Below are 144,179 nucleotides of genomic sequence, written 5' to 3' on the forward strand. Positions count from 1 at the left end.
TTTCTTGGACCATAATTGATTCTAACTGTTTCCTAACAGATAGGAGTCTAACTACTCATGTGGTGGCTCCTCTTGTATTTCTAAAAATAGAAATAAGCAAAAAAACAAAATTATTTTGTTAATGGTAAATAAATATGCACAATCTCATAAAAATGTTCAGTTTACTTTTCCGCCAATCAAGAATTTTCAAATTTTTAAAATCATGAAGTCTAAAAAAAATTTACTTTCACGAAGGGTACTACATTTCCCCTACAAATAAAAGGGAACACCATCCTTGGTGTTTTTCTACATTCATTTCCCTTGGAAAAGATTAGGAAAACCATTTTCAGTTTCTTCGTCGATCTCCCATATTGCTTCCTTAGGCCCAAATTTCTTCCATTACACTTTAACCTAGGTGATGACTCAATTCTAGAATATAGTTTCCCTCTGGTCCAAGAGTTGTAGAGACTCGACTTGTAACTTGCCTTCTGGTTTGACCTATACAAAATTCCAATCGTTAACATGAGAAAGATCATGAATATAATTTTTCAAAAGAGACACATGAAATACATTACGAATATAACATCCCTGCAAATGTCTTAAAATGTTCTTACGTAATACAATTTTTTTTTTAATTTCTCCTCTAGTTTACAAATAGCTCACATCATAAAAATTCCAATTACTAAGACTTGTAAATCCTTCTTACATTGAATTCACTTGTAATTTTATTTTTTTTAGATTCTCATTCACAATAATGAGTTTATATATATATATATATATATCTATATATATATATATATATATATATATCTATATATATATATATATATATATATATATATATATATATATATATATATATATATATAGATATATATATAATAAGGTACTTTGACTTAGCTCAACCCTATGTGCAATATTTAACTTCAAATTCTTACCAAGGCCTAACCTATATACACATAGGTTCTGTGGAATGCTTTGATATGGTATTGAGGTATGACATTACTATATTACAATGGCTATATTATTTGTTACCTATGTTAACATTTTATGGAACAACAAAGCCTCTAGAATTATTGGAGTCCCCCATGGATGCTTCGGTTAATGTGGAGGAATTCCTACACTCAACCACATGAAGTCAATACATCTACGGGTATGAGCCACCTGTCACCCTATTGATGAGATGTGATCCCTTTAACAATTTGGATGGAATTAGTTTTAATCGACACTGAGATTTTCTTTAGGGTTGGTTTTAGGTAACTACCATTTTGTGACCTCTCCATCATTTTATCTCATTTTCACCTATGTTAGTGGGGGATCAAGCTCTACAACCTAGTCCTTAGTTTTGGAGAAATATAATTAAACCCTTGTGCTTAGTCATTGAATCCGTAATGTTGGACTTGGATTTTGTTTCACATTCACCAAAAATAATATTTATTGTGTACGTAACAAGTTAATTTATTCTAAGGTCGATATTAGACTTGAAATTACTCAAATAGTTTCATCAAAATGTGGTTTCAAGTTCTTGTAGTTAATAGCCATATTTTAGTTCTCCTTGTCAGCGAACCTTTTTCTCCATCATTTCTTCTTATATTGCTAAATATTTGGCTATGGTTTCAAGTAGATGCCCTAGACTTGTCTTCCAATGATGGCACATCTAGCTCCAAGGTTCAAATGAAAGTATAGCTTTGTTCACCTCTAGCAAGGTAAAATTTATTGATTTCATGAAAAACATACTTGTGCGGGTACTGAATTATAAATTTCCTTTGTAAAGAGGGATTTCCCTCATATAAAAACTGGTTACTGATATATAATTGCATTTTTTAGTAGGATTTTAGGATTCCAACTTTGTAATAGTTGAAGAGGTAGAAACCCTTATTGTTGTTAGAATCCAGGACAATACTAAGAGGGGTAGGTGAATGAATATTGTAGGAATTTAAAAAAAAAATATTTCACTTGTTACAATATTAGGACACCAAAAAAAGATTTAGTAATTAATTCATATGAGCATGTCATGAACCAACATGAACAACACAAATAGCACAAAAATATTCTTCAAACTTTATTTCAATTTCTTCATAAGGCAGGCTACAACTTTCTTTTACAAGTTTCTCTATCTACAACCAACAGGAAGCTACAACTCCCTGATTTTCTAGCTACAACTAAAAGGATGTACAACCCAAAAATGTTTACCAACACCTATTGGAAGGAGAAACAACCCTTGGTCTGGAAGATATAACTTGCTTGACATCAACGATTCATCTTTCATCCATTTTCCAACTAGAACCATGAATGCAAAATCCATACTTCTCCCTAAAAATCCTCACCAAAACACCTTCAACTATCTCTTATTACTGAAAACACTAATATTATCAATTCACCTCTAATCACACAATTCCACTGCAATCCATTGTTCAAAAATTCACCAAACTTACTCAATCAATTATGTTTATAAATATTTTTTATTGATATTTTTAGCTTCTTTGAATTTTAGTTATCTTCACTTTAATTCTTACATAAATCAGTTATTTATGGCTTTATCCTATTCAAAATATGTCTTTTGAATTGATCTTCAAGTTTTCAACCTATGTTATGTTTTTTTGACCCCAAAATTTGAGTTTTTCTGCAACTTTTTCCTATTCCAGCACATTATAGGGTTTAGTAGGAGTTTTCGCTGCAATTCCAGCTTTAGTTGGCCACTAAATATAGAAAAACTATCAAATTTACTACCAGTGATAGCCATGCCTCCATATTTATCATTTATCCCCTGGCGCTTTATATTTTGGCCCTATTTTCCACATAAAACCATGTGTTGTGACCATGTCTTGGTCCCTCAGCACTTAACTATAAACTCCATGTCTTTTCTCCATAAGCTTTGAATCCTTCGTCATTGTGTTGTGTAAAACCTTGTCCAGGCACTTGAACATGGCACCTAACACCTTTATCCTAATTCTATCACCTGAGCCACTTTATAATCCTTTGGGGTCTACCTTAGAGGATCACATGTCTCGTGGGGCCTCCTTACATCAATTCCCATGGGTCGCTTATTTCTTGGTTGTACATGTCGATGTGTCTCACTGCTATCACCCTAATTTTTCTCCCTTGCTCCTTAATGATTATTCATGCGTCTTAGAGTTGGTATAAGGTGTCCCAATGGGTCTACCCACTCCACCTAAGAACTAATGTGGAATTGCCATGTTTCCCTCTACCAAGTAAGCTCGACGCTCAGTCAACCCACTACTTATTCACATGCCCTGCTCAATGCTTCCAAGATACTATCTAAAGATGATGTCATGACAACACTTGAATAGGTAGAAACCCTTATTGTTTCTAGAAACTAGGAAAACACTAAGAGGTGTAGGTGAATCAATATTGTAGAAATTTTAAAAAATTATTTCACTTTCTACAATATTAAGACACCACAAAAATATTTAGTAATTAATTCATATGAACATGTCATGAATGAACATGAACAACACAAATAGCACAAAAGTATTCTTCATACTTTACTTCAATTTCTTCACAAGGCAAGCTACAACTTGCTTTTACAAATTTCTCTGGCTACAACCAACAAGAAGCTACAACTCCTTGATTTGTCAGCTACAAGTAAAAGGAGCTACAACCCCAAAATTTTTAACAACACCTACTGGATGGAGATACAACTCTTGGTATACAAGCTACAACTTGCTTGACATCAATGGTTCATCTTTCATCCATTTTCACACTACAACCATGAATGAAAAATCCATATTTCTATGTACAAACCCTCAACGAAACACCTTAAACTATATCTTATTACTCAAAAAACTAATATCATCAATTTAGCTCTACTCACACCTTTCCACACCAATCCATTGTTCAAAAATTCGCGAAACTTACTCAATCAATTCTATTTATAAATATTTTTGATTGATATTTTTAGCTTCTTTGAATTTTAGTTATCTTCACTTTAATTCTTTGTATTGCTTTCCCCTATTTAACACATGTATTATAAATTGATTGTCAAGGTATCAACCTTTGTTATGTTCTTTTGAGCTCAAACTTTTAGTTTTTCTACAAATATTTTATATTCTTGTACATTATAGGGTTTAGCATGAGTTTTAGCTACAGTTCCAACTTTAGGTGGCCACTAAATATACAAAAACTATTGAATTTACTAACAAGAGTGTCCATGCCTCCAAATTTATCCTTTATCCCTTGTCTCTTTATATTTTTTCCCTATTTTCCACATAAAACCATGTGTTGTGGCCTTGTCTTAATCCCTGAGCACTTAACTATAAACTCCATGTCTTTTCTCATTAAGCTTTGTGTCCTTGGTCATTGTGCCGCGTATAAACCTACACAGGAACTTGAAGATGGCCCTTGACACCTTTATCCTGATGCAATCACCTGTGCCACTTTATAATCCTCTGGGGTTTGCGTTATAGGATGGCTTGTCTCGTGGGGCTGCCTTGCATCACTTCCCATTGGTCGTTTGTTTCTTGGGTGTATTTGTTGACATATCCCAGTGCTATCACCCTAATTTTTCTCCTTTGCATCTTAAGAATTATTCTGCAGTCTTAGAGTTGGGATAAGGCATCCCGGTGGGTCCACCATCTCCACTTGAGAACCAATGAGGAATTGCCATGTTTCCTACTACCAAGTAAGACTGACACCCAGTCATACCACTAATTCTTCACATGTAGTGCTCAGTCCTTTCGGGATCTTGCCTATAGGATCATGTCATGCTCTCATCATCAGTGCCACATGGCACATCTAAAGTGGTGACACATGTCACCCGGATTTTTCCTACTTGGGTACCTAAAAACTTCAAAAATTCTGACATGTTTCCACCTCTTATTGGCCCCACATTACCAATGTTGACATAATATTTGACGAATAATATGTTTCCACATAGCCTGCCCATTTCATGTTAGCCTTTAACTTCACTTGGCGCCATGGAACCTTTCGGATTGGCCCTACAGGATGATTTGTCACCACTATCGACCAATAAAAATTCTTGCTATATTATGTTGTCAAGACACATCTTTTGTTCCCCCCTTTGTAGGTTACTTTTCGGGTTTGAGGATAGGGGTTCAGCCAAACAACTTTGTTCCACCCCTCTACATTTTAATTGTTGAGTGGAAAACCTTGTCACAATTACACTGATGTGTCAGTGGGGACTCATGGTGGTAGATCTACCAATGAACCTACTCTCCTTTGAACCTTTTGGTTCCTTCCAATAGCTTCGGAAAATTTTCCCATATGCCAAAATTAACTACTGCTAAAGCCACCTCCACTAAATTTATCTCTGCAAATTTTGACTTTTGGGGTCCCTCACTTTGACTGTCCATATCTCCTGATATAGGAGGCCATTTACGATCTTCCACATATCACTGAAGAGATCTTTTAGATCTCTTCCCATCTAAGTGAATTCCAACTGATGTTGAGGTGTTCTTCTATACAAGAATTGTCTTCAATGTATCCACACCATTTAACCTTTGCTAATCTTCATTCTTCTTGTGCCTGATCTTGAACATATATGTCCTCCTTTGCCATCTTTGACATATTTTACCATCTTTTTCCATCAATGACAACACAATTCTAGAATTCCCCCCCTTTGGCAATGATGGAAACAAATTAATCAAACAAAGAATCATAATGAAGATAAACCAAACATTATTGTGCTAAAATATTTCCTTTGGATGTTTCTCCCCTTGTGATGCACTTCTCTTATGCTGGACTCTTATTGTTGTTGTTATTCTACACTAGTTCTTCTACGAGACTTCTCCCTCTTTGTAGTTTTTGTGGTTGGGGAAACTTCATTATTTTGTTTGATATCAACAATACTTCTCCCCTTTGACATGATTCAATGGAAAAGAAACTAATGGACTCCCCTTACAACTTTACTCCTTGTCTTATTGATGTTGTGGACTTAGCAACTTCATCTTGATATGTTAAAGGTATAGCGACATCCTTTCTTCTTGCTGAAAGAATATCTAGTGAAGGGAGGCGAGAGGAACAACTCCCAATATTTTCCTTAAATACTCAAACTAATATTTGGGGAGTGGTTTGGTGAAAATGTTAACAACCTGTTCCTTTGTAGGTACATACTCTAGCTTCACAATTTGTTGGGAAACTTACTCTCTTAGGAAATGACACTTGATTGGAATATGCTTTGTCTTGGAGTGGAAAGTAGGATTCTTTGACATGCTGATGGCACTTGTATTGTCAAAAATAATAGGAATAGGCTGATCATAAAACACATGTACATCTTGCAAGGTCTGCTTCATCCACAATGGTTGAGTGCAATATGAATTTGTTGCAATATATTCTTCTTCAGCTGTATATAAATATATGGAAGCTTTATTCTTTCTCAACCATGAAAATATACATTCTCTAAGAAAGAATGCACCACCACTAGTGCTCTTACAATCATCTACATCACCTTCCCAATCAACATTAGTATACAAAGTCAACGAAAAATCTTCACCTCTTTAGTACCATGGCCTATAATCCCTTGTGGCTATGACATATCTAAGAATCCTCTTAGCTTCGACTTAGTCACCGGAGAATCCACAGTAAGAACGATTTTCTGCCAACGTTTCGAATCCCAACCAGGATCCATCATCAGGACAACTTGAATGCTTTGATAGAAGAAGAGCATACTATTAGGGTTTAAATAGAAATGAGGAGGGAGAAGAAGGGAAGGGAAGGTCGGCTCTCAATTTTTGAGAAGTCGGCTCTCTCATGATTAAATTGATTAATTAATTTTAATTTTTTAATTTTAATTTTTTATTTTATTTTAATAGAACATTATAACTTTAATTATTATTATCAATATAATAATTAGTAATAAGTACTATTAATTATATATTATTATTGAAATTAATTAAAATGATTATAATTATTATTAATTATTATTATTATTAATATAGAAATATTAATTGAAATGATAGATTATTATTACTTCAACTATTATTATTATAATATTTGTAATATCAAATAATGTATATTATTATTCAAATTAATTGAAATGATTATAATTATTTATTTTAAAATATTATTATTTATTTAATATAATAAATATTTATAATAATTTTTATTAATATAATAATTAATTATTAGTATAATGATTAATATAAAAATTAATTTCGACTTAGTCACTATAGTAATTAATTATATTAATTATTTATTATTAATTATATTAATTATTATTAATTATATTAATTATTAATATAGTAATTAAGTATATTAATTATTTATTATTAATTATGGCCCTGTTTGGGAGCTGCTTGAAATATTCCAACAATACCAACTTCTTGCATAATGTCTAGTCATCAAGTTGTCAAACACAATAGGCTTCCAGTGATATATTTGTATAGTCTAGTCTACTTCTAGTGATTAATTAGTCTTGCTAAGCTTGCAACATGTAACCATTGGTGTTCTCAGTAAAGATATTTCCTCCATGCCAAACTGTTGGCATTTTGGCACAGGTGTGGCGCTACGGTACAGGTGTTGTCCTTGATGGCAACTCTCTTTGATGACAGATCTCAGTCCAGACTACAAGAATGAAGAGAAATTTCATATACGCAGGTTCATTAAGCCCAAGTTGCGTATACACGCTGGTACGCGATATACTAAGTCGCGGATACGCAGGCTCGCTATATACGAAGTCGCGTATACACGCAGTTTCATGAACAGAAAAGAGCGTACATGTCGAGAAGCTTCCCTTGGTCCATGGTAGTTAGTCCTCGGTACTTGAGCCTATGTTTTTGGACCAAAGTATCTCGACAGTCATGTTGATCCCGAGTTCTGAAGTTGATGGTATTGTATTACTATGGTTTTGGACCGTGGTATTGAGAAGGGCCTAAGGCTATATAAGGAGAAGAAGATCATTAGGCAATGGCACTGAAAAAGTCTTGAATATCTGATAAAGAAAGAGATCTCGTATGCAGGTTCTGGGTTGCTTGATCTAAGCTAAGGAGAGATCACACCGGTTGATGGAAGACTAGATCTAAGGATAGATCGGGATCAAATGGTTTGAAATTAACTATCGGTATATGGTTGATTACGCATATTTTTAGATCTGCATACTGACACAATGTTATGTTCTGAAGTATGACTGATGTCTGGTACAGCTGCAAGTTATGAAAAATTATTTTTAGATCTGTACGCAGGTTGTCTTTGGTAAAAGCGCGTGTATACGCGTGTTGGTTTCATTGAAGTAGCGTATACCTTTTGAAGCTTAATTTTTGGGGTTGCAGTTGGGTCTGACTGTTATTGCAGAGGTTCTGTAGTCTGCTTTGTGTTCTGGTGACTGGGTGTTGACAGGGTTTCAGTGGTTCAGTGATTCAAAGATTGATGATGCTAGTATTGGTTGTTTTGTGCTTCAATGATTTGTGAATGAATTGTGGTCTTCAGATTGTAATGTTGTGCTTCAGGAGTATCCAGTCTGAAAATTGATGAAAAGTGGTACCTGAAGGAAAGAAGATTGTAGGGCAGCACCTACGTACTAGTATCTTAGCTAGTACAAGAGCAAAGGGGGTTGGAGCTCCCTTCTAGGAGAGTTTGGAAAATGAGAGAAGGTTGTAGCCTTCTGCAGGTTGTAGCCTGCGTACTGGTAAAAGGCTGCACGAGTACAAAAGATTGTAAACTGAAGTTTCTTATTAAAGAAAGATAGAGACGACTTACAGCAGGTGGTTTTCACCCACATTGGGTTTCCACCTTATATCATGGTGTTCATGTGTGTGGCTTTTGTGTGATGATCTGTTCTGTTATACTGCATCTGTTTATCTTTAATATGGTTAATAATGTCGTGATGCCTTACTGAAGATAAATTAACTGAATCATAAGATTTCTGGTTATACACTGGTTGCTTTAGACACAGTAGCGTGTACACGCTGGTTCACTTAGCTGAAGTAGCGTATATGTTTCTGAGTATTGAAAAAGTTGTATTGATCTGATAATACTGATTCACCCCCCCTCTCAGTACTATTTCCAAAACTTATTCAATACCTCCTTGAGATATTTACGTTATGAAATGAAAATTCCTTTAGCAATTTGTACAATATAAAATCCAAGGAAATAAGAAAGATTTCCAAGAATAAGAATATCAAACTAATCCTTCCTATCTTCTACAAATCAACATGCTAACAAATCTGAATCACTAGCAAAAATAATATCATTAACATACACAACTTCCACTACAAGTTTTCCATCATTATATTTGACATATAAATTTCTCTTAGTTGTGCCTCTTTTAAAACCACACTTGAGTAGGTAGTTGTCCAACTTGGAATACCATGCCCTAAGGGCTTGCTTGAGACCATACAAGGACTTCTTAATATTGTAAACATAATCAGGCTTCTATGTTAGCTCAAAACCATCTAGTTTTTCTATGTAAACTTCTTCCTATAATTTTCCAATTAGAAAGGCAAATGACATCCATTCGATATATTTTGAACTTCTTGAAACAAGAAAATGCCAAAAACATTTTGATTGCCTCTAATCTAACAATAGGAGAAAAAGTTTCATCAAAATCCAAACCTTCAATTTGAGTATAACCTTTTCATACCAACCTTACCCTATTTCTTACTACTTCACCATGATCATTTAAGTTATTCCTGAAGAACCATTTCGTGCAAATGACATTCTTGTTTGCTACACTTGGAACATGTTCCCATGTCTAATTTTTCTCAATTTGGTTCAATTCATCATGCTTATATTTTAACCAAATTTCATCTTGAATATGTTATTCAACATCCTTTGGTTCCTCTATAGACAACAGGGTTACATGTGCTTGCGCAGGGGGATTGAGCAACTTCCTTCTTGTTTGCACATCTAATTTTAAATTAGAAACAATCAAATCAGTTGGGTGACATTTTTGCACATACCTTGAAGGATATTTGACTTGAGGATTGGAAGGATCTTCATTGCATTCTTCTAATGATGGCTCATGATCCTCCTCATCATTATTGATTAGTTCATTAGAGTTGATATTTGTTGGTTGTTTATCATCATATTCAACATATTCATCCACTTTGACATCAATACAATCAACAATCATCTTGTTATTATTATTATAGCATATACAACATTTCCTTCTTTGATAATATCCAAGAAAATTATCTCCATCAGTCATTGCATCGAACTTACCATGCTTTTCATCATTCCTCTTGTTGTAACATCTACTACCAAAAATTATGAAATGTTTGACTATTGTAGGTTTTCCATACTAAATTTCATATGGATTTTTGTCACTATCTGAAATGAGCTTTGTTGAGTATCACCACTATTGTTTGAATGGCTTCAGCGCAAAATATTTTTTGAACTTTACTTTCATCCATCATAGATCTGTCTAGATGTTGTAAAGATCTATTTTCTCTCTCTGCTATTGTGGAGTTTTTCCTATAGTAATTTTTCCTCTTGATGTCATGCTTCTTGCATAAGTCATCAAACTCTTTTGAAGTAAACTCACCTCCATTATCATATCTTATGCTCTTGATATTACAATTAGTTTCATTTTTAGCCATAACTTTGAAATCTTTAAAATTCTCAAAAGCTTCAGATTTCTCTCTAAGAAAAGAACCCACATCATCCTACTGAAATCATCAATTATAATCATAAAATACAATTTACCTGTTGGTGAGTGGGTTCTTGATGGTCCAAAAAAGTCCATGTGTACTAGATGAATTGGATTTGAAGATGATATCTCCTTAGACTTGAAAGGAACTCGAGTTTTCTTACTCAGATGAATAGATTTTCAAATCAAATTCTCTAGTTTTGGTAGCCTTGATAAATATTTCACAACATGTTTCTTGCTCCGTATGACTATATTATGAAAATTAAGATGTCCAAGTCTCCTATGCCACAACCAACTCTCATCAATCTTTGATAAGAAACACCTCTCTATTTTCTCTTTCAAGACATAAACATTACTATCTATTCTCACATCTTCAACTACTATTTTACATGTGCCTGTAGACTTGGTTTGACAATTTTTAGCCTTAAAAATCACATAATAGCCTTGACCACACATTTGATACATACTAAGAATATTGTGCTTAAACACATTAAAAAATAAAAAATAAATTGGATTTACCTTTGCCATTTAACATACTGACAACTCCTTTACAAACAATATTTCTAGGTGCATTGTTACCAAAGGTTACATTTCCTTTTTCAACTAGTTTCCATGTCAAGAATTTTCTTCTACCTCCTCACATGTGCCTGGAATAACCACTATCCACATACCAGTGACTTCCTTCATTTTGAGCATACAAAACAATATCATGTTTCTTTGTTCTCTCCTTTTCTTTCCATACCTTGGGTTGTTGATTAATATGCTCAATAACTGGTCCAGGCCTCTTTTCCTTAAGTCTGTAATCAAATGCTCTGTGCTAAAATTTTTGACATTTAAAACATTGAATGAGATTGTTCAAGGAGAAAAAGAATTATTGAACCTAGGTCTGCTATTCCTTTGTCTAATCTATTGATTTCTTCTTGTTGTTCTAAGTTTCATGTAGGATAAATTCACTCTGCAATTTGTTGCTTTATGGCCATAATTGGTGTTAGTAAAATAATAACCTAGAAAAATATCAGCATACTTGGAAACTTATCTTCTATAAACTTTCTAGTCTGATCTGTGTGTGTTTCAATTTCCCTTTCCAACATTTTTATTTGCAAAATTTATCTCTTTAATTTTCTTCTATTGATCATACTTTAACTGGTCATTGTGTTGTGTGGTATCTTTTCCTTTTTTTTGTTGTGTAGTATCTCCTTTTTATGTTGGTACAAAGGTGATTGATTTCTAACCATTTGATTATGTTGTTGTAAAGGACTCATCATCAAATCCAAGACTAGTTCAATCTTTGGAAACCCTCTATGCTTCCAAAATTTCATTTAAATTATCAGTCCATTTTCCAATTTTTTGATTAAATATTAGCTAGGTTTTTTCCTTCTCTTATTATTTTCTTAGAAAAATAAATTCACCCTCTATCCTTTCACAAACTTAATTTTCTCACTCAGTTGTTGGTTTAAAGATTCCTAAATCTTCTTTCCTTCTTCAATTTATATGAGAAATGGTTCAACAACTTCAACTTTTTCTTTAATCAATGACTCCTGAGATTTATTTTTCTTTCTTAGCCTATCAATTTCTTCAATGAAACTGACCAACTCTTCTTCCATTTCTACTTTAGCATCTTCTTTATCATAATTAATTGATTCAACTTGAAAATTTTCTATAGCCATAAGAATGAATTCTTTTGGACTTTCATCATCTTTGTCCTCATCTGAGGATTGACTTAACTCAGTTTCAAAGGAGTTGGCTTCTTGAATATAGAGACTCCTCTTCTTAGTCATATTTATCTCCTTTTTTACTTTCCTAAGTTTTTCTCAGGGATCATCGTTCTTCTTCTTATCTTAAGGACACTTTTATGCATAGTGACCAACTTTGCCATAATTAAAACACTTAAATTGTAACTTACCTTTATAATTTCCTGAGCCTCTCTTAAGCTTCCTCACAAAATTAGCTTCTTCTTCATCTGATTCATAACCAGAATCATCATTATCTTCGTTAGGCTTCTTCTCTACTTTGAAGGCTGACCCTTTTGTTGTAGGATTCCCATTTGATATTCTCATCCCATATGCAGTAAGGATGCCATGTAATTAGTCTAGAGTGAGATTGTTCAAATTAGTTATTTATTGAATGGATAAAATCTTGGGATTAAATCCCTCGGGAAGAGATCTCAACTCCTTCTGAGCTAATACATGTTCTTCTAATTTCTCACAAAGGCATATTATCGTGTTCACAACCTTATCAAATCTTAAAAAATATTTTGCAATATCTTCATCATCATGCATCTTCAAAGACTTGAATTGCATTCTAAAACCTTGACAATTAGCTTTTTTTACCCTGTTTTCACCTTCATAGTAGTTACTCATCTTGTCCCACATATATTTGGTAGATGTGAAATCCATTACTTTGACAAATTCTTATTCTGGAAGGCGAGAAAACATGTTAGTCATAGCTTTAGGATTGCATATGAACTCCAAATTTTCACCTTTAGTAATTAATTCTAGAGGCTTTTGATATTATTCTTCCACAACATCCCATACATGAGCTCCAAGTGATTGAATGGAGGTTTTCATCCTTACTTTCTGAAACACACGGTTTTTTCCACTGAACATAGGTTCCCTATTGGTAAATCCTCCTTCTTGGTTTACCATGGTCCTTGATATTTCTTCTAGTTGTTAAACTAATATGAAGTAACTTTCTCTGATACCAATTTTTTGAAACTAGGAAAATACTAAGAGGGGGGTGAATTAGTATTGTAGGAATTTTAAAAAACTTTCTTTCACTTGTAATAATATTAGGAAACCATAAAAAGATTCAACAATTAATTCATATGAGCATGACTTGAATGAACATGAACAAAATGAATAACACACAAATATTCTCCAAACTTTACTTTAATTTGTTCACAAGGAAAGATACAACTTGCTTTTACGAATTTGTATAGATACGACCAGAAATAGGCTAAAACTCCCTTATTTATCAACTACAACTAAATGGAGCTACAACCCAAAAATATTTACCACCACCTACTCAAAAGAGTTACAATGCATGATCTACAAGCTACAACTTGCGTGAATACAATGATTCGTCCTTCATCCATTTTAACACTAGAGAAATGAATGCCAAATCCATACAATTAAATTTGTCTCTACAAACCTTCACATATACACCCGTAGTAGTCTTGATTATTGAGCACACCATCAACATTAATTCACCTCTACTCGCACCCTACCACCACAATCCACTACTAAAAAATTCACCAAGCTTTCTTAATCAATTATGTTTATAAATATTTTTTACTAATATATCTTAACTTCTTTGCATTTTAGTTATATTCACTTTAATTCTTGCATGAATCAATTATTTCTTGCTTCCTTCTTTTTAAAATTTATCTTTAAAATTTATCTTCAAGTTATCAACCTTTGTTCTATTGTTTTGAGCTCAAACTCTAAGTTTTTTTGCCAATTTTTGTTATTCTGGCACATTACAGGGCTTAGCAATATTTTTAGCTTCAGTTCCAACTTTAGTTGGCTACTAAGTATAGAAAAACTACTAATTTACTTCGAATAACATCCATGCTGCCATATTTAGCCTTTAGCCCCTGCCACTTTATATTTTTTCCTTAGTTTCCAGATAGAACCATGTGTTGTGACCTAATCTTGGTCCCTGAGTGCTTATCTATAAACTCCACACCTTTTTTCATTAAGCTCCATGCCCTCAGTGACTATGATGCATAAAACCCTATGCAAGTGATTGAACTTGGGCCCTAACACCTTTATCCCAACACTATCACCTAAGCCCCTTTATAACCCTCTGGGGTTTTCCTTATGGGATGATGTGTTCCATGGGACCGTGTTGTATCTATTACCATTGATCACTTGTTGCTCAGTTGTACATGTTGTTGTGTCCCAACACTATCACCCCAACCATTCTCTCATGAACCTTAAGGATTCTTCTAGGGTCTTAGAGTCAGTATGAGGTGTCCTAGTTGGTCTACCCTCTCCACTTCCGAAACAACGAGGAACTGACATGTTTCCTGACAACAAGTAAGCCCTATGCCTAGCAAAAACAATGGTTCCTCACATCTGCTCAGTCCTTTTGGGATCCTACCTATTAGTGTCAGTCAATTTTTCCTTCCACCAGTGATCAAATGTTCTCTTTCATAATGTCCATTATGGTTTACAGTCAAGTTTTTGACATTTCACTATGTCTTCCATGCAAAAAATTTGGTCACTGGTTAGTGTGTCTAGGACTATTTCTACTCCTTCACTATCTGGTCACTGCCATCACTCAGTTGGATGTGCCATCATTGAACATATCATCATCATCACTTCAGTCATGTCACTGTGGTCATCATTCAACTAAGTATCTCCAATAGTTCATTAGCGTTTCAACATCACCAAACTCTCTTTTCATGCATAAAATCCAGAAAAGGAGGAGTGGTAATAAGCAAGTCTCTTTAGTAAATTTGATACCAAGTGTAATTTTATGTTTTCATATGTAATACAAACTTCAAAGTTCAAAGTTCCAAAGGCTGCAGTTCAGAGTTCCAAAAAGATTCAATGTCTCAAAAAGGCCATAAAGTTACCAAGTTTCAACTATCAAAGGTCATAAAGTGTCAAGGGTCCAAATTTAAGTTTAAAAGGGTAAGATGAGTTGTTTTTTAACTCATTTTCACTTTCAAAATTCCAAGCATTTCTCATTTATTATCGTGCAGGAGGAAAATTTTGCGACACTTGAGGGTTTTGACGTATTTTAAGAAAAATGCAACCCTTTTAAGTAAATTGTGACCCTTTTGTGTAAGAGTGCGACATTTATATGGAGGAGAACAATCCTTTTGAGTAAATTTTGACCTTTCTAAGTGGAGTGCGACACTTCTATGTATAAATGTGACTCTTTTAAAAGAAGTGCGACCTTTCTGAGCAAGAGTGACCCATAGTGCAACTCTTTTGACAAATTCACAGTAAAGGGTTTTCTTCTTGTTTTTAAGGGGATTTTCGATTTCTTCAAACTTCCAAAGATCATTCAAGGACTCTTAAAGCTTCTGCAAACAATAAGTGGGCATCTACAACATCCTTTGAAAGATTTTTCTCAATGTGAATTGATTGTTTCTCAAGGTTTTCTCCAGAAAATTCTTGGTGAATGAAACCTAGCTTCTACTGATTTACCAGTGTCATCTATCATCCAGAAAACCCTAAATTTAAAATATCCTATCATTCCACCACTCATTTTCCATTGATTTCATCAAACCCTAGCCTTCTAATACATTTTCACCTTTGAGAAAACTCCCACTTCAATTTTATCAACATCATCTACCTAGTGTTTTACCATTCAACAAATTTAATAGAGAGTGAAAAAGAGAGTGAAAAGAAAGTCCACAATAGAGGAAATCATTCAAGGTTTGAGCCATCCAACCTGAAAGAAATCAGTTCGTTTCCATTTGCTGAAAAATGTTTCAGAAATGCTGGTGGTATGAAGTTTTGTGAGCAAGTTGCAGAGTTTTTTTCTTATGTCCCTTTGACAAGCATCTTTGCCCAAAATATCAACATAGATAAAGTTGTCATAGTAGGTATTGTGTTCAGTGTCTTAGCAGGTACTATCTCTTCAACCATAGGTATTCTAAATCATGGTGACACCTGGTTCAAAGGCATGGAATTGTCCCTTGATGATTATAAGATGTTCCTAAAACCTAATGTCAGAGAGACTTCTCAACAAATTTTTCCTTTTAGACATCTTCTTACCAATTATGCCCATCTAATGAAACTTATCATGAAGTATTTTACATGCGAAGGAAGATTCTCTAGATTATAAAGGTGTCATGTTAGGCTACTTATGGACTTCACCTCTCCAAGAACACTTAATTTGTGTAACTGTCTATATAAGAGTGTAGTGAAGATGACTGAAAAAATTCACACCAGGGAACAACCTCATATCACAAATTTGTGTCACCATAGCCTAGTCAATATTGTGGTTATGCATAAGCTCTCAGTCAAGAAAATCACTTGGGAAACCTTTTTGGATAAATTAAAGATTGCTCTTATCATTAGTCCCACTGTTTCTCCTAGAAAAACAACATCACCAAGGTCAAGGTTCACAAGGTCGATGAAGCATGGTTCAACAAGAAAATAGGAAAAGGTTTCAGAGGCACTTAGACCTAAGGTAACCAAGACATATCAAAGAGGGAACATGCTTGTGTTTGCTCCATAGATTGTGGAAGGGGCCAAGCCTTCTACATCAACACAACAGTGATCACATCTACTGATAAGGAGGCTATGCATCATGACATACACATAGTGGACTTGGAGTCCTAAGATGATCATCAAACCATGAAACTAGTTATCAGAGAGAAGGATTGTTAGATCATGGAGCTTTTGGACAATGTGGCAAGAGACAAATTCATCATTTCCTTCCTTGAGCAAGAAAATGAGCAGCTGAAGGAAAAGCAGTTGCTTCTAGAAAAGGATTTGTTTAAAACTAGTATGCAAGAGTCCAAAGGTAAACCAGTGGTAGGTCATGATGAGCAAGATGAGCAAGAGAGGAAGTTTTGAAGGAAGAGGCATAGGACAAAGTGTGTCAAAGGAAAATTGCAGAAGGAAAAAGACCAAAACCTACTAAATGAGGATTTGAGTCTTGAAGACAGGGAATATTGGCTAAGCGAAGTCAATGGCCATATAGAGAAGCTTCTTGACATATATAATGGGGACAATCATATGTTGAGGCACATGGCCCATAACTATAAAACAAGGAATAAGATTGCACAAATTAGAATCAATAAGTTGAAAGCAAAACTGAAAGAGGTCCAAGACAAGAAAAGGGAATCAAGGAAAAGGGATAAACAGATAAAATTGGTGACTAAAACATCCAATAATGTTTAGCCTATCATATGTAACAATCAAGGAACAAATTTTGAAATTTTTGGAGAAATTTCGAATTTTTTGAAATATTGCAGGGAAAGGCACACAGAAGCACCGCGCTGAGGTGCAAACCTTTTTCCCTGGACATCCAAATGAGTTTTTTTCTACATGGATGGATGCATTATGATGAGTACATGCCAAATCGAATCATATTTTTCCATGAAAGATTCCCATTTTGAACAGAAACTCAAAAAACCTCACCTTTCTCATGTCTCTTCCAGTAAATCTGGATTGGCACAGTGCTTCTACATAAGGTTGGGAGAATGAGCTTTTGGAGGCCTTCCCATGGGTCATTATCCAAACTTCAAGATTTGTTGGAACTAGAAAGAAAAATCCAGTTTACCGTTATTTTAGATTTCCAGTTTGACTTGGTGAAGATACATAAACATGGCTTCAAATAGGCACGACCATTATGAAAAATTTCTTGTTTTGGTGCATGCTAGTGCGACCTTTTTGCTGACCGGAACGACCCTTCTGGTTCTGGTGTGACCCATCTGGTTTGGTAACTTCTTGAGTACGAAATGACCACAAATTCAAAATAGTATGATCTATTAATGTTACTTTAGGTTTCTTAGTTCATTGTTGCCTCACTTTATGAGGAAAATTGTAATTAATGAGGAGATATGCTCTCCTAAACTTTATCCTAAATTAGGGAAATTATCTCAACTATCCTAGTTTTAGGTGAGGACTCATCAAAGCCAGTGATGATGAGCCTTGAATATAATTTTTGACTTGATGAGATTTCATTTGTTGTATTTTTATATATAAGATGGAAGGGAATAATTTTCCAGGGGTTGGACATTTGAGGAGAGAACCATTGTAGCATATATTTGACATTTTTGGAAATCAAAGGACAAAGTTTGCAACTATTGTAGTGGGATTCTTGTGGTATGTGTCTTAGCAATATTTTCTCTTCTATAATCATAAGTTTGAATGTATTGTATCTTTCATTTCCATTTCCATGTTTCATTTGCTTCTTTCCGAAGATAATAAACAGAATTCATTCATGCAATGCTCTGTTTTGGAGAAGCTTTCACATTATTGTTCATTTTTCTTCTGATATAAACAAATTCATGAGATTCATGCTCGTTTAGAAACCCTACCTATCTCCCATATACACAACGAAAACCCTAAAGTGCTAAAGTGTGTGCCTACCTTGCCCCATTACATCTCTGCAAATATGATTCTCAAAGCCTAGACCTAGCTCCCTCTGACCTAGCTACCTGGTTTTTCTCCCTTATCCAGCAACAAAACCCTAAATTTTCTAAAACCTACCCGAGCTTAGCTATCTAGCCTAAAATCCTTTATCATCTAGTCATCTCTTGGCTATGATTCCATCGAGAGAGCCCTTTCTAGTTTGGTAGGACTAGCTACCAAACTGAAAGCCTGGTCTATGGTTACCTTCATTGATTTCCTCATCAGCCTGGGACATTGTGGGGGATAGCATTTTGGTTCCATTTCTAGGGAAACAACTATTATATCATTCTCGGGGTTAGTAATTCTATTAGTTCTTTCAAGACTAGTTCTCTAGGTGACAAATTCCAATATCCAAAGGAAGGCTGATTTAAATAATCTAATCAAGTTCAAGGTGTAGAAACTTTGGCTCCTAAAATATACATGAGGTCAAATCCTGACCCAAATCCACCTACTATTGTTGATGATTTAGAAAAGTTACTTAAAAAACCCAAAACTCCTATTCCTGAAAGTGAACTTAGAAAATAGGTAAACATTACATCTCTACCTGATCAAGTATTTACTGTTGAAGATATTTCTTTTGATATTCAGTTTGAGAAATCTTTGTTTCGATCTAAATTCGAGTCTTCCATTTCAGAAGTGGGTTTTGATCCTATTAGGTTTGATTCCTACCTTCCTTCCGCTAAATCCCTCTTTTTCAAAATTGATCACGAGTTGTGGTTAAATTTTAATAAACTTCAAAGCTTAGCAGACCAGTTTCAAATCACTGCTGGGAGAGCTTACATTCAATATCATCTTGAAAACCTTACTACTGCTTCATCTTCTAATTTATCTCTAAACACATCAGCTACATCATTTTCCATTGTTAGTTTACCACTATCTCTTGTAGTGTCATCATCTCCACCAACACAACCTATTGTAATGCCTACACAACCCATTGTAGTAAATATTCTTCATCCTCCAGTAGTCATGGCATGATTTTCTCCTTTACTATTACCTAGTCAACTTATTTCGCTACCTCAGAACTATGGTCAAAGACTCCCTCTGATTGATGGAACATCAGAGATTACAACTCAGCAACATGTTGACAAACAGATAGATTTTATTGACCTTGAAGAGGTTGATGATGAGGATGAAAATGTGAGAACCATAGCTCAGAGTTTTTCCAGAGATCTGAAGAAATGGTTTCACAGTTTGGTAGCCAATTCCATCAATAGTTCCTAGCAGTTGATAGAGTTTTTCTTGGTCCGGTGGTAGGAGAAGAAAAATCCATTACAGATTTTGGCTAAGTACAGATCTATGAAAAGAAACCCAAACGGGTCAACACAAGAGTTTACAACATGGTTCAATTTGGTTTATTATTCCATTCCTAATGACATCAAACCTCCCCCTCGTATAGCCCTCCTCCACTATCCTGATACCTTTGATCCAGACATGGCATATCATCTTAGGGAGAGAGATCGTGCAACTTTGGAAGAAATGTAGTTCAATGAAAGTGTGGAAGCCAATTTTCTTATCAAAAAGTCCAAAATCAAATCGAAGAAACCTGAGAAGAAAGTTACTATTAAGGAGGAGTCATCTTCTTCTTCCGAGGTAAAGCTTGACACTCTGATTAAAACAATGGAAAGGATGATGGACAGAATGACTATTGCTGATAGACAAGCAGAGCCTTCGATAAGGAATCTGAACTATAGGGGCCAACAACAATCACAGTTCTGAAATAAGCAGAAAGAACAGAAAAATCAGGATCCTCAACGATAGATCAAAACACCATTTCAGAAAAACTACATGCAAGGCCCAGAAGATGATGAAGAAGAAATTTCCAAGGCTAATCATTTCTTTGAATAAGATGAATCACTTACCTTTTTGACCAAGGAAGATCAATTTTCTCCAGAATTAGTAACACAAAATGATCAACATATTGTCCTTGCTAATGATGATTCATTGGAAATGCAGACTGAAGTGTATCAAAGGGGATATCAAAATGCCCTTAATCATTTGTAGTAACCATACAACTTGAGGAGAAGAAATGTCCCTGTCACATTAGATCAGAAAAGGAAAAATGTTCAGAAAGATACACTAGATAAAGAAGCAGCTCCTACAAATCAAAACAGAGAAAAAAAATTGTTATTCTGAGTTGGGGTAAAAATAATGAAGCTTCTACCAGTAATGTGAGGAAGTATAAGGAGGTTCAAACTGAAACTAAGGAAAGGAATCTCAAGCCAAAGGACAACCTAAAAGGAAAGACACTATAGTAAAATAGGTAGACAAACAATCCAATCTATTTAGATTAGAGAATGAAATTGACAAATTGAAGGTTTCAATTCCTCTAGCTGAACTAGTTCACAATGAAAAGTACAAATTCTAGATGGCTAAGAGGTTGAAAGTAGATCAAATGTTAGATACTGTCAATGTTTTTGATGATAAGCCTGCAATTTTATTTGGTCCAGCTGTAGAGAGAAGTCCTGGGGATGATAAAGTTCCTCCTTTCTATCTTAGTTTGAAGCTCCATGAGTTTATACTTCATAATGCCATGTTAGATTTCAGCGCCTCACATAACCTGATGCCAAAAGATATTATGGACAAACTAGGATTAGATATTACTTGACCTTACCATGATTTGTATTCCTTTGATTCGGGGAGAGTCAAATGCCTTGGCCTTATCAAAGATCTAGTAGTGTCCCTCGACCAAATCCCAGCCAAAAATGTATTGATGGATGTAGTGGTCGCTGATATACCTCCACGGTTTGGCATGTTTCTTTCACGGTCTTGGGGGGGGGGGGGAACTGAAAGGAACCTTGCAACTTCATTTTTCGTATACTAATATATCAATATTTGGGCAACTCAAAAAACTATACTAGGAGAAGAAGATGAAATTCATGATTAGTAGCAAAGAAAGACGAAATAGTCACCCTATGCATGCTATACATGCTGATCTAGAGTTTTTCATTTTGTATAGTGATTTGAATTTAGTTGATGATGATAATCAGATTTTTCATATTTCAGATGTTTCAGATCTCATAAGTAGTTTATAGCAATATTTGATTGCAGGAAAATAGTAAAATGATACTAAAGGTTTGTAGCCGAAATTTCATCCAAAGAGATTGTTGAATCAGTGTCTTTATCCGAAATTTTATCTATCTTTTAATACCAATCAACCAACTTTGATAAAGCAAAACATGAAACAATCTCACTATAAATAATTTTCCACAACAAATTCAAATTTCCCTCAATAATCTCAGTCCATGACTTTACATCAATGAATTCATTTGATCTTAAGCATCTAAACCCTCAAAGACTTGGATAAACCCAACCAGAATAATATGCGTCCAATGAAATCCTCTGATATGCTCATGTAAAATCCACCATTATTCCACAACAGCCTCGGAAAAGATGACGAAGATGGAGGCCATGAACAACAATGGAAAGGAGGTGGATAGGGATCTGACCGCTAGTTTTCCTCTGGTGATCACAGAATCAATGAGAAACCCTCTGTGGCATTGCCTTCATCCAGCATGTGGGTGCATAGAATCAGCCATGGTTGTGCTCCTTCACTCCCTTGCTTATCTACCCTGGGACGCCCAGAGGAGGCTTTAGCCATGGCATTTGATCCTCTGCCTTGGCTCATCTGACAAGGCCGTCAATATCACCCTCACCACGGATCTAGGGTTGTAGCTCCTCCATGTCCACACAACCAAGGCTAAGGAGGTGGTCTATATTGTCATGGTCTTGTTGCACACATACTTGCTATTGAAACAGGGCTTTTCCAGCTAAAGTTGGCTTGGATTGCTCCATCCCTAGTGCCAAGGTACCTATCTCCATGGTCTCGTGCTCAAGATCATTGGCCAACCAGCCTCAGCCTATGCTCTTACCACCAAGAGCATGGCATCCAAGATGACATTCCTCTTTTAGGATTGCGAAGAGATATGTGCTATTGATACATCTATTGTATTTTTTAGAACAGTTGCTTCTCAATAAACAAATTTTCAACTCAACTCTCTAGTGGCATTTGAGAATTAAGGAACCCAAAAAACCATTCTAGAACATCAATATTTTTTTGGCATTTGAATGTTGGATTTGTGTACATTTCTGAAAATTCCCTAACAAACACTACCTTTAAATAAAGTCTGCTCAAGGGTAATTTTCAATGCTCATCCATGATTTTTTTCAAAGGACAAGCCCTAACAAAACATTTCAATCCATGGAGAATTTCTTTGGCTTTAGAATGATGGATCTGGAAACATTGAACTCATAGGAATTATACTGCGACCAACTTTATCTCAATGTGTATAACATTTACATAATTCTTTTCCTATGCCTGGGGACATGAGTAATGATAGAGGTGATTTTAAACTTCCCTTTATGTGAAGGGAAAAGTTGTGAGAGGGTGCAGATCTTTCCCTCTAGCCACCAAATAGATGGATACTTTTAATGATTTTCTTTGGGCAAGTGACCTTGTATCGCTCCACTGTGCTGTGACAAAAGAAACACTACAGATTCTCAATCTTGAAACTTTGCAACACATAAAGCTAGGTAATGGATCTAGCTTATTGTTGGTTTCTAGGTATGAAAAAAAATGTCAACCCTTTTCCTACATTAATTCATCAATTTGGGTGCGTACTCTTTTCAAGGTAACACACAAGGTATATGCAAGAGCAAGGTTACAATCTTACATCAACCAAGGGTTCGTGATTAAGAAATCAAATCATCGCTGCAACAGTAATGGAAATGAACTGCAGAACTTGAAAAGGCATTCACAACAATCTATGTAATCTGTAACAGAAATAAGGAAATAAATACAACAAATAAAATAACACACACAAAAGGAAACACATAGCACCTAATCAGAAGAGCGGGCTCAGCTCTCTAATTAGGGCTGCATTCACTCACAATTGAAGATAGAACAACAAAGCATTTATATTTTATTAATCTGAAGAAAATTGTTACAATACATATCCTGGTACGACTAACCCTTCGCACAGGAACGATCCATATTTTATACAATACAAGGGTGATAACATCTTCCCCAAAACCTGGCAACTACATGCCCAAAAATATACATCAGTTCAAAACAACACTACTTCAAAGAGAGCGAGAACATAAATGATCCAAAATAGATTGGAAATAACTACAAGTTGGTTATGCTATTTCAGAATTGTTGAACGGCTACTGTGAATCGCGGAACTACCGTTATATGCTGCGAGATCAACACCTGTTCTCCAGAATCTGCGGACATGACAAGTTTAGTGCTTCACATAGGAAAAGCCCTCGTGACTTTACTTCATTAATTAAATATTCGAAGAGACAGAGAAAGGAGGGTTACATCATAGTTTTAGCATAGTAGGTACATGTTAATGAGTGCAAAAAGGATGAAAAGGTGAGTGGAAATGTAGGGAAAAAATAAGCAGATTTGGTGCCCAATATCTCCCCCCAACTAGCCTTATGCATGCCCTCATGCAGCTCATCGCCTTCGTAGGTCTAGATTGGATAGACTATGTTCCTGGTGAAGTCGGGCGAGATCATATTCCTCTACCATGTCTGTTCTTGTAACCTTATACCCTTCTGAAAGTAGAAATTCCTTCTTGTTTCTGGGAAAACTAGTGTCTTTTCGATTTGCTAGTCCCACTAGGATTGGCAGCTACCATAGAAACAAACAATCAAAGCAATTTGTGATTTCCTTTATGTATGATAGATAAGAGAGGAGCAAAGGGACCAACCTGGATCTTCCACTTGACTCCTTGCTTGATTTCTCTCTCCTTTGATAAAGCTTGCACCTCTTCTCTTACTTATCCCGCTCAATGAATACCTGTAGAAACAAAGTAACAAAACACCATCAAAGCATCTCGATCTATTATATCATAAACAATGCAGAATCATAAATACATTGATCATACAATGGCATTCACAAATAACAACATTCACAAATACATGATTGTATGGAGGAAAACTCAAAGAACTTTATTAATAATAGAAGGGAGAATTACAACCCAACTGTCTGATCTAGCTCCCAACATCAAATCCCTCTTCACCTCATGAAAAGCAAGATCACCCAACAATACAATGCTCTTTCTCAAAGACAAACTATGAGCACTTCTTTAAAAATTACGAAATTCCAGCCTCTAGATCTCTCAGATGAGAGATCCATTTATAGATTTCTGCAAGGGTGTGAGTCATCTCTGGGTTGTTGATTAGTGTCATTCCACTTGTTGTTCTTGGTTCCACTTGGAGATTTCTTGGATCTCTTACTCATCCTTGGGCGAATTCAGAGAGGCAAGTGTCATAGGAGAATTTTCTGGAAGATTCCATGAGCATCCACTTAGCAAACTATCTCAGACATTTGTCCATCCTCGCTCATCGCACCCTACAAAAGGCCTCTTCAGTATGCATCGCACCTTGACAATGGGGCAGTCAGTATGGTCCAGTTTTGGCCAGTTTTGAGTGGTTTTTCAGGTGGAGCTTTTGGGGAATGATGTAATAAGTTGACTACGGTCCTTTAGGGTATGAAACAACACTTTTAGGGGTTAAAGAGCCCTTGGTTTATTGACATATAAGATTGGGGTTGTAGTGCCCAACTATGTCTATAACAGTTGCCCCCTAAAGCATGAGGTCGTAAATCTTTTGATGTCTGGTGAAATGCTTTATCATGAGGATCCGAGGTATTCAAACTGGAAGGTGACCTATATAAGATACAATACAATACAGCATCATCATATTATTTTCATGATCTAGCTGAGGCAGGTATTCCCATGCTCAACTTTATGAATTCATTTTAGTGTACATAGGACAGATAATTTTCTGTTGTTGCAGACTGGTTCTTCATATGAAGAGTCATCTTCCCTGGCTTAGATGACTATCTGTGAAACTTCTGTGTACATTTGATGTCTTTGTATCCCTGAATATATCGCAGCCTGGATGGATGAAACTAGATCCGGGGTCTTCAAAACTCGTTCAATCTTCTCTTGATGTACAAGTCGATCCATGTGAAAAGATGTTCTAAAGTCGAACATGGAAAGACATCGCCTGATTACCAGCCAATAATGTAAGCTGTTAACAAGCACGAGAGGAATCACTGATGATGATAATGACCCTCAAGGTACTACAGTACAATTCACGTGGTGTGAATATATGATCCAATGTCGAACACCACGCAAAATATTTTGGTCAAAGGCCATTGATGTAAACCTATCGCCGGAAGTGAGAAACTTGCCATTGAGGCATGCAAGCTTCAAAGAACTGAAAGGCTTGTTTCTAAGTCAACTTCTTGGATAATGAGCTGATGTCAACAAGAAGTGACCCATCATAGGAGGCCTTAATGTATCCCACATCTACAACACAAAACGAAGAAAATGATTTTCTGGAGGTGAAAACGATCTGATGATACAAGGTTCATGAATGGTGGTCATGAAAAGTGGAGGGTGAAGGTATTGTAGTGGATGAGGCATTGACTTGATAGTGAATTCTCTGAATGACTTCTCTTGAACATATTGGCAACACTGAGATGTATTGGTAGTGTTAACCCCAAAAGATGGATGGTATGGAGGACCAATGGTGAACGGAATAACCCAACCCGACTCAATCATGGTAATGGAGTGAAAGTGTCATGTTCAAGAGTGACCTGCTACCATAAAATTCTTCAAGTTTTCTTTCCTTTTTCCCTAGTCATTGTTAACTAGTACCTATTTAATTTTTTCAAGCTTGAGGAGGATAACATATGCTTGTTCTATAATTTTCCCTTTGGGCAAACCTGTCGCTATGTTTTAGCGAGTCTAGAGACAGTGAAACTTGTTCTTTTCTAGGTGGACAAGTTTGTTGCTATTGTTTTAACAAGTTTAATGACAAAGACAACTCGGTCCTTTTCATGTTTAGAGAGTTTGAAGAGGGACGAAAAGAGAACTCCAGTAGATCTTTTTTGTAGTGTAATCCCTTAAGTCCGAAAAATATTAAAATAATACAAAAGGGATGACTTTTCGATCACTTTAGCGAGCCAAAAAAGACAAGCGCTCGAACTTTTTTATGAGACAATCCCTCAGGTCTGAAAATTTTGAAATACACAGGAGGGATGGCGCTTCCAATCACTTTAGCGAGCTGGAGAGGCCAATTGCTCGAAAATCTTTTCATATTTAGTGAGTCCGAAAAGGGTTTAAAGTGGACTCATTTTTTGAGGAACAAGTAGTGTCTGAGATAGCAACTGGTTCGGGGTAATCTTGGAACTTCTCAAAACATGGTGATGTGAAGAGGGTGGGTAACAAGACCACTCATCGCAGCTGTTCCTCAAAATGGTAAACAATTAAGTGGAAGCGTATGATCAGCCAAACGAATGGAGGTGATGGAGGAAACACAACCAAGGTTCAAAAGGCTGATATAATTTGCGATCAAAAGGGTTATTTACCGAAGGTGGGTTCATTTTTTAATGAGATTGAACTCTGGGGAAACATATGCTCATTGGTAGGTTTATTTTTTAACGAGCTTGAACCATATGATAACATTGCTCATTTTAGTGGTCAGAAATGTTCAATTCACCGTCTAGTACATTAGATTCTTTTATAGGTCATTCAACCTGCTCAATCACTCCATCAAATTGATTAGAAATACGTATATATGCATGATAAATGAATGAAAACTAACATTTTACTTGAAGTATGTGAATAGTAAACATAAAAAGTAGCTTTACCTTTCATTTTCGTCATTTCATTTTGAATTTGGGATTTTGTAGCTCTGGAGTGGTTTTTCCCCCTCAAATTTCACAAACTGATTTCAGGAGATCTGGTGGACTATTCTTCGTGCTGTCAGGGCCAGGTAGGAGCTAACCCTGAGCTCTTCATTTTCATTCCATTCTTTCTTTATTTTGAGCAAGTTTTCCCATTGTTCTAGGCCCCTAGGGTTTGAAGAATTCGTTCTCTATCCATCACACCTAGCCTATATCGAAAGGAGTGATGCATACTGAGCTGTACACTGGCCAGTCAATATGCATCTCACCTTGCTCAAAGGCAGGGTGTGATGGGCGCAGAAGGGAAACTTTATACAGTGATTTTTCATGTAATTTTTCCCTATTTTCGCTCAAATTTGGATCCTAACTCATCTTTTGTTTGCATTTAAGATTTTTGTTGGATCAAGATGGTCGTCACATGGCATGAACGTGAACATGAAGAAGAGAACATGATTTATTTACACGAATAGGGCACAGTTACTGCATTACGAAGTTGTGGTTTGCTCAAATTCTTCCGCATATCCACCATGAGGCATCAAATCAGTTTGTTGCAGTATTTTCTTGATGCTTGGTATCTAATCAACCAGGTATTCTAAATTAGAGGCAAATCCATTCCATTGAAAGTCGAGGATATCTACTTTCTGACGGGGTTATCGAGGCATGGTGCCCCCCTCTCACTATCAGGATCCGCCCGTGGGGGTGAATCTGTGAGAGATTATATTCGCCAATTTTGTAGAGATGGATCTCAGCCCAGTAGGGATGGCAAGATCAATATCCAGGATGTCACTGATCGGCCCTTAAGGACCATTTTATTTACCTTTACTAGATTGGCTGGTAGCGCAGCTCTTCATTTGGCCAACAGATCTTACATGCAGTACGCCTTGGAATGCCTAGAACCAAAGGTGTTCAACTGGTGTGAGGCGGTACTTCCTGTTATAAAAGAATAGCTCTCCAAGGTTAAGAATGGAAGATCCAAGAATTTTGGCTATGGTTCCATATTGACTGCTTTTGCCTTGGAGAGGATTCCACTGATGCAGCCTCAGTACATTTCATTAAGATTGCTAGCACCGGGGGAACCACAGATGCAGAGATGGGTTGATCTTATGGCAAAACATGCTGGTCAGTCACAAATTTCTTTCTCTGATGCCTTCTTTGAGTGGTTTGACTGTCAGGAGATGGTCTTTGCGGAGTATCCATATGTTGGGATGGATTTCCGAGGCGACCCGGATTTGGCGCTACCAGCTAGCGAGCAGTGGAGTGCTATAGGTAAAGTGATTTGACCACATCTTTGTTTATCAGTTTTTTAATGTTTTTTTGTTTTTTAAATTTTATCAAGACTAATCGAACTCATATGCGTATGCAGATTTTGGGCCAGTGTGACCAATGGCATGCCCACAGGTGGCAGCTGATGCTCCAGTAGGAGAGGTTGTAGGGAGGGCTGTCCTTCGTGATCTGGACATAGCGGAGACCCTGGCAGTACTGCAGGATCAGATCGAGGGTCTCACTCTCGGTATTCAGGATGTGAGGACCGACAAGTTAACTTTGAGGCTATAGCACCATACTACTGGAGTGCCGAGTCGATGGACTAGGCTCTTGCATATGATCGCGCAGGCTGTGACATGTTATCACTAGCATCATTAGTCTAGGATGCTTTTCTGCATTCACTTTTGGTCATATGACCAATTTTGTCTTGGACATAAAACATTTTGTAAAAAACTATAAACAGTTATATATTTTTGATTTTCGGAGCTTTATTTTGGTTATCTTATGCGATCCTGATGCAAATCTTAATGTCAAATGCTTTTCTTTACAAATGATGCAAATGTCTATCTAACACATAATTTGCTAATGAATCAGTTAATGTGTTTAAGTTTCTGGGAATGTGTTGATATTGAATGGAATCAAACTGTCTTTGCAAAATCCTAACTCTTAGGAACATACGATAAATAGCTAGGTTTCGAATAGAATAAACACCAGTCAACTGTAGAATGACGAGTTGTGAATCTAGTCTGACAATGAGTCGGCGTATACCATGTGAAATGGTATCAGAGAGAAGTTCAATCAACACACTATATTCAGTGATGTTGTTCGTCGAATGACCAATACATATCCCCCTGAAACTCACTAACTCACCGCTTGGAGTGAAAATGGCCCAGGCCGCAGAAGATAGATTCCGCGTACTATGACTAGCTCCGTCGGCATACCCAAAAAATGGTTCCAAAAAGTCTGACATCTGCAATCAAATGTAAATTGGATTACCTAACCAAAATGATAACTCTTAAAAGAAAACAAAAATGTAACAAAAGTATATATACAAAGAGTGTACTACACTTAATCAAGCATAGTAACGCTTAAGATACAACCCGTTTCGAGGCTGTGACAGTGGAATCCCATCATAATCGACTAGATCGTAGGCTCCTTTTGTCAATACTCATTTAAGAATGTAGGGGCCCATCCATAATGGTTTGAATTTTCCTGCTCCCAATTTGTTAGAGTCCTGATCGTAAAGTAGGGCCAGGTCACCTTCTGAGAAGACACGAGGCTTGACATTTTTGTCAAATTGCACCTTGACACGTTTCTTATGTGCTTCGTTAGCCAGCGCAACATCACGACAGGTTTCATCCAAGTGGATTAGTTCCATGAAGCGAGCCTCTTCCTCTGAAGTTACAGGAAGCAGATCAATTGTGAACCTGAGAGATGAAATTTCGCACTAAATTGGTAAGACAACTTCCAGACCATACACCAACTGAAAAGGTGTAAATCCGGTCGCATTTCTCACCGAAGTCCCATATGCCCATAAAACTGAGTATAGGATTAAATGCGAGTTCCGTTTGTGGACTCCAATCATTCTCTACAGCATGCGCTTAAGGACTTTGTTGATCGCCTCAACCTATCTATTAGGCTGCGGATAATATGGAGTAGAACTATCGTAGGACAATCCTAATTTGGCAGTCAATTCAACCATCATGTGATTGTGAAAATGCGATCCATGATATGTGACTATAGCCTGTGGAACACTGAATCTAGAGACTACATGATTGAAAAAGAAAAGAGCAGCCGTTTCACCGCTATTGTTTAATGTAGGCATCGCGTCGGCCCATTTTGTAAAATAGTCGACAACGACTATAATATACCCATACCCCCTGGCCGAGGTGGGGTTACATGTCATAAAATCAATACCCCATTTAGCAAATAGCCCAGCAGCAACTACTAGATGCAGTGGTGCAGGTGGTAATCTGGTTTTGCGATCAAAAATCTGACAAGCATGGCAACTTCTGACTACAATTATGCAATCTTTGAATATAGTGGGCCAGAAGTAACCCGCTCGTAAGATCTTTTGTGCAATAGTGTAACCAGATAGATGCCGCCCACACGCACCTGAATGACAATCATTCAGAACTTTTCCGGCCTCCTCATGCGTGAGGCACCTTCATATAACTATATCGATACCATGATGGTAAAGTGTATCACTGACAATCATGTAGTCCTTTGCTTGGTATCAAATACGTCGTTGTTCTGAGTGAGAGGTGTTTGGCCTAAAATTTTGGGTTTGGAGATAGATCAATATATCTCCATACCATGGATCGCTTGACAATATCAGAAACAGAGTGTCATCCACGATTGATGCTTTAGATGTTAAATCGTTGGATGATGATGGAAGGTCACAAAGTAACTCCGCGAAGACGAGAGACTTCTTTGATTTGGATTTGTTGAATTCCAGATCAAACTCTTGCAAAATTGCTATCCATTTGGAATATTTCCCCCCCAGTAATTGACGCAACAGAATGTAGGTCATAGGGTTGCAATATGACACAATGGTAGTTTTGTGAAAGGGTATATAGTGTTGAAATCTCTGTACTGCTTGAACATCTGCTAAAGCTAGCTTTTCAACATAGGAGTATTTGCTTTCTGTATCATTTAAGTTTCGAATTAAATAATATATAGGATGTTCTATTCCATCATTTTCTTGCACTAAAACCATAGCAATGGTTGTATCTGCGGCGGCGAGATATAGGTTAAAGTCATTTTGATAGTCAGGAGCATACATTAATGATGCTTTTATCAGGGAATCTTTTAAAGCATTAAAGGAAGCTTGTGTAACCTGATCCCAGTTGAAGGGTACTTCTTTTTTCCAAAGACGTGTATAACCTTTAGCATGTTCGACGTAATGTGGAATGAACCTCCTTAGAAAGTTTGCTTTTCCTTGAGTTTCTTAATCTGAAGCAAATTTGAAGGTGGAGGCATGTCAAGGATAGCCTAAACCTTACATGGGTTGAGACAAATTCCATCCTTAGAAACTACAAAACCTAGTAATCGACCGGAACCAACACAAAACACACACTTTTGTGGATTGAGTCATATGTTGTAGTGTCTATAATGTAGAAATATGGCTCTTAAATGCTGCGAATGATCAGTCTGCTTTCGCGAATAAGCCGGTAAATTGTCGAGATATGGTTGGACAATGTGCTTGATGTAATGGAAGGCATAGTTCATTGCCCTCTGAAAAGTTGCCCCTGCATTCTTCAAACCGAAAGGTAATTTTCGGTATTCGAATGTGCCCCATGGACATATAAATGCAATCTTTGACTTGTCCTGTGGGCGGATATTGATTTGGTTGTATCCAACAAATCCATCCATAAATGAAAAGATTTCACATCCGGCACATTCATCAATTATCTGGTCGATGAAGGGTGTAGGATAGTTGTCCTTTGGACAAGCTTGATTTTCATCCCTATAACCGACTCACACTCTAATTTTTCCTTGTTTTTTCATTACAGGAACAATGTTCGATACCCAATTGTGAGAGGAACAGGGTAAATGAAACCAGCATGCAAAAGTTTTTTAACTTCTGCTTTAATGCCATCATATTTCTTCGGATGAATAGGTCGAAGCCGTTGTCGTACTGGTTTGACATTTGGATAATTATTTATTTCATGTTCAACAATTCTCGAGTCAATGCCTGGAATTTCTTCATATGACCATGCAAAGACATCCCTGAATTCGCGAAAGAGAGCGCAGTAAATTTCTAGTTTTGATGAAGAACATGATTTGCCAACATGAATATTCTCTACAACATTAGGTTTGGTCGAGATAGTAATGGCTATAGTTTCTTCAATATTGGACAGATTTTGCTCAGAATCCACTGTATTTACAGTATTTGATAGACAATCAAAGACTGATGGATGTTTAAGGTCGCTTGAATAATCTTCATTGTTCTCTTGAAGGTGGGAACGATGGTGGTAATCATCCCACGGCGTCTCTCCTATCATCATAGAATGAATGATTCCTTGACCAAGGATTGGAAGAGGTACCATACTCTAGAGACCTATCTATCCAAACACTCACTGAGTGTTGATTTGGGTTCGTCACCCAGGCCGAGAAAATTGATTGCTATAAAGATTATATGGGGCTTGGGGGCAACACCTCGTGATGATCCACACTATCAAAATGGTGAGAGTTCTTCTTAATATTTGATGATGTAGAAGATATCATATGACAAGTTTCCACTGTGGCTACTTCCACCAGATTACTTGGAGGCGGGAGGGCAAAAGTACCCATTAAGGAAGGGTCTTTTAGGAGACCTACTCCGACATGTTGAAGCGATTGAGAACTTCCATGGATCAATGGAATGCTTCCATAACTTGTGAACTGTTGGGGAAAAAGGTTAGTTGATCAACAATTTAATTCTACCTTGGAAGGGAAATGCAATCTTTCTAAAATATGTTGACACAACGACGGCCATAGCATAAATCCAGGGCCTTCCTAGCAAGATATTGTAGTCAAGGTTTCCATCAATGACCTCGACTTCAATTTCTACTGTCTTGCCCCCAGTTCAACTTGCAAGTTACTTAATATCCCATATGGCGTGTATGTTCTTCCATCGAACGCTTTTAATGTCGTTGATGATTGTGACAAGGGTGGTGAGCCTAAAGTTTTCCAGCAACTCATTGACATAATACAGGTAGATGCCCCCTCATCAATGATTGTTCGATGAATAGTTTTATTGAGGGCTTTTACCTATATGAGGAAAGCGAGTTGGGCCGGTAACTGACGTTCATATCCTTTATGGTTGAAGGCCACAAGAATGGAATCTGCTGGGTCAATCTCACCTATTGCTAATAACAAAGCCTACTTTTGGGAGGGGCGATTTTGTAGTACTTCCATTGTCGACATAGCGGATGGAAATTGAGCCAAATCCTCCACTATATTTTAATTTTGTGTTGCTCAAGCATGAGGATTAAATGTCAATTTATGTACTACTCCCTTTGGCGGCTTTATAATTAGTTTAGGAATGATGGGTGGAACAACTTTAGGTGAAGTTATTGTCGAACTACTGGGTTGATCTGTAGCCTTGTTGTTCGACGACTGTGGATTCCCATAATCTTTATTCCTTTTCGATATCAAAGCATCATTTCGCTGTTTCGAGATGGATAGCATAACCACTTGGGATGGGGAAGCATGATCTATAGCAACCAAATTGGTTTCTAGGCTCGGAAACGGATCAGTCAACACTGTTGTGGTACTTGAAATTTTTAGAAATTTCATAACCTCAGCTTTATGTGGACAATATTTCATGAGATGCTCACCGTCGCATATGTAACATGGATAATGAGGTTTCTTTTGCCCGGTAGAGTTTTGAGAATATTTTTTAGGAGGTGAATTTTCCTGTTTCTTCTTATTATTTTTCTCTTTCTTCTTGCCCCCTGGTTGCTTTGGGTTCTTGCCTTTGTCTGATGACACGGTATTAATCTCTGAGGCAAGAGGTTCTTCATTTGCTTTTTTACTAGAAATTGCAAGGGATTTTTTAGATGGAGCCTTTGTGGTTTTCGTGCTTATGGTACCGATCACGCCATCACCGGCATGAGAGTCTTTGTTTGATTTAGGAGGGTAAGGAACGAAAAATTTTGGTCTAGGAGTGTCAGGAATTTTATCGTAGAGTGTGCCAGACTGAGTATAGATCAAGTCTAAATATTGTGCACGAGCAATGACTTGCTCTTCAGTGACAACTCCTCCCTTAGCCACATCCTTAGTGATAGAGGGAAATAATGACTTAATAAAGCATTTAGCTAAAAGCTGATTAAGAACATATGTCTTTAGCATTCGACAATGGTGCCGCCACTCATGAATACGATCAGATATGTGAGTGGCTGTTGTTTGTTTAAAGTTGGTAAGGAGTTTTGTCTCCATTTCGTACCTTATGGGTAACTGGAAATGGGTTAAAAAGGTAGTGGTAAGCATACTGAAATTATTGAACAAAGCTCTAGGCAATTCAATATACCATTTTGCTGCCGGACCAGTGAGCATTCTCAGAAAAAGGTGAAGCCTAATCGAATCATCATTTAGGGTGTTAGATGAGCACCACAAATGAAAGTTAATTATGTGATTCGATGGATCTTCACCTGGATTTCCATTGAATTTAGGAATATCTGAGGGAAGTTTATGAGGAATCGTTGGCCACCAAGGGGTGTAAGAAATTGGATCATTCATTAGCTGGCTCAAATCTGGTAATTCTAGAGTTGCCACAAAAGGCAACTGTTGATTTCGGTTAGGTGAAGCATACCAGCATAATGTACCTGATGCTGGTAACTTTGATAAGGTAGTTGGACATAACCATTATAATATGATTATTGATAACCATTTTGAAAATGCGGTTATCCATTACCTACAAAGCCTTGTTGCTTAGGTCCTCGGTAGGTTTCCAGGAATTTCGGTTGTTGGTATTTTACTAGCCATGGTTGTTGGACCATTTGTTGTTGTCCAATACTGGATGATTGACCAAGATGCAGAGTGATCATACTCGTTTGTGCTTGAGTCATTCCATGTAAGGAATCACTAACCTGAGGCTATGATTGAGCCGTAGAGATAAGAGGCTATTGTATTGCAACCTGAGAGACTTGAGGTTGACACACAATAGCCAGTGCTTGTACTTGCAACACAGTCACAATAGCAGGTGTAGTGGGAATATTCGACACAGGTTGGGTCGGTTGCATTGAATATACAACCCTTGGTGGTTGAGGTAGTATTGATACCTAACCACTGGATGTAATTCTAGTCTGGCCTGAATTTTGTTGTAAACTCTCATATGGTTGTTCTCCAGGAGGGAACAATGAAAAATCATACTACCCTCCATATGGCGGTAGTCCAATATTCAAAGGATATATCGATCCTTGAAGACCGGACTGCCCAAATTGATATTAGCATGCAAGATCAATTTGCTGAGTTTCAACATAAGAAATACCAGATGGGACTATGGATGAACAAATAGGAATAGACCATGTTGTTGAAATAGCCCCTGAATGGACTCCAGCTAGTGATTGATAACTAGCCAGGATAGATGGTATACCAACAAACATTGTAGGAACAGCAGCAGGAAGCTCTGTTGTAGCTGTATCGGATGATACAGTCCTAGATGTTGATGGTTGTTCAGACATATTTAGTCTATCCAAAATATTTTCTAGCGATTCGACAGGAACTTGTGATGAAGGATGATTAAAAGAACTAACTTCAGGATTAGAAGGATATAAGTGAATCCCAGTTCCAAAATGCAATGGGGTACTGGATGGAAGATCCTCTACTATCTCTTCTATTGCAATCATTCCAAGTGGAAGAGGTAGACCATCAGGTCCGTAAAATACTTCTGGAGCCGAAGAAGGTATTGCTTCTGTAGTGACAGATACCAGAGGGGTGACACCTTCTGAATTCTGGAAATCAACTTCCAGATGTTCAGGTAAGTGAACTTCAGTCTCTAGATCAGCTCTATCCGGAGCTGTTTCAGGTATAGAAGTGTCTACTGTTACACTAGGATCAGTTCTAATGTCCTCTTGCAACCGCAGAATTCCTTCTCGAAAGGCAGATGTACCACAAATGATCGGAGTAACTGTAGTCTCTGACGATGTTGAAACAAAAGTTTCAAATAAATCAGGTGAATTGGACTCAGTTAAATGAGACCGTTTTTCTTGGAATGGTTTCATTTATGGAGTCAAAGACGGTTGACTTGCTAGTCTCCTCGAATGATGGGGTTTCGATTGACTTTCCTCCATTATTGCGAATTACTAGATCAAATCAAAATTAAGGGGAAAAATGTTATTCTGAATTTAGATAAATTTTAATGATGCTTTGACACAACTTTGCTTTTTCAATTTTTAAGAGTAAAGAAAAAGCTAAAGATGACTCTAGTCCCCTTCGATTTTTAATGAGATTGAAGTAACAAGTGCTCAGATGGAACTTTTCTTTTAAGGAGTCGAGAAGGAACGAAAGTGACTACTCTGGAAATCTAGATAGAGGGATTACCAAACCAATCGCAAAACTACAAAATACACCTTGGTGATAAATTAAAGAGAAATTACCAAGGACTTATGTATGACAGTCAATCTTCTCGAATGCTGTGTTCAGTGCATTGTGATCGATAGTGTGGCAGACACGGCTTCCTATGGATAAAGGATATAAGGCTATTGTGGTATCCCAATATATACTCGACGGTATGGGGAGCACAAATCCATGCTAGCACTTGTCGTATCAAAGAGGAGGAATCACCCAACCTTTGATGAAAACGATATTTACTAGATTTTACTATGCTAGAACGCGTCTCTAGCCTAGACCTCTAGATGTGTTGCATTAGGTTCCAAAGCGTTGTTAAGTTCATTGAAGTTTATTTTAGAGTTGATTTTTCTTAGAAGTTTGCCTTTCAAGGTTCACCACGTGATGTATATGTAAAATTCCTAAATATGCAATCTTAAATGATAAACAATCGTTGTTTATTTTTTTAGCAATGAAAATCCTAGCTATTAAGGAAAGAAGATTACGATTTTTTCAAATAGAGAGCAAACATCACACACTAAATGCACTTTTCCTAAATCATTTTCCGCACACAATCTAAATTCAAATGCAAATGCATGTATTTTTTTTCATTCCCTTAATGTGAGAAATGCCAAAAAGGAAAACTGAGTATAGATCTGAAATATTTTCTTCAAAGCGACATTTCGACAATTTTTCTTCAAAATGAAAGGAAGACTTAAACGATACTTCTCAATTTCGAATAGAAAATTCTTTTGAAACTTAAAAATATCAACAAATCAAATCAAATACACGACAAAAGTACAATCGACTATCTATAAGAGGAAGACTTTACGACAATCTTCTTTTTGACTCAAAATGACAGTTATGACACTTTTTTGCATCAAAACGACAGTTCGATTAAGCTACTTTTAACAAAGGGTCGTAAATGATGGAAAGATACATAAAAAAATTTACTAATCCTAATCAATGGAGGCTGAATTATGTAAAGGAAGGACGCTTCAGTAATGAGATATTGATAATAAGCACTAAAACAACTGAATAGAGCTGAAAACAAGGAGAGAAAACCCAAATTTCAAAGAGAGAAATAGTATTACTCAGTCAGTGCACATGTGCTTCACAGAAACAGGGACACATCTCACTTGCTACACACAGGAGGTGCGATGCATACTGGCTTCCAGTGATAGACAGTGCGATGGGCCAGGGAGTGAAACTGAGGTGTGTTTTTTCTCAAATTTGCAGTTGAGTTCAGTGATTTAGGATGATCTATTATGAACAGTAAAGAAAAAAGTACAGGGGTATGATCTTAGGAGGTTATTGATCTACCACAAGGGCATTTAGAATGCTTGTAAGTCAAATGTTCAGCTCATAAACTAAACCATAGATAGACTGAAGCAACATTCATCTACTTTGCAATTGCAGAGCAAGAGCAGTTCGAACGATATCTGGCTAACTTCAAGCTCCGTCTATAGTTTGTAAAACAAACAATCAACAGCAAACAAAAAAACTATTCGATCCATATTGGAGTTGCCATTTTGTTTCCAGGAAAACTAGTGTCTTTTCGATCTACTAGTCCCACTAGAATTGGCAGCTATCCTAGAAACAAACAATCAAAGCAATTTGCAATTTCCTTTATGTATGATAGATAAGAGAGGAGCAAAGGGACCAACCTGGATCTTCCACTTGACTCCTTGCTTGATTTCTCTCTCCCTTGATAGAGCTTGCACCTCTTCTCTTACTTATCCCGCTCAATGAATACCTGTAGAGACAAAGTAAAAAAACACCATCAAAGCATCTCGATCTAATGTATCATAAACAATGCAGAATCATAAATACATTGATCATACAATGGCATTCACAAATAACAACATTCACAAATACAAGATTGTATGGAGGAAAACTCAAAGAACTTTATTAATAATAGAAGGGAGAATTACAACCTAGTTGTTTGATCCAGCATCAAAGCCCTCTTCACCTCACGAAAAGCAAGATCACCCAACAATACAATGCTCTTTCTCAAAGACAAACTATCAGCACTTCCTTACAAATTACAAATTTCTAGCCTCTAGATCTCTCAGATGAGGGATCCATTTATAGATGTCCGCAAGGGTGTGATTCATCTCTGGGTTTTTGATTAGTGTCATTCCACTTGTTGTTCTTGGTTCCACTTGGAGATTTCTTGGATCTCTTACTCATCCTTGGGCGAATTCAAAGAGGTAAGTGTCACAGGAGAAGTTTCTAGAAGATTCCATGAGCATCCACTTAGCAAACTATCTCGGAAATTTGTCCATTGTCGCTCATCGCACCCTACAAAAGGCCTCTTCAGTATGCATTGCACCTGGCTAGTGTAGAAGTCAGTATGCATCGCACCTTGACAGTGGGGCAGTCAGTATGGTCCAGTTTTGGCTAGTTCTGAGTGGTTTTTCAAGTGGAACTTTTGGGGAATGATGTAATAACTTGACTATGATCCTTTAGGGTATGAAACAACACTTTTAGGGGTTAAAGAGCCCTTGGTTTATCGACATATAAGATTAGGGTTGCAGTGCCCAAACATGTCTATAACACTTCCACCAAACGTTTGGTACATTATATGTTGGGGTATAGTGTTGTGCTGGCAACCAAATGATAGGGAACTAGAACCAGATTCCCATCCACCAGACCCCACATGCTTGGAGGCACGTTTCTGGCACCCTGCTTAGTGCTCGTGCAAAATTTGGTGCTCCAAACGGTTCCTTATTCCGGATAGACGTGGGTGACATCATCCACCTTTTCTGGCAACTGTCAAGGGCATCATCTTGAAACGTGACTATTTGTTTCACACAAAGATCAATGCACCTCACCAATGTACCAGGAGTAGGGAAAGTATAAACCACATCCTACATGCACGCCAATCAATAATCGTAGGAAGGATCCTACATGTGGGGAAAGGGTGAACCATGTCCCACCGAGATGTCAACCATCAATTGTAGGGAATGAGCATCCTACATGTGGGGAAAGGATGAACCACATCCCACCAACATGTCCACAAGTAGATGCCTGAATGCATCTCTCACCTGGGGTATCCACAGGAGAAGGTGTGTTAATTTTAGGTATGTTCTATGCTTAGAGAAATTTAATTCAATTTTCATAGTTAGCTCAATATCTTTTTCAGATTAGCAATCACATAAGCATTAAAGTAAATTGCAGATATAACATAAATGTAAATCATAGAAGACAAGCCAAGACAAGAGGACACAAGCTGTGGAGCTAGCTAGGGACAAACCCCAATGTGGGGAAACCCGTGATCAATTCTTCTTATATGTTCTTCAATAGTTCAACAGAGAGAGAGAGAGAGAGTACATTTACAACAGAAGTGAACATACTTTCTAGATAAGAGAATCGATCATCTCTACATGAGATCAGTTGAAGACATGCTGCTTCAATTGATTCTGCAAGATGACTCCTTCACCTATCATTGTGTTGCATCTCATCATCATGTTTCACCTCAACATGCTACAACATGTTGCACCCATCATTACAATGTTGGACCTTATGACTATTGCACCTTGTACTAGTTATCCCATTTACTAGCTCCATCAAACTTCATTGTTGCTCCATGCATCACCATGCTTGCAGTTGTCCAAGTTTTACCATTTAGACATGATGTACCTTTTCATGCTAGGTGTACTTACTACTAAGTACCATACAGTTGTCATAATGTTAGTTTGTTGTCCCTTACATGCTGTTGTACCAATGTTCTTCCAATTGGCTCCAACAGGCTACAAGGAAAGTTGGTGTACCTCCAGCTACTCACGTTGACCTCAATACATGACACTTAGGGGCTGGAATAATGTTATCCACACTAGGACTGATCCTCTAGCACCCAAATCAACATAAATACATACCTCTGCTTATTTAAGGGTTGGTTATTATTCTATGCACTTGGGTCACTAGTTAGGGCTTCCTTGTTGCCTACTACAACCCACTTTTCTTGACTTTGAGGCCTCCCAAATAGTGTGGCCTTCTCCCACACATATATGTTCTCATATGTCACTGTTAAGTCCACCTTCTAGGCCTCCAAATGTTGCCCTACAGCCTCCTGTTCACACAACAACCTGCCTGTGACTTTCTGCATCTCGAATAGTGCCTTTTAGGCCTGCGACTAAGCTATAGCAAATCCTCCTAGCCGCAGCTCATTTGCGGGAGGAAGATACCACAAGTTAAAGGCTTATCCACCACCCAGAAATACCTTGCATGGCTGCGGCCTCCTACTATTGAAATATGAGGCCTTGTAAGGGACAATTAACACAAAATAGTGTCCTACAAGCTTCTCCTTCTCCCTTAGAAAATTCGTCTATTTCAGAGGTGTATTTCTCATGAATGGATGCACTTTGGATCCATTTCTTCCATGTTGTCCACACTCCTAAAATCCTCTCGTTCTCTTCTAGGCTACTGTGTCTAGGGATTGATATGACAATGGTTAGGTCTTCTTAAGATCTCAGACAGGCCTCCTCTATACAACGTATAGGAGCCTTCCTCCAGCATCAAATATATGATTGTATTAGACCTTCTTTTACTGCAGCTAGGGCATGACTAGATCCCCTTCAACTGTGGCTACGTGTTCCTCTCTTCAACTGCATCTAGGACACCTTAATTTTCTATGTCTAGGGATTCTCCCTCTTGATATCTTTAACCACCAAACCCAGATGAGTGGAGAGAGATCTTAGGAGAAGTGTGTGTCTAAAATTACTCTCAAGTCATCTCCTTTTATACTAAAATGTTGAGAACTTGTGGGGTTTATATGGTTGCTGGCCAACCTCGATGAATTGTCCCATAACAGAAATAAATTTATATCTCGATGAATACTTATTGGAATCGGATGATCTTTAGATCAATCCTACACCTCTCGATGAGAGGGACCCAATAACAATATTAGCTAGCATTAATAAGATGACCCACATGGAGTTTGGCCCTAGTTTCCAATTTTAACAAGGTGAACCACTCATCTTGCTCATATGCCATAGGAGAAGGTGAACCACTCATCCTTTGCATATCTCATCAATCGTAGGGGAAGGTGAACCACTCACCCTACACACATGTCAACCATCATGGGGTATCATAGGGGAAGGTGAACCACTCACCCTATTGTCGCTCATAGCTCTCAAGAAGTACCCCAGGCCCCTAGGAGCTCCTAGAGATCAATGTTCAACCAGACCCTCCTAGTAAGGTCTATCCACAACTCCCAGCCTCTCTTTGAAGAAAGTAATATTCTCATTCAACAATGATGAATCTAGGTAGCTTTCCAATGCACCATAAAGCGGTACCCAATATATGTGGAGTATGGATTCTCTGAAGAATATCACAATATAGCACGTGCTCAAATGGCTCATTGAAGAACTTCTTCAACTGAAATGGCTTCGCAATATGTCATGCTTGCTGCTTTATACAATCAGCCTCAATAGTGCTTTCAGAGCAACTGAATCAAGAGATATAGTACTAGATGTTCTCTTTCCATCCATCATACTGCCAACCGATCCAGCATCAAAATATTCATGCAATCTTGGATTTCATCAGTGTACCTCAAATTATAGACAATAGAGTCACTGAGATATCTTACTAAGTAGCTATCAATATATAGATAGAGTCTTCATAGCGAGGCATTTATCTAGGACACCAGGGATCCCACTAGATATGCATATGCAGACCAACAACTTCTTCATCAGATCTTAAGTGCATGAAATAGATTATCAAGGCTAGGTCAGCTCCCTCTTACTTTGAGAGGGTCATCAATCAGATATCATCAATATCTGCACCTTTATGGCTCGACTGTAACTTACTCTGGATATATATAGAAAAGTGACCTTGCCAAAATATAACCAAAGTCATGATCATGCAATTTTCATGCAGTCTTTCAAATAACAGGGATATATCTGAGTTATTTCCCTTATCAATAAACATTTGGCAAGAAGAGTCATCAGGTCATACTGCCAAGGATTCTATAGCTCCCTCTGAAGACTTGTTTCACGTGATCATCTAGCTTTCAATTATGAGCTTCTCAAGCAAGGGATGAGACTTTTCATGAGGCAACTGCAACAGTAAACTTCAAGGAAGCTCTAGGTCAAAGAGGAAAATTTTGAAGAATCGTCATGGTTCTTCTTCAATCAGGGAGAAGAAATTCTCCCATGATATTATTTCAAAATATCTAAATTATCCTCCATCGCTAGGTGATAGATGTCAAAATCAACACCTCATCTGCTTATCGTGCTCGTATAGAATCTTTCATGCACTTTCTTCAAGGCACCTCAACTTTCATGTTGATAAGGGTTGTTATGGAGACCTACTCCTGTCAGCCGGATAAATCATTCTTGCGAACAAGACCGATCTCCCTAGTATCAACAGATATCTAGCGATAAGCAGAACAAGCAAATCTACCTTTCTCTAAATATTGCGATTTATAAATAAAAACTAAGAGGTTTTTTAGACCCTACCTTAAGTCCAACTCTAGTTTGTGGCAGCCACGCTCCGATCGTCCAAAAGAGTTTCCTTTCAAGAACCTGCAATCACAAACAAGCACACATTAAATAACACCTGCAGAGCTAATATAATAAATCATATTCATCATGGTGATCAAGGAATCCATGAAATGAACCATAAAACATAGCTTATTGAGAAAAATAAACTTGATTGTATTAACTTTGAAAATAGAAGAACTTTACAACCTTTGATGCCTTGATGTTGTACAAGCTCCTCCCAAGGTCCAAGCAGGAATCTCATCTACTTTGACAAGCCTCACACTCTTCCCAATGGGATCAAAAAAGGTATGTAATCTCTCCTCTCAATCTCAATTAGGAAGACTAAATTCCAACAACATTTACCCTAAAAAATATTCAGCTTTCAATGTCCTCAGTAACCAGCCCAATGCCTCATTTTATAGTGCAGAGGAAGGAAGTTACAGGTCCACCCATGAAGGGATAGAGTCCTCCTTCAAAGGGATAAGCTTCTCACATCAAGGGGTTAGCTGCTTAAGGTATGGGATGCATGAACCACAAAGGAGCGAACTTGCCACCTCACGATTCCCTCTAGAAGCTTCCAGAAATAACCCAAAGTGAGTTTTTAAGAATGTACTTGCTCCTTTTTTACTTTCACAGGGGTCTGCACCCATTACACAGAAAGAGAGTGGTCAAGTACGCAGGGGGCATGACCAGTGGGTGCAGGACTGCAGGTAATGCTAAGAGAAAGTGCAGAACTAGAGTTTTAGAGACTTTTAAGGGCTTTCTCTTATTTTTCAAGGCTTGACATGAAGAGTTGAGGTTTAAGACTTGCAAAGGAGGAAAGTATGAGTGGTGATAGACTCACACTGATTGCAGAATGTCATGGTGACAATATTTTGTTCAACAGATTGCCCCCTAAAGTGCGAAGTCTGTAATAGATGAGGATAGTATTTGTCATCTAAGAATAGTGAAGTACTTTATCATTTCAAGGATCATCCTGTGGACAGCATGGTCGGAACTTGTAAAAACATTCAATACAAAATATATATATGTGAACATATCATCGCTAAGGTAGGCATTCCCATACTAAGATCAAACCTGACTAGAAAGCTAACTAAACTTCTCTTATACAGGAATGATTTTCTAATACATCAGAAATATAAGCATATGTAGACACAGTATGGGTGCAGCCATCTGTTTATGAATAGTCCACTATATAATGAATAACAAAATTCCTTGTAGCCTGGATGGTGGAAACTAGATCCAGGGTCTTGATTTCTGCTTCCCGAACTAGTACGATTCTATCCATGTGAATGAATGTGTTGAAGTCGAACATGGTAGAAACCACTTGATTACCAGTCAATGATGTAAACTATTAAAAAGTGTGAGAGAAACCACCAGTAATTTCAACGGCTCTCAAAGTACTCATTACAATCCATGAAATGTGAATAGATGAGCTGATGTCGAACATGTCATAGAATCCTTTGATCGAAGGTCAATGATGCAACTTGTCGTCGAAGGCGAGAAACCTGCTATTGAGGCATGCGGATTCCAAGGTACTGACGATTTCTAGATCATCTTTCTAGATAATGAGCTGATGTCGATAGAAAGCGATCCATCGTAGGCAAGCCCACAACACGAAATCATAGATCAAGTTTGAAGAAATATATTTGGCAAGGACTAACTCAAGGATGGTCAAGATGGACGACAGATATTTTGCAGATGAATGGTTTATTTGAATTGACCTCTTGAACACATAACGACACTGCAGATGGTTTGGTGACAATTGACCCAAAGCTAATACCAAGAAACCGGCTGAAGACTTTCAATATGGTTTGATTAACTGTTAGGTAAAGGATTTCCCAACCCAGGTGAACAAAAAGTGTCGTGTTCAAGAGTGGTTGAATGCTTTTCTAAGACACAAAGAATAACAAACAGGTTCATTTTTCTCTCTTTTCCCCCACCATTTCTGTTAAGTACCTCATTATTTTTGACAAGCTTGAGGAGGATAACATTTGCTTGGTTATAAGCTCATCCTTTGGATGAGTCCAACTTAGTTTAAAATTTGAACCCTAAGAAGGAGTGGTCCGTTTCTGTTTGAAATTGAACAGGTCCTTTACTGTTAAATTTTAACGAGTCCAGGATAGGAGAAACTCGACGTTTTTCAATTTTAGGGAGTTATAAGAAAAACTTAAGAAAACTCCATGGTTGTCCTTTTTTGTAAATTTGTGTCTCCCAAGCCCGAAAATGTATAAAATAATACTTGGGAGAATCGCTTCACCATTACAATCAAGGAGTACTTTTCATAATTAGTGGCCCTGATCTGAAAAGGTAATAAAGCGATCAAAGACATGTCGTTTTATTACCAATATCGAGCTTGAAACGACAAAAGTCCGGCAATCTTCTCATGTTTATATGGTTAGAAAAGAGCTGTGAGTGGACCGTCTTTTTAATTTCGTTTTAACGAGCTTAAAAAGAGAAACTTGGCAATCTTTTCATTTTTTACGAGTCAGAAAAGAGCTTAAAGAGGACTCCAATGTTTTTTGTTGAAAATTATCAATTTTGCCTGAAAAATCCAATATTCTGCACAAAAACTCAAACATTACTCATACCTGTTTAAAATAAATAAAATGCATTAAAAAGTTACCTTTTTAAAGTAAAAAATAAACAAATTAAAAATTCATTTATTTGAAAAAACTTATAAGAAGGGCTTTTGTAAATTCATTTTTACCATTTGACTTCAGAGTGAGAAAAGAGAGCTTTTTGGGTAAAAAACTACCCGTGAAGATAGTGGAAAATTCGTCCTTTGGAAACGAAAACTGTCAACTCCAAGTAATCCACATCACTTTAATCTTGCATTTCAACGGTTTGAATTTCGTTTTTAGGCTTCCATTTTTATTTTTAGGGAAAAATTAGTTTAAAAAACCGCTCGTGAGGGTCCGCAAGCACATCATGCGAAACCTGTGGTCCCCGACTTTTTCCTACAAAGGAAAGAGCCAGGGGCCTGCACCTGCTACTTGGGAAGAGTGTGAACCTACACACTGTCCATAACTAGCGGGTGTGGACCTTGTGAAATGGGTTTTAAAACTTCAATTTTTCATTTCCACCCAAAATTTTTTTGAACTAAAATGTTCTAATCTGCCATTTTTGCATTGTAGGATAAATAAAATGATCATTTGGTGGGAATGGGAGCACGAATATGTGGACCTTGCCGCAATTAATCATCAACTCTCATTAGATGCATTGAGGGCATGCGGGATATTTAAATTCTGCGCCATATCTGGCATGAGGTCCCAAGTAGACTTTTTGCAATGGTTGGTGGAAAGGTGGAATATACAAGACCAGTGTTTCATTATTGGTGGCCACTGGCTTGAAATTGAGCTAGAGGACATTTACTTCTTGATTGGTTTGCCCAAGAGAGGTGAACGATTATCTCTATTTAGGACTATGCCAGGTGGCCAGTCTGTCGATAGTCTCAGACTAGAGTTTTGTAATGACCAAACAAAGGACAAAGGGATCGATATCAAAACTATCTCCCGTCCTGAACTTAAAGTGATTGCATTTACTGTCACCAGACTCTGCGGAAGCGCAACACTAGATGTAGCTACCAAATCCCAAATGTGAATGGCAGTAGACTGTTATCGCGGCACCATCTTCAACTAGTGCGAGGTTGTGTTAGCGAATGTAAAAGGCCAACTAACTAGAGCAAAGAACGGACAACTAAAAAAATTTGGATATGGTTTCTTAGATGTGAGCTTCGGTCTAGAGAGGGTCCCAATGTTGGTCACACAGAATCTTTCCGTTGGAGTTGGACTTCCCCAAGAGCCTAAGCTAATGCGTTGGGTTACAGTTATGGCCCGTCATCCTGAGGAGGGTTCAAAGGTTGTTCGATTTCTGCCAGAGTATTTTTGTTGGTTGGAGAACCAACTTTTCGTGATTCGGGATTTTCCTTATGCTGGGATGGATTATCATGGTGACCCATACATGACTCTTCCACCAGGAGAGCAGTGGGATGATTCAGGTAAAATCATTCTCAACATTTTCTAAGTTTTAACTAATTTCTTTTTTTTAAACGTCCAAAACTGATAGTAAAAGTTTCAAATGCAGATGTGGGTCCATGGTTACTAGCCACTATCTAGCCCTATGAGAGGAGACACCCAGCTGCAGTGGTATCGGCCCCACGGGACGAATCTACAGAGACCCTGACCGAATTGGAAAATCATCTAGAGCGTTTGACAGCAGATATCTTAGAGATTAGCATAGATGATATTCCTCTTAGGTTACAGCGCTATGTGATTGGGGTCCCAGGACCTTTCAGGAGGTTCCTTTGTAGGGTGGCTCGAGCAGTGGTTTCTTATCATGATCATCACCAGTGATAGGATGATCACCTTTGTAGAATCATACGACATTTTTGTTTTTTGTACTATCAATTTTGCCGATCATAAGGTGTTTTTCAACCTATGATCGAAGACGATGTATATTTGACACACTTCTATGTTATTCTATATGACTATTACTGGCTATCTTGTATAACATGTTATGTAATGTTTTTAAATTTACTATTTGATTATTGAAAATGTCTATTTAACATTCGAGAAGAAATTGCATCTGCTAATGTATTTAAATATCTTGGAATATGCTGATATTCAATATATTCAAATTCACGTTCCAGGAGACAAACTCTCAAAAATAATCTTAATATCACTGGATTTCTAATGGCATAAACTCTATTAAGCTGCAATACAACGAGTTCAGTTCTCCTATACTGGGGATCGAATCCGGACTTAGTAATCAAACTGCCTGCTAAAGGTATACTTCGGAAGTCAGCTTTCAATCCGCATGCGAGAGCTGCTCAAAATTATAACATTGTTGAAGACTTAGCTATTTCCCCTTCAGCATTGTCGGCTTTGGAGGTGCTGCAATCATGCCCAGCACAACATAAATTGCTATTGTCGGCTATAGGAGCTGTCGATATTCAAGACTTGAACCTTATAATCTTCAATTTATAGAATAGTACACCTCGCTTACCTCATCAAATGGCTTTCCAGATTCCAGTGTTAGTAAAAAACAAACCTTGCTTTAGGGTTGTAATTGATGAGGGAGCCTATATGTGTATTATGTCAATCTAGTGTTGGAGATCGCTTGGTTCTCCTACACTCAATCAATCCCCGATGATTATAAAGGCTTTTGATGGCCGTGGGTTCCATCCTTTTGGCATTCTACAGGATTTACTTATAAGGGTTGAAGGCAAAACTATTAATCTAGATGTGGAAGTGGTTGATGACCCTCTGGATTACGACCTTCTCTTGGGTCACAGTTGATCTTATGCTATGACTGTCGTTGTTTCATCGGTCTTTCGGCTTATAAAATTTCCTCATAATGGAAAGATCGTAACCATAGACCAACTAACTTATTATTCATTTGACCCAGCCTCTTCTGAAAGTATATAGCATGTCAGTAAAACAACTATCCCTTATAAGGATGTTGGGGTAGGATTGATTAAAGATTCTGGTTTACTAGGAACTTTTTCCTTTCCTCCTCCTAACGTATCGCCTTCTACTGCAACCATTCATATGATTTCATCAAACACTATTGTTTTGGATGATCCTTGGATCGTACCTTCCGAATCTGAGGTGGATTCATTTGGTGATGTGATGCCTTTGAGTCCCTATGAAATTGCATATCAGGTTGTACAGTCGTTTTCCGACCCTTCTTCAACCAAAATTGATCTAATGAATGTGGTCCATGGAGAATCACTTTCAATATCAACCTCAGATTCAACAACTTTTTCTGAGCTTGTTCATACGGATGAGCAGATTCGTGAACTTTTGTCTGTTGATGATTTACCATGGGAAGATCTTCATCATCAATCTTCGTTCTTACCTGAGCTTGATCATTTTGAAAATGATTTTTCATCTATTTTTACTACTGATTATGTCAAAGAACCATAGAATCCATTGCAACATCCTGATTCTGAGTTAAATTTGGGAAATATTTCTCGAACGGTTCCTATTGACATTTCAGTTAAACCAGGAATTGTTGAAAACATTCATATAGGTGCTTCCTGTACGGACAATGAACTCCAAACTTATAAAGCCCTATTTCAAGAATTCCGCGACGTGTTTGCCTGGTCATATGAAGAAATGCCAGGAATCGATCTAGCAATTGTTGTTCATGAAATTAAAACTTACCTGGATGCTAAACATGTCCGGCAACGTTTGCGTCAGATACATTCGCGAAATGCTGGTGCTATTAAAGCTGAAGTTGAGAAATTACTTTGAGCAGGTTTCATTTATCCAATTCCCTTAACGGATTGGGTATCGAATATTGTTCCTGTTAACAAAAAGCAAGGAACGATAAGAATATGTATCGATTATAGGGATATTAATCGAGCTTGTCCTAAAGACAATTATCCAACCCCCTATATCGATCAAATCATTGATGATTGTGCCGGTAGTGAGATTTTCTCATTTATGGATGGTTTTTCCAGTTACAATCAAATCAATATTCTCCCTGCTGATCAACCAAAAACAGCTTTCATTTGTCCATGGGGGACATTTGTTTATTGAAAATTACCTTTTGGATTGAAGAATGCCAGAGCAAATTTTCAAAGAGCTATGTCTTACGCGTTTCATGACATCAAGCACATTGTGCAGCCTTATCTCGATGATTTACCTGCCCATTCATTACGTAGAGCCGATCATCTCACTCATTTACAAGCAATCTTTATGAGTTGTAGGCATTATCGAATTAGGTTGAATCTACACAAATGTGTTTTCTATATAGAAACAGGTCGTTTACTGGGATTTGTTGTTTCGAAAGCCGACATTCGTGTTGATCCCTCGAAGGTTGAAGCTATTGTCAAATTGCCTCCTCCTTCGACTCTTCGTAAACTCCAAAGTTTGCAAGGGAAAGCAAACTTTTTACGTCGTTTCATTCCTAACTACGCCGAGATAACAAAGGGTTTTACTAGGTTGTTGAAACAAAATACTCCATTCTTTTGGGATGAGATAGCTGACAAATCTTTTGATGCACTTAAACACGCGTTGACCCATGCACCATTATTGCATCCTCCCAACTACAACCAGGATTACTTCTTGTACCTCGCCGCTTCTCATTCCACCATTGGGATGGTTTTAGTTCAAGAAGATGAATTCAATAGTGAACATGTGATTTACTATCTTAGTCGAACTCTGAATCCGACTGAGCTTAAATATTCGCATGTGGAGAAATTGGCCTTGGCAGCTGTTCAAGCTATCCAAAGATTTCGTCATTACATCTTACTATGAAAAACTACTGTAATTTCTGACTGTAACCCTATGATTTATATTTTGACCAAACAATTGCTAGGGGGCAAGTATTCCAAATGGATTGTTATCTTGCAGGAATTTGACTTGGAATTTGAAAAATCCAAGGCAAAGAAATCTTTGGTTTTTGCAGAACTGATGTGTGATTTCCCGCGTGCTGATACTAAAACTGTGGCGGAAGAGCCCATTGCGGACGAATCCTTGTTTCTTATCAGTACTCTTGATCCATGGTATGGAGATATCATTGTTTATCTCCAAACCCAATCTTTTTTCCCTGAAATTTCACGATCTCAGCGGTGGAAAATACGTTTCAAATCCCAACAATACAAAATCATTGGAGATACACTCTATCGTCGTGGGGTAGATTCTGTTTTCCGACGTTGTTTAACTCATGAAGAAGCTGAAAAGGCTCTAAATGACTGTCACTCTGGAGCATGTGGCGGTCATATGTCTGGGTATGCCACAACCCAAAAGATATTGTGCGCTGGCTATTTTTAGCCGTCTTTATTTAAAGATTGTATCTATGCAGTCCGAAAATGCCACAATTGTCAAATTTTTGATCGAAAGATGCGTGCTCCACCTGTTCCTCTCCACCCTATAATTACCATCGGTCCTTTTGCAAAGTAGGTATCGACTTTATTACATGTAACCCTCACTCGGTTGGGGGGCATGCGCACATCGTCCTTGCGGTAGATTATTTTACTAAGTGGGTCGAGGTGATGCCTACATTTTCGACAGACAGCAAAACTGCTGCAATTTTTGTTTTCAATCATATAATTATTAGATTCGGTGTTCCTCAAGCGATTATTACCGATCATGGGAGTCATTTTCGAAAAATCATGATGACTGAACTAATAGATCAACTTAGCCTGCGTCACGATAGTTCTACTCCATATTACCCACAGGCTAATGGTCTGGTTGAAGCCATGAATAAAGTTCTAGTGATTATGATCCGACAAATCATTGGTATTCATAGGTTGAATTGGCATAACATGTTATTTTCAGCACTTTGGGTGTATCGAACCTCAGTAAAAACATCAACTGGTTTCATTCCTTTTCAACTGGTTTACGGTTTGGAAGCAGTGTTACCCATTGAATGTGAAATTTCGTCACTGCAAATAGCCATAGAATTACTCCCAGTCACTTTCAAAGAGGAGAAACGTTTGTTGTACTTAGCTCAGTTAGATTAGAATCAACGTGACGCTGCATTAGTAATCGAAACTCATGCCAAACGAATTAAAGCTCAGTACGATCGAAATGTTACACCTCGTAATTTTTCAGAAGGAGACCTAGTCTTACTATACGATCAAGAAAATGATAAGCTAGGGGCTGGAAAATTTGTACCTATGTGGCATGGTCCTTATGTTGTTAAGCGAAAGCTGGCAAAAGGGGCCTATGAATTGGTAGATTTTGACGGTGTCTCTTTGGGTAAACCTAGAAATGGTCTTTATCTGAAGAGATATTATGCTTAAATCTAGGTGTGGAGATTTTAGTTAGATTAGTTTCTTTCTAGTTGGTGTGTTTTAGATTAGAAAAGTGTGCTTAGTTTAGAGAGTGTTTTTATCATTATTCCTGTTTATCTTGATTTTACTCTTGATATTGCAGATGTCGACGTCTCTTCAAACATACATTGGTTTCGCTGATGGTGCTCATCGTAATACACGAAACATTTATTCCGCAGCTTGGGTTATCTATTCACCCTCTGATGAGTTGGTATCTATGCATGGGGTAAGCCTCGGTCAAACAACGAACAACATTGCAGAGTATAGTGCAGTGATTGAGTTATTATCTAAATCCATTTCATTTTGGATTCGGAGTTTGATTGTTAGGTTAGATTCTGAACTCGTTGTATTGCAGATTAATAGAGTTTATGCCATTAGAAATCCAGTGTTATTAAGATTATTTTTGAGAGTTCATCTCTTGGAATGTGAATTTGACTATATTGAATATCAACATATTCCAATATATTTAAATACATTAGCAGATGCAATTGCTTCTCAAATGTTAAATAGACATTTGCAATAATCAAACAGTGAATTTAAAAACATTCCATAACATGTTATACAAGATAGCCAGTAATAGTGATATAGCATAGCATATAAGTGTGTCAAATATACATTGTCTTCGATCATAGGTTGAAAAACACCTTATGATCGGCAAAAATGATAGCACAAAAAACAAAAATGTCATATGAGTCTACAAAGGTGATCATACTATCACTGGTGATGATCATGATAAGAAACCACTGCTCGGGCCACCCTATAAAGGAACCTCCTAAAAGGTCCTGGGACCCCAATCACATAGCGTTGTAACCTAAGAGGAATATCATCTATGCTAGTCTTTGGGATATCTGCTGTCAAATGCTCTAGATGATTTTCCAATTTGGTCAGGGTCTCTGTAGAGTCGTCCCGTGGGGCCGGTACCGCTGCAACTGGGTGTCTCCTCTCATAGGGCCAGAGAGTGGCTGGTCACCATGGACCCACATCTGCATTTGAAACTTTTACTATCAGTTTTGGATGTTTTAAAAAAAGAAGAAAAAATTAGTTAAAACTTAGAAAATGTTGAGAATGATTTTACCTGAATCATCCCACTGCTCTCCTGGTGGAAGAGTCATGTCCGAGTCACCACGATAATCCATCCCAGCATATGGAAAATCCTGAATCATGAAAGGTTAGTTATCCAACCAACGAAAATACTCTAGCAGAAATCGAACAACCTCTGAACCCTCCTCAGGATGACGGGCCATAACTGTAACCCAACGCATTAGCTTAGGCTCTTGGGGAAGTCCAACTCCAACAGAAAGATGTTGTGGGACCAACATTGGGACCCTCTCTAGACCAAATCTCACAACTAAGAAACCATATCCAAAGTTTTTTAGTTGTCCATTCTTTGCTCTAGTTAGTTGGCCTTTTACATTCGCCAACACAGCCTCGCACCAGTTGAAGATGGTGCCTCGATAACAGTCTACTGTCATTCGCATTTTGGATCCGGTAGCTACATGTAGTGCTGCACTTCTGTAGCGTCTGGTGACAGTAAATGCAATCACTTTAAGTTCAGTATGGGAGATAGTTTTGATATCGATCCCTTTGTCCTTTGTTTGGTCATTACAAAACTCTAGTCAGAGAATATCGACAGACTAGCCACCTGGCCTAGTCCCGAATAGAGATAATCGTTCACCTCTCTTGGGCAAACCAGTCAAGAAGTAAATGTCCTCTAGCTCGATTTTGAGCCAGTGGCCACCAATAATGAAACATTGGTCCTGTATACTCCACCTGTCCACCAGCCATTGCAAAAAGTCTACATGGGCCCTCATGTCAGGTATGGCCTAGAATTTAAATAGCCTGCATGCCCCCAATGCATCCAATGAGGGTTGGTGATTAATTGTGGGAAGGTCTACATCTTCGTGCTCCATTCCTACCAAATGAGCATTTTGTTTATCCTACATTGCAAAAATGGCGGATTAGAACATTTTAGTTCAAAAAAGTTTTGGGCGGAAATGAAAAATTGAAGTTTTAAAACCCATTTCGCACGGTCCATACTGGCTAGTTAGGGACAATGCATAGGTCCACACTCTTCCCAAGTAGCAGGTGCGGGACCCTGGCTCTTTCATTTGTAGGAAAAAGTTGGGGACCGCAGGTTTCACATGCTGCGCCTGCGGACCCCTGCGAGCGGTGTTTTAAACTAATTTTTCCCTAAAAATCAAAATGGAAGCCTAAAAAGAAAATTCAAACGGTTGAAATGCAATATTAAAGTGATGTGGATTACTTGGAGCTGACGGTTTTCGTTTCCAACGGACGGACTTTCCACAATCTTCACAAGAAGTTTTTTACCCAAAAAGCTCTCTTTTCTCACTCTGAAGTCAAACGGTAAAAATAAATTTACAAAAGCCCTTCTTATAAGTTTTTTCAAATAAATGAATTTTTAATTTGTTTATTTTTCACTTTTAAAAGGTAACTTTTTGATGCATTTTTATTTATTTTAAACATGTATGAGTAATGTTTGAGTTTTTGTGCAGAATATTGGATTTTTCAGGCAAAATTGATCATTTTCAACAAGAAACATTGGAGTCCTCTTTAAGATCTTTTATGACTCGTAAAAAATGAAAAGATTGCCGAGTTTTTCTTTTTAAGCTCGTTAAAATGGAATTAAAAAGATGGTCCACTTACAGCTCTTTTCTGACCGTATAAACATGAAAAGATTGCCAGACTTTTGTCGTTTCAAGTTCGATATTGGTAATAAAATGACGTGTCTTTGATCGCTATTTTACTTTTTTAGATCAGGGCCACTAATTAAGAAAAGTACTGCTTGATCTTAATGGTCAAGCGATTCTCTCAAGTATTATTTTATACTTCTTCGGGCTTGGGAGACACAAATTTACGAAGAAGGACAACCATGGAGTTTTCTTAAGTTTTTCTTTTGACTCCATAAAATTGAAAAACGTCGAGTTTCTCCTATACTAGACTCATTGATTCTGGGTTCGATCCCCAGTATGGTCACCAATTTGTTGGCTGGATAAATCGTTCTTGCGGACAAGACCGATCTCCCTAGTATCAACAGATATCTAGCGACAAGTAAAACAAGCAAATCTACATTTCTCTAAATATTGCGATTTATAAATAAAAACTAAGAGGTGTTTTAGACCCTACCTTAAGTCCAATGCTAGTTTGTGGTAGCCATGCTTTGATCATCCAAAAGAGTTTCCTTTCAAGAACCTACAACCACAAACAAGCACACATCAAATAATACCTGCATAGCTAATATAATAAATCATATTCATCATGGTGATCAAGGAATCCATGAAATAAACCATAAAACACAGCTTATTGAGAAAAATAAACTTGATTGTATTAACTTTGAAAATAGAAGAACTTTACAACCTTTGGTGCCTTGATGTTGTACAAGATCCTTCCAAGGTCCAAGTAGGAATCTCCTCTACATTGACAAGCCTCACACTCTCCCCAATGAGATCAAAAAAGGTATGTAATCTCTCCTCTCAAGCTCAATTAGGAAGACTAAATTCCAACAACATTTACCCTAAAAAATATTCAACTTTCAACCTCCTTAGTAACCAGCCCAATGCCTCATTTTATAGTGCAGAGGAAGGAAGTTACAGGTCCACCCATGAAGGGATAGAGTCCTCCTTCAGAGGGATAAGCTGCTCACATCAAGGGGTTAGCTCCTTAAGGTATGGGATGCATGAACCACAAAGGAGCGAACTTGCCACCTCAAGATTCCCTCTAGAAGCTTCCAGAAATAAACCAAAGTGAGTTTTTAAGAATGTACTTGTGCCTTTTTGAATTTTACAGGGGTCCGCACCCATTACACATAAACAAAGCGGTCAGGTACGTAGGGGGCATGACCAGTGGGTGTGGGACCACAGGTAATGCTAAGAGAAAGTGCAGAACCAGAGTTTTAGAGACTTTTAAGGGCTTTCTCTTATTTTTAAAGGCTTGACATGAAGAGCTGAGGTTTAAGACTTGGAAAGGAGGAAAGTATGAGTGGTGATAGACTCACACTGATTGCAGAATGTCATGGTGACAATATTTTGTGCAACAACTCCAAAGTCCTATGAACTTGTTCACTTAGTTGTTCTTTAAAAAAAAAGGTTTCAACAGTGTTGCACCCATTTTCAAAATCTAAGGTGTTGCAATTTCTTTTACGGGAAGATCTTTGTAGCTTCTTCAAAAGATAAACTATCAAATGTTTCCATATGTCTTGTTCACAAATTCTATTGTCAGCAAGGCTATAAAAAAATCATCAATTTACTGGGGCTACAACATATCATTATGGCTACTAGACTGTAGTAATACCATGCATAATACTACACTTGAAAAGAGATCATAGATTGTGCTGAGTTGTAGAGAAGTGTCACACATAGTAGAATTGATGCCACATATTATTGTGAGGTAACCAAAAATCTTCACTATATAGGGTTCTATGATAGCTTCAGGTCTTCAAACTTCCAGGAGCATGAATCCTTTCGAATGATCCAAGATATTTTCTTACAAACATGTCTTCAGCAGAAGCTCTGCTCTGCTACTTAAGGCTTAGTATAGAAAAACTAAAAGAGGGTTAACTGTGTTATAAATATCGAATGATTTCATCGCTTGATGCCTATAGCTACTGTAAGTCATAAAATCTCAAAAATTCAGCTCAACTAATATAAGAACTATAGATCATGTCACTGTAGAGAGTGCAAGACTTGGTTCACATTCAGCATTTATCACTGTATGATGTATAGATGCATTAATGCTTTGGAGCCTTACTAATGATCCATCGACATAGGGGTCTTGGCTTCTTTTTCTTTATGAGTTGAGTTACAGTTGAGTCTAGAACAATAGGAGAACTAAGCTTCTTATTTTATAGGCTTTGAGAGGAAGAGAAGCTCAAAAGTTCAACATAAAGATATAAGAAACAAATGTCAACATACTACCCAAGGCCATGATTGGTGACTACCGTTGGAAAGTTTGCAGGAAACTTTGATGTCCAGTCTAGGGTACTACGTAAATTGTCTGCTGAGTTTGGAGATATTTTCCTATTACAACAAGAGTGTTATGTTGAGAGTGCCTTTCTAGAGGATTTTCCAGTCATGCTTTAGAGTAAGTGTTCCAGTTTTGAATCTCCAGATGTAGAGTCAAGGTTTGTAAGGCAGCAACACACACGCTTGCATCATAAATCTATTTCTATCAATAAGAAGTGGTTGTAACATTCCCATATATTCAGTGGTCAAATGGAGAAGACACTTGGAGCCACTGTTGGGATCAAAAGAAACCTGATCTGTGCTTATTGAGGTGTTGGGCACATGATTTTGTTTGCCATTTGTTCAGGCACAATGAGGAAAGTACCTTTAGCATGGACAAATGGGTATGGAATCAAATGTTTGAAGAGAAACAAACCAACAATGAATTCAGTCTTTATAAGAGAAAATTTCATCCATGCATGAAGGTCTTATAATCCTGCGCTTAGGATACACCATAACACAAGAAATTATGGAGATTCGTATTTGCTTATCTAAATCATAGGATACATTAGGGCTTACTTATCTTTTTTTATTGGAAGAATGCATATATAAACCTTATGTGCCTTATTTGGGATCTATGAAGAATTGAGGCTTTTAATATGACTAAATCTAGTAGTGAGGGAAACTGTAGAAGCAACAACAAAGCATACTTCTTCGCAGTATTTCTCCATACAGAGGATACTTACAATTTTTTTCCATGCATACTATTGTGCCTCATTTGTAAATAAATATGTCCTTATGTGGCATGAAAAGAATCTAATTCTGCCTATATATATGACAGAAAGAGCATGAACTAGTTGGAAGTCAAAATTGAGGTGTCCTCTGTCCTTTTCCTAACAACAAAACTCAATTACATAAAGAGCATAAATAGCATTTTGTCACAATATAAAATCATTTAGAAAGACAAGGCACATGATACAAAATTAGAATTAGTTCCTTTATGTTTTCACCTATAATGCACAGGCTACAGATCTTAAAAGACAAGACTTTTGCTAAATTATCAGTGTCTATACAAGCTCTGGTTTGTTCAGGAAAGAATATAACCAAAAGCCCTAACTAGTTTTCTCAGTTACACTTTGCAATGTTGTTGAATGGCTATAGTATTTTTTTCACCTGGTTCAGTTAACAGTAGTGTAATTAAGGAAGGCAAAGTCAAGAGGTCTGTCACAATTTAGGTTAAAATATCAGTTAGATAGAAAGCTTCGACATGTTCCTACAACGATTTGTACTTTTTAGTCCCATTGACCAATATTTTTTATCACTCCTTGGAAATTAGTAAAGTTATATCATCTTTTCTTATCTCCCCAGAAAGTATAATGTGATCTAGGTTTTTAGGACCCACTCGTTTCCCTTGTGAGATTTACACCAAGTAAACAATAGCTATGCATGTATTTATTAGGATCATGAAGTTTGTGGTGGGATATAATGGAGAACAAAGCCTCTTTTTCATGGGTAGTTAGCCTTATTGGGAAAATCCTTTCCTTATTTTTATGAATATTGACCGTGTTAAAATTTCTATGTGCCAATGAGCTTCTTGGAGCTCGTGGACTATTCATTGCTGAAAATTTTATTGCTTATGTACTCCATTGCAAGCATATATTATGGTAATATTAAGCATATGGCTGTCCAAGTTAAGTAAAACCCAGACAAAACGATGATAGGGGTTAGCATCTCAATTTGATTCTAACATGGCAAGATAAGGGTGAACTAGAGTTGCAACACCCTCTCCGCCATCATCATGGTTGGAGACAAAAGAGGTTTCATTTGGTCAAATACAATTCAAATAATTCTTAAGAATGAGCCCAAAAATATTAACATTTTGTAGATAACATATCCAGATCTTGAAAACCACATTTAAACCTTATAAAGATTATCTTGCAGTAGGGGTCTAAAAGTCCCATTATATGCATGACACTAATGTCATTGACCATTGTGTAGGGTGGATACATGATCATACTTGTCTAAACTTTCTAGTAGCCCTGCAATGGTATTGAACACATTGTATGTTTCTGGGCCCTCAAGGATGTGAGCAAAAGTATTCATGCATGTTGTGCACCTTTGGTTCCCTTTGGGCATCCTCAAGATCTTAGTACTCATAGTTTAGATGGGACAAAGGGTATGGGCCCTCTTGCTAGAGCCATAAGGTGTGATTCCTTGAGAACAATATCTAGTATCATATGGTTGAGAATCACGATTGTGAGTCTTGAGGCCTACCATGGTTTGGTTGAGTTGAAACTGAGGGCAGGTGGCATGTGACTCTTGGGCTGCATCAATCTTATTTCCCCGAGAGTTTTTCCTAACAACTTGAACCAAACCTTCCTCAACACCAATATTGGGATGAGGGGCCAGATTAAATGGAGGAGCTTGAGGGTGTTGAGGTTGTGGGGCATGAGGCTTTATATTCTGAATTCTCTGGTTAGGACTTTGGCATCTGACATAGGCATTAGGCAAGCTAATGTAACACAAAACCTGCTCAAACATCTTTGTGTGTAGAGGTATGTATGCTTACCATAGTTAGTTCTTGTAGCTATTGTAGTGGTTGTTTAGGTGGTTCATTCAACTTATTTTTCCTATTAATAAAATGTTTACTTCACAAGTACCAGTTGTTTATGTATCCTTTTTGACATTTTTTGTCAATCTTTTAAGGTCAAATCTTGTTGGCACTCATTATATTTTCAATCACAGGTGCAATGGGATGAAACATGTGTTGGCCCTCAGTTTTGGTCTATTTTTGCTTAGGGAAACCTACTTAATCCTTATATTTTCCATCCATTTTCCATCGCATCCATCTCATTTTGATGTATTTAATGCATATTCAGGTGTTTAATTTTAATTTTGCAATTTCTAGAAGTTTTTATGAAAATTGAGTTTCAAGTGCAATTTTGGACTGAATCAGAAATTCCCGTAATAGCTATGTGGATGACATGTTTGCAGGACACTTGGGCTCGAGCTTGATGCATGAGTGGACAGCTTGGGAACTAGGACTAAGCTAACTCCACTTGGTTCGGCCAGAACAAGCTTTATTAGGCCCAGTCAAGGCTGGTCAAACATGACTAGTCACCGGAAAATCCCTAGGAAATAGGGCAGTTTTGAGATTTTATGGGATTGACCATATTTCTTGGGATGAATTGGATGAGTTCAACTTAGATAGGTGGATATGCGTAGATATGAGTGTTAGAGATAATATAGATCAGTTTGTTTCATTAAACCTCTATTTAAAGCCAAGACTTTGATGACTTTTGTAATGGAATTTGTATGTAACTTTTGTATAATTGGAGTTGGGAGCTAATTTGAAGAACTTGTTTCATTCCAATTTTTTGTTCATGCTTGGTTGATATACTAAAGTTGTTGTAGCTGAGATTTCTTCAACTGTGCAAAGCAAGGGTGGAGGGCCCCCACACCAAGCTAAGTACACTTCTTGGTTTAATTTTCATAGTTTTCATAGACTAGTTTTTGTTTCAAATGTATTTAGATATGTGATGATTACTGAATGTATATTGGTTTAATTCTAATCTACATATGAAGGGACACAAAGGAATTTAAGTTAAATTCCCCTTCTATTTGATCTTGAACTAAAACTGAATTTCATTCTCCATTTCTCATTTGAAGTTATTTCTGCATTTCTGGTTTGAAGCAATGGTGATTCTGATATAGTAGGATTGTGAAGAAGGATAATCTGGACCTCCTTAGTTAGGAGCATCTTCTTCTACATCTTCTGCATCATAAACCATTGTTAATTAGTGCTCTTAGAGTTATCTTCATGAAAGTAGTATTGTAGGGAAGGACAACCTGGTTCTCCTAAGTTAGGAGGCTCTTCCCTCATATATTACATAAATGAATTAGAAATTGTTAAAACAGGTTTATATTTGTAATATGTACTTCCTTAATTCTTCAAATTTTATATTCTAAACTTGATTATATCTAATGTCCATATACAGTGGATTTGCCTCCAAGTTTTACAAACCCAGATTGATAATTAAATACTTGTGTTAATTTAGTCAATAAATTAGCCCAACATTTTGGCGCCGTTGTCGGGGAGGTAATTATCAGCATAGTCAAATAGAAGATAAACAAAAACACTAAAAATTTAGTTAGTATACATTTCTCTTAGTTATGTTTCTTTATGTCTAGAAATAGAGATCCTAAAATTAGGTTTCCAAAACAAAACCCCCCAACAAAAACATAAAATCAAAAAAAAAAAAAACTACAAAATCCATTTTCAACAACAAGATCTAAAAGATGATGTTAAAGAATAGGCTACAACACTACTCCATTCTTCAACATTCTTTCTCATCAAATCTTTATGATCAAATAAATTTTCATGTCCAACCATTCATTAAAGTATATTTTTCAAATTTGGATATGAGTTTACTTATGATCTTGTTACGAAAATGGATGCACTGGAAATTCTATTATACTTGAGATAATGAATTAGTTTTCTAAAATAGAATAGGATAGAATAGAATAAATAAACAAGTAGAATGAATTCACAATAAGACTTCCATAATAAATTTGTTTCAAAATATTTCTTCAAATCATTGTTCAATATTCATTTGAAAGGACTACATGAAAAAATGTAGTAAGAACAAACCTATTTTGGGTAACCATATAGGATCATTTTGAAATCATGTTTTGAAATCTAGTTTTGGAATCCATTTTGAAGTTCTCAATTTATATCACAAATAAAAATGTGATCAAAATCAAAACTAGGTCTCAAGTGACATGTTAAGGACAGAGTTAGTACAACCTATATTTGAAGTGTCTAATCGAAACATTTTATCTGAAATTCATAGGGAAGATAGCTCTTGGAATCTAGTTTCCAAATACATTTGAATCTCTTCAATCAGGTATCATATGAAAAAGTTATTCTTGAAATACTAACTACTTGTCGAAAAATCTTCAAGGTGACAATTCTAGGTCTTGACTGTTCATTGGCATATTTGAAATACCAAATCATCTTCTTTTCAAAACCTGTTTATATGGGAGATATATATTCAAGTCTAGTTTAAGAAACAATTTGAATCATCCCATTTGGAGGTGAAATGAAAAAGTTATGCCACATTTAGTGACTGCGAGTCTTCAAAACAATATAGTAAAACTCTGCCTCCTAGGCCTGTTCATCACCAATTTTGTGATATCAAGACTAAGAATTTTTAAACCCTGTTTCTACTGGAAATAAAAAAATGAATCTACTTTAATATCCAAGTTGAATCACATTGATATGATATTTATCAAAGAAGTTACGATTCAAATAGTGACTGTTGGTCTAGTTAAAAATTAACAAGCAGCTCTATCAAACATGGCACTCCTTATAATATTTACCATATCATTTTAAACAATTCTGAAAACCAGTTTATACTGGAGCTAGCCATATGAATTCACTTCAACTTGGCTTTGGAATCACTCTAATAGGATATCAAACGAATATTTTGTAAACAAACTACCGCTAGGAGGTCTAGGCTGGCCACCATTCCTCAAAGGGGTAAATAAATGCATTATGTTTGTCTATCATATTTGGACTTGTTTTCTAAGAAATTCTTGTAATGATTTACATGTTTATTGGAAGAAGAGAGACTGTACACCTCTCTTCCTCGATCATCTAATATTGTATTGCAGGAAAATGCTATGTTTTTGCAGGTCACAGGAAGAATGAAGGAGTGAATTCCATGGATGAAGTAAGTTTCAAAGTAAAATTCATATTCCAGAATATGAATACAAATTTTCAAGTCAAAGCAAAGTGAAAATTCACCTGATGTTGAGTTCATTCAATGAAACTCAAACTCTTGAAGCTTGCTCTTCAATGTGGACCAACAACATCAACAAACCCTACAATATGATCGAGATCAAGGCAAAAAAACATGAAGATAATAATTAGAAGAAGCAGTCAAGTTCAGTACCATGTTAAGTCACATCAATCTTCAAAGAAGCCTTCCATACTGAATTCATATTGTTCATGATTTGATTCGTCATCCATACTGTATGTTAAGCTCCACGACCATGCATTTTGAAGTCCATATTTACTACTATATCATGACTTCGATATAATCTATTTCCATAAGCTTTTCATACTTCCCAACTCCATTACACCCCACCTCCATCAAAAAAGAAAAAAAATAGAAAAAGATCAAAAATAATAAAGGAGTTTGGTTGTGAAAATCCACGAAAGTGGCACAATACAAACTCGAATTCATATTGGAAAACCAACTAGCTTGGCCAATATGAATTCTCTATTTTGTTTTACCATTTCTTCAGTTTGAGTTTGCAAGAATCATCCTCCAGAATAAATAAGACTTGAGGACAAGTCTTCCCATCAGCAAGGGGGGGAAGATTCGCAAAAAGAAACTTAGTTGTGCAGCTGAATTAACGATGGAACTTGTATTATTGGCAGTTGGGACCTGAAATATTTTTGAAATCAACTGCAGAGGGACCTGAAATGTTAGAAAAAACATGTACATGACAAAAGGGACCTGAGTTATTATGAATCAATTGCAGAGGGACCTGAACGACATCAACAATCAATGGACTAGAATCAATGAAAGATGCTAGAGCAGGAAGCATAAATAAGCTCTATGTTTCTATCTATCTACGATAATCGAACAAGACAACTTCATCCAATATTGTTAAATAACAACAACATTCATCCAATACTACAGGGAAGTACAAGAATAGTAAGTGCACAATTTTTTTCTTGTAAATTTAAATTTTTGTAGAAATTTTTAGACTTTGTTAAAATTGAGTTAATACCTGAATGCATATATTCATTACATTTTCCTCATCCTATACGCATTATCCTACATTCTACATTTTCATTTACCCTATACCTAATCCAATGTACATATGTACATTCATTCCATAACCCTAACATTTCATAACCCTAAATATCATTCTCTATTTACCTATATTTATTTTCTACATTCCATATTCATTTCATAACCCTAAGTATTTTTCCGTAAAGCAAAAATGGATCAAAGTGAGGAATTAAAAAAGTTGCACCTGCACAAACAAAGCAAGCATTAGTCCTATGGAAACAATTTTAAACATGACCTAAAAATGGTCATTTTAAAATTAAGGGAAGACATTGCAATACATATGGAATAAGTGCAAATCGAAATGATTAACCTTATCATAAGCGCATAAGAAGAAATGCTATTATTTATATATGCATGGTGTAAAGTTATATGATGGCAAGTATATGATAATATGCAAAAGGGTAAGATTATTATCATCAAACATGCGCATTGTTTTTAAGGGAAATACATCAACGAAATATATATAAGGCAATATTTCATAAGGAAATATATGCGCGCTGAACCATTTGCATACAACAAAGGAATGTGTTAAACATATGCGCTGTATTAAAACATAATCTTTTTGCATCCTGAAAATGGCAAATGAGTATGATGGAGTAAATGATATTAGGCAGGGGATATGATTCAAACAGGCTTTCAAAACTTTCTCAAACCTTATGGCAATACAATTCGATGGGCACGATGGTAATACGGCAAAGGGTAAGGATATGCGCCATTAAATTGAAATAATTTATGAGTGCATGGTTCATATGAGAAGGAATGAATGGTGAACAGCCGTAGGTAATGGCGAAAGTAAAAAAAATAAAACCATGATTTATTTTTTTACAGCAGTCACGACATAATGAGTTGGTATGCAGAAGGATGGCCACGATGGAAGCAATCAAACAACAGAGAAACGGTCAAATCAGAATTTAAACTACACCATCATCGCTATTTTGAAAGCTCAGAAAGAAAGGGAGTAACGATGTGCAGCCACTTGCGTTCATACAGCACAATGAAAATATTTAACAATGAAAATATTTAAACACGGTTCCAATTATCAGTTTGATGGTTATGCACGGCGTACCAGACAACAGTAAATGGTAAAAACGTTTTGAAAAAACCTTGTGGGAAGTAAAACGTTTTAACAAGAGCTACAGCTACAGTCAACAGGTAAAAACGTTTTGACATAAACCCTGTGCGAAGAGCTCTGCCATTGTGGCCATCACAGCCGTTGAGAGGCTCAGGAAATCGAAAGAAAAAAACGGTTTTACAGAGAAAACGCAGGAAAGAAAGATATCAAACCGAGAAAGGGGAGCAAGAAATATAGCGCTGAGGAGCTGGGGAGATAAGAAGAATAAGCGGAGATGATTGAGGGATAAGTCAAGAGATCTGGCGGACGTGTAAGCTCAAAGAGATATTTCGTGAGCAAGAAGTCAGCAAACCGAAGATACAGGGATATGGAGCGCCATTTAACAATCCTCAGAACTCGCCAATAGCCAGGTAAATGCCGAAACTACACCATTGATTCCAGAAGCTAATAAATCTAAGGGTTAGATGAACAGCAGTGTATTAATGAAGTTGTGATAAGGAAACATGATTCGGTGTAGTTGCATAAATCAAGGCGCTGAGTAAGGCACGAAAATTATGTAAAACAGCGCAGCAATCCAACCATATTTTGCATGCAAAACATGTCATTCAAATATCTTTGGGATCATATGCGACCTTGTATAGTAGAGGAGGCAGAGTGCTATTGTTATTGAGACGAGGATGTGTTTTTTTTAAATGTTGTTACAAGGATTATATTATTGAATTTAGGCTTCTGTGATCCATATCAATTTAGAGAAGAATCTTCAGCGAAAATCATATAGAGACAATTTTTGTCGACGCGTTTGACAAAAATTGTCTCTATGTGATTTTCGCTGAAGATTCTTCTCTAAAAAGGATTATATTGCAGGCAATATAATGTGCATTTTTGCATAACAGGTATTGTAGATTGCCAAAACAGAGGTGTTTTTACGTGTTGTTAAAGAGATTGTATTGCGTGAACAGATGAATTCTAAATGTGCTTGTATTGAGTCTGTTGGTGGATCAAAGACTGCCGGGTACGGAGAAAGATACACCAAGAGCAGTGTTAATAATGCTTATGGAGCCGGTTTGGGTAATGGCTTTGGCAACGTAGAATTCGATGCCGACAATGGTTTTTATAAGGGAAATCCTTGAACGCGTATTATGGACATTGGTAGTAAGGCCTCATAAAATTATTTCATCATCAATATGACGGTTTGTGTTTCATTTGAGTTCCACTGATAGTATAGCAAGGTTTGTGTGTAACAAAGGAAAAAAACTACTTTTAGAGTTTGGTATTTAGATTCCAATGGTATAAAGTGTAAGCTTGTCTCTGTTTATGATGTATATAAAAAATTCCCATAAATAAAAGTAGCTTGGTTTAAAAAATTTATGCTAATGGAATGCTGGTTTAGAGAGCATAAGCAAGAGGTAAGAAGGATGCTGGAGAAACATTTGAAGAAAAATTGATTGCAAATTGAATGATCATTCAATCTCAAGAATGCATTACAATTTTGAGAAGCTACTATCTTTTGTTGCTTCTTCTGAGCAAAATAAACTGAAATTTGAAAAACGAAAACATGGGTTTTCTTCAGAATGAGCCTAATTAGACTCCCCAAAGGCAGTCTTCTCAAATTCATTTTTATTTGGGATATTTTTATGGTTCTTCCAACCCATATTTTCCAAATTGCATGGGTAAATGAGTGGCTAAATTGAAAGTGAAGGCCTAGACATAAAAAAAAAATTTCTTCACTTAGGGAGATGTAAGGGCAACTGGATATTGGATCCTTTGAGTAAAATTTTTGATTTGAGAGGGACATGAATCCTGTGTCGGAATGTATTGCAAAATTCAAGTTTTATTTGTCGTCTGAAGCTACTCATCCAGAATGATATATTGGTAAAGAAAGTCATCCACAAGAAAAGAAAAGAAGTACATGAAAGCATAGATATCCTTTTACAGGTAGCTCAAGAGAAAGCTTTATATTCAAGGGACAAATCCATCGGTAGAACAGCAAGGGAGGGCAGCATATAGAGGCAGAAGATCAATGAGACAAAGACAAGCATGAGGACATGCTTAAAGATCAGTAAGGGGGAGATGTTGGCCCTCAGTTTTGGTCTATTTTTGCTTAGGGAAACCTACTTAATCCTTATATTTTCCATCCATTTTCCATCACATCCATCTCATTTTGATGTATTTTATGCATATTTAGGTGTTTAATTTTAATTTTGCAATTTCTAGAAGTTTTTATGAAAATTGAGTTTCAAGTGCAATTTTGGACTGAATCAGAAATTCTCGTAATAGCTATGTGGATGACATGTTTGCAGGACACTTGGGTTCGATTTTGATGCATGGATGGACAGCTTGGGAACTAGGACTAAGCTAACTCCAGAACAAGCTTTATTAGGCCTGGTCAAGGCTGGTCAAACATGACTAGTCACCAGAAAATCCCATGGAAATAGGGCAGTTTTGACATTTTATGGGATTGACCATATTTCTTGGGATGAATTGGATGAGTTCGACTTAGATAGGTGGATATGAGTAGATATGAGTGTTAGAGATAATATAGATCAATTTGTTTCATTAAACCTCTATTTAAAGCCAAGACTTTAATGGCTTTTGCAATGGAATTTGTATGTAACTTTTGTATAATTGGAGTTGAGAGCTAATTTGAAGAACTTGTTTCATTCCAATTTGTTGTTCATGCTTGGTTGATTTACTAAAGTTTCTGTAGCTGAGATTTCTTCAAGTTTGCAAGGCAAGGGTGGAGGGCCCCCACACCAAGCTAAGTACACTTCTTGGTTCAATTTTCATAGTTTTCATAGACTAGTTTTTGTTTCAAATGTATTTAGATATGTGATGATTGCTGAATGAATATTGGTTTAATTGTAATCTACATATGAAGGGACACAAATGAATTTAAGTTGAATTCCCCTTCTATTTGATCTTGAACTAAAACTGAATTTCATTCTCCATTTCTCATTTGAAGTTATTTCTGCATTTCTGGTTTGAAGCAATGGTGATTGTGATATAGTAGGATTGTGAAGAAGGACAATCTGGACCTCCTTAGTTAGGAGCACCTTCTTCTACATCTTCTGCATCATAAACCATTGTTAATTAGTGCTCTTAGAGTTATCTTCATGAAATTAGTAATGTAGGGAAGGACAACTTGGTTCTCCTAAGTCTTAAGGGGGGATGTTAGGATATTCCGACACATAGGAAATAGTTAAGTACAACTTGGTCTAGTATAGGGTTAGGTAAAGTTTATTTCTTTACTATGTACATTTTGTAACTTACAATCTGACGGTCACGATATGTAGTGATCCGACGGTTCATTCTCTCCTCGGTATTACCGACACTTGATGCATGGATTGGCACCCAATTGGTCCATGATTTCTATTTAAAGCGCATGGAGGGTCATTTGTAGGGTAATCCGTCTATGAGAGAAGCTTATGTAAATTTTCATTCTTTTATTAATAAATTGCCTGAAGTGGCCACATTGGCTCAGGCCGTGGACTGTTTCCCTCTTTGATGGTTTTAACCACGTCAAAAGTACTGGTGTATTGATCTGCGATCTGGTTGTGAGCAGTGTCCTTTGGTGTTCTGTCTGAGGAACTTACCTTGTAAATTCCTACAGGCTCTTCCCTCATATATTACATAAATGAATTAGAAATTGTTAAAATAGTTTATATTTGTAATATGTACTTCCTTAATTCTTCAAATTTTATCTTCTAAACTTTATTATATCTGATGTCCATATACAGTGGATTTACCTCCAAGTTTTAAAAACCCGGATTGATAATTAAATACTTGTGTTAATTTAGTCAATAAATTAGCCCAACAACATGCTCAATTGCACGACCAAAGAGAGTTTTGCCTTCGGAAATAGAGCTGTTTGTGGCACCTCCTACTCTAAACCCTCAGCCAGTTCATAGGAACAAAAGACCTCCAACATATGTGTTTCCTTCATCCACAAACCTATGGAGGTTTGTCATTACACCAAAACCTGCAAGTATTGATAAACGTTACAACCCAGTAACTAGGATTCCCAGGGTGGAAATTACGGATTCCATAGAGGTGCGGTTATTCTTCCAACACCCCCACTCAAACGCAACTCGGGGGAATTGAACATGGGTCCAAGCTCTGATACCATGTGGAGGTTTGTCTTTACACCAAAACCCGTGGGTATTGACAAATGTTACAACCCAGTAACTAGGATTCCCGGGGTGGAAATTACGGATTCCATAGAGGTGCGGTTATTCTTCCAACAAAACCTATCAATGCTTGGTATACATTTGTATTAATTATGTGCCAAGAAATTAACGCAGGCAGAGAAAGTGAGGTGGAAAACATTCAAAATCCTATTTTGTGGGGAGCAGGAGTGAATGATGTTAAACTAGGCTCTAGCCTCTCAAAAGCTACCACTAGGATCCAAAAATTAGGTGGCGCTCCATAGGTTTCAAACCGCATTTGGTTAGCTAATAAATGGAAGGTTCTGGTTCCTAATATCATAAATATATCCTTATTGCATTATTTAACTAAAATTGAGCTACCCATATTAACACAATTGCAACAGAATACACAATAACACTCGACAATTCCAAATTAGAAAGCACCCATCCATCATTTCTAACAATGTATGTACTTGAAATTTAGATTGTTAAAATATACATATTTACTTATATGCCACCTTGCTTGACAAGTGAGCTCAATTAAATTGGCTCAGATTACACTGACTAGTTGTTAGATGGTTCCTCTTTTGACAATGTCAAGACAATTCTTCATGTTGGTATAAACTGCTTCATATATAGATGTGTACCCCTTTTAATTCTCCATTCAATTTCCAATTTACATAGCTAGTTGTGCTCTTCCCAATAGCCCTAATAGTCTCTCTTTGAAAACTATTCTCACAATCCATCCTACAATTCGTGCTACTTCTTATAGTATCAGTTTCTGACAATTTCCTTATCCCTAAAATCCCATGACTCAAATGCAATGACTCATAGTATCAAAGGTATACACAATGGTTTTCAACCTTTCTATATTGCTATGGACCTATAAATATGACCTTGAAATCTTTAAATTCTATACAACCTCATCACTTCATGCCTCAAAACTTGCATTTGTTTTGCCACTCAGTTCGGAACCAAAGCATCCATGAACAATTATTCTTTCACTGGGGAAACCACAATTGAAATTGATTTCATTACAACCATAGGAATTTGCAATTTCAACCACTTTTTCAAGGTTGACATGTGACTCCCACCAATATGAAGAACTATAGGATGTTGCATTTTGTGGATTTCCAAAATCTTATCCAAGTTGTGATATTGGTGAACAATAGTCTCTACCACAACCATTTCATTATAAAGCTAGGCATGGCGAGAGATGAGAGGTGTAAGGATCATATAATGATTATCAGTCCAATCCATCATTGGTGCTACACTGGACCATCAACAATGTATTTTGTGATACAATATTTGTAACATTCATTTTCACACTGGTTTGTTCCTCAATTATAGTTATATGGTCTAAGCTTCTAAGATGCAAGGTATTTTGCCTTGTTATATTGTTACGTTTTTCTTGAAATTATGAATCAAATTCTACATTCAAGGGTCTAGAGGACCAATTTAATCATGAGTTTCCTTTTTGAATGTTGTACAGTAACGGTGCCTAGGAATATTTTTTCTGTCCAATTAGAAGGTTAAGTTCCTTCTCTCAATGAGGAAGGTGGCTTCAATGTTTGCACCGATTCTGGAATGCTACAACATTGTCAATTCAGTTCTGCCTATTTCTTTTATTCTCAGGTTCTATCCTTCATTCCAAAAATGTGTTATAAGGCTAGCTTCATTTCTAAGGGCTCCTCATGGGCTTCTAGGGAAAAAGCATGGATGCCAATGCCTCCTTGCCTGAGAAGTTTTTTGCTCTCTATTGTTATGATCCAGATTAGCAAGAATACTTGTTGGGGTTCTCCTTTATGTCTCTACATGGAGCTATAACATTTCCCTCACCAGAGGATCAAATTGAACATTGTGTGAGTTCTTTGATTATGATCTGAAACTCTCAAAGGAAAATTACCAAAGGGGTATCAGCTGACCGCGAGTGTTAGCAAGTGAAAAAAAACATGGTCCGTCAAATATGTCACCTTGTTTGAACACAAGATTGATTGATTTCCTTTCCCTTGAATGCTTTTATGCATACTAAGGTTTTTTATGCTTCAATCCAGAAGAGATTGTCACTTATATGCTTCAACAAATGTGACTCTTCTATAAATTGAGAATAAACACTGAAATAACATTGATCAAATTCTTCCAAAATTTTCACAACGCATTACAACGCCTGATGTCAAACATTGGAAATCTATGTAATCATGTTAGCTATCAAGAAGCTTCTCATCGGTTGACCATAAAGGTTGCAAAAAACCATAGATGGTATAGTTCCAACGTCCCCATACTAATAATTGAGTTGTTGTCAAATTTTTCTTTAAGTCTAAGAATATCTATGAAGTGAATAGTCCTCGATTTTTTGCTAAGCAATCTTCAGGTTTGACTCTTCTATAGAAAATAACATAAGAATTAAATGTCTTTATACTATATTCACTAACAGGAGAAATGTGGTTGTCGTTAGAGTTATACCACTATTTCTCCTCTATTAAATTTACATATTCTACGTAATGGTCACCTAATGTACATCCATAATGGCTACTCACTACATACAGCTCATAGATATTGGACTAGCGAGGCTCGTTCTTCCCATCAACAATTTTTTAGGCCGAGATCGACTCTAATCTTTTTTCATAAACTAACAGTATAAAAACATTTTAATGTGAACAAGTAGTAGGTGCTTAGCATAAGCCAGAAATATGAGAGCAGTTTATAAAATAAAGAGATACCTAGGGTTAAAAACACAACTTTCCATCCACCAGTTTTCGATCTGAGAACGAGCCTTCCTTTGTGATCCGAATTGGATCCATAAAGAACTGTCAAAGGAACCATGAATGTATCAGGTCTGGACGAACATCAAAGAAATTAGAACAGCGATCAAAAACACCGTTGATCTAGTGGAAATGGTAGCCAGCGTGGAACGACAAGGACCTCGATAAAAGCGTGCTGACCGAGGCCCATGGAGACTGCGCGGGAGGTCGAATTAGCCCTTGCGAGCCCCGGATTGGGAAATGGAGGTGGATTTTGATGTAATCGTGCATCGCTAGGCAAAAAGGGCTGAAATGGAGAAGTCCCGAGCACTCGGTCGTGTGGGGAGCTGGAGAACCACAGGCAAAAAGCGAAAAAGGGCTAAAATCTAAAGGTGGGACCCACGCTATAGAAAGCAACGGTATTGATCAGGGTGCCCTCAAATGGTAAGCATTTTTGGATGGAATTGGAGTGATCCCACTCAACGATTGACATGTGGCAAGCGGAGGTGCGAGAAGACCACCAATTGATTGCGCGCTAACGGTCGAGCAAGTCAATCACACGAGACAAATGTATGGCGTCGAATCTGGGGGATCCAGATCGAACGGCTGAGATCGTGCCCGATGGAGAAGTGGAATCAACGAGGGATTAAGCTACATTTTAGAAGGATTTGAGGTCCATTTGACCGCCATGGTGGAGGAAGACCCATTCCACGATGTAACCGAAGATATGAACCAACGAAGCAGGCTGGCGTGAGTTACAGGAGGACATGTGGCCACTCCCTGCGAGCTGATGATGATGCCAAGCGAGGGAAATCCAAGCGCAATTGCAGAAGGTGATTCGATGGAGGTGGAAGAGGAACTGAACAAACATTGAGACGAATGGCTTCAAAGCCATGAACAGAGACAGAATACACAGTCAGAGTCAGAGAGAGATAGAGACACCAAAATCTTGAGAGGAGGATGGAACACAGAGAAGAAGACAGTGAAGCAAAAGCAGAAAAAGGACAGAGGGCCGAGCTGACAAGAGGAAGCATCGGGCACCAGGGGATTGAGAGATCCAAGCCATCCCAGAGAGGATCTATCCAGACTGAGCACCACCTTGGGCTCTTTCCATTGTAGACCAGAACATCACAAAGCTGGTAGGCAAACGAGTCTGTGTACTCTAGTGGCTTGGGGAATCGAAGAACTACCCTGCCAAGCAAATTTGTTTCAAGTGACTCATATTGAGCTCCTGCATTGTAATTCTCTGCTTAAGACACAATAAAATAAGGCCACCATTGAGAGCTGGACCGAAGATGCAGCCTTGGAGGATAGGGTGAACTCCTTATTAATTTCTTGTGTTTTTTTGTTTTCTTACTATATTTCTCTGTTGTCTTCCCATTTAAATGTCTGTGTACTGGCAATCTGATTGATCCATTGCCTAAATAACATAGATACACACCAACACTTGAGTCTGTAATACCTTTATTCAATAAATTTTTAACTAAGGTCACTCATAGGGTGATTATCAGATCAAGTGGTATCAGAGCTTTAGGCTGTAAGGTTAGACAAGCTTGTGTTGGTTTAGCTGTGAATTCTCACTAGATCATAGCTCAAATTAGGAGAAGGAGAGTTGGTGGAAACTAACCCTGAAATTGGGAGAGTCTGTCCTCAGAAGACAATGTCATAGGAAGGTTCTGTGGAGCCAGACCCTCAATTCATAGAAAGTTTCCTAGCTATAAAGTCTGTGGTAGAAGAATTGTACAAGGACTTTAGAATGCATAAGAATGAAGACTCCTCAGGTTCTAAACAAGATAAATAAGAAGACGAGTCTCACTTCCAAGACCACTCCAAAGGAAAAGGGAAAGAGGAAAGCTTTCTCACCCATCCTATTAGCCCTATCCAAAATTAGAAAGCATCATTGCTCAAGCTAGATGTTAAGTTTGATTTGCCTCTATATGATGGAGAGCTAAATGCTGAAAAGTTGGACAAGTGGATAAGACAAATTGATGTGTATTGCAGAGTACAAAACATAGACTCAGACAAGAGTAAGATTCAGCTAGCAAGCCTACGCCTAGGAGGCACTGCCTTGGTTTGGTGGGAAGGTAGAACCTAAACTGATATGAAAAGACATGGTAAGACTATCTCTGTCTAGAGTGAATTTGTTTCTGCAATCAAAAAGAAGTTCTATCCATTGGCCTACAGGTAACAAGCCATGATGAGTTGGAAAAATCTTCGGCAGTTGAAAGGCCAAAGTGTGAAAGGGTATACTCAAGAATTTAGAAAGAGAGCATTGATGTTGGGTATCTCATTAGACTCACCAGAGAATCTTTTGAAGTACATTGGTGGTCTACATAGCTACATGAGGCATACCATCCTCATGTTTAATACCACTAGCATAGATAAGGTATCTGTACAAGCTACTCATCTAGAAGCTAGAGGAAAGAATGGAAATCCAGAAGTTGGGGGACCATCCCAACCCACTGTAAGCAAGAACAAGGAGAAAAGAAAGCATAAGTGGAAAGAAAGGAAGGCTAACACTACACATAAAAGCAAAGCTTCATGAACTCATTGTAAAAACGATGGGCATGATGATAAGCATTGTTGGATTCTGCATCCAGAGCCGAGGCCTAAGAAGTCTAAGGGAAAGAAGAAGAAGACTGTTGCAACTATTCAGAAAGATTTGGGGTCAGACTCACGAGATGAAACAACTATTGCAGCCACAAGTATAAAAGGTAAGAATTATGAAGCATCTACTAGTAATTCTACTCAAACTGTTATTGATGAAGAAAATGAGAGAAAAAGACATGAACTTTTCCATATTCGAGTTATTTCCAAAAGTCAAAAGATTGATACTTTGTTTGATAGTGGCTTACAAGTAAATCTAATTTCTGAAGAAATTGTAAAGAAATTGGGATTAGCAACTACACCTCACAAGAAACCATACCCATTAGGATGGTTGAATGATAAAGCAAAATTACAAGTGACTAGACAGTGCAAACTCAAGTTTTCTTTTGGGTCAGCATTTGTAGATGAGGTTGAGTTAGACTAAGTCCTTTGGATATATGTGGAATTGTTTTAGTAAGTCCTTACGTGTATGATAGAAAGGCTATTTTCCATAGAGTTGAGAACAAGTATCTACTTGTTAAAGATGGAATTGAATACTTTGTAAGAGCTCATAAGCTCAAGAATAATTATACTCTCATAAACTCCAAGAAAATGAAAAGAATGATAAATTCATGCAAACAATTCTTACTGATGGTTGTAAAGGAAAAGAAACCTGATAAAACCAATGTATTGAGGGTTGTAATGCTAAACAACAAGCTGATATAGAAAAGGTTGTTTTAGAGTATGATGTCTTATTTCAAGAACCTAAGGGTCTGCCACCCAAAAAGGGAATAGTACATGATATTATTTTGCAGAAAGATGTTCCATTGCCTAACATTGGGATGTATAGGTTGTCTGATTTAGAGAATGCTGAAATCAAGAAGCAGGTGTAGGAGTTGTTCGAGAAAGGGTTCATCGGGCCTAACACATCACCATGTGGGTCACCAATCATTTTGGTGAAAAAGAAAGATGGCTTGTGGAGAATGCGAATTGATTACCGAGCACTGAATAAGATAACAATAAAAAATCGTTATCCCCTTCCTCGCATAGATGATCTTTTAGATCAATTGAAGGAAGCTGTTTATTTCACCAAGCTGGATTTGCACAGTGGATACCATCAGGTCAGAGTTGCAGAGCAAGATGCATGGAAGACTGCTTTCAAAACAAAGCAGGGATTATATGAATGGCTGGTTATGCCTTTTGGCTTGACCAATGCTCCTGCTACTTTCATGAGATTAATGAATGATGTACTCAGACCTTTTCTTGATGATTTTGTTATTGTGTACCTGGATGACATTCTGATTTTTAGTAAAATGTGGGAAGAATATTTAAAGCATGTTAAGTAGACACTGGATGTTTTGAAAAGAGAAAAACATTATGTTAAACTCTCAAAATGTGAATTTGGCAAAACATCTCTAAACTACTTGGGTCATATAGTAGGGGGAGGTGAATTGAAAATAGATCCCTCTAAAGTGGCAGTCATTGTGAACTGGCCTAAACCCAGGTCTGCTATAGAAGTGAGAAGCTTCTTAGGAGTAGCACAATATTGGAGGAATTTCATTTCTAACTTTTCCTCAATTGCAACTCCCTTACATGATTTAACAGGATTGAATAAGGTGTTTCAGTGGGGAGGAAAACATCAAAAATCCTTTGACACCTTGAAAGAAAATATTAGTACAGCACCTGTACTAGCACTGCCTAATCTACAAAGACCATTTGAGATCCAAACTGATGCCAATGACTATGCCATGGGAGTAGTGTTGACACAACACGATAAACCCATATGTTATCATTCTGAGACTTTTAATCCCGTAGTAGTTAACTATCCTACATATGGTAAAGAATTGTATGCATTAGTTCAGAGTGTGAAAAAGTGGAAACATTACCTAATGGGAAAAGAGACAGTAATACATACTAATCATCAACCACTTCAATATTTGCACTCCCAAACTAAGTTGCAGCAATCAAGACATTACAGATGGATGGGTTTCTACAACAGTTTCATTTAGTCATCGGATATAAAAAGGGCATACATAACAAAGTTGAAAATATGTTATCTAGACCCATTGTAAATGCATCTACCATAGTTAAGCATAATTCTGTGCTACATGAAAGCTACATTGAACAATATGCTCAGGATATGAACTTTAAAGATGTATATGCAACTTTGATTCAAGGAAAAAGAGTAGAAGAATTAGATTATCACATGAAGGACCGACTCCTATATCATTGTGGGAAACTCTGCATTCCACAAACTGAGAGAGTAAAGATAATTAGGGAAGCACACACCTCTGATATCAGGTCACTTTGGGGTAAGTAAAATAGTTGCACAGCTGCAAAGGTTTTGCTATTGGTCAAAAATGAATGAGACAGTTTCTAGATATGTAAGAGGGTGTGCCATGTGTGCTAAAAGCAAGCCCAGTAATAAAAAACTAGGCTTGTACACTCCACTGCCAGTTCCTTCTCACCCTTGGGAAAGTGTTTCCATGGATTTTGTTGGAGGACTTCCCAAATCTAGGGAAGGTCATGATTATCTATATTTTTTTGTGGATAGGTTCAGCAAAATGTGTATTTTGATACCTTGTAATAAACAGATTATAGCTAAACAGACTGCAAAATTATTCTTTGAACATGTATGGGTTCATTTTGGATTACCCACTTCCATTGTATCTGATCGAGACACCCGTTTGTGGGGGAAGTTTTGGTCAAGTTTGTGGGAACTGATGGACACCAAACTAAAGAAAAGCACAACTTTTCATCCACAAACTGATGGCCAGACAAAAGTAGTTAACAGGACAGTGATCCAGTTATTGAGAGGATATTGCAGCAAACATCCTAAGCTTTGGGATGAACACTTGTGTTATGTGCAACATGTTTACAACAGAGCAAAGCATTCTTCTACATAGAGATCTCCTTTTGAAACCTATTTTGGTTTCACACCAAGGTCTCCTTTGGATTTTGTCTTTGGTAAAGATACCATCGTTGACGGACACAGTGATGTGGACAGGGCAACTAGGTTCATTGAACAGATCCAGGAGATCCACCAGGCAGTACAGGAACAGCTAGAAAAGAGCCAAGCCAAGTACAAGGCTAGGCATGATAAGCATCGGATGGAGCATACTTTTCAATTTGGTGACCAGGCCTAGCTATATATCAGCAAGGATAGGGTGCAAGGTGAAGGTAAAAAGCCAAATCCTACTAGGTATGGACCCTTCAGGATACTTGAGAAGATTGTTGAAAATGCTTTTCGCCTTGATCTACTAGCTTACATGCACATATACTCATTCTTAAATGCAGATTGCTTGAGATTGTTTGAACCTTCAATGATTGAGGACCCTGAAGAGAAAAGTCAATTGCCTTCTATAGATGACTTGCTACCTGAATATCTTAATGAATTGCAGGAAGACACAGTGCTGGATGAGAAGGTGAGGACGACGCGTAGGGGAGATGTGGAGTACCTCAGGATTGGGCTCAAAGGTTCAAAGCCAAGCAGCGCAAAGTGGATTGAGATTGGATAAGTGAGAAAACAATACCCTCAATTAGTTGATGCTTGAAAACCAACTTTTGGTGGTCCAAAAGCTTTTTCAGTGGGAAGGCTGTGATCTGAATTGGATCCATAAAGAACTGTCAAAGGAACCATGATTGTATCAGGTTAGGATGAACATCAAAGAAATCAGAACAGTGATCAAAAACACCCCTGAACTAGTGGTAATGGCAGCCAACATGGAATGACGAGGACCTCGGTCAAAGTGCGCTGATCGAGGCCCATGGAGACTACGCGGGAGCTCGAATTAGCCCCTGGGAGCCTCGGATCAGGAAACGGAGGTGGATTTTGATCGGTTGAAATGGAGAAGCCCCGAGCACTAGGTCGTGTGGGGAGCCAGAGAACCATGGGCAAAAAGCGAAAAGGGTTAAAAGCTAAAGGCGGGACCTGCGGTCTGGAAACCGGCAGTATTGATCAGGGCGCCCTCAAACAGTAAGCAGTTTTGGATGGAAGTGGAGCAATCCTACTCAACAATTGACATGTGGCAAGCGGAGGTGAGAGAAAACTGTCGATTGATCGCGCGCTAACGGTCAAACAAGTCAACTGCGTGAGACGAGCGTATGGTGTTGGATCTGGGGGATCCAGATCAGACGGTTGAGATCGCGCCTGATGGAGAAGTGAAATCGACGAGGGATTAAGCCACGTTTTAGAAGGATTTGAGGTCTGTTTGACCACCACGGTGGAGAAAGACCCATTCCATGATGTAACCAAAGAAATGAACCAATGAAGCAGGCTGGCGCGAGTTACAGGAGGACATATGGCCACTCCCTGCGAGCTGATGATGACGCTAACCTAGGGAACTCCAAGCACAACTGCAGAAGGTGATTCAATGGATGCAAAAGAGAAACCAAATAGACATGGGGGTGAATGGCTTCAAAGCCATGAACAAAGATAGAATACACAGTCAGAGTCAGAGAGAGACAAAGAGACCAGAATCATGAGAGGAGGATGGAACACAGAGAAGAAGACGGTGAAGCAAAAGCAAAAAGAGGACAGAGGGTTGAGCTGACCAGAGGTAGCATCGAGCACCAGAGGCTTGAGAGATCCAAGCCATCCCAGAGAGGATCTATCCGAACTGAGCACCACCTTGGGCTCTTTCCATTGTAGACCAGAACGTCACAAAGCTGGTAGGCAAACGAGTCTGTGTACTCTAGTGGCTTGGGGAATCGAAGAACCACCCTGCCAAGCAAATTTGTTTCAAGTGACTCATATTGAGCTCCTGCATTGTAATTCTCTGCTTAAGACACAATAAAATAAGGCCACCACTGAGAGTTGGATCAGAGATGTAGCCTGTTGTGGGGAAAAATGCCTATGCAGGACGATCCTATCCACCTAAGGTGTGACAGTGCCTTAGCAACAAACAGATACAGCTATTCTGGCTTCTTCCTTTATGAAATGTGAAAGAGGGGAGATCGATAGACTTACCGTTGTCTTCCGTTTGTCCCTCGATCTAGATCCTCCTCTCTTTGGGTGTTCACAGCTACTTGCCTCCTCGCTTGCTCAAGAGAACAGCTACTTGATTCCCACGAGATCACAAAAGAACAACTACCTGTGACAAGAGAACAGCTACTTGCGACAAGAGAAGAACACAACACAAAGGCAAATATACATATTCATAAATGATTCAGGATTAGAAGTAAATCAGATACACTAATGCAATCATACAAATACACCAGTATATAGGAGAAAACCAAGATAGCTTTATTGATTGATAACAAGGTTCAGGAAGAGATACAACCCAGAGGGCTCCAATCCAGCATCTCCTTCCCAGCAGAATGGACTTCCTTCTTTAGCTCCCTTCAAAGCATTAAGCACCCAATGTTTCTAGTCTCAAACCAACAGCAATTCTTTGCAATAACAAAATTCCAGCCCCTAGATCTCATGGAGGAGAGATCTATATATAGTTATTTTGGAGAGAGGATGAGTCAGCTTGAGATCTGACTAGTGTCCTCTCCCTCTCTCAGTTCTTGTGTCCACTTGGAAGTTCTTGCTTCCACTTGGAGATTTGGAACCTCTTACTCATCACCAGTCGAATTCCCTGAGGCAAGTGTCATTTTGGAAGCTTCCTGGCTTCTGACACCTTGAGGAATGAGTCTGCCACATGTCCAAACTCGCTCAGCGCAGGTAGCTAGTGTTGGAGTTGAGATTCAACGCAGGTAGCCAGTGTAGCAGTTGACATTCAGCGCAGATGCTCAGTGGAGCAGTTGACATGATCCTGAATTGACTTATTTTTGAGTGGTTTCAGGTGGAGAACTTCTGTGAATTGCTGTGGTTAGTTAGCCTTGTTCCTCTAGGGGTAGGAACAACATGTTTAGGGACTTTGGATCCCTTAGATTATGGACATTTCATGCTCAATGCTGTAAGGCACAAAAATGTCTATAACAGTTGCCCCCTAAAGTATGAGGCCGTTTATCGGGTGAAATGCTTTATCCAGGAGGGTCCGAAGTTCATCCATTTGTTGGGAGGAGACCTGTAATAAGATACAATACAATACATTATGATTCATACTGCTTTCATAATCTAGCTGAGGCGGGCATTCCCATGCTCAGCTTTATAAATTCATTTTTGTACATAGAACAGACGATCGTCTGATGGTAGACTGATAATTTTGGCGAAATTATCATCCTTTGAGTAGGATGATCATCTGCTGCAATGATGTACATGTCAAATGTCTTTATTTTTCCTGAATATATATCACAGCTCGGATAGATGAAACTAGATCCAGGGTCTTCAAACTCGTTCGATCTTCACTCTAAGTACAAGTCGATCCATGTGAGAATTGCGCTGAAGTCGAACATGGAAAGACATCGCTTGATTACCGGTCAATGATGTAAACCATTAACAAGCGCGAGAGGAATCACCGATAATGATAATGACCCTCAAGGTACTGCAGTACAATTCACGTGGTGTGAATAAAGGACTTGGCATCGAACACCACGCAAAATCTTACGGTCGAAGGTCATTGATGTATATCTGTCGCCGGAAGTGAGAAACTCGCCATTGAGGCATGCAAGCTTCAAAGTACTGAAGGGGTTGTTCCTAGATCAATTTCTTGGATAATGAGCTGATGTCGACAAGAAGCGATCTGTCAAAGGAGGGCCTTAATGAATCCCACATCAGTGACATGGAACGGAGTTAATGATTTTAATGGAGGTGAAAACGATCTGTGACATATGATTCAGGGTGGCGGTCATGAATGGATGAAGGATAATGTATGGCAGTGGATGGGACCCGGTTGACTCTTTCTGAACGACTTCTCTTGAACATATGGCGACACTGATGCGATGGATCGGTAGCATTACCCCAAATATGGATGGTATGGCGAGACCATGGATGTGACCGGTGAATGAAACAACCCAACCCGATTGTGGTACGGAGGAAAAGTGTCATGTTCAAGAGCGAATTGCTACCATCAAAGTTTTCTTTAGTTTCCCCAATTTTTCCCCAGTCATTGCTGACCAGTACCTCTTTATTTTTGTCAAGCTTGAGGAGGATAACATATGCTTGTTCTATAACCTACCCTTCGGGCAAGCCCATCGCTATGTTTTAACGAGCCTAGCGATAGTGAAACTCGTTCTCGTCTAAAGACAAGTTTGTTGCTATTTAGTGATTTTAACGAGTCTAACGACAACGATAACTCGGTCCTTTTCATTTTTAGAGAGTTTGAAAAGGTACATAAAGTTAACTCCAAAATTCCTTTTTCGTCATCTAATCCCTTAAGTCCGAAAAAGTATAAAACAATACAGAAGGGATGAATTTTCGATAGTTTTAACGAGCCGAACAAAACAAGCGCTCGATCTTTTTGTGCAATAATCCCTCAGGTCCAAAAAGATTAAAATCTAGAGGAGGGATAGCACTTCCGGTCGCTTTAACGAGCTGGAAGGCCAAAACTCGGCAATCTTTTCATATTTTACGAGTCAGTTGAAAAGAGCTTAAAGAAGAATCGTCTTTTGAGGAACGAGTGATGAACAGGGTTAGCAGCTGATTCCAGGTACAGGTTGGAATTTTCCAATCACGGCAGTGTCACAAGGATGGCTAGGTGAAATCACTCTTCGCAGCTGTTCCTCAAAATGGGTAAACAATCATATGGAGGCAAACGATCGGCCAAATGAAAACTGGAGGTGACGATGCAAACACGACCAAGGCTTTTATGGCTGATAAGGTTACATACACAATGGTTATTTTACCGGTAATGGGTTCATTTTTTAAAGAGCTTGAATGCGCCAAAACATTGCTCAAGCTTATGTTTATTTTTTAACGAGCATGAATTCCGCGTTAAAACTGCTCAGATCTTGCGTTTATTTTTTAACGAGCATGAAATTTATGCTAAAATTGCTCGTTTATATAGTCAAATTTTGATTTTTTACCATAACTAGCTTTTCTCTTTTCAAGGATAGTACTGCATTCTCAATTGCTGCATCAAACTTAGTTAGAAATGAATAACATTTGCATGGAAATGAGAACATAACCCTAATATTTCTCTTTGAACTACGTAAAAAGCAATTAAAAGGTGTTTTTACCTCTCATTTTACCATTTCATTTGAACTTGGTTTGTTGGAGCTTTGGAGGTGCCTCTTCACCCTAGATTTTCATCAGCTGATTTCGGGAGATTCTGAGGACGATTCTCGGCGCCGTCTGGACCAGGTAGGAGCTAAACCCTAGCTCTTTCTTTTCATGGTTTCATTTTTCCATTCTGTGCCTGTTTCTCTGTCTTTCTGAGCACCTGGGGTTTTGCCAAGGTGCTCTGCCATCAGCGCAGGCAGTCCATTCGAAACCTGCGTTGAATGTCAAGCTGCCTTAAGGCAGTTTGACCTTCAACGCAGGTAGGACACATGTCACTTGCGTTGATCACAGAAAAACAGTTATGTTGCACAGTTTTTGATGAAATTTTGCCAGTTTCTCATCAAATCCAGGAGCTTACTCTTTCTCTTGTTTGTTTTGCAGGGATCTTTGAGCAAAAATGTCCCTTACATGGTGAGAACGAGAACATGAAGAAGAAGATATGATTGCTCTCCATGACCCTGTCGCGGTGAATGCACTGCGGAACTGTGGCCTGCTGAAGATTTTCCGTATCTCTAGCATGAGAGCACAGATCTCTTTACTGCAGTATATGCTTGATGCTTGGGATCCCATCAACCAAGTATTCCAGATTAGGGGAAAATCCATCCCCTTGACCATCGTAGACATTTACTTCTTGATTGGGTTGTCAAGGCGGGGTGCCGCCATTTCTTTGTCAGGTTCAGCCCGGGGGAATGACTCCGTGAGAGATTATGTCCGCCAGTATTGTAGGGAAGGTTCCCAGCCGAGCAGAGACGGCAAGGTTGTTATCCGTGAGATTACTGACAGGTCTCTCAGGTCCATTCTGTATACTATTGGTAGGATGGCCGGTAGCGCATCTCTACATGTTGCCAACAGGTCTTATGTTCAGCACGCCTTGGAGTGTCTCCAACCGAAAGTATTCAACTGGTGTGATGCAGTACTTGTTCAGATGAAAAGTCAATTGACCAAGGTAAAGGACGGGAAGCTGAAGAACTTTGGATTTGGTTCTATTTTGACTGCCTTCGCCTTGGAGAAAATACCACTGATGCAGCCTCAGTATATTGCACTCGACTTGCCTTCTCTGACCGAGCCACGCATGCAGAGATGGGTCGACCAAATGTCTAGGCATGCTGGTCAACCTCAGATTACTTTCACTGATACCTTCTTCAGGTGGTTCGAGCGCCAGGAGATGGTCTATTCCGAGTATCCATATGTGGGTATGGATTTCCGAGGTGATTCGGATTTGGTGTTAGCGGATGGCGAACAGTGGGGCGCTATTAGTAAAATCTCTGACCATATCACTGTTTACTTCTTTTATTCATAATGTTAGTGTGCTTTATTCTATCAAGACTTATAATCAAACTCTTGTGTGCATGCAGATGTTGGTCCTGTTCGTCCAGCAGTTCGTCCGAGACCGCCAGTCGCCGCCCCAGCAGGGGAACCTACTGGGAGAGTTATTCTTCGCGACCTTGACGTGGCCGAGACCCTTACAGCTGTGCAGGAGCAGGTTGAGAGCCTTACTCTTGGTATTCTGGATGTACGGATCGATGAGTTGCCTTTACAGTTGCAGCGGCATACTACTCGTGTGCCTAGACGATGGACTCGTCTCTTGCGCATGATTGCACAGTCCGTGACGTGCTATCATGAGCATCACTAGGCTAGGGTGCCCCCTAGCACTTTTGAGTTTTTGGGTCATGCGACCAATTTTTTTGTCTTGGTTACAGAACATTATGTGTAAACGATAAATAGCTTTTATATATATATTTTGATTTTCGAGGTTTACTCTGGTTGAGTTATATGATCCACTTGTACAACATTGATGATGCATTTCTTTTTATAAATGTCGCAAATGTCTATCTAACACATAGTTTGCTAATGAATCGGTTAATGTGTTTAAGTTCCTGGAAATATGTTGGTATTGAATTGAATCAAATTGTCTTTCCAAGATCTTAACCCTTAGAAACATACGATAAATAGCTGGATTACGGACAGAATATATACCATTGAGTTGTAGTATCACGAGTTGTGAGTCTAGCCTGACGATTAGTCGGCGTATACCATGGGAGATGGCATCAGAGAGGAGTTCTATCAACGCGCTATACTCAGCGATATTATTCGTTGATTTCCCAATACACACACCTCTGAAACTCACTAACTCACCGTTTGGATCAAAAATGGCCCAGGCCATGGAGGACAGGTTCCGCGAACTATGACTCGCTCCGTCAGCATATCCCACACATGTCTCAGAAAGGTTCGACATCTGCAATAAATGTAAAAAGGTGGATTACTCGACCAAAACAAACACTTTTAGCGAAAACAAAGTACAACAAAAGCATACAGGTTACTATTTAGGCATAGTAATGCTTGAGATACAACCCGTTGCGGGGTTGCGCCAGTGGAATTCCGCCATAATCCATTAACTCGTAGGCTCCTTTTGCTAACACTCGTTTAACAATATAGGGGCCCATCCATAAAGAATTAAATTTTCCTGCTCCCAATTTATCGGATTCTTGGTCGTAAAGCAAGACCAAGTCACCTTCTGAGAAGACACGGGGTTTGGCATTTTTGTCGAACTACGCCTTGACTCGTTTCTTATGGGCTTCGTTAGCCAACGCGGCGTCACGACGAGTTTCATCCAATTGGATTAATTCCAAGAAACGTGCCTCTTCTTCTGAAGTTCCGGGGAGGAGATCAATTGCGAGTTTAAGAGACGAAATTTCACACTGGATTGGAAAGACTGCTTCCAGGCCATACACCAGTTGGAAAGGTGTGAACCCAGTCGCATTCTTTACCGATGTTCGGTAAGCCCACAAGGCTGAGTACAGGATTAGGTGCCACCTTCTTTTGTGAACCCTGATCATCCTTTGCAACATACGCTTCAGGACCTTGTTGATTGCTTCAACTTGTCCGTTGGCTTGCGGATAATACGGGGTAGAGCTGTCGTGAGATAGCCCTAGCTTGGCAGCTAATTCAACCATCATGTGATTGCGAAAATGCGATCCATGATCTGTAACTATAGCCTGTGGTACGCCGAACCTGGCGACTACATGATTGAAAAAGAAAAGGGCAGTTGTTTCACCAGTGTTATCTAATGTAGGCATCGCCTCGACCCATTTGGTAAAATAGTCAACAGCGACTATAATATACCCATGCCCCCCGGTCGAGGTGGGGTTACATTGCATGAAATTGATGCCCCACTTGGGGAAAGGCCCAACAGCAACTATCGGCTGTAAAGGTGCGGGTGGTCTTCTGGTTTTGCTATCGAAAATTTAACAAGCATGGCAACTTCTGACTGCGGTTATGCAATATTTGAACATGGTTGGCCAGAAGTATCCTGCTCGTAAGATTCTTTGTGCTGTAGCATATCCGGATTGATGCCCCCCACACGCGCCTGAATGACATTCATTCAGGGCTTTTTCGGCCTCTTCATGGGTGAGGCACCTCCTCAGAACTGTATCGATACCACGACGGTAAAGCGTATCACCGACGATCATGTAGTCTTTTGCTTGGTATCGTATACGTTTCTGTTCTGAGTGAGAGGTGTCAGGCCTGAATTTTTGGGTTTGGAGATAAATTATTATATCTCCATACCATTCATTGCTTACAGATATCAGAAAAAAACTTTCGTCCACGATTGACTCTTCTGATGTTTCATCGTTGGACGACGATGGGAGATCCCACAATAATTCTGCGAAAACTAAAGCTTTCTTTGATTTGTATTTTATAAATTCCAGATCAAACTCTTGAAGGATCGCTATCCATTTTGAATATTTGCCCCCCAGCAACTGTCGCGACAATATATAAGTCATGGGGTTGCAATCTGATAGAATGGTAGTTTTCCGAAAGAGGACATAATGTCGAAATCTTTGTATCGCTTGAACAGCAGCGAGTGCTAGCTTTTAAACATAAGAATATTTGCTTTCTGTATCATTTAAGTTTTTACTTAAATAATATATTGGATGTTCAATTCCATCGACTTCTTGAATTAAAACCATCGCAATGGTCGTATCTGCTGCAGCCAGATACAGGTTAAAATCTCTTTGATAGTCTGGGGCATACATTAATGATTCTTTTACTAGAGAATCTTTCAGAGCATCAAAGGAAGCTTGCGCCACTTGATCCCAGACAAAAGGTACATCCTTTTTCAAGAGACGAGTATAACCTTTAGCAAGTTCTGCGTTATTTGGAATGAACCTCCTCAGAAAGTTTGCTTTCCCTTAGAGTTTCTGAATCTGAAGCAAATTTGAAGGTGGAGGCAAATTAATGATTGCCTGAACCTTGCAAGGATCGAGACGAATCCCATCTTTAGAGACTACAAAGCCAAGTAAGCGACCAGAACCGACGCAAAACACACATTTTTGCGGGTTGAGTCTTATCTTATAGTGTCGGGAACGTAGAAATATTGCTCTTAAATGCTGCGGATGATCAGTCCGCTTTCGCGAATGAGCTGGAAGGTCGTCGAGATATGGTTGAACGATGTTCTTGATGTCATGGAAGGCATAATTCATTGCCCTCTGAAACATCGCCCCTGCGTTCTTTAAACCAAAGGGTAATTTTCGATAAGTGAATGTGCCCCACGGACAAATAAATGCAGTCTTTGACTGGTCCTGTGGGTGGATATTTATTTGATTATACCCGGAAAATCCATCCATAAACGAAAAGATTTCACATCCAGCGCATTCATCAATTATCTGGTCGATGAAGGGTGTAGGGTAGTTGTCCTTTGGACAAGCTTGGTTCACATCCCTATAGTTGACACACACTCTAATTGTCCCTTGTTTTTTCATAACAGGGACAATATTCGATACCCAATCGGTTAGAGGAACCGGGTAGATGAAACCAGCATGGAGGAGCTTTTCAACTTCTGCTTTAATGGCAGCGGCTTTCTTGGGGTGCACCTGCCGAAGCCGTTGTCTTATTGGTTTGACATCAGGATACATTTTAATTTCATGTTCAACGATACTCGAGTCAATGCCCGGCATTTCATCATATGACCAAGCAAAGACATCTCGGAATTCACGAAAAAGAGCGTTATATATTTCCAGTTCTGAAGGGGAACAACCTTTGCCGACATAAATATTCTCTACAACATTTGTTTTAGTCGAGATATTTATGGCTATAGTCTCTTCAATATTGGATAAGTTTCACTCGGAATCCACCGTATTTACAGTATTTGATAGGAATTCAAAAACTGAAGTGTGATAAAGGTCGTGTTGAGTATCTTCTTCATACTCCGGAAGAAGGGAACGATGGTGGCAATCATTCCATGGTGCCCCCTTAATCAACATTGATTATAAGATTCCTTCGTCAATCCCATGCACTTTCGACCAAGGATCTAATGGGGTACCATATTTTCTAGACCTATCTACCCAAACGCTTGACGAGCGTTGATTTGGGTTCGCCTCCCATGCCCGAAACATTGATTGCTACAATATTTCTATAGGGCTTGGGGGCAAAATCATTACATGATCCATGTCGACATCGTCTTCTGCGACCTTCGTGGAAGATATCATGTTGCAGGTCGCTACTAATGCTATATTTCCTATGTATATAGGAGGTGGAAGCGCGAAAGTTCCCATCATTGTGGGGTCTTTCAGTAGGCCTACTCTGATATCTTGAAGCGAATGGTTGCTCTCATGGATCATGGGAATGCTTCCTGTAACTTGTGAACCATTAGGGAGGAAGTTCTGTTGGTCGACGACCGTAATCCCTCCTTGAAAAGGGAAGGCGATCTTCCTAAAATAAGTCGACACTACAGCTGCCATGGCATATATCCATGGTCTTCCCAGTAGGATGTTATAGTCAAGATTCCCATCGATGACCTCAACATCAATTTCCACTGTTTTTCCTCCTAGTTCAACCTTCATGTTATTTAGGATGCCACACGGGGTGTACGTCCTTCCGTCGAATGCTTTTAGTGTTGTCGAAGATCGCGACAAGGTTGGAGATCCTAAAGTTTTCCAGCAACTCATCGACATAATACATGTAGATGCCCCCTCATCAATAATTGTTCGGTGAACAGTTTTGTTGAGGGCTTTCACTTGAATAAGGAAAGCTAGTTGAGCCGGTAACTGAGGATCGTATCCTTTGTGATCAAAAGATACAAGATTGGAATCCTTAGGATCAACCCCACCAATAGCTGATAACAAAGCCTGCCTTTGGGATGGAAAATTTTGTAATACTTCAAGAGTCGACATAGCGGATGGCGATTGGGCCAAATCTTCCACTATGTTATAATGTTGCGCCGCTCTGGCGCGAGGATTAAATGTCGACTTCTGTATTACTCCCTTTGGCAGTTTTATTGTTAATTCAGGAATGATGGGCGGTACAACTTCTGTCGAAGTTGTTGTCGAACTACTTGGTTGATCTTTACCTTTGTCGCTCGACAGCTGCAGATTCCCGTAATCTTTGTTCCTTGTCGAAATCAAAGCATCATTCTGCTGTTTTGAAACCGACAACATAAGCACTTGCGACGGGGAAGCATTTCCACTATCAACCAGATTTTGACCTGGATTGGGAAATGGATCAGTTAACACAGCTGAGGTTTGTGAACTTTTGAAGAACCTTTTAAGCTCAGCTTTATAGGGACAATCCCTTGTCAAATGATCCTCCTCATCACATATTTGACATGGATAATTTGGTTTCCCTTTCCCAAGAGGGTTTGAAGAAGTTTTTTGAGGGGATGACTCACCCTGTTTCTTCTTTTTCCCTTTGTTTTGCTTCTTCTTGCTTCCTGGTTGATTGGTTTCTTTGCCTTTATCTGCTGATACGACATTTACTTCCGAAGCAAGAATCTCTTCTTTTGCATTTTGATCCGAATTCTTACGGGCTTTCTTAGACGAAGCCTTTGTCGATTTCGCGTTTGCCGTGCCAATCACGCCATCGCCGACATGAGAGTCACTATTGGATTTAGGAGGAGGAGGAATTGAAAATTCCGGTCTAGGGGCATCAGGTATTTTGTCGTAGAGCATGCCAGACTGAGTATAAACTAAGTCTAGATATTGCGCATGAGCAATAACTTGCTCCTCTGTTACGACTCCCCCCTTTGCCACATCTTCTGTTATAGCAGGAAGTAACTGTTGGATACCTATAGTAATAGGTTTCATATTTCATGATTGACAAGAGAAAAGCCAAATATGCTCTGCTTTGGTATCCCAAAGATCCCATATTTCCTAGAAAGCAAGAGCTGGGTAAGTGTTTCAAGTATTGAGGACCTTATTTCAATTTTTGTGGATGATTCAACAGTTTAATCTGGATCATGCCATGTTTCAATTTTGAGTTGTAGAATAGAGAAAGAGGTCTGTCCAAACAGCTTAATCTTGGCAGACAAGTAGCTCAGGTAGAGAAGCAAAGGCTCCCAAAAGTTTAATCTGGGACCTTGGAGGACATAAGGGTAGAAGTAGATAGAGAAAAAGAGGAAAAAGCCAAAGAAAAGAAAAGGCAATTGAGGGTTGCAAGTTCAAGTGCCCCTCCAAGAAGAAACAAAAAATGCTAGGCAAAATAGTTGGGTAGGCAGTTGTGGTTGCAGAAAGAAGATGATCACCATTACACAAGTATCAATAGGTCTCTTGCCAAGGCAATTGATCTATCAGCAAACAAAGTGGTGAATTCCATGAAATTACAGCAAAGAGCATCACTAACTTCTTCCCTTTCCCTCTCTACTCCATCACTAACACTCCCTTTCTAAATCCCCCTCCTTCATTCATATTAACTCCTAATTCTACTATATAACATCCCTTATCTTACCCCTACCCCTAATAGTATTAACACTAAGGTGTATAAAACCCCAAATCTTATGTATATTCCCTCCCCTAGGCATAATAGCCATGTATTTTTCAAAAAAGGGACCAAATGGCATCTGGCCACTTTGGTGAACCTATTCCACCCATTTCCCTTTTGCTGCAAGACAATTTGCCTTCAAATCACCTCTACATTGCTAAAACCCACTTTCTGAACCCATTTCGCCTATAAAACCTTTGCAAAGGTCAAATTCCCGCCTCTGGCACGTTTCCCAATCCTACCGCATTGTGGTTTAATCAGAACATTTGAAAAAACCCACATAAAACCCACAAATTTTGATTTTTCCGCCCATAATATCAAAGGCGCATGTTACCCCTCCGCCAGCCGTCGGATCAAGCCCACCAGATCCGACGGCCTACAGCAATATCGGAGCGCCTCCCGTGACCGCACGTTAACTTCCGGGGAAGTGACGTTGCGCCTTGTCACGCCTCCTCCACGCGTCGGGCGTTAAACCATCTCGGAGCCCGCTCTGACATCCTCCGCGCCGTACCTTAACCGCCCCGGGAGACTGCGACGGTTAAGGCCTTAACCGTGACCGTTGCACGTTCGCCACCTACCCGCCGCTAATTCACCGCCACGTCGTTGCCTGCCCGTACCCGCTTATGTTATTGGCCCACCTCACTGCTGACTGGGCTTCCACCTCGCCTCACCTTTGACCAGTCGCCCACTGCCACGTCGCCCGATGACGTCAGCTGACGTCACCTCACCATGACCCACCAATGACGTCATGCTGACGTCAGCAGAAAAAAAAGCGCCAAATGGTAAAATGACCCATATTTACCAAATTTTCCCGTGTTTTTACCATTTTCACTGTGTTTTTACTGAGCGCTCTGCTTGACCGTTTGAGCTCGAATTTTCGCCAACCAGTCGATTAGCCCGGGCGACCTCCTCAGAAAGCACCTGTGCACCTGTGTCTCAACCTCTGCTCGTCGAATTACAGGTATTTAGACCATTTCGCCCTCCATACGACCTTCATTAAGCTCAAAATTGCTCACAGGGATAATAGAACCACAAAGACTAGATTTACACCGTTCATTCCCCTTCATTCATCCAGCATTGTCACTGTGAGGGCCAAGAAACACTGGCAGAGCCCTAAAAACCTGCAATTCCCATTAAACCTCTGTAATTCTGCGTTTTCCCGGCAGAATTGCTAATAGACATATTTCACCCTGTTAGAGAGTTCAGTCACACCACAGAGAGGTTCTATCACTAGACTGCAGTAGTATTTCAATTGCTACTGAGAGAATTCCCCTTGAATACTCAAAACCTCAACTGTTTCCACAGAAGACTGTCTCCAGACTGTGTTTTCACCATTCCACCTGTCTATTTGCAATTTTGGTAACCTGAACAGCTATGGAGACCCCTATTGCACTAAACATTAAGCCCATCAATGCACCTCACCAAGAACTAGCATGGAAAGCCCTGGGAGACATGGACTACCAAATGCTGGATTGGTTTCCCATGGGAACCAAGTATAATGTGTTAATGCTGAATGAACTAAGAGCCCAGCACCTCAGTGGAGCAGATATCTTGGGGATTTGGGAGTCAAATTTTCCCATATACAACCTTCCCCAAGTCAATCCAATGCCAGAGCTCATTTACAGCTGCCAGGAATGCTATGACCCCAGCCAAAGGGCAGTCATAAGCCCCACAGGCCTAGTCCTGTTCCAGATCACCCCAGAGAGCATAAACCAGATGCTGCACTTCAATACAGCCAAGAAATTGACCCCTCTGTCCATGCAGAATCTGAGTAACACAGGGATCAAGCTGTCCAGTGACTAGATTATCAAAATCAACCAACTTTTTGCCATATCAGGCTCTGAAACAGTCAGAACCCCTCCTATTGGGTACCATTGTCTGAATGAGTTGGGCAGAATGCTGGTGGACCTAATTAGCTATGTCCTAGGGTTCAGGGGGCTGGAAGATGTAGATGAAAGTATAATGGCAATGCTGTCCATGTTTTCCCCTGGTAAGCCTCCAGCTGTGCAGTATGATTATGCAACTTACATAGCAGAGAAAATCCATGATCAGTTCATGAATTTGAAAAGGGAGAGACTGTTTAGGTACTCCTCATATATCTATCATTTATTTCTTTTCTATCAGCCAGCTACCTTCTCAGTTCCTTTGAGGCCACTCAATGCCCAAGGAAGCCCAAGATCAGTTGTTTTCTGGACCTCTGTGTTTCATTTTACCTCAGTATCACCCTATACATACTGTGAGTTCATTGATCTATTTGTTCATCCGGCCCTAACAGTTCTGCAAGGTACTCCTCCTCCTAGATTAACCGATGAAATGAGGAGGATTCTACATCTGAATAAATCCTACAATATTGGCAACTGGTACTTCTACCAGAACCACACAGTCATTAGGATATATGGCTGTGAATTGAACCCATTTAGATTGCCAAGGTATGTCCCCATGAGGCTTTTTGCCCTGGAGTATTTCAGGCAGTTTGGGAACTCAGATTACCTTCACTTTCAGAGTAGAAACAAGAAGTCACAATTGAAGGTAAGAAGTCAGCTAGGTTCCTTCCTGTATAACAAGAAAGAGGAAGGATGGAAAGAGGAACACAGCATGCTGGAAGGCCTCAGATTGCAGACCAGTTTTGAGTGGATTCCTTATGACCCCAATCATAGTATTTCCCTCAGGAGAATTAGATACAGACTGGGCAACTATGCACATAAAAGACAACCGGAAATAGAAAAGTATGCCAATGCACTAGATTGGGAAGAGGGTACACTAATAGAACAACTCACTGAGGTAGAATTGCTTGAGAAAGAAGCCAGGAATGTACAAAAGGAAACTGACTTGGAAACTTGTGCACAGGTGCCCCACTCCTACAGAAAGCAAAGTGGAACAGCTGCTGGATCTTCAGCAGCACAGCAGCAAACCACTGAGAAGACATCCCAGGCAGCAAGCAAAGACAAAGGTAAACAGGTGGAACAGCCACCTGTATTGACAGAGGAACAAGTGGACACCTTGCTACAGCAGCAAGAAGAAATGGAACAGCAGGAACTGGGGCAGCAACAAGAAAAGGCACAGTCCAGTGAACAGCCCTTGCAGCAGGAGAAGGGGACAGATCAACCTGGCAATACTGAGCAGCAGCCTCAAACAAATGTGCCTCCCAGGACAGACACCAATATAGACACATCAGTCCTCCAAACACCACAAAAGGAGGATGTGACAAGGAAAAGAGAGAGAGAGACCCCCCACACCTCATCTTTCATCAGGGGTGAGAAGAGACAGAGACTGAATGACTCCCAAGAGGAGGACATAGCAGTAAGGCAAGCCATGGGCATGGGCCCACCCAGTGGAGAACTTTCGGCCAGCTCATCCCAGCGAGGACATGACATGACAATGGGAGGAGAGGTCAGCTCCTCCGGTCAAACAAGAAAGGGGCAGTCAAGTATAAAACAGCAATTCATTGACATCAAGAGGAGGAGTGATCCAATAAAAGTGCAGCTGTACGATCACTTGCTGAACCTAGCTCCTAGCAACCAGCAAAGACTCATGTCTGCTTTCGATGTGAGCGAAGGCAAAATGATAATGAGCCACTTCATGCCTACAACTTTGCAGCCTCAGTCCACCTCAGACTATCTAAGAACCAACATGGAGGTTCTTGCCAAAGACATACACCCCATGGACAAGATTGAACTACATAAGCAGACTGGTGAAATGGTGTATGCCTCCCTGGCAGATGAGACATTGGAGAATTATAAATTAAAGAGCAGCCTGGACAACACAGCTTCTCAGCTGGAGTTAGAAAGAGCTTCATCACAAGCCAAGGACAATAGGATCAAGTCCTTGGAAGAGGTAATCATAGAGATAGGGCATGATCCTAAAGATGTCAAAGGCATCCAAGAGCTCCTGAAGATAAGAGATGCAGATATGGCAGCCCTAAGAAAGAAAATCAAACTCCCGGCCACCATCCATCCACAAACAGATGAAGTTGCCCAGCAAAGGCAAGAAAAGGATGCTACAGATCTGTTGGTATCCCTATACAAAGAGCTGGTTAGGACTCAAGACCAGCTGGGACAAACTGAAGCTGCAAAGGCAGCACTACAGGAAACACTGAAGCAAAGAGAAGAGGGCCAACCCTCCCAGCCTCCTCCTGTCATAATAAATCTTGAGGAAATCCCTCCAAAGACTACTCCTCCTCCTCAGCAAACAGAAACTACAGCACCATCCACAGCAGCAACAACTACAACATCATAACAGGCTGCTAGCTTAGACATGCAAAAGCTGCAAGCTGAGATCCAAGCCATGGAATCTCAAATCAAAGAGCTGGATGAGCTTAAGAAAACCTTGACTAAGGTAAATGAAAGGTTTGACAAGAGCAAACAGAATGAGGCAGCCAAGGACAGAGAGGTAAAAGCTCTTAAGAGAAGAATTGTTGAACTAGAGAAGGAGCTTGCACTAGAAAAGGTGACAGCTGAAATGAAAGCAGTGCTATGGAGCAACATTGGAAGGTCCATTGCCAAACAGTGGCAATATATTGAGACCATGGATGAGCAAATGGTGCTCATCACTAAAGCAAACAAAGAAATACAGAGAGCCAGGGCGAGCCTTGGACACATGCCAGAAGCTGCTACAAGGATAATCAACACTCTGAACTATAAGACTAGCTCTCAATTAGCTGTCATGGGAATCACTAACAGGACAGAAGCAATTGCTGTAGCAAAGAGAGTCGTTACATTAAGGAACTTAGTTGGAACATTGGAAAGGAGGACCCAGGATATGCAAACTGAAATCAATAGATTCCTGGAAAAATTCGTGACACTGCAGAACAGAGGCCTCCCCAGCATCCTAAGCAGTGTAGGAAGACTGCTCACCCTGGACAATTATAATAAGAGGATTGATGCACATGTAGTGGCAGAGATTGCACAACCACCCAGCACTTCAGCAGAACCAGGGCCAGCCACCGGGCAGAGTATGTATGACAGAGTGGAGAACCTGTTTTTCCTCATGAATGAAGTTGACCATCTGTTTGATACACCACCTAACTTCTTCAAATTTACAGAAGCAGATGAAACTCTGGGTGCAATCTTAGCACACCAGCTGCCCACACAGGATGCCTGGAGAAATTTGACACAAACAGTTCTGTCAGGCCAGAATCAGTAGCGCTATTTCTACAGGCAAATAAGCATACATGCGCAGGCACAGTTTTGAGGAAAGATAGATACAGGGAAGAAGCAGAGGCTGAGCCAACTCAGCTGGACCATTGACTCACCACAAGCAACAGTCACAATCACAGGTGACAAGTCCAAGGCACAGCGTACAAAGCATTAAAGACAGATGTTCCAGCATTTACTCAGAATATTTCGACCGACTTAGCTGTCTCCAAAGGCTAAAATATCTTCTGACAGAGCATTAAAATGCCTGTACTCTGTAATCAATGCTGCATTAAATTGTGGCCATAATATCTTAAGTAGTTGGTAAGAAAGTAAAATCTGAGATAACTCATGACTCAGATATTTTGTAAATGACCGCAAGTATATATTCACCCTTCACAGCAGTGAAAAAGGTTGTTGTTATTTTCTTTGGAAAAGCTCTAGCTCATTGTAATATTTTCAGAGAATTAATACAAAGGAAGAATGGAATTTCCAAGGCTTGGTGTTCTTTGATGTATTGTGGTGAAAGATGAATGTTACAGGATTCCAGGGTGTTGCATAAAACAGCAAGTATTCTCAAATCTCTTTGTTATGTGTTTTTGAGTCTTTTGTTCTCTTTTGTTGTTCAAATGTTTTTACACTTGATAGCAAGGTGAAAGGATAGTCCCAGGATTTAACAATGTTTACCCTGGACTCAAACTGAGCTATTATACATGTTTTCCTCAGATACAGTGACAGAATTGTAATTCTTAATTGCTGCATTTCAAAACTGTGTCTTTACTGTGACAGTCATTCTCAGGGATTGAATTTTCCCCCTAAGACCTCTGTTTTCTCCTCTCAAAGCTGTCTGTTGGGAACATATAGATAACAAGTGAAAATTCTTAAATGCTTTCACTGTTTGTATTACCTGTTTCCAGTAATTTAATCAAAAAACCTGTTCTATTAAGCACTCAAATGGCCCTGTAAGTTCCATCTTTCATCTCAAAGTTTCAAAAACATATAGCCACAGACTCCATTGCCCAATGGTACTCAATCTCTCAGAAAACTACTTCACTAGAACCTAAAAGGAGTTTCATCAACCAAAACATAAACAAAAAATCAGTACATAATAGCTAGCCTAAAACCCTATTACAAACAGTTGCAAATCATAAAGAGAGAGCCCTCTCTGATCACAGTTTGGCTAGGAACAGTGATCCAAAGATTGGTTAGTGGTTACCCCGGCCGTATTCCCTTGGGAGTCATAGGGAACAACCTGGGTGTTAACATAAATGGCGACTCCACTGGGGACTTTAAGATTTCTTCAATTACTATCTATTTCCAAAAGCTACCATCAAGCCTGAAACTAGCCAAGAGGCCTCAGGACTGTTTCTGTAAACACAGGGACAGCTTTAGGGAAGAGCTAACTAGGGAAACTTCATCCTAGCTTTGAGACCTATATAGTCATTCCAGAATTCTTACCTAGTCCTTGTACATACAAAACTTTCAGTATAAAGTTCTAATAGAATACTTAGAAGCTGACTCCCAAAAGAAACCCAAGGCACACTAGGGCAAACCCTGACCCTAATCAACCCATCATCGTCGATAACCCAAATATCATACCAAAGAACATAAGGAGACAGCAAAAGCAGGAGAAGCTTGCTGATTCAGATATAAGTTTAGACCAACCTATCCTCATTCCAACTCCTTGTAAAGTCCTTTTCCGTTCCACACCTAATTCCCCTAGCTCATCATCAACACCTCACAGCCCTTCTCTCCCATTTTCACCATCTGCACACACTCCCTCAACCAGTTCCCCACTTATTACCCATCCTCTTAACCCGGTTACACCTGTAATCCCTGTTGTCCCATTTGTTCCTATTAACCCTATAAATCCCATAAACATGGCTAACAGATATGCACCGCTGCAGATACCAGCCAATGCTCCAGCTCTACCCCAAGACTACCAAACTAGACTCTCATTTTTTGACTCCCATGGCCCTTTGACAGCCATCCAGCATGCTAAAAAGATGCAAGACCACTTTGAGACCTATGAAATAGATGATGACAGTGTTAGGATGAGAATTTTTGTTCAAAGCTTAACTGGGGATGTTAGAACTTGGTTTAGATCCTTAAATGCAAATTCCATTGCAACCCCTGAAGTTCTATACCAGGAATTCACCAACAGATGGGAGAAAAAGAGAGATCCGCACCATATACTTGGTGAATATAACACTATTAAAAGAGGTCCCCAAGAAACGGTGTTGGAGTATTGTGCTAGGTTTAACAACATATACAATGCTATTCCCCAGAACTTAAGGCCCCCTCCTGATTTGGCCCTTTATAACTTCCCTGATGGTTTTGATTCTGATATGGCCTATCAGTTGAGAGAAAGAGACCCTCCAACCCTTGCAGAAGCCCAAAGAGTTGCAGTCACTGTAGAGGCCAACCTAATTGCCAAAAGAAACAGGGCAAAGCTGGAAAAGAAGGTTGGTTCCAAAGAAGAGCCCTCAGGTTTTGATCAAAAGTTGGATGCAATACTAAACAGCATGAAGAGACTAGGTGAAAGAGTGGAATCAGTTGAAAGAAAGTCATCATGGGAGGCACCACAAAACAATCCTCCTAGAAACCCAAATTTTAGGAGAACACAGAACCCCAATATAGGGAAGACAGGTGCTGACCAAGATATCAGACCCCCTTTTCAAGAAAATTATGCAGAAACTTCTTCAGCTAATCAGCTCAATGAAGATCCTGACATCAACTTAATAGGTCTGGATGGTAAAAGCCATGTTTTCTTAACACAAGAAGACCATGACGAGGATAAAAACAAAACATTCCAAACACAATCAGGAGAGTCTTTTGACTTTAAACAAGGGTATGATACTGCTGTCTATGAAGTCCATAAACAATACAAACTAAGAAGTCAGACTGTAAATGCAAATCAGCCTGAGAAGGTAAAGGAGAAACAGCAATCTAAAGAAACCTTAGTCACTGAACCTAATGACAAAACAAACTTACCTACAAAAGAAGTAGTGGTTGAGGAGGTCACTGAAATACTGTCCACACCACAACAACCCTTGGCAACCTCATCATCCCACCCAAGTCCGAACATTACCCCTCAAGACATCAACATGAGGGGCAGGCTCCAAAATCAAGATGAAATCCAACAAGAAGATTCAATGAACAGAGAAAGGACTGCTATCCGTGACTCTAAAATTCAGGTGGATAAACCCTTTGACCTAGGAACAGAAATTGGAAAGTTAAAGATAGCAATTCCCCTTTCAGAGCTAGCCAAGCATGACATATATAAGCAACAGATCAAAAAATCCCTTCAGCTCACCAACAACAAAGATGATGTAAATGTGCTAGATGACACTCCAGAATTACTGTTTGGCCCAGAGGTAGATGGAAAAACAGTAGTCACAGGAGTTTTGCCTTTTTATGTCAGCTTGCATGTTCATGATAAAATACTGCATAATGCAATGTTTGACTCAGGTGCATCTCACAACCTTATGCCAAAAGCAGTCATGGAAAGATTAAACTTGGATATAACAAGACCATACAAAGACCTGTTTTCTTTTGATTCTAGTCAAGTCAAATGCTTGGGCCTAATTAAGGATTTATGTGTGTCCCTGGTTCAATTCCCCAACAAAACCATTCTAATGGATGTTGTTGTTGCTGATATCCCACCCAAATATGGAATGCTCCTATCAAGATCATGGGGAGCCAAGCTCCAAGGCTCCCTGCAATTAGACATGTCATATGCAACCATCTCTGTCTTTGGACAACCCAAGAGACTTTATAGGGAAACACTCATGAAATATATGGTCAGCAGTGAAGAAAAGCCTCAAAATTTTCCAATATATGCTGTCCACTCGGACATAGACTCCTTCATCCTTTTCAATGACAGCACAAATTCCTTAAGCAATGACATTAAGACCGAAACACCCATACAAGAACAAAACATCGATCAAACAAGTGGCACCTGCCAAAATTTAATCAGCCCAACAATACCCATTCACCCTCCTTTAGTTGTCAAAAATTGTCAAACAAATGATGAAATTATCCTAGGAGACAAATGGGAAAAGAAACCTCAACTCATGCTCACATGGCCATCCCATGAAAAGAATTTAAAATCTCCTGACCAGCAAGATAGTCTGTGGGTCCTAGAGTTTGATGGCTCAGTTAACAAGTTAGGGGCAGGAGCTGGAGTATGGATACATAACAAAGAGAAAGCCTGTGCACAAGGCCGGGCTTATAGATTGAACTTTAAATGCACTAACAATATGGCAGAATATGAAGCTCTGCTACTAGGCCTCAAGATTGCAAAATCATTACAAGCACATAGCCTCTCAATCATGGGGGACTCTGATCTAGTAATTCAACAAGTAAAAGGGGATTTTGTCACCAATGACAAAAGATTAAGGTCCTATAGGTCTGCTGTAATTGAAATATTAGAAACTTTCTCCGAGTTTATTATCACAAAGATTCCTAGGGGCCACAATCTCCATGCTCACAGCTTGGCAACATTTGCCAGCACCTTCAAATTCCCACTACAACCCAACAATTGTTTCACAGCAGAAGTCAAATATAGGCCTTCTATTCCAAACAATGTCAAAGAGTGGCAAGTATTTGAGAATGATAGGCAAATAAACAACTTTTTAACTTTGCAACAAGAGTTTACAGGATTAAATATTGACCTTGAGACAGCAAGTCAATCTCAAACAGTTGATGGAGCAAGTCAATCACAATTACAGTTTCAACAGTCTGCCCACCCAATGTCACCTAGGACAGCAAAACAACTACTCAGTCCAACCATTTTCAACAAAGTAAACATTCAGCAAATTCACCAAATTGACTGTGAAGAGCTAAGCAACGCTGAAGATGAAATCATACAACTCAAAGACAATCTTCTTCCAGCAGGCCTTACCCCACTAGAGGACATTTTTGACTCAAATGATGTCCCCAGAAACCAAAGATGCAGCCATTAGATGCAACAATTGAAGAATGTAACATTGGTACCACTGACAAGCCTAAAATAATAAAGCTATCTGCTGCTTTGCCCCCTGATCAAAAACCCAAATATGTTGATCTCTTTAAAGAGTTCCAAGATGTCTTTGCCTGGGGTTATGAAGACTTGAAGTCTTATGATACCTCTGTTATCCAGCACACCATTCCCCTCAAGCCTGATCAAAAACCATTCAAACAGAAATTGAGAAGAATCAATCCTGTGCTTCTTCCTTCCATTGAAAAGGAATTACAAAAAATGTTCAAAGCTGGGATCATAGCACCAATCAGGTTTTCTGAGTGGATTTCAAATTTGGTCCCTACAAGAAAGAAAACTGGTGAGATTAGACTTTGTGTAGACTTAAGAAATTTGAACCTAGTGTCACTCAAAGACAATTATCCCTTACCCAAAATGGACCACATCCTTCAAAGAGTAGTAGGAGCCTCAAGAATATCATTGTTGGATGGCTTCTCAGGTTTCAATCAAATCCTGGTACACCCTGATGATCAAGACAAGACTGCATTTACTACCCCATGGGGTACTTTCAAGTATGTGAAGATGCCCTTTGGATTGAAAAATGCAGGGGCAACATTTCAGAGAGCAATGGACATTGCTTTTGCAAAGGAAATTCATGATTTCTTGGTCATTTACTTAGATGATCTTACACCCTTTTCAAAATCTGACCAAGAACACTTGAAACATCTGAGACAAATCTTCATAACATGCAGGAAATATGGTATTTCCTTAAACCCCAAGAAGTCTTTATTTGGCTTAGAAGAAGGGAAACTTCTAGGACACATCATTTCGAAAGATGGCATAAGAATTGATCCAGATAGGATACAAGCTATCCTACAAATGCCTCACCCAAGGAATGTCAAAGAGCTGCAAGGATTCTTGGGAAAAATCAACTTTTTGAGAAGGTTTATCCCAAATTTAGCAGAGTTAATCAGATTATTAAACAATATGCTAAAGAAAGATTCAAAGGTCAAATGGACTGTTGAAGCAAAACAAGCTTTTGAAAGTATAAAATTGGCCTTGACTCAAACCCCAGTGTTAACTAACCCTCAGTTTGACAGAGACTTCATCATTTTCTCCTTTGCCTCCCAACACACTATTGCTGCTGTTTTATTACAGAAAGATGACCAAGGGAATGAAAAGCCCATTGCTTTTTTCAGCAGAGCTCTTAGGGATGCCCCCCTAAAGTACCAAATAATGGAGAAACAAGCCTATGCCTTGATCAAAGCCATCAAAGACTTTAGGATTTACATCCTTTACTCCCATGTTGTAGCTTATGTACCAAGTCCTATTGTCAAAAACATTCTCACACAAGAAAACTTAGAGGGAAGGAGAGGAAAATGGATTGCAAACATACTTGAATTTGACATTGAAATAAAGCCTACAAAGCTGATAAAAGGGCAAGGTTTGGCCAAGTTAATGACAGAAGCAAATTTCCAAGCTTTAGATATCAACCAAATGGACAGTGAAACAGAGCTGGCGACTCCAAAGATCAATGTAGCCTTTGAACAATCTCCCTGGTACTCTGATATCTGTTATGTGTTACAAAACCTGTGTGCTCCCCCAGGACTGTCCAGAACCAAGTCTAGGTTCCTAAAAATGAAAACATCTAAATTTTGTGTGATAGATGAGAATCTACTCTGGAAAAACCATGAAGGTATTCTGCTGCACTGTCTTCTTGAGAGTGAAACTGACAATATTATGCAAGAATTCCATGCTGGAGACTGTGGTGGACATTTGTACTGGAAGTCCACTGTGGACAAGATATTAAGGGCTGGTTATTACTGGCCCACTATGTTCTCAAATATGAAGAAATTCACAACATCATGCCACAAGTGCCAACTGTTTGAAGGCAAAAGACAGTTGCTGCCACTCCCTTTGAGGCCCATTGCAACAGAGAGACCTTTTCAACAATGGGGCTTGGATTTCATTGGAGAAATTCACCCCTCATCTTCAGGACAACACAGATGGATTCTAACAGCAACAGACTACTTCACCAAGTGGATTGAAGCTGCCCCATGCAGACAAGCAAATGATTCAGTAATCATTCAATTTTTGGAGAACAATATACTGGCTAGATTTGGCTGCCCAGACAAGATAATAACAGACAATGCTGCTGCCTTCAGATCCAAGAAGATGGTAAACTTTTGCCATAAATTTCACATTACTTTGGGCCATTCTACAGCTTACTATCCTCAAGGAAATGGTCTCGCTGAATCATCAAACAAAAGCCTGATAAACATCATAAAGAAAGTGCTGGAAGAGAACAAAAAGAACTGGCATAAGAAACTAGTAAATGCTTTATGGGCAGACAGATTAACCACCAAAAGATCAATTGGGACCAGCCCATATGAGTTAGTCTATGGATTAGAGGCCAGATTTCCTTCATCACTAGGAGTGCCAGTTATGAAACTTCTACAAGAAAGCCAAGCAGAGCCAAATGACATGCAAAGAAGGATTAACCAGATAATTTGTCTACAGCAGACCAGAGAACAAGTTTTCAGCAGAGTGCAGATACTACAAGAGAAACTGAAAAAGGCCTTTGACAGAAGAACTAAAGCTGAAGATTTCAATGTGGGGGACAAAGTTTTAAAGTGGGATGCAAGAAGAGAAGAGAAAGGAAAACATGGGAAGTTTGATTCTTTATGGAAAGGACCATTTGCTGTCCAAGCAGTACAAGGTAATAACACCTACTTCCTAAAAAGCTTGACTATAACTGAGCTGGATGAAGGTCCTGTCAATGGCAGGATGCTCAAGCACTATTTTGACTGTTCACTATGATAGAAATTCAGAGGTTCATTGTATATATGCAATTGTACATATTCTCTTGTGATTTAAATTGTATAAAGAGGTTTTCCCAAATGCTGCACCTAGCAGCAACAGGCAGATAGAATCAGAGGTTCTCCAAGAAAGAAGCACACTGTTTTGACAGATTATATGCAGCAGATTTTAAAGACAAAGATGGGCAGTCATGCAACAAGGCAATCTGACCTGCTGTTCTTGGTCTTTCAAAAGAAAAACCATCCCCATGTGGAGCCACTGTTGGATACCTATAGTAATAGGTTTCATATTTCATGATTGACAAGAGAAAAGCCAAATATGCTCTGCTTTGGTATCCCAAAGATCCCATATTTCCTAGAAAGCAAGAGCTGGGTAAGTGTTTCAAGTATTGAGGACCTTATTTCAATTTTTGTGGATGATTCAACAGTTTAATCTGGATCATGCCATGTTTCAATTTTGAGTTGTAGAATAGAGAAAGAGGTCTGTCCAAACAGCTTAATCTTGGCAGACAAGTAGCTCAGGTAGAGAAGCAAAGGTTCCCAAAAGTTTAATCTGGGACCTTGGAGGACATAAGGGTAGAAGTAGATAGAGAAAAAGAGGAAAAAGCCAAAGAAAAGAAAAGGCAATTGAGGGTTGCAAGTTCAAGTGCCCCTCCAAGAAGAAACAAAAAATGCTAGGCAAAATAGTTGGGTAGGCAGTTGTGGTTGCAGAAAGAATATGATCACCATTACACAAGTATCAATAGGTCTCTTGCCAAGGCAATTGATCTATCAGCAAACAAAGTGGTGAATTCCATGAAATTACAGCAAAGAGCATCACTAACTTCTTCTCTTTCCCTCTCTACTCCATCACTAACACTCCCTTTCTAAATCCCCCTCCTTCATTCATATTAACTCCTAATTCTACTATATAACATCCCTTATCTTACCCCTACCCCTAATAGTATTAACACTAAGGTGTATAAAACCCCAAATCTTATGTATATTCCCTCCCCTAGGCATAATAGCCGTGTATTTTTCAAAAAAGGGACCAAATGGCATCTGGCCACTTTGGTGAACCTATTCCACCCATTTCCCTTTTGCTGCAAGACAATTTGCCTTCAAATCACCTCTGCATTGCTAAAACCCACTTTCCGAACCCATTTTGCCTATAAAACCTTTGCAAAGGTCAAATGCCCGCCTCTGGCACGTTTCCCAATCCTACCGCATTGTGGTTTAATCAAAACATTTGAAAAAACCCACATAAAACCCACAAATTTTGATTTTTCCGCCCATAATATCAAAGGCGCATGTTACCCCTCCGCCAGCCGTCGGATCAAGCCCACCAGATCCGACGGCCTACAGCAATATCGGAGCGCCTCCCGTGACCGCACGTTAACTTCCGGGGAAGTGACGTTGCGCCTTGTCACGCCTCCTCCACGCGTCGGGCGTTAAACCATCTCGGAGCCCGCTCTGACATCCTCCGCGCCGTACCTTAACCGCCCCGGGAGACTGCGACGGTTAAGGCCTTAACCGTGACCGTTGCACGTTAACCGCCACCTACCCGCCGCTAATTCACCGCCACGTCGTTGCCTGCCCGTACCCGCTTATGTTATTGGCCCACCTCACTGCTGACTGGGCTTCCACCTCGCCTCACCTTTGACCAGTCGCCCACTGCCACGTCGCCCGATGACGTCAGCTGACGTCACCTCACCATGACCCACCAATGACGTCATGCTGACGTCAGCAGAAAAAAAAGCGCCAAATGGTAAAATGACCCATATTTACCAAATTTTCCCGTGTTTTTACCATTTTCACTGTGTTTTTACTGAGCGCTCTGCTTGACCGTTTGAGCTCGAATTTTCGCCAACCAGTCGATTAGCCCGGGCGACCTCCTCAGAAAGCACCTGTGCACCTGTGTCTCAACCTCTGCTCGTCGAATTACAGGTATTTAGACCATTTCGCCCTCCATACGACCTTCATTAAGCTCAAAATTGCTCACAGGGATAATAGAACCACAAAGACTAGATTTACACCGTTCATTCCCCTTCATTCATCCAGCATTGTCACTGTGAGGGCCAAGAAACAATGGCAGAGCCCTAAAAACCTGCAATTCCCATTAAACCTCTGTAATTCTGCGTTTTCCCGGCAGAATTGCTAATAGACATATTTCACCCTGTTAGAGAGTTCAGTCACACCACAGAGAGGTTCTATCACTAGACTCCAGTAGTATTTCAATTGCTACTGAGAGAATTCCCCTTGAATACTCAAAACCTCAACTGTTTCCACAGAAGACTGTCTCCAGACTGTGTTTTCACCATTCCACCTGTCTATTTGCAATTTTGGTAACCTGAACAGCTATGGAGACCCCTATTGCACTAAACATTAAGCCCATCAATGCACCTCACCAAGAACTAGCATGGAAAGCCCTGGGAGACATGGACTACCAAATGCTGGATTGGTTTCCCATGGGAACCAAGTATAATGTGTTAATGCTGAATGAACTAAGAGCCCAGCACCTCAGTGGAGCAGATATCTTGGGGATTTGGGAGTCAAATTTGCCCATATACAACCTTCCCCAAGTCAATCCAATGCCAGAGCTCATTTACAGCTGCCAGGAATGCTATGACCCCAGCCAAAGGGCAATCATAAGCCCCACAGGCCTAGTCCTGTTCCAGATCACCCCAGAGAGCATAAACCAGATGCTGCACTTCAATACAGCCAAGAAATAGACCCCTCTGTCCATGCAGAATCTGAGTAACACAGGGATCAAGCTGTCCAGTGACCAGATTATCAAAATCAACCAACTTTTTGTCATATCAGGCTCTGAAACAGTCAGAACCCCTCCTATTGGGTACCATTGTCTGAATGAGTTGGGCAGAATGCTGGTGGACCTAATTAGCTATGTCCTAGGGTTCAGGGGGCTGGAAGATGTAGATGAAAGTATAATGGCAATGCTGTCCATGTTTGCCCCTGGTAAGCCTCCAGCTGTGCAGTATGATTATGCAACTTACATAGCAGAGAAAATCCATGATCAGTTCATGAATTTGAAAAGGGAGAGACTGTTTAGGTACTCCTCATATATCTATCATTTATTTCTTTTCTATCAGCCAGCTACCTTCTCAGTTCCTTTGAGGCCACTCAATGCCCAAGGAAGCCCAAGATCAGTTGTTTTCTGGACCTCTATGTTTCATTTTACCTCAGTATCACCCTATACATACTGTGAGTTCATTGATCTATTTGTTCATCCGGCCCTAACAGTTCTGCAAGGTACTCCTCCTCCTAGATTAACCGATGAAATGAGGAGGATTCTACATCTGAATAAATCCTACAATATTGGCAACTGGTACTTCTACCAGAACCACACAGTCATTAGGATATATGGCTGTGAATTGAACCCATTTAGATTGCCAAGGTATGTCCCCATGAGGCTTTTTGCCCTGGAGTATTTCAGGCAGTTTGGGAACTCAGATTACCTTCACTTTCAGAGTAGAAACAAGAAGTCACAATTGAAGGTAAGAAGTCAGCTAGGTTCCTTCCTGTATAACAAGAAAGAGGAAGGATGGAAAGAGGCACACAGCATGCTGGAAGGCCTCAGATTGCAGACCAGTTTTGAGTGGATTCCTTATGACCCCAATCATAGTATTTCCCTCAGGAGAATTAGATACAGACTGGGCAACTATGCACATAAAAGACAACCGGAAATAGAAAAGTATGCCAATGCACTAGATTGGGAAGAGGGTACACTAATAGAACAACTCACTGAGGTAGAATTGCTTGAGAAAGAAGCCAGGAATGTACAAAAGGAAACTGACTTGGAAACTTGTGCACAGGTGCCCCACTCCTACAGAAAGCAAAGTGGAACAGCTGCTGGATCTTCAGCAGCACAGCAGCAAACCACTGAGAAGACATCCCAGGCAGCAAGCAAAGACAAAGGTAAACAGGTGGAACAGCCACCTGTATTGACAGAGGAACAAGTGGACACCTTGCTACAGCAGCAAGAAGAAATGGAACAGCAGGAACTGGGGCAACAACAAGAAAAGGCACAGTCCAGTGAACAGCCCTTGCAGCAGGAGAAGGGGACAGATCAACCTGGCAATACTGAGCAGCAGCCTCAAACAAATGTGCCTCCCAGGACAGACACCAATATAGACACATCAGTCCTCCAAACACCACAAAAGGAGGATGTGACAAGGAAAAGAGAGAGAGAGACCCCCCACACCTCATCTTTCATCAGGGGTGAGAAGAGACAGAGACTGAATGACTCCCAAGAGGAGGACATAGCAGTAAGGCAAGCCATGGGCATGGGCCCACCCAGTGGAGAACTTTCGGCCAGCTCATCCCAGCGAGGACATGACATGACAATGGGAGGAGAGGTCAGCTCCTCCGGTCAAACAAGAAAGGGGCAGTCAAGTATAAAACAGCAATTCATTGACATCAAGAGGAGGAGTGATCCAATAAAAGTGCAGCTGTACGATCACTTGCTGAACCTAGCTCCTAGCAACCAGCAAAGACTCATGTCTGCTTTCGATGTGAGCGAAGGCAAAATGATAATGAGCCACTTCATGCCTACAACTTTGCAGCCTCAGTCCACCTCAGACTATCTAAGAACCAACATGGAGGTTCTTGCCAAAGACATACACCCCATGGACAAGATTGAACTACATAAGCAGACTGGTGAAATGGTGTATGCCTCCCTGGCAGATGAGACATTGGAGAATTATAAATTAAAGAGCAGCCTGGACAACACAGCTTCTCAGCTGGAGTTAGAAAGAGCTTCATCACAAGCCAATGACAATAGGATCAAGTCCTTGGAAGAGGTAATCATAGAGATAGGGCATGATCCTAAAGATGTCAAAGGCATCCAAGAGCTCCTGAAGATAAGAGATGCAGATATGGCAGCCCTAAGAAAGAAAATCAAACTCCCGGCCACCATCCATCCACAAACAGATGAAGTTGCCCAACAAAGGCAAGAAAAGGATGCTACAGATCTGTTGGTATCCCTATACAAAGAGCTGGTTAGGACTCAAGACCAGCTGGGACAAACTGAAGCTGCAAAGGCAGCACTACAGGAAACACTGAAGCAAAGAGAAGAGGGCCAACCCTCCCAGCCTCCTCCTGTCATAATAAATCTTGAGGAAATCCCTCCAAAGACTACTCCTCCTCCTCAGCAAACAGAAACTACAGCACCATCCACAGCAGCAACAACTACAACATCAGAACAGGCTGCTAGCTTAGACATGCAAAAGCTGCAAGCTGAGATCCAAGCCATGGAATCTCAAATCAAAGAGCTGGATGAGCTTAAGAAAACCTTGACTAAGGTAAATGAAAGGTTTGACAAGAGCAAACAGAATGAGGCAGCCAAGGACAGAGAGGTAAAAGCTCTTAAGAGAAGAATTGCTGAACTAGAGAAGGAGCTTGCACTAGAAAAGGTGACAGCTGAAATGAAAGCAGTGCTATGGAGCAACATTGGAAGGTCCATTGCCAAACAGTGGCAATATATTGAGACCATGGATGAGCAAATGGTGCTCATCACTAAAGCAAACAAAGAAATACAGAGAGCCAGGGCGAGCCTTGGACACATGCCAGAAGCTGCTACAAGGATAATCAACACTCTGAACTATAAGACTAGCTCTCAATTAGCTGTCATGGGAATCACTAACATGACAGAAGCAATTGCTGTAGCAAAGAGAGTCGTTACATTAAGGAACTTAGTTGGAACATTGGAAAGGAGGACCCAGGATATGCAAACTGAAATCAATAGATTCCTGGAAAAATTCGTGACACTGCAGAACAGAGGCCTCCCCAGCATCCTAAGCAGTGTAGGAAGACTGCTCACCCTGGACAATTATAATAAGAGGATTGATGCACATGCAGTGGCAGAGATTGCACAACCACCCAGCACTTCAGCAGAACCAGGGCCAGCCACCGGGCAGAGTATGTATGACAGAGTGGAGAACCTGTTTTTCCTCATGAATGAAGTTGACCATCTGTTTGATACACCACCTAACTTCTTCAAATTTACAGAAGCAGATGAAACTCTGGGTGCAATCTTAGCACACCAGCTGCCCACACAGGATGCCTGGAGAAATTTGACACAAACAGTTCTGTCAGGCCAGAATCAGTAGCGCTATTTCTACAGGCAAATAAGCATACATGCGCAGGCACAGTTTTGAGGAAAGATAGATACAGGGAAGAAGCAGAGGCTGAGCCAACTCAGCTGGACCATTGACTCACCACAAGCAACAGTCACAATCACAGGTGACAGGTCCAAGGCACAGCGTACAAAGCATTAAAGACAAATGTTCCAGCATTTACTCAGAATATTTCGACCGACTTAGCTGTCTCCAAAGGCTAAAATATCTTCTGACAGAGCATTAAAATGCCTGTACTCTGTAATCAATGCTGCATTAAATTGTGGCCATAATATCTTAAGTAGTTGGTAAGAAAGTAAAATCTGAGATAACTCATGACTCAGATATTTTGTAAATGACCGCAAGTATATATTCACCCTTCACAGCAGTGAAAAAGGTTGTTGTTATTTTCTTTGGAAAAGCTCTAGCTCATTGTAATATTTTCAGAGAATTAATACAAAGGAAGAATGGAATTTCCAAGGCTTGGTGTTCTTTGATGTATTGTGGTGAAAGATGAATGTTACAGGATTCCAGGGTGTTGCATAAAACAGCAAGTATTCTCAAATCTCTTTGTTATGTGTTTTTGAGTCTTTTGTTCTCTTTTGTTGTTCAAATGTTTTTACACTTGATAGCAAGGTGAAAGTATAGTCCCAGGATTTAACAATGTTTACCCTGGACTCAAACTGAGCTATTATACATGTTTTCCTCAGATACAGTGACAGAATTGTAATTCTTAATTGCTGCATTTCAAAACTGTGTCTTTACTGTGACAGTCATTCTCAGGGATTGAATTTTCCCCCTAAGACCTCTGTTTTCTCCTCTCAAAGCTGTCTGTTGGGAACATATAGATAACAAGTGAAAATTCTTAAATGCTTTCACTGTTTGTATTACCTGTTTCCAGTAATTTAATAAAAAAACCTGTTCTATTAAGCACTCAAATGGCCCTGTAAGTTCCATCTTTCATCTCAAAGTTTCAAAAACATATAGCCACAGACTCCATTGCCCAATGGTACTCAATCTCTCAGAAAACTACTTCACTAGAACCTAAAAGGAGTTTCATCAACCAAAACATAAACAAAAAATCAGTACATAATAGCTAGCCTAAAACCCTATTACAAACAGTTGCAAATCATAAAGAGAGAGCCCTCTCTGATCACAGTTTGGCTAGGAACAGTGATCCAAAGATTGGTTAGTGGTTACCCCGGCCGTATTCCCTTGGGAGTCATAGGGAACAACCTGGGTGTTAACAGTAACGACTTTATAAACCATTCAGCTAACAACTGATCGAGAATGTATGTTTTAACCATCCTACGACGACGACGCCATTCATGTATATGATCGGATATATGTGTGGCTGTCGTCTGCTTGAAGTTGGTCAAGATTTCTGTTCCAGTTTCATACCTTATCGGTAATTGAAAATGGGTTAAGAAAGTCGTGGCTAGGGAGCTAAAATTGTCGAAAGAGGCTCTAGGTAATTCAATATACCATTTAGCCGCTGGACCTGTCAATGTCCTCTGAAAAAGGTGAAGCCTTATCGAATCATCGTTCAGGGTGTTCGACGAATACCACAGATGAAAAGTCATCACGTGATTCGACGGGTCTTCGCCTGGATTTCCATTGAATTTAGGAATGTCCGATGGAAGCTTGTGAGGAATCGCTGGCCACAAAGGGGCGTAAGCAATTAGATCGTTCGTTAATCGGTGTAAATCTGGTAATTCTAAAGTTGCCACGAATGGTAACTGTTGATTCAGGTTAGGTGAGGCGTACCCAGGATACGATGGAATCGCCTGAGCAGTGGGCCTTTGCATACCAGCATAATGTAATTGATATTGGTATGACTGATACGGTTGGTGGACTTGACCACTGTAAAGCGGTTGGTTTTGACCGTTTTGAATATACGGTTGTCCACTGTTCGCAAAGATCTGCTGCTCAGAACCTTGGTACATTTGCTGGAATTGTGGTTGTTGGTATTGCACTAGCCATGGTTGAGAAGCCATGTTCTGTTGCGCTATACTAACCGTTGGACCAAGGTGTGGGGTAATTGTACTCGTTTGGACCTATGTCGCCCCACCAGTTGGCGATTGTGGTTGTGACCCAGGGTCAAGGGGTTGTTGCATTACAACCTGAGAAATCTGAGGTTGACATACAACAGGCATCGCTTGAACTTGTGACACTGTTACAATAGCCGGTGTGGTCGGGATGTTCGACATAGGTACACACTGTTGCATAGAATATACAACCCTTGGTTGTTGAGGTAGCATAGGTACCCAACCACTTGATGTAATTCCAGTATAACCTGAATGCTGTTGTGAACTCCCGTATGGATACCCTCCCGGAGGGGGTAATGAAAGGGCATACTGCCCCCCATACGGTAGCAATCCGGAACTCAAGGGGATTGTTTTTCCTTGGGGACTGGATTGCCCAAATTGACCTCCAAATGGATCAATCTGGCGAGTCTCAACATAAGAGTTTCCGGATATTATTCCAGATGAACAGACTGGAACAGACCACACTGTCGAAATAGTCCCTTGGTGGACTCCTTCTAACTGGTGTGAGCTAGTCGGGACAGATGGTATGCCGGAAAACATTGTCGGAGTGACGGCAGGGGCTTCTGCTGTCACTATGTCATTCGACACAGTCCTAGATGTTGACGGTTGTTCAGACATTTTGAGTCTATCCAATAGATTGCCTAGCGATTCTACAGGAACTTCCACTTACGGTGGATTAATTTCTGATGAAGGAAATAGAGTGACCCCGACTCCAAAATGGGTTGGAGTACTTGCTTGCGGGTCCTCTGCAATTTCCTCTATCGCAATCAAACCCGGTGGAAGAGGAAGACCGTCAGGTCCGTAAAATATTTCTGGTGCCAAAGAAGGGGTTGAATCGACAGCAACAGTTTTTTGAGGAGCAAGACTCTCTGAACCGGTTACAGATGGAACTGGCTCAATAGCACAAGTATTTGCCCCTAGACTAGGATCAGTGTTACTGTCCCTCTGTGGCTGTTGAACTTCTTCTATAGAGGCAGGGTTTCCAGAAATGTTTGGAGTAACCGGAATCTCAAACGTTGTCGAAACACTTGTTCTAACTTTGATAGGAGATTTTGAACCGGTTAAACGAGTTCGCTTTGTCCGTACTGTTTTCGATTCTGGAGACAAATACGGTTGACTCGTGAGCCTCCGCGAACGACGGGGTTTCAATTGACTTTCTTCCACGATTGCGGATTACTCCATCAACTAAAATAAAAAAAGGGGAAAGTGTGTTTCCGAACTGAATGAATTTTATTAGACGCTTTAGACACAACTTGCTTTTTCACTTTTAAAGAGTCGAGAAAAAGCTAAAGATGACTCTAGTCTCCTTCGATGTTTTAACGAGCCCGAAGTGACAAATGCTCGGATGGACTTTTTCTGTTATAGAGTCTGAAAAAGGCCAAAAGAAACTGCTCTGGAGATCTAGGCAGAGGGTGTGCCAAACTTTTCACAAAACCACATAATACTTTTTAAGGTACGGGCGGTCAATCTTCGTGAATGCTGTGTTCACTGCATTGCGATCAGTAGGGCGGCCGACACGGCTTCCTAAGGATAAAGGATATATGCCTATAGGGGTCTCCCAATATATACGCGACGGTACGTGGGAGCACAATCCGTACTAGCGCTATCGTCCCTCAGGAGGAATCACCCACCTTCCACGAGATCGACAGTCACTAGGCTTAACGACGCCAGAACACGTCTCTAGCCTAGACCTCTATGTTGTGTGTTATGTTACAAAGCGTTGTTAGGTTCATTCAGTTTATTTTAGGTTGATCTTTTTAAAGTTTGCCTTTCAAGGTTCACCACGAGATGTATGATACAAATTCCTAAATGCAGTCTAAAGATGATAAGCAAGCTTTATTATCTTTTCAACTTTGAAAATCCTAGCTACTAAGGGAAAAGAAAGACACCATCTTTTCTCAAAGAGCAATCAACACACTCTAATGCACTTTTCCTAAATCCAACATGCAAACTATCAAATGCAAAAGCACAATGCAGGTGTTTGTTTTCCACTTTCTCAGTATAGATGCCTACAAAGAAAGCTTTTTGTACAACTTTGAATTTGCTTTTAAATGACAGATACAAACAAGTTTACTTTTTCGAAAACAACAAGGGTAGAAGAGATTACAATCACTTTGCGACTTTTGAAATGAATACTTGTTTCAACATTTAAAAGAGACAAACTCAAACCAATAAGCAAAAGCAAATGATAATCAACTGTAAACAGCCAATGAACTCTCTCCTAAGATCACAGTCAATCAGATCTGAATCAAGGGCTATAGGATGATTATTTCACTCATGCAAAGGAAAACTGTAAATGACGTAAAAACACATAAAAACACTCACAGTCTTTTTGTACAAAAGAGGCGGAATCTAAGCAAAGAAAAGGGGTTATCAGACTGGTACTTATGCTGGTTAAAGGCTGCAAAAACATAGATCAAAAAAGGGCAACAGACAGCAGAGAACCCCAGCTGCACAAGGCTAAACTGGTTCAGCACAAGTATAACACTGTGGGTTTGACATTCAGCGCAGGTAGCCTTCACGGGACCTACGTTGAAATGCAGACTACCTTCACAGTGTCTGCACTGAAGGAGAAACTCTCGTTTCCCCCGGGTTCTGGGTCATAAAATGCTCAAAAATCAACTGTTTCAGGCCAAATCAGAAACACAAGCAAGGTATAAACAGAGGGATGCTTTGAGAGGGTACTAAAGACTATCACAAAGGATCATCAAGTCATTTGTGAGTCCATTGTTCAGATCATAGACAAAATCCAGTGAAGGATCAAGGCAGCAACAGTCTACTTTGCAGAAGCAGTTCGATTGTTGCTGCTGAGTCTATGAAGCAAACAATGATGTAAACACAAATAAAATGACTAAAACAAACTTCCCCGACGGAGTCGCCAATTTGTTGTGGGGAAAAATGCCTATGCAGGACGATCCTATCCACCTAAGGTGTGACAGTGCCTTAGCAACAAACAGATACAGCTATTCTGGCTTCTTCCTTTATGAAATGTGAAAGAGGGGAGATCGATAGACTTACCATTGTCTTCCGTTTGTCCCTCGATCTAGATCCTCTTCTCTTTGGGTGTTCACAGCTACTTGCCTCCTCGCTTGCTCAAGAGAACAGCTACTTGATTCCCACGAGATCACAAGAGAACAGCTACCTGTGACAAGAGAACAGCTACTTGCGACAAGAGAAGAACACAACACAAAGGCAAATATACATATTCATAAATGATTCAGGATTAGAAGTAAATCAGATACACTAATGCAATCATACAAATACACCAGTATATAGGAGAAAACCAAGATAGCTTTATTGATTGATAACAAGGTTCAGGAAGAGATACAACCCAGAGGGCTCCAATCCATCATCTCCTTCCCAGCAGAATGGAATTCCTTCTTTAGCTCCCTTCAAAGCATTAAGCACCCAATGTTTCTAGTCTCAAACCAATAGCAATTCTTTGCAATAACAAAATTCCAGCCCCTAGATCTCATGGAGGAGAGATCTATATATAGTTATTTTGGAGAGAGGATGAGTCAGCTTGAGATCTGACTAGTGTCCTCTCCCTCTCTCAGTTCTTGAGTCCACTTGGAGGTTCTTGCTTCCACTTGGAGATTTGGAACCTCTTACTCATCACCAGTCGAATTCCCTGAGGCAAGTGTCATTTTGGAAGCTTCCTGGCTTCTGACACCTTGAGGAATGAGTCTGCCACATGTCCAAACTCTCTCAGTGCAGGTAGCTAGTGTTGGAGTTGACATTCAACGCAGGTAGCCAGTGTAGCAGTTGACATTCAGCGCAGATGCTCAGTGGAGCAGTTGACATGATCCTGAATTGACTTATTTTTGAGTGGTTTCAGGTGGAGAACTTCTGTGAATTGCTGTGGTTAGTTAGCCTTGTTCCTCTAGGGGTAGGAACAACATGTTTAGGGACTTTGGATCCCTTAGATTATGGACATTTCATGCTCAATGTTGTAAGGCACAAAAATGTCTATAACATAGCCCTAGAAAATAGGGTGAACTCCTTATTAATTTCTTGTGTTCTTGTGTTTTCTTACTATATTTCTCTGTTGTCTTCCCATTTAAATGTCTGTGTATTGGAAATCTAATCGATCCGTTGCCTAAATAACATAGACACACACCAGCACATGAGTCTGTAATACCTTTATTCAATAAATCTTCAACTGAGGTCGCTCATAGGGTGATTATAAGATCACATTGATATCGAGGGATCCATCTTGGACCTAGTCTTCTTTATCATCTTTTCTTCTCTCTGGTTTTCCTGATGCTTTCCAAAACCCCATCCATTCCTCACAAAATTGGAATTTCATGATTATACTTAATCCACAGGCCAACTTCTATAGGTTGATGATGTTTCAATGAGAGTTAGAAATTCCACTTCCAAGAGTGTTGATACTGCAAGCATATTTATGGGCGCAATGCAAGTGGATTTGTATTATCCATTAAATTTGAATATATGATTTTGCAGAAGGACACATGTTTTTTCCATTTCTTATTCCGTTAATCCTACTATTTTTTTATATTATATTATTACTTTAGTTTAAGTAATCAATTACTTTGAATTTATTTTATTTTAACCAATAGTGTTTTTCATTATTATATAGAGTGGTTTTTAGTGAGATTTTTTGGAAGTTTTTTTGGTGGGTTTTTCTGGTCTAATTTCTCATAGGAATTTATTAAAATCACAAGGTTGATGGGTAACCCCTGCAATCTTCACCTCAAAATTTTTCGTCAGATTCCAGCACTAGAAAGTCCAAAAAATCGCACTAAAAACAACTCCTTATTATATATATGAATCAAAGAGACAAGCTTCTTCATCGTGGTGCAACAATGATGACAAGATCACCTAGTATTTTGTGCACATTCATGGGATGTTGAGGCATGGTAGTGTGGGAGGTACAACAACAGTGGATATGTAGGCAGTATTAGAGGGTGCATATTTGCAATAGCCATAGGTTTTTCCAATTTTAACTGTTGTCATAAATTTATAACAATACATGCTTTTATTTCTTTATAATAGCTTCTATTTTTATCGTTAAGTATATTGTTGTTCTGTTTTATTTACAGTGCTTTGCATGTGAAAGATTCCAAGAATAGATGGGGCATAGATCCTTGGAAGAGATATATGCATGCATACTTGCACTCCCTTCTAATGGGCACACCTTCCTAGGAATGGTTCTCTGATGCAGATTAGGGTGTACTCCTCTAGGATAGATTTTGACCACAACATCTCATCTATAAAGAAGATCGTCTGGATGGATTATTGCTAATTCGTTGACAGTCTGCTAGGATTTGTGCCATCGCTATGTATTATTTTTCTTTGGTTATTGAATGCAGATGCAATATTGAGTGTTCAGATCTGTGTGTACTTGTTGTTCATATGGCCCCCTTTTTGAGGGGGTTTCCCAGACACTCCTTTGGGGAAACGTGTCTTGACACTGGGGAAACATTTTTTAAAGTGCAATGTTTCCCAAGGTGCAATGCACCTCTGGAGTCTGGGAAATGTGGGGGCATCCACCCTGAGGGATGTGTCCCTATGCAACATTGAACTTAACCTCTCAAATGCAATTGCTTGTTATCCTTCTAATTTGGCCTTTGTGCACATCCCACTCTGCTTTGAGGCAGTGCTTGTGGCTTAATTATTTTATTGTTTTCTGGCTGTTTCAGGGTGTCTTTTTGTTATTTCTTGTCATTTGTTGCTGCTTTGAAAATTGTCATGTGACGTGAATTTGATATATTCTCTTTACAAGAAAATAATGGAGTGCCCTTGTTTGCATATTTTTATCCCTATTTCTACTGTAAAATCTTATACATGGAAAGCATCAATGCCCCTCGTACTGATATATGTGGATATGTGCATTGATCTCCTATTTCAGTCTTTTCAACTTTCTTGCTCAGCTATGGATCATATTTGCTAAATATTGTGATTCAAATGCCATGAAGATTCCTATTAGTCTTCAATATAGGCGTCCAGGGAGTGAGCGTGAGTCTCAACAAGTTGCTAGAGGATGAGGGCGAAACATGAATAGTCGACTTTCTTCAGCTAATCCAGCCAGCAGTGAGATGCTTGATAAATAGAATGCCATTCACGAATCCATGCTGACTGTAATTGTTGAGAATTTTAATTTTGGAGAGAGCTCTAACATGGTAGCAAGTTCTTCCACAAGTACTGTATCAACTGATCCTCCTGGGTATCTCACTACAATGAGTAGGAGAGCACTTAACTCCCCTCTTGAAGAATCTACCTTTCCTCCCCTTCCTGGCACATCAGAAAATGCTTCACATAAATCTAGGAACAAAGGAAAGGAATAGTTTTTCTGTCCAATTAGAAGGTTGAGTTCCTTCTCTCAATGATGAATGTGGCATCAATGTTGTGCACCGATTCTAGAATGCTACAACATTGTCAATTTGATTCTCCCTATTTATTTTATTCTCAAGTTCTATCCTTCATTCAAAAAATATGATATAAGGCTAACTTCATTTCTAAGGGCTCTTCATCGGCTTCTAGGGAAAAAGCATGGATGCCAATGCCTCCTTGTCTAAGAATGTTTTTCTCTCTATTGTTATGATCCAGATTGGCAAGGAGACTTGTTGGGGTTCTCCTTTATGTCTCTACATGGACCTATAACATTTTCCTCACTAGAGGATCAAACTGAACATTATGTGAGTTCTTTGATTATGCTCTGAAACTCTCAAAGGAAAATTACCAAAGGGGTATCAGCTGACCACAAGTGTTAGCAAGTGAGAAAAAAATGGTTCGTCAAATATTTCACCATGGTTGAAGACAAGATTGATTGATTTCCTTTCCCTTGAATTTTTTTTATGCATAATAAGGTGTTTTATGCTTCAATCTAGAAGAGAATTGTCACTTGTATGGTTGAGCCAATCTGACTCTTCTATAAACTGAGAATACACGTTTAAATAACATTGATCAAATTCTTCCAAAACTTTTACAATGCATTACAACGCCTGATGTAAAACCATGGAAATGTATGTAATCATGTTAGCTATCAAGAAGCTTCTCCCCGGTTGACCATAAAGGATGAAAAAAACCACAGATGGTATAGTTCCAACATCCCCATACTAATAATTGAGTTCTTGTCAATTTTTTCTTTAAGTCCAAGAATATCTATGAAGTGAATAGTCCTCGATTTTTTGCTAAGTGATCTTCAGGTTTGACTCTTCTATAGAAAATAACATAAGCATTAAATGTCTTTATCCTATCTTCACTAACAGGAGAAATTTGGTTGTCATTAGAGTTATACCACTAGTTCTCCTCTATTAAATTTATGTATGCTATGTAATGATCACCTAGTGTACTTCCATAATGGTTACTCAGTGCATAGAGATCATAGATATTGGCCTAGAAAGGCCCGTTCTTACCATTAACAATTGTTTTAGGTCGATATCAACTCTATTTTTTTTCATAAACTGACAATATAAAAATATTTTAATGTGAACAAGTAGTAGGTGCTTAAGATAAACCTAATTTGCTAATTAATCCAGAAATGGAAGCAATTTCACTTACAAAACTCCATTTTAACCCATAAAAGTCTCATTAAATCTTAGTTCCATAGATATAATTTAGAAGAGAGAATTACGCCGAAGAATATATAGCATAGCCAAGCTGACTTTTAATACAACCCAGTATCCCATAAAATAGCTTCCCTCCAATGGAAAGGTCTAGAGAAGATATTGCCAAACTATTGGGCATTAGTGGAGATTGTAAGTGTCTGCCAAACTTACAGTCCTAGAATGTGTGGTTAAGTCCTCTTTCTCATCACACCATACATGAAGCATTAATGGGTCTGGTTCTAGCAAGTCTATGCTTGCTAGCTACTCCTTGAACTGGGAAATGCCATTCAAATTCTCTAAAGCATGGATGCTCAAGGTGATAGCATTATTTTTCCTTGACAGTTTGATTCTCAACGTCCATAACCATCTGGAAATATTCTTCTCAGTGGTACCACTCTTGAGGCTCAACTATTGCAAGGGTTCTCTTAAGTGTCTGTTATGTTTATTATTTCAAGGAAGACATGCATATACATTTGTACTAAGATCATTTTTTCAGGAATGTTCTTGAAATGTAAATCAATTGACCAGATTCAGATTCAAATAGGTCATTCCATTTTTCAAAACCCTTGTCTTAAGAGGAACTTGACACCTAACCTTGGAACTGAGACGAGAAACACAATAGCAATTCAAAGACACCAAAATATTAATTACTACTGATGCCAAGATCTCAACTAATGTCTAGATCACATTAGATTCCATCATTCCATATTATAAGAAAATAAACATTTTTCCATCCTTTCTAAATTCTCTTGAGGACAAAGAAATCTTGAAGAGTGAAATCAAATGCTTTGCAAATGATATCCTTAAGAGAAAAGAGGTCATTGATACCAAAGATATTCTTAGCAAAGAGAATCCAATGTCTAATCACAATTTTCCACAATACATTCCCACTTATTTCTCTAACCCTCTACTTTGCAGGCAACACCAATCCTCTGGTCTTCACTATAAACAATGATTTTTCTTGTTTTTCCATAGAGAGAGCACAAGCTCTATCACTTTTGGAACTTCACATTTGAATCAATCTCCTCAATTTTGTTCATGGAATTGGTGGTATATGGTTGTTTTATATCTTATATGCAATTTATTCTTAACTCTTCCATTAAGCATTTGTGGGATTAGCTCTAAACCGAATTAAGCCATGGGACTACAGATTCTCTACAAATCTTGGTTGTAATAATTTTTGCTTCTTACATTTTTCTCAGTTTTATTTCCATTGTGTGTGTGTGTGTGTTGTAGACATGCAGATATAAGAAATAACACTTTTTCTTCAATCCAAAAGTACTTTCATCTTTTTAAATGTTGGTTTAGAATCTAGTATCATTGCTATTAGTCTACATTTAGTAATTGACAGGTAAAATTTTGGTATCAAGCCTCTACTGCTACAAGTTGAAAGGAAAATTGGTCCTGAATATAATTTGGGATAATATATCTCTTAGAGATCATTTTTTCCATAGTTTGTTTCATTATTGCTAGACACTTGAAATGTCCAGGCAATAGTTGAAGTTTGAAATTCATAACAATAAAGTGGTTTTGGTTATTTAAGAAATATGGAAGTTTCACAAGTCTCACTTCATTTTTGTGACTTAGCTAACTTAAACTGATTTGGAAACATTTTATCTCCTTGTAGGAAGACCTAGAAAGGTCTACATCAAATTCTTGACATTTTTCCAGACTACCAAATAGAATTGCTCATGATAGTGAAATTAATCAAATAGCTCCTTATGCTAAGGCATGTTTTAGACATTTGCAAGATGCTTGTCTATCTGCTTTCTCTGCATTTGAAGTAGCAATATTTGAAGGCATGTATGTACTCTTGTTCTTCAACTCCAGGTCTTATGAGAGTCCAGGGCCTTGGCATATAATCTTCACAAACATTTGCATCAACAGTAGCTGCATCTCTTTCAAGAAATCCATCACCATATCCTCAGCTAGTCAAGACAGGGTTAGCTAGTGCTTGCTCAACTAAAAGGGTGGGAAAGTTTGGGTTATCTGACAATGAAAGAATTGTTAACCATGACTCATTTAATGCATTTTGTTCTTATTCCACAAGGTTTGCTAGTACTCTATCAAGCGTTACCTTATAATTTGATGAAACAACTTCCATTAAGGAGAAAAACCATGCTAAGTCACAAATACCATAGGAAATTACAGAAACTTAAAAAAACCATTTTCATAACTAAGTTTCTTTAAACCAAAATCCATAGCTTTCACATCCTACAAAATCAGAAGATGAATTAGGCAAGTCATGTATTTTGACAAAGGTACAATGACAATCCCTCTTTGGCTTCAATTAAAATAGTAAAGTACTAGCAAGCATGAACATGACCTGAATGACTTCCAAAGATCAAGTTACAAGTACCCACTTACATCAACAATATGCATCTATTACACCTAAGTTGTATGCTATCACATTATTTGTTGGGATTCCTAATGGGAATTGCTCAAATGGGAAATATTAGAGTCCAGATATTTCAAATGTATGTACTACTAATTTTGGTTTGAGTGGATATCCAATTAATCCAATTATTTTGCAACCCATGATGGCCAACTTTGTTGCACCTGGTACTTTGGCTCCCACATTTGACAATATTGTTGCAGCTGCTAGCATGGATTCAAGATTTGCTCTTGGTAGCCTACCTAGAGGAACATAAGGAGTCAACATACATCTACAAAACTTATATAGATTAAGTGAGACAATGGGAGTTGTAATGCAGATCAAAAACATGGATCCAATAAGCATGAAACAATTTGTAGAGAACTATAGAATATGCTGCCTGAATGGCCACAGGATTGAATTATCATTCTATATCAAGGAATTACATGGATGCCTCTTATCTTGATGTTCTTGAGTTAATAAATCTTGCTTGACTTATTTTATTGCTCAACATCAGTTGCAATATGGTGTGCCATATTTGGGAAAAGGTTGTCCAGGATGTTATGCCAGTCCTTCCTTTGGCTTTTTCGTGCTATATCCAGCAACCCAATTGGAAGTATTGTGCTTCCTAGTTCTCCTATGGCATCTACAACTTCACCTATTTGGCATAATCAATGAAACCCTCATTATTTCTCTAGTTGAAAGAGTTCATCCGTGGGAGCTTGACATTCCCTAAAGCCATTTATATGCATAAATGCGATTAACATTAACTATTATACCGAAATTTTACCGATTCTTGATATTTAGCTTGAAATGGTTTATAAAACCTTTAGAACTTGTAACAAAGGAACTTCTCATGCATTTCCTAAAGCCATTTATATGTAGAAATGGCATTGACTTTAACCATCTCACTTTGTGATTTTGGGAGATTGGAGCTCTTGGCATGGGGACACATGTGCTTAGCCAAGTTAGATGAGCTACAAAAAGCTGCTAAAACAAAAGCACAACTGCATGTTGAAAGGGAGCGTGAGGAGATGGATTCAAAAGTTGAATCCCATGTGCAATAGGTAGAGATAAACAAGATGGATCTTCTAGAGTCAGAGAAACAACAGAGGGTTGCCTCCCGGGGGAGGATGGCACATTCCCTTCTATAATGGATGTTGCAAGAAAATAAAGATAAAAAGCACATGGAAACACTTTATGCAACAATATGTCAAAGAGTTGCAACTGCAGAGGAGAAGAGTTTGGGTCTTTTAGGGGTTGAAAAAAATCGTGCACATGCAATAGTTATGCAAGAAAGAAAGGTTACCAATTTTGTCTGTATTCAGAGGGAAATGGAGATTAAAAATTTTAAGGAGAAGTTGGAAAATCGATTGCAAAGGGTATGTGCATGGTGTAGTTGATTTCAACATTTTTTTTTCTTTTTAGTTGCCTGCAACTCATTTGTCCCAATTTAACACTTACATAGGCAAAACACAAAAGAGTATAACTTCTAAGGCAAATAGGAATATGTGGAGGAATCAATCATATTAATCACCACAAAATGTACAAGCGTGGGGACTGTCTCTCAAGAAAGTTGACCAGGTCATAGTCTAACTTATAAGGGAATTCAAATTTTGATTTTAGAAATGCTGATAGACTGATGCAACACTATTTGTTGTTTTATGAACCTTACTGAGTTCTTGTTTTATAGGGTTTGGAGGCAGTTCCAAAATTCAAGATGTACAACATATGCTTTAGCATGAGAGTTTGTTGCATGTGAAATCAATCATTCCTGTGTTAATTTAGTTCCATTTGAGCAACTTGCAGCTCACATACAATCAACTTCCACATTACAGGTTGTGAAAGCACTTCTAGTTCACATTGAGTTGGTTTTTGGTGTCACAAGCAAGTTAGTCTAATGTTGTGTAGATAGATCATTTTCTTAAACAGTTATCTCCAGGACACGAAAAAATGTCGTCAATTGAAAATAAAGCTACAAAGATGGTTGTTTCTCAAGTGTCTGTTAAAGGGACAACTAGAGGTCAAAATGTCGAAGGAAAGGAATTGTTAAGGTATCTAGTATATGTCTTTTTGTGTGCCTATATGATTTCGGGTTAGCCTGAGGTTGTCCTCAATGGTAGAGGAGACCATGAAATTGCACTTATAGAAGAAACAACTAGGCTTATTCTAGAGTTTGAATCCTTAACCACTATTATATTAGATGGGATTTCTTCTAGCTCTCTATCAAGACTTTCTTCTCTAGATGCAACAACCGATGATTGTGGTTCTGAAGAGCCTCAGACTTTGTGTCAACAACTGCCATTTGAAGCTTAACTGGCTGCATTTCATGTTGTCTGGTGCTCTTACTTATATCAGTTTGTATTGTGGAAATTAAAGGACACAAAATCCCTTGAAGAGGATTTAATTAGAGTGGCTTGCCAGCTTGAAGTTTCAATGTTGCAAAAGTGCAAGATAACATCAAGAGATGAGGATGATGCTAGTCATGGCTCAAAGGCCATTCACAAGAAGTTATGAATTACTATATATTTGTTGGAAATAATACTGAGGGGGGGGTGAATCAGTATTATGAAGTCAATTATTTTTCATTTCAAAATTAGATTTGTATACACTACTTCAGTTAGAGAAAATTGCGTATATACGCAACTGGAGTTAAGGAAACTAGCATACAACCTGCAGACTTGCAACTTAATTTATTTTTCAGATGTTGATCATCAATCTGTGCATCAAAACCATATAACAGTAACAAGGAACAGTAAAATAGAGCAGACAGTCACACACAAGAACACAAGATATAAGGTGGAAACCCAATGTGGGTGAAAACCACCTACTGCAATTCGTCTCTATCTTCTTTTAATTAGAAACCTCTTTTTACAATGTTTCTATACTGGTGCAGTCTTATACCAGTACGCAGGCTTCTACCTGTAGAAGGCTACAACCTTCTCTCATTCTCCAGCTTCTCCTCAAAGGGAGCTACAACCCCCTTAGCTCTTGTACTAGCTGAGGTACTAGTACGTAGGTGCTGACCTACAGAAGGCTACAACCTTCTCTTTTCTTCCAGGGATCACGTTTCATAAATTTTCAGACTGGATCCATAAATAACTTCAATCAAATATCAAATACATCTGCATCAACCAATCTCCTTTACACCAACCAAAACTGAATAAACCAATCACTTCTCTGAAAGTTGTAACCATAATATGGTAACAGTAACCAGAAACCAATCCTGAACCCAGAACACTGCAACAATAAACAAAAGTATCTAAAACATATTTCAAGAGACGTACGCTACTTCAATATGTAGGACCTGCATGCATACGCCTCTGTATTAAGGCGAACCTACGTATACGCAGTTTTGTAATACTGAACCAGCGTGTATACGCGCCTTTTATATGCAGAACCTACATATGGATCTATAACAGATAATTTACCCTTTACGAATATCCAGACATTAGTTATACCCAGATTATCAGATTCATAGATCAGTCATGCACCAAATATAACAGATCAAAATCACTAAAAGATGCTTCTCTTCAAGCCTTGAGATCTTGACCCATCAATAGAACTTATCCTTCTTCTTGCGCTTAGGTTCAGATCCAGCTATGCACCATAACCCAAATGACCAGTATTATAGACCTTTCTCTTCATAAGATATTCAATCCTTGAGTGCCTTTGCCTAATGATCTCCTTCCCCTTTTATAGTCTTAGGCCTTACTCAATACCATGGTCCAAAACCACTTAGAGCCAATACTTGGGACTCAATACCTAGGTTCAACACTTCGAACGAGATATCATGGTCCAAAACCATAGGTCCAAATACCAAGGACGAAATACCATGGACTAAAACCAAGTTTTCCCACATGAACGCGCTTTTCCTTTCATGAAAGTGCGTGCATACGCATACACGCCTTTGTATCATCTATACTACGTGTATACGCGTCTTAGTCAAAGGGAACCTGCGTATACCTCCTTTTCCTTGATTCTGAGAGCTTGAACTGTGATCTGTCATTTGAGTGAAATGCCATCAAAAACAACACCTGTGTTATAGTGCCAATCCTGTGTCATAATGCCAACAATCTCCCCCTTTGGACTTGATGGAAACCCCAAGTTAGTCAAAGTCATTCTCCCCCTTTGTCATCAAGGGCAAAGGGTTATGCTACCCCTGAGTACATGCTGAAATCTCTGCTGTGCTATGCTGTCCATGCTCCCCCTGACTATAGGCAAGGTCTGCAAAAAGATGTTCTACAAGAAAGAACATGACTCTATCATAAATGACCTTCCTATCACCAAATACTCATACATACATCTATCTCCCAACCAAGCGGGGATTCACCAAAAGTTTACACATGATAAAACAAGAACATTAAATCATACATCCCAGGAATAGCGGGGAAACCAAAATAGGTTGTTACATGACCTTGATAATAAAATATATACATGACATAGAGACAAAATATCTAAGACAAGATAGTCATCAACAACTAACATCATCATTCAGACCGGCAATCATGATCTCCCTCTACACCTGTTCCACCTGAAACAAAAACAGCTGTGAAATTGAACCAAGATCTTCTAAGATAATGCCAACAATGCATTATCATAATTATATTCTCCCCCTGAACCTGTGCCAGATGGTCTCTGTCAGACCCATATCAAACTCCTTTCATCTTGAGTCTGGCCCACTGCTTGTCTTCAAACCAACATATACGCGACTGTATCCACAGAAACCGGCGTATGTACACGGATACGCTTCATGAAACTCGCGTACAACCACTATTCTCTGAAACAGATAATTTCAACAGCAAGATGATGCATCAACTACTCCCAGCTTCTGTTTGAGGTATTCAAATGCCTCCTTGGGTAGAGGTTTTGTGAATATATCAGCAACCTGATCCTTGGAGGGAACATACTCCAATTTGACCCTTTTTTCAAGCACTTGTTCTCGAAGAAAATGATATTTGATAGGTATGTGCTTGGCCTTCGAATGCATGACTGGATTCTTTGAAATTCTGATTGCACTTGTATTATCACATAAAATGGAGATAGGTGGAGTACAAGTGATTTGAATGTCTTGCAAAGTTTGCATCATCCAAAGGAGTTGTGTGCAGCAAGATGCAACAGCCACATATTCTGCTTCAGCTGTAGATAATGCAATTGAGCTTTGTTTCTTGCTGAACCAAGATACTAATCTGGAACCCATAAAGAATGCACCACCACTAGTGCTTTTTCTGTCATCCACGCTTCCTACCCAATCTGCATCTGTATATGCATGAAGTGTGAGATCTGTATCTCTAGGATACCATAAGCCATAGTTTTGAGTTCCTTGAAGATACTTGAAAATTATTTTAACTGCCTGAAGATGAGTTTCCTTTGGATTTGCCTGAAATCTTCCAACTATTCCCACTGCATGCATGATGTCTAGTTGGGTACTTGTCAGATAGAGAAGACTACCAATCATGGATCTATAGGTTGGTTGATGTACTGCTATTGATTCATCATTTGTACTGAGGCTGCATCCTGTTACCATAGGGGTACATACTGGTTTCGAATCCTCCATCCCATATTTCTTCAAGATCTGCTTGAGGTACTTGGTTTGTGATAGAAAAATATCGTCCTTCCTTTGTTGGACTTGTAAACCAAGAAAATATGTGAGCTCACCAAGCAGGGACAATTCAAATTCTTTTTGCATCACCAAGGCAAAGTTTTGACTCATGTCTTCTTCATTGCTACCAAAGATGATATCATCAAGATACACAACAAGTATTAACAACTTATCATTGTCAATTTTTATATATAGATTGCTATCTGTTGATCCTTTTGAAAAACCTTGTTGATGGAGGTACTTATCCAAACGATAATACCAAGCCCTTGGAGCCTCTTTAAGGCCATAGAGAGCCTTTTTGAGTATGCACACAAGTTTTGGATCATTTCCAAGGATAAACCCATCTGGTTGCTCAATATACAATTCTTCTTCCAAGTCTCCATTCAGAAAGGAATATTACACGTCCATTTGATATACTTTGAACTTCTGAAAGCTAGAAAAAGCAAGAAGCATTCTTATCGCTTCAAGTCTGGCAACTAGTGCAAAAGTTTCTTCAAAGTCTATACCTTCTTGTTGAGCATACCCTTTACAAACAAGTCTGGCCTTGTTTCTAATAACTTCTCCATTTTCATTCAGCTTGTTTTTAATATCCACTTTGTCCCTATGACATTCTTATCATTTGGTCTAGGAACCAACTTCCAAGTGTTATTCTTTTCAATTTGTTCAAGTTCTTCATTCATGGCCTTGACCTAGCATTCATCTTTTCATGCTTTACTAACATTTCGTGGTTCAATGGAGGAGAGCAATGCTAGATAGCTTGAAGCCTCTGTAATAGTTCTTCTTGTTTGTACACCTGCCTATTTCTGCACCAAAATTTGAGTCTCTGGATGATTCTTCTGGACGTACCTCGATGGAGTCTTTTCTTCTATCCTTATTTGTTCTTCTGGTGCCTCATATGTTTCTGATTCATCATTAGTCTGATTTGATGTTGAAGGATAGTCTTCGTCATCTTCAAAATCTTCATATTTTACCTGCTTTGGATTGTTCCCTGCTTCATCAATCACCATCAATACTTTCAAAAATAATTCCAAGTATTTTGTTGTAACACTTATATCCCTTACATTGGGAAGAGTAACCAAGGAGAATTCCTTCATCTCCTCTAGGTTCAAACTTGCCAAGATTTTCATCAGTCCTTTTGATGTAACACTTGCTTCCAAAAACTTTGAAGTATTTCACCGTAGGAGTCTTACCATACCAAAGTTCATGAGGAGTTTGAGTGCTGTTTACCCGGACGTTTTTTTTGTTGAGAATAGTAATGGCAGCGAATGCAGCTTCACCCAAAAATGTTGCAGGAGTTCCAGACTCATCAAGCATAGCACGAGCCATTTGCTGAACCATTCTGTTCATCCTTTCTACCACTCCATTTTGCTGAGGTGTCCTTGCAGTAGAGAATTCTCTTCTTATTCCATGTTCTTCACAAAAGTCGAAAAATTCATCTGAGGTAAATTCCCCTCCTCGATCAGACCTGAGACATTTGATTTTGTGATCTGATTCATTTTCAACCAAAGCTTTGAAAGCTTTGATCTTCTCGAAAGCTTTGTCTTTATGCTTCAAAAGTCCTATCCAACACATCCTGGAAAAGTCGTCAATGAACAATATAAAGTATTCTTCTCCATGAGGTGAATTTTTCCTTGATGGACCACATAAATTAGTATGGACAAGTTCAAGTGGCTTACTAGATGATCCTTCCTTCTCAGGAAAATGTGTTTTGGTTTGCTTACCAAACTGACATGATTTGCATATTGTATTGTCTAGAATTTTGATGTCAGGAAAATCGCGAACAACCTGATATTTGCATGCTTTCCTTATCTGAGGGAAGCTTAGATGCCCCAATCTTCTGTGCCATAGCCAATGTTCATCACTTTTGCTTTGATAGCATTGTTGTTGTCGTCCCTTGAGTATGTATAAATTATTTGGAGTTCTTATTCCTTTGATCACTGTTTCTCTTGTATCAAGCTCACGAATAATACATCCATTTGATCGAAATATTACTTCATTTCCTTGATCACACATTTGACTAACACTCAAAATATTGTGCTTTAAGCCATCAACATAGATAACATTTCCAACTTTGACCTTTTCTTTCAACAAAACAGAACCTTTACCTTTTATGAGTGCAGGGGTGTCATTTCCAAACAAGACCTTTCTTTCCTTTTCTAAGGCACTATATGACTGAAGTTTTTTTTATCACCTGTCGTATGTTTCGAGCATCCACTGTTAATGTACCACTAATTTTCCTGTCCTTCCACATATAAGGCTATGCCACATCTTTCTGGTTGTGGTTCTTTCTTTCTCCATGTTTTGGGACCTAATGAAGCTTGTTCCTTCTGAGATGTTTGTCGAAACCTACTCCTGCATTTAGAATCTTCATGACCGAAGTTGTTACAAATAGAGCATTCTATTTCATTTTCAAGAGCAGAAAAGTTATTGTAGTTCCTCTATATGATCCTAGTCACGCTCCTTTGATTTTGTGTTTCTCGAGTCATGATGGTCTTGTAGGCAACACATTGAGCAGCTTTGTGTCCAAAGTTATGACATGAAAAACATTGGCCATTGAAGAAATTCCTGTGATTATCAAATCTACCGTTCAAGTGATTGTAGTTTCCATTCATTCTTGAGGCAAATTGAGAATGATGTGCCTGCGGTTGGTTATAGCTTTTGTTTATCCGTTTTACTTGGTTTTCTCTATTCATCCTTGAAGTAGATTGACTCTGATTTACCTAGTGATCTACTTTATACCTTTGCTGCCGATTGTCAACCTGTTCACTTCTCCTTGCTGCATCAAGATAACTTTTGGAGGTGGATGGCCTTTGTGCTTGAGATGCTTCTTCAGTATATCCAAGACCTGTCTTTATTAGAGGAGAACGCTGCACTTTGATAATCTCATCTAAAGTTTCAGATGCTTTAGAAAATCTTAGATTAAGAGCTTTTTTCTTCTCAATATCTTTTCTAAGTCCCACCATTTCACATTCTAAGTTTTCATTATGTTTTTCCCTTACAGCAAGTTGGAGTGTCAGAGTATCTATAATCATACTCTTTTCTTCTAAACAAATTTTTAAGTTTAGAAATTTCTTCATAGAGATCATCTTCATCTATAGCATCCAAGAAATCATCATCTTCAAAAGCCATCAAAAGTCTATACTCATTACCATGTTCATCTTCATCACTATTTGAAAGTCCATCGTTGTCTTCATATGTATAATAGCTCTTCTTACTTATACTCTATTTCCTATTCCATTTAACTGGTTCCTTACCTTTACCAAACTTATCTTTGTAAGGACATTTGGCTGCATAGTGATTGACTCTGCCAAAAGCAAAGCATTTGAAAGGTAGCTTACCTCTGAATCTTCCAGAACCCCTTTGAAGGTTTTTGACAAAGTTTGATTCTTCCTCTCCTTCTGACGTATGCTCATTGTATTCTCCTTTGAATGCGGCTTCTCTCATGTTTGATGGACCCCCTTTTCTCATTTCGAAAGCCGTTAGGATTCTGTGCAGCTGTGACATGGTAATACTCTGAAGATTCTGCTTTTCTTCTATGGCAGAGACTTTTGATTCAAACTTAGAAGATAAAGACCTTAGAACCTTTTCTACCAAAGTAACTTCTTTTATCTCTTCACCCAAGTTTTTCATGCGATTAACAATCTCATCTATACGTAAGAAATAATTAGCCACACTTTCATCATTGTGCATTTTGAGAGTTTCATATTGAATTTTGAGATATTGTAGTTTTGCACGTTTTACCTGATCGTCTCCTTCATAGCTCAGAACGATCTTGTCCCATATTTCTTTGGCGGTTTTGAGCTGCATCACCTTGACGAATTCTGATTGAGATAAACTCCCCAATAAAGTATTGACAGCCTTTGCATTTGTTTCATACTGCTTTTTACCAGCCGTATCTGTAGGAGTTGCTGATAGAAATGTGTATCCTCCTTCCACTATATCCCAAACTTCTGTACCAAGAGACTGAAGATAGGCTGTGATTCTTACCTTCCAATAGACAAAGTTGCTCCCATCAAAGATTGGTGGCGTAATAGATGCCTCCTTTTTGTAGTTGCTCATGATAATGGATCTTCCTTCAAGCTCTCAAGCTCCTTCTCAAGGACCTCCTCTGATACCAATTGTTGGAAATAATACTAAGAGGGGGGGTGAATCAGTATTATCAAGTCAATTATTTTTCATTTCAGAATCAGATTTGTATACGCTACTTTAGTTAGAGAAAACTATGTATATATGCAACTGCAGTTAAGGAAACTAGCGTATAACCTGCAGACTTGTAATTTAATTTATTTTTCAGATGTTGATCATCAATCTGTGAATCAAAAGAATATAACAGTAACCAAGAATAGTAAAACAGAGCAGACAGTCAAACACAAGAACACAAGATATAAGGTGGAAACCCAATGTGGGTGAAAACCACCTGCTGCAATTCATCTCTATCTTCTTTTAATTAAAAACTTCTTTTTGCAATGTTTCTGTACTAGTGCAGTCTTATACCAGTACGCAGGCTTCTACCTGTAGAAGGCTACAATATTCTCTCGTTCTCCAGCTTCTCCTGGAAGGGAGCGACAACACCCTTAGCTCTTGTACTAACTGAGGTACTAGTACATAGGTGCTAACCTACAAAAGGCTACAACCTTCTCTTTTCTTCCAGGGATCACATTTCATAAATTTTCAGACTGGATCCATTAATAACTTCAATCAAATATCAAATACATCCACATCAACCAATCTCCTTTACACCAACCAAAACTAAATCAACCAATCACCTCTCTGAAAGCTGTAACCAGAATACAGTAACAGTAACCAGAAACCAATCCTAAACCCAGAACACTGCAGCAAAAAACAGAAGTATCTAAGACATATTTCAAGAGACGTATGCTACTTTAATATGTAGGACCTGTGTGCATACGCCTCTGTATTAAGGCCAACCTGCATATACGCAATTTTGTAATACTGAACCAGTGTGTATACACGCCTTTTATATGCGGAACCTGCATATAGATCTATAATAGATAATTTACTCTTTACAAATATCCAGACATCAGTTATATCCAAATTATCAGATTCATAGATCAGTCATGCGCTAAATATAATAGATCAAAATCACGCAAAGATACTTCTCTTCAAGCCTTGAGATCTTGACCCATCAATAGAACTTATCCTTCTTCTTACGCTCAGGTTCATATCCAGTGATGCACGATAACCCAAATGACCAGTATTCTAGATCTTTCACTTCATAAGATATTCAATGCTTGAGTGCCTTTGCCTAATGATCTCCTTCCCCTTTTATAGTCTTAGGCCTTACTCAATACCATGGTCCAAAACCACTTAGAGCCAATACTTGGGACTCAATACCTGGGTTCAACACTTCGAACGAGATACCATGGTCCAAAACCATAGGTCCAAATACCGAGGACTAAATACCATGGACTAAAACCAAGTTTTCCTACATGTACGTGCTTTTCCTTGCATGAATGTGCGTGCATACGCATACGCGCCTTTGTATCGTCTATACCGCGTGTATACATGTCTTAGTCAAAGGGAACTTGCGTATACCTCCTTTTCCTTGATTCTAAGAGCTTGAACTGTGATCTGTCATTTGAGTGAGCTTCCATCAAGAACAACACCTGTGTCATAGTGCGTGTCATAATGTGAACAATATTCACATGCACTTTATATTCCCATGTTCATATTAATTGAGTGTATAATTATGATTATTCATCTATGAGGATGCACATGAGTGACTAAAATGTGCATAGCTTTTCGATCTTAATTTTTGTGTTGTTGAGCTCTATTTTTTATGATGATTTTTGTCACCTCTAATGAGATGATCTTGTTGGTGGATACATAAGGAAGATATCTACAAGTTTACTAGAAGGATTTGCAGGTTGTATTTATATATATCAATTGGTTTCCATGGAGTTGGGATTGTAAAAGCCACTATCTACTATTAGTACACCTTAGTAACTCAAGTTTGTTGGGTTGCTATTGAAGTTGGTTTTGGATTTTTTTTTATTTTTTTATTTTGAGTTTAAACTTTTGAGAAAACATTGGACTTCTGAAACACACCTCTTCAGATGGTATTTTTTTCTTTTATCTACCATCAATTAATCATATTAAGACAGGTTAATACATTTGCTTAGTATAGAATACCTACTTCAACATCAATAGTGTTTTGTTTTGTTTTGTTTGTTTTTTTTTTTTCATTTTTTTTTTTTATCAGAACCCAATTTGAGTCTAAAGTCTCATCATTACATGCATTTTATAGGTTCTAGAAGATCAACAACTTCTGCAAGAAAGGGTTCTTCATTTGAGTGGCAGTGATGGAGCAACAAGGATGAAAATGGCACTATCAAATGCATGAGCTAAATTTATGGAATCAAAGGAGAATGGAGCTCTACCAATGCCATCTCATAGTCCCTCTAATGTCCAAAATAGTGATAATGGAAAACCAAAGAAGGTTGCTCGGTCATTATTTAAAAACACTTCAGAACCAAAAACTTCCTCAAGCACTAAGTCTAACTCCAACAATAGATTGGGAGATGCACTTGAGGAAAAAATGTTAAATGACAATGAAATTATGGTTAATGATATTATTCATGATAGAGATAGATAATTGGTTGATATTATATATGGAATAAATAAAGGTTCTGATAAAATTAAGGTGAGGATAATTAGAATCTGCTGAAAGGTAAGACTTGGTCCTCTTTTGGATGAAGTAGATAATTTAGTTCCTTCACATATGTTTTGCAGGCATAGGTTAAATCAACAATGGAGAAAGCTTTTTGGAATGGTGTTGAAGAGTCCCTTGCGTAGGATAATCCTGATTACAGTTGGGTTGTCGGACTTGTGAAAGAAGTCAGGGATGAGCTTCTTTCATTGATTCCTGAAAGTTGGAAACAATAACTCCTTGAAAGCATCGATGTGGAGCTCGTCTGGTATTTCTTTGGAAATGATAATGCTTATGTGGTTTTGTATTGATGTGTATTTTGATTGACTTCCATATTTTCTTTGTTCATTCAGATACTGGAGTCAAGAAGCCAAGACATTGAGTATCTTAGCAAGCTTTTGGGTTATTCATTAGGTGTTGTATTGAAGCTTGATATTCCAACACATGATAAGGAGTCAAAAGCATCCAATGAATTTTTTTTCATGAATTATCTGACATAGTGGTTGGAATGGACAAAAAATCAAACCGTTCCTTTGCACGTGCATTGGTGAAGGGACTTCATTTTAAATTTTTTCTACCCAAGATATCACAACAAGAAAAATATTGATATTGTAGAAATTGTTTGAGGACCTCATTGAGGTTAATTTTTCTAATGTCCTACTTGATTGATACCTTCTCATATGTCAAAAAGGCTTTAAATATGAATTAATATGTTCTTAAAACAAATCAGATTCAAATTTAATAAAATTAAAAGATAAAAACAAATGTCAATTCCTTCGTTTGATTGTTACTTGACTCTGTTGTGGGCAGGTTACAATAAATGTGATTGGAAAAAGGATGGGGAGACAATGTAGAGCATGTCTTGTATACAATTCATTTGTTTTTAGAGATCCTTCAATCACTTGAGCCATCGATTTTCGAAATGTTTGTAGTAGGGATTCCTATGGTTTTTAATGTTGTGATTCTTTCACCTCATGGTTATTTTGGGCAAACAAATGTTTTAGGAATGCTAGACACGACATCAATGGACAAGTAAACATATTTTTTATAATTGCAATGTCCATTCCATGATATCCTCTCTTTATTGTTTGATTGTATTTTTGACGTTTCTTTTGATTTTGTTTTGTCTTTTAACTATGAAATTGAAAATACTCAATATCATGTCCATTTAAACAACAACCAAAGCTTGAAGATGAAATTAGTATTACACGATATTGATTGGAATCCTTGTAGATATTTTTTGTTAAACGATTTTCATGGTTATCATAAAAGTTTACTTTCATGTTGTTATTTGAGCACATGTTGTTTCTATACCTGACCAAGTTCATATGTTAGAAAATGAAATGTTGTTATGAATAAAACGATAAGGATTAAACATCACCTCAGATAATTTGTTTCACAAGTTATCTACAGCTTGAGCTTTTTTAGCATGTAACTTAGTTGAAATGATTGTGCTTAAGCTTTCCTTGAAAGTTGAATACTGAGTTAGTAAGGTGTTCTTTTTTTATGGTGACATTTTATTTGCTTTGTTTATACAGGTCATCTGACCACATTATAGTGACCACTATCACCCAACTGAAGAAAACTTGTTCGAGTTTCTTACTTGTATGGGGAAAAATGGCTTTGACATTACTGATGTTGAGGAATATGTCGTATAAACTCTTTATAGTCTACTTTAGTTTATATTTTTGTGTTCATTGTCTTTCATGTCTTACACTCTGCATTGTATTTTCTTTTGTTTTCAGAAAATGAACTCAGTATTGATGGTAAGAAGCAGGAATTGAAGAGAGAGGAGAGAAATAACACTGGAGTGACAAATGCAAAGAGAGAGAGGGAAGAGATATGGTCTGGCGATACCCTTAGAGCCAATATCCCGCATAAGACACACACATAGAGACTAATGGTCAAGTCTTCAAAGTTGGTGAATTCACCTGCAATGCCTTGGAAACACAATGATAATGTTTTGAAGTGATGAAACATCATTTCATGTGTAAATTGTAGTCCAACCAATATTAAGTTGGAAATTTATATTGTAATACTTAACATTTCATATAATATAATTTATGTGGTTGAAATTATTTATAGTTGCACTTGATATTTTTTAGTATTGTATTTAATGTCAGAGTTTGCAGTGGCTATATTAGGAGTTTGAAGCCCAAGGAGAAGGCCATAAGACTTCTTCATCAGCTGTTGGTTTAAATTTTCTTTTGCCTTTGTTTATTGTTTGTAAAAGTGAGTCAGTCAGTTTTCAGATTCAAGTTAGGTTTTTCATTTTGACTCCATGCCCAATGAATAAGGCTACTAGGTCTACAGTGTTCTTGACACCTCCTATGGAGCTGCCATCCCCAGCTGGAGCCAATGTTAGTGTCAGTTAGTTTTTCCTTCCACTAGTGATCAAATGTTCTCTTTCAGAATGTCCATTAGGGTTTAAGGTCAAGTTTTTGTCATTTCACTAGGTCTTCCATGCAAAAACTTTGGTCACTGGTTAGTGTGTCTAGGATTATTTCCACTCCTTCAAGATTTCCATGTCCGGTCACTGCCATCACTCAGTTGGATGTGCCATCATTGAATATATCATCATCATCACTTCAGTCATGTCACCATGGTCTTCATTCAGCTCAGTATCTCCATTAGGTCATTAGGGTTTCAAAGTCACCAAACTCTCATTTCATGCATAAAATTCGACAAGGAGGAGTGGTAATAAGCAAGTCTCTTTAATAAATTTGATATCAAGAATAAGTTTATGTTTTCATATGTAATAACTACTTCAAAGTTCTACGTTCCAAAGACTGCAGTCCAGAGTTCCAAAAAGATTTAGTGTCTCAAAAAGGCCATAAAGTTACCAAGTTTCAATTATCAAAGGTCATAAAGTGTCAAGGGTCCAAATTTAAGTTTAAAAGGGTAAGAGGAGTTGTTTTTTAACTCATTTTCACTTTCAAAATTCCAAGCATCTCTCAGTTATTATCGTGTAGGAGGAAACTTTTGTGAAAATTGAGGGTTTTGCTGTATTCTAAGAGAAATGTGACCCTTTTGAGTAAATTGTGACCCTTTTGTCTAAGAGCGGGACCTTTATCTGGAGGAGTGCAACCCTTTTGAGTAAATTGTGACCTTTCTAAGTGGAGTGCAACCCTTCTGTGCAGAAGTGCGACTCTTTTAAAAGAAGTGCGACCTTTCTGAGCAAGAGCGACCCACAGCGCAACTCTTTTGGGAAATTCATAGTAAAGGGTTTTCTTCTTGTTTTTAAGGGGATTTTTTATTTCTTCAAACTTCCAAAGATCATTCAAGGACTCTTAAAGCTTCTACAAATAGTAAGTGGGCATCTACACCATCCTTTCAAAGATTTTTCTCAATGTGAATTGATTGTTTCTCAGGGTTTTCTCCAGCAAATTCTTGGTGAATGAAACCTAGCTTCTGGTGATTTACCACTGTCATCTATCATCAAAAAAGCCCTAAATTTAAAATATCCTATCATTCCACCACACATTTTCCATTGATTTCATCAAACCCTAGCCTTCTAATACATTTTCACCTTTGAGAAAACTCCCACCTCAGTTTTATCAACATCATCTGAATAGTGTTTTTCCATTCGACAAATTTAATGGAGAGTGAACAAGAGAGTGGAAATAAAGTGGACAACGGAGGACATCTTTCAAGGTTTGAGCCATCCAACATCAGAGAAATAAATGCTTCTCCATTTTCCCAAAAATGTTTAAGAAATGCTGCTTGTATGAAGTTTTGTGAGAAGGTTGCAGAGTTTGGTTCTCATGTCCCTTTGACAAGCATCTTTGCCCAAAATTTCAACATAGATAAAGTTTTCATAGCAGGTATTGAGTTCAGTGTCTTAGCAGGTATTATTTCTTCAGCCACAGGTATTCCAAATCATGGTGACACCTGGTTCAAAGGCATGGAATTGTCCCTTGATGATTATAAGATGTTCCTAAAACCTAATGTCAGAGAGACTTCTGAACATGTTTTTCCTTTTAGACATATGATTAGCAAGTATGCCCATCTAATGAAGATTATGATGAAGTAATTTAAATGTGAAGGCATATTCTCCAGATTATACAGGTATCATGTTAGGTTACTTATGCACTTCACCTCTAAAAGAACACTTAATTTGTGCAACTTTATGTCTAAGAGTGTGGTGAAGATGACTGAAAAACTTCAGACCAGGGGACAACCTCATATCACAAATTTGTTTCACCATAGCCTAATCAATATTGTGGTTATGCATAATCTCTCAATCAAGAAAATCACTTGGGAAACCTTTTTGGATAAATTAAAGACTGCTCCTGTCATTAGTCCCATTGTTTCTCCTAGCAAAGCAACATCACCAGGGTCAAGGTTCACAAGGTCGATGAAGCATGGTTCAACAAGAAAATAGGAAAAGGTTTTAGAGGCACTTAACCTAAGGTAAGCAAGACATATCAAATATGGAATAGGCTTATGTTTGATCCACAAATTGTGGAAGGGGCCAAGCCTTCTACATCAGCACAACAGGGATCACATCTACAGGATAAGGAGGCTATCCATCATGACATACACATAGTGGACTTGGAGTCCCAAGATGATCATCAAACCATGAAACTAGTTATCAGAGAGAAGGATTCTCAGATCATGGAGCTTCTGGACAATGTGGCAAGAGAGAAATTCATCATTTCATTCCTTGAGAAAGAAAATGAGCATCTCAAGGCAAAGCAGTTGCTTCTAGAAAAGGATTTGTTTAAAACTAGTATGCAAGAGTCCAAAGGTAAAGTAGTGTTGGGGCATGATGAGAAAGATGAACAAGAGAGGTAGGTTGGAAGGAAGAGGCCTAGGACAAAGGGTCTGAAAGGAAAATTGCAGAAGGAAAAAGACCAAAACCTACTAAATGAGGATTTGAGTCTTGAAGATAGAATAACTATGGAGATCAATGAAGACATGGAATATTGGCTAAGAAAAGTCAATGGCCATATAGAGAAGCTTCTTAACAGAGCTAATAGGGACAATCAGATGTTGAGGCACATGGCCCATCACTATCAAACAAGGAATCAAATTGCACAAATCAGAATCAAGAAATTGAAAGAAAAACTAAAAGAGGTCCAAGACAAGCAAAGGGAATCAAGGAAAAGGGGTAAAAGGATAAAATTGGTGACTAAAACATCCAAGAATGTTTAGCATATCATCCATAATAGTCAAGGAACAAATTTTGAATGTTTTAGAGAGATTTGGAATCTTTTGAAATTTTGCAAGAAAAGGCACATAGAAGTGTGATGCTGAGGGGCGACCATTTTTCCCTGGACATCCAAATGAGGTTTTTTCTACATGTATGGATGAATTATGATGATTACATGCAAAATATAATCCTATTTTTTCATGAAATATTCCCATTTTGATCAGAAACTCAAAAAACCTCACATTTTTCATGTCTCTGCCACTAAATCTGGACTGGCGCGACACTTCTGAGTAAGGTTGGGAGAATGAGTTTTTGGAGGCCTTCCCATGGGTGATTTTCCAAACTTCAATATTTTCTGGAAACTAGATAGAAAAATATAGTTTACCATTATTTAAAATTTCCATTTTGACTTGGGGAAGATACCTAAAAATGGTTTCAAACAAGTGTGACCCTTCTACAAAATTTCCTATTTTGGTGCATGCTGGTGTGACCTTTTTGCTAACTAGCGCGACCCTTATGGTTCTAGTTCGCCCCATCTGGTCTGGTAACTTCTTGAGTACTAAATGATGGGAAATTCAAGATATTATGATCTATTAATTTTACTTTAACTTTATTAGTTGGTTTTTGCCTCACTTTATGAGGAAAATTGTAATGAATGTGGAGATATGCTCTCCTAAACTTTAGCCTAAATTGTGTAAATTGCCTCAATTATCCTAGTTTTAGGTGAGGAATCATCAAAGCCAGTTATGATGAGCCTTGAATAGAATTTTTGATTTGGTGAGATATCATATGCTTTATTTTCCTATTTAAGATGGAAGGGAATCATTTTCCAGGGGTTGGACATTTGAGGAGAGAACCATTGTAGCATGTATTTGACATTTTTGGAAATCAAAAGATAGAGTTTGCAGCTATTATAGTGGGATTCCTATGGTATTTGTTTTAGCAGTGTTTTTTCTTCTACGATCACAAGTTTGAACGTATTATATCTCTCATTTCCATTTCCATATTTCATGTTCTTGTTTCCTAAGATAATAAACATAATTCATTCATGTAATGCTCTGGTATTGTTCATTTTTCTTCGATATAAACAAATTCATGATATTCATGCTCATTTAGTAACCCTACGTATCTCCCATATACACAACAACAACCCTAAAGTACTAAACTTTGTGCCTACATTGCCCCATTACATCTCTGTAAATTTGATTCTCAAAGCCTAGACCTACCTCCCTCTGACCTAGCTACCTAGTTTTTCTCCCTTATCTAGCAAAAAAGCCCTAAATTTTCCAAAACCTACTTGAGATTATCTATCTAGCCTAAAATCCTTTATCATCCAGTCATCTCTTAGCTGTGATTCCATAGAGAGATCCCTCTTTGGTTTGGTAGGGCTAGCTACCAAACTTAAAGATTGGTCTATGGTTACCTCTGTCGATTTCCTCATTAGCCTGGGACATTGTGAGGGATAACACTACCAATAGGATGACATCATGATGTCACCATTAGTGCCACATGGCACCTCTAGAGTGGTGACATGTGTCACCCAGATTTGGCTCACTAAGGTACATGAAAACTCTAAAACTACATGACCAGTTTCCACCTCTTATTGGCCCCACATCACCAATGTTGAAATCATTTGCGATGAATAATATTCTTCCATGTAGCCTACCTATTTCATTTCGGACTTTAACTTCCTTGCGTTCCTTGGAACCTCTGGGATTGGCCCTGTGGGATGATCTTTCACTAGGCTCCACTATCTGCCAATAGAAATGCTTTCCATATTATGTTTTCAGGCCACATCTACTCGGTACTTAGTGAAAACAACTTATGATTTTACACCCACCCTTGTAGGTTGTTTTTTGTTTTTAGGACAAGGGGTGGCACAATCAACCTTATCCATTGATCTTATGATTGGTGGTTGGGAAAAACAACTTTGTGCCACCACTCTATACCTTAATTTCAAACCGACAAACCTTGTCTCAATTACACCAATGTATTGGTGGGGAATCGTGGCAGCAGATCCACCCACGAACCTTCTCTCCTTTTAACTTGTTGGGTCCTATCAATTGCTTCACTATTTTTTCCCATATGCCAAACCTAACTACTGCTAAGGCCACCTCCACTAACTTTATCTCTGCAAATTTTGACTTTTGGGGTCCTTCGATTTGACTATCCATATCTACTAATCCAAGAGGCCATTTTCGATCTTCCACATACCACTTGAGAGATCTTTTAGAGCTCTTCCCATCTAAGTGAATTCCAACATATCTTAAGGTGTTCAATTATACAAGAATTGTCTTCAAAGTCTGTGCACCATTTCACGCTTGTTGATCTTCACTCTTCTTATGCCTCATCCTAAACACTTATGTTGTCCTTTGGCATATTTGACATCTTTTTCCATCTAATGCAATCAATGACAACTAAATTCTAGTAATTGTCTCTATCTATGTCTTATTATACTGTTCATAATAACTTGTATAGAGACCTTGTCATATTTCATAACTTAATTCCACACATATTTTCCATGTTTGTTATGTTAACATTTGTATCTAAGCGACGCCTATTTTCTAAGTTCTTACAAAAGTTTTCTTTTGTTATCAAATTGCACAAGGTTCTCAAACTTAAGGACCGAGACCCTTCTAGGGTTCCAAGACTTTGGGTTCATATGTATTCGAAAAGGCCTATACCTTCCTCACTAATGCACTTGGCTTCTTTTATGAGTAATACTTTGAAAATATTAAATCTATATAAGTAGGGATAGGTTGATTCTTTGTAATTTTTCATCCCATCACGAAGGCCATATTAACATTCCTTTGTGTGTGTCTAGTCTTGCATGGCCGAGTCATATAAAAAATTTATGATTATTTTCTATATATACTTTGGGTTTATTACAAAACCGTAACTTGCACCAACATTGAACCCTCTATGGTTAACAATTTCTAAAGCTCAACATGGTTGTTTTGTTTATTTTAATGTTATATATAATTTCAAATTATGTAGAAGCATAGTCTTACACTTATTTCAAATGAAAAATAAATATTATGTATCTTAAATTCTGCATATTTTATAGGGCCTTTACGCCCTTTAATGGTATGGAATTTCCAAAGCTTTTTTTTGTAGGCATTGATGCCATGCACAACTACAATATTTTTTTTTTAGCTTTATATATGAATTTACTTTATAGGTTATATAAATTGTCTACATAGTTTATCAATAGTATAAATAGAGTTTATCTCTTCTTTTCTTTCCCTAAAAGTCATGTTAGGCCAGAGTCATTGCAGATCCTATCTTGGGAACTGCTTGGTTTCCTCTAAGCCCTAACCTCCTCAGTGTTTAGGACTGATCATAACCTATAAATTTTAACCTAAACTCACTATTCTCTTAGCACACCCTATGTTATCCATGATAACAGTTAGGAATAGTTTGTGAACTCTATTGGCCAAATTAGCTACGCTTTTCAAATTTTCTCAAAACAAGGTTCATGATCATAATGTTTTTGGTCATCATGTCATGATGTGGGGCCCATATAATTTCAAAAATGGTTAGTCATAAAGGTTCAATTTCAAAATTTCATGTGTCTCAGACTTATTCATTCATAATTGGCATTTAAGCACTTTTACAGAATTCCGTGGCAAATCCAATTAGAGAAACTGAAGGTTTGCTACAGAAGTTGCTCACAATTTTGCAGCGGATCTGCCTTTCTGAGCACTTGTCCTGTTATGGAATTGTGTTGAAGTATACAACTACGTTAAACAGTGGAGTAGCAATTCTTCTTATTTGAAAATCGTGATTGGTCAATCTTATGGTGGGTCACGGATGTACTTTATCAACCTTTTATCCATTTTCCCTACATATTGACACCATGTAGCTTCTTGTTGCTAACTCATTTATTTGTATTTAGCTTTTCTGCCATAAGCTTCATGTTGTCATAGGAGTTGGTTTGTTGTCTCTCACACAGGGCTATCTCTCACGTAGCTCATGTTTTCTCTAGGTTAATTTATAGGTGGCAAGTAGGTGACAAGAAGGAGCCCTACGTATTGCAGCCATGACACAAACATAAATTCATGAGAAGAGAAAGAGGGTTAAGAAGCAGACTTCTCACAAGAAGAACATGGTTTGATCTTTGGACCAAGGAAACATATGACAAGATTAGCAAGAGAAATGCAACAAGCAGAAAAGATGCTATAAGTACCTTTAGAAAATATAGAGCCAACAAAGAAAAGACATGGAAAAGAAACTATGCAAGAGAAAAGCTAAGAAAAATTATTACAAGAACAATTAATGGAGGCTAGAGAAGAGCCGATGGAGGATAAATTGGAAGTTGAAGGAATGAAGAATCAGGTGTTGGAGCAGCTAGATTTTGATGAGAAAATTGTAGAAAAGGCTAGGAAAAGGATAGAGAATTCTACCATTGAAAAATATGTTGAAGCACTTGTATAGAAGGAACACATGGCTGCAAGATGATAGAAGGAAGTTGAAAACTCAATTCAAAGACTTGCAAGCACAAGTAGAGCTCATTAAAAGAAATCTTTCTAAAAAGAACCTCAAGCTCATAGCTGAAGTAATATGAGCCAACCCTTATGCATGGTGAATTCCTAAAAAATTGTATTTACTATGTTTAACCAATAAATTCAGCCTTATGCATAGTTGAATGAGGTATTAGAAGTAATAAGGAAGCACAAGAAACCATAAGAAAACCAAAAAAACTAGAAATGCAAATTTTGTAGCAACTCCCCATAGTTAAGCTGAAAATTTGCTACAAAACTGTTGTAGCTTTTTGTGGAGGAAAAACAAAGTTTAAACCTCAGCTAAGGGAGTGTAAATGGAATTTTTTAGATAATGAACATCAATAAATAATTAAACATTGTCAAAAAGGTCAAATAGATAGCATAAATGTGTGTTTTTTTTTTTTCTAGCAAAATTTGGTACGGAAATTCTAGAAATCACTGTTTTAATAGTCAACTTCGAGCTAACTTTATAACCAAATGGAAAGGAATTTTGGAAATATAAAGGTGATTTTTTTCATCACAAACACATATACAAAATCTCTTAGTTTTTACACAGACATCATGGTTTGGAAGATATGCACTTATCGTTGAGGCCTATTTTACAAAAATTTTCCTAGCCAGATCTTTTGTAGAAATTTTTAAATTTGACTTGGTGGATGTCCAGGTCAACAAAGTCAACTAGGTCAGCAAATCCACATGGCAAGACCACATCAGCAATCCATCACACTCAACATTTGGCTAGATTAGATAAGGTTCAGAAATAGAATATTTATGGGATCATAAATAGATAGAATCCTATTTGAATTCAAACTGTATTAAAACATAAATATCCCTACGAAGGCTCAATGTTTTGTAAGTCAAATAGAATTAGGTCCCTTAGCTATGCATCGAGTCTAGCCCAGGTTGCAAATTATTAAATGGAGAGCTCATTCTATATATGTAGAACTTTTTCACTTTGAAGAGGAGGATCAATGATGCGAGAAGGCCACTTTATGTAAAATGTTTCCCAGTTAATATACATTTCCAACATACTCTGTTTTTCTACCTGAGATTCAGTTTTGGCTTTATG

Source organism: Pinus tabuliformis, chromosome 6 (assembly GCF_031772625.1).
Source record: "Pinus tabuliformis cultivar Carrire ecotype Pingquan chromosome 6, CPIR1, whole genome shotgun sequence".
Classification (NCBI taxonomy): Eukaryota; Viridiplantae; Streptophyta; class Pinopsida; order Pinales; family Pinaceae; genus Pinus; species Pinus tabuliformis.